The sequence below is a fragment of the Gymnoscopelus braueri genome (assembly GCF_963280865.1).
Source record: "Gymnoscopelus braueri genome assembly, chromosome: 1".
NCBI lineage: Eukaryota > Metazoa > Chordata > Actinopteri > Myctophiformes > Myctophidae > Gymnoscopelus > Gymnoscopelus braueri.
The window spans coordinates 2092679-2227678 of record NC_137603.1 but is presented as its reverse complement, the minus strand read 5'-3'; the positions used below and the strand labels follow the sequence as shown (position 1 = coordinate 2227678).

The 135000-nt window shown below is 41.7% G+C and overlaps 5 protein-coding genes across 5 annotated transcripts in view; 3 read left to right on the top strand and 2 right to left on the bottom strand.

The window, feature by feature from the left end:
- Positions 1 to 29855: 29855 nt before the first annotated feature.
- Positions 29856 to 32984, bottom strand: LOC308089579 (uncharacterized protein). The gene is made up of 3 exons (XM_080434385.1): positions 32882 to 32984; positions 31808 to 31954; positions 29856 to 29935 (listed from the first exon to the last, which is right to left on the bottom strand). Exons 1-3 carry the CDS (start codon positions 32976 to 32978, stop codon positions 29871 to 29873), a joined length of 309 nt encoding a protein of 102 aa, XP_080290511.1. The 5' UTR covers positions 32979 to 32984; the 3' UTR covers positions 29856 to 29870.
- A 9290-nt stretch (positions 32985 to 42274) lies between these two features.
- LOC308082086 (butyrophilin-like protein 1) lies at positions 42275 to 67529 on the top strand (the record flags this gene model as incomplete). The annotated part of the gene is made up of 4 exons (XM_080423696.1): positions 42275 to 42395; positions 51169 to 51504; positions 64479 to 64751; positions 67495 to 67529. Exons 1-4 carry the CDS (start codon positions 42284 to 42286, stop codon positions 67527 to 67529), a joined length of 756 nt encoding a protein of 251 aa, XP_080279822.1. The 5' UTR covers positions 42275 to 42283.
- LOC308103887 (GTPase IMAP family member 8-like) lies at positions 64631 to 111097 on the top strand. Its single transcript, XM_080454096.1, has 11 exons — positions 64631 to 64751; positions 79353 to 79481; positions 79616 to 79666; positions 81932 to 82552; positions 83617 to 84240; positions 88034 to 88188; positions 88588 to 88657; positions 91052 to 91152; positions 102304 to 102403; positions 108286 to 108526; positions 110435 to 111097. Exons 2-11 carry the CDS (start codon positions 79358 to 79360, stop codon positions 110439 to 110441), a joined length of 2094 nt encoding a protein of 697 aa, XP_080310222.1. The 5' UTR covers positions 64631 to 64751; positions 79353 to 79357; the 3' UTR covers positions 110442 to 111097.
- A 4416-nt stretch (positions 111098 to 115513) lies between these two features.
- On the top strand, positions 115514 to 122109 carry fadd (Fas (tnfrsf6)-associated via death domain). The gene is made up of 2 exons (XM_080436568.1): positions 115514 to 115864; positions 121550 to 122109. Exons 1-2 carry the CDS (start codon positions 115570 to 115572, stop codon positions 121825 to 121827), a joined length of 573 nt encoding a protein of 190 aa, XP_080292694.1. The 5' UTR covers positions 115514 to 115569; the 3' UTR covers positions 121828 to 122109.
- An 8007-nt stretch (positions 122110 to 130116) lies between these two features.
- Positions 130117 to 135000, bottom strand: part of LOC308077847 (high choriolytic enzyme 1-like) — a gene marked incomplete at both ends in the record, with an annotated part of 9406 nt that continues 4522 nt past the window's right edge. The window contains 4 exons of the mRNA XM_080418816.1: positions 130117 to 130249; positions 131700 to 131781; positions 133013 to 133191; positions 134284 to 134404. Of these exons, the coding sequence (XP_080274942.1) occupies positions 130117 to 130249; positions 131700 to 131781; positions 133013 to 133191; positions 134284 to 134404 (515 nt within the window). The remainder of the gene's footprint in view (positions 130250 to 131699; positions 131782 to 133012; positions 133192 to 134283; positions 134405 to 135000) is intronic.

Here is a 135000-nt window from a genome sequence, read left to right as displayed (position 1 = left end):
TTCGGCCGGGGGTCCTCCAGGGGGTCCCCGCGGACCTCTGGAGGCCATACAAACACTCAGCGCGATTTTTGAATTTTTTTGATTTTTTTTTTGATTTTTTTGGAGAACCATGATTTTTGGGGGTCTCCGCCGCCCCACCGCTACCCCAGGAAGGTGCCTCTTCCTGGGCATGGTCCCTACCTACGAGATGGTACAAGTGGCCACTCTCCCCCCATGCGAAATTTCAAGCAGGGGAGAGGCCTGAAGCCCAGAGCTTCTTGGGAGCTCTGGACTCTGAAATATTTTCAGAGTTTTTTTGGAGAACCAGGATTTTTGGCCCTGTCAGGCATGGGGACGCCCCCGAATATGGTGGACCATGTCCGGACATGGTCCCTATATACCCTATGGCACAAGTGGCCACTTTCCCCCCCATGAAAAATTTGTCGCATGGGAGGGGGGAAAAGCCCTTGAGCTCCTGGGCTCTCCGGAGCGGTTTTGGGGGTTTTTCGGCCGCAGTTTCCCCGGGCGGCATCCATGGGACCCGGGGGGGGCACCGGCGCGTGCGCACCCCCGCCCCGGATCCAACGAGCCCTCCGCCGGCCCCGGGCGACCCACGGCCCGGTCGGTACCGGCCGAAAGCCGAAAAAGAGCAGATCGACAAGCTCATAAAAAAGCCCGAAAAAAGTTGAGGTTTTCGGCCGGGGGTCCTCCAGGGGGTCCCTGGGGACCTCTGGAGCCCATGCAGGCACTTAGAAACATTTTCGATTTTTTTTTTTGGGAGAACCAGGATTTTGGGCGGTCCGCGTCGCCCTCGCTTGCCCCAGGCAGGTGCCTCCGTGCTGGGCATAACTACCCGATGGCAGGGGTCGCCCTTTCGGGCACCTCCAGGAAAATTCCTTGAGGCAGGAAGGCAGGGGCCCACCTCCTCCAGGGGCTCCTGGACTTAGAAACATTTTCGAATTTTTTTTGAGAACCAGGATTTTGGGCGCTCCGTGGCCCATCGCTGCCCCAGGATGGAGGCCTCTTCCTGGGCATGGTCCCTACCTACGAGATGGCACCAGTCGGCCCTTCTCCCTGGCTTTCCCTTCCACACAGGCCAGGGGCCAGGGAGCCCAGTCCCTCACGGCACAGTGCCGGGTGCACACTCGCCCGCTCTACCCGCCCCGGGAGCCACCGTCCCTGGGTAGGAGGTGGTCCATGGACCCCCGATGGGGACCAGGGATCGGGGACGGCGCCGCCTTGTGGACGCCGGCGGTATTGCGCCCCAAGACATCAGCCTTTTACAGGCTTGTGGATCTGCTCTTTTTTCAGCCGTTTTGAGCCCAGATTCCGGCTGTCGGAGCAGCGGGATGTCGGAATAGCGAGGCGCACCCATGATTACTATCACAATATAGAGCTATTAAATACTTATTTTAACAAAGAAATATCACATAGTACACATGCTGCTATTAGTACCCGATTATGATCAGGCCCGAGCACTGTGCCAGTGCGAAGCCCTACTGAAATTGCAATGTTTACTATTAGGGCCCGAGCACTGCCCCATGGGGCAAAGCCCTATTGAAATTGCACAGATTATTATTATTCTTCACTCTAATGAATCACGTTTTCGAGGGCCTAAACGTACTCAAAAAAAATCGCAACTTTGCACACACATCACACGTGGTGAAAAAATATGTATTTTAACTCTTTAACTGCCAGAGTTTTTCAGAAAAGTGTCACGCCACTGCCAGAGAAAAACTAGCGATTTTACTAACCTTTTATTTTTATTTTTTCATTTATTTTTTATTGAATTTTTCAGAACATGAAAACAAACATACACAAAAAAGAAAAGACTAGCACATTACTAACAAACAAACCGAACATACAAAACATACAAATACAAACATATACGTAAGGGGAGGAAACTCTCTCTACTTGGTCACTTATAGTCCTACTATGCATACGTATAACCCATACACTTGGTCACATGTGAACAAAAAGTCCATTAATGGGACAGATTCAACATACACCTCATTCAATATGGCCAATCAAAGAAAATAAAGGAAATTCAATTAAAATAACTGAATTAAAATAAAATCTGGTCTTAAGGTAGAAACATGAGTAAGCCATTTAAACCAGTTGTCCATGAAGATTTCAGTTTGACCTCTAAAGCTAATCAATCTACTCATTTATAGTTGGTATAACGTTCGTAAGCCATTTTTTAGTTAAGGCCTTTTTGGATGCTACTAGTAATACCCTTAGCACATATTGATCCTGCTTTGTACACTGAAGTTCTTCTAGATCAGCAAGATACATGGTTTTAAAATCAAAATTAATTTCAACTCCAATAACAGCTTCCAGGACACTGTGGACACTTCTCCAAAATGGAACCACAGATGAGCAACCCCAAAACATATGAAAATGGTTTGCCATTGTCTCCCCACATGATCTCCAACAGTCAGACTGCATTGAATATCTTCTTTTCTGTGCTGGAGTGCAAAAGAAACAAGTCACATTTTCCCAACTGAATTCTCTCCATGTGGGGGAACTAGTCATTTTCCATTGGTGTTTGCACATCCTGTCCCATTCTTCCGTAGTTATTGTAAGGTTGCTCTCTGTTTCCCATCTTGCTTTAATAGTATTATCTCCTTTCAAATTTTGAAGGACCACATATAGTTTTTGCGAACGCAGCGGAAGGAGGCGCGCCGAAGGCGCAAGTGGAGCTTACTATGAAACCGTGCTCGGGTTGCGTGTCTGTGTCTGTGTGCGTGCACTGCCTGTGTGCAGCCGCCAGAGTGCGCCAGAGTGCACTACAGTAAATAACCACCAAGGGCCATGAAGAACGCAGGAATGTAGACAATGCTCTGATTAAAATGCACAACAGCCTGCAACATGCCTAAACCAAACACATTTCAAAAACTACAAAGACAAAAAACATTTTAAAAAAAGAAAGAAAAACACAACAAACAAACATAACAATTTAAAAAACACACCCAAAAAAATGGGCCTAGCGGTATGGAGCCTTCTTGTGGCGGCCCTGTTCTCACTAATTTAACTGTACCACCCACTTCTCTACAATTGCTCATTCCTTTCCATTCTTCTTATTGTTATTTTCCAGCTGCGTTCGCTTCCCGTGTTCGCGCGTCTTACTTGTGATACTATCTTTTGATAAGTAGAGTCTTCATAGGCATTTTGGAAAAGCTCAATGATCTCTACTCCCAGTGTACATTCTCTTCTTAATAGTTTCCTATTTATAAAGTCTCTGATTTGTAGGTACCTGAAGAGGTCCTGATTATGTAAATTAAATTTGTCTTTCAGGTCCTGGAAGCTCATAACATTACCCTGCTTTAAAAGTGTACAATATGCAGAAAGGCCATTCCCAATCCAACCTTTATAGTCAGGGAATATTATCAGAATAATGTCATATCTGGGAATAAGTTCCTTACCAAGAAATGTATTCACCAATGTGTTTGTAAAGGTGTCTAGTAACACATCTCACAAAGACTTAAATGCAGTTTCCCTAGAGGAATTTTTGACAGCTGCTGAAAGTTGGGGTACCCACCATAACCTTATGCGGGGGGGAAAAAAATCTAAATTTAATTATGTTTTAAGTAACATGTGAGGGGTCAAACTAGTTTTTTTTTATGATTCTGAATCCATTGCAAGCATTTTTTTTTTCACCAAAACCACTCCTTGGGCTAAAAACAATCCAATCTCAATGGGCTTTTTACACAAAAAATTACCTGGAAAAGGTTGGCTATGGCCGTTTTTAGCCCAAGGAGTGGTTTTGGTGCAAAACAAATGCTTGCAATGGATTCAAAATCATAAAAACACCCTAGTTTGACCCCTGACATGATACTTAAAACAGAATTAAAATTAAAAAAAAATCCCCCCCTAAGGGCGACCCCTTAGTTGTGACACTATGGGGGCTGGGGGCTCGCACGTGCTCCACATGCACGAGCAGCTCCACATGCACGCACGAGCACACACCGTCAGCCGCCCGCGAGCCGTCAATCATTAACACAACAACGCACCGTCAGGGGCGAGCTGTCTTTAACACCTTAAACAATGGCCTCAACCTGGCTGCTTTGCATAACATTAGGCTACTTGAGAAAAGCCATGGAGTGTGAAAGGGTTAATCGCTTAGCAGAGGACACAAGAGCTAGTAGCCTACCAGACACTCACGAAGTTACCCCTATGAGTTACCCCTGTGTCTAGCTCTGGTCGATAGCGTTAGAAGGAGTTATCCTTAACGTTATGGTACTTTCGATTCTTTCCCCTCGCACCGCGGAACACTCTGAGCCCCCACCTCACGTCTAAAATACACTTTTTGGCCAGAAAAGAAAATATTTCACCGGAAGGAAGAATCTGGTCAATAGGAACATTCTATTGACCAGATCTGTAGAGGGCACTGTGGAGTTGCATAGTTTATTTGATATTGATTTATTAGTGCATTAAATTTCCCCATTCACTTTAATGGAAAAATGAGAAAACTCTCATTCAAGTATTTTTTTTCTCAAAAACCGTAAGGGCTAGAGTTACAAGATTTGGTGGGTAGGTTCAATATTTAGTGCAAAATTATTGAAAAAATAATTACACCAATCGGCCTCATGGTGGCGCTATAACAGCCCTTTTTACGTTTTGGCCTTTAACTCTTGAACCGTAGGTCGTAAAATAAAAACATATTTTCCCCTGGATTCCTTGGGTCACGACGCATCTCCCCATATAGGCCACCCCCATTTGCGTCAGGATAGATTTTCCGCCATTTTGAATTTTCTTCAAAACACACTTTTTGCTCCTTTTCCTTCAAATTTTGTCCAAATCTCACACAAATCGGTACACGTGATCTATGGACCCATGCGATAAATGTATCCAAGCAGAATATCCGTCAATGGCTTCCAAAGTTAGCGGAAGAGGCCTGTTTTACAAAAAAGGCCAAAAATCACATGTCAAGGGTGGTTTACTCAACAAATCCCCAAAAGCATTTCCACTTTGATCCATAGGGGGCGCCACAAATGCACAAAACATAACCATTTGATGCAAAAACATGATTTTTTTTCCCATTTGTGGGAGGGGCCTGTTTGACAAATAGGCAGATGTGAACAATGCAGGGCAAAGGGTTTTCCTTACACATTACATTTTTTACACAGATCGGTGCATTTATAGGTAAAACATGTATCGGCCTGTTATAGCGCCACCATGAGGCAGATTTGAAGTGACATTTCTTCCTCGGCCTAGTGAGAATGTGCGTGCAAAATTTCCCGGAAATTGCATGCTTTGTCCATGATTTGACACATTTGGTTCAAAACAGAGTACTCCTTTAGACTTTGGAAGCCATTCTTAGCCAATAGACGGCCTTCGTTAAAGGGGCGTGCACTCCTTTTTATACGTATACCCTACCCAGGAAAGGGGGTGTGGTTGTGGAAAGGGGGTGTGGCTGTAAAAAAAAGGCTACCGCCAGTGCCTTTTTAAAAAGGGGGCGGCCATAGCTGAGTGGTTAGTGAGCCCGCCTAGGGAACCAGCTGGCCCTGGTTGCCCCAGGTTCGATTCCAGGCTATCCCAGCATATGTGCCGATGATATGAAATTTGTCCCTGAGCAAGACTCTTAACCCCAATTGCTCACAGGTTCTCATTGGAAACAAGACCGCAAGGACTTTCATGAACGACCTGTTAAAAGGAATTATCCTTATCCTTAGTGCTATATTTCTGTAACGCCACTAGATGGAGGCAGTGAGCCTTGTGGATGTCATGCACAACACACAGTCAAATTGGATATGTTTATATCCAATTCATTCTTGTTTTACCTCAGATACCCCAGGTGGTTCCCAAGCTGTTCTGGATCAGGGTCCCACTTGAAGTTCTCAGTCGCCAAGACTGAATTCAGTCATTTGGATTCCATGGAACAGTGGTCCTCAAACTTTTTCCTGTCAAGGACCCCCAAAATGATATGCATTTGGCTGTGGACCCCCATCTAAAAACTATTCTGTGCCAGGGACCCCCAGAAGCAAAGATTTGAGTTAAAAATATATAATACAAACGGCAGCAAATAGCAGATCTACAAGCTCATAGTGGTGTGGCACAAAGTGACGCGGTGTGAGCTCGTATATCTGCAATTTTTAAATAGTTAAAGTGGTTAACCCCCTGGTAACCCCCCCCCCCAAAGGACCCACTTTAAGAAAAAATGCCATAGAAGTCAGCATGTTTTCTATGGAACCATGTCACGCACCGATGCGTTTTGAGCTTGTAGATCAGCCTATTTTCAGTTATTCGCTAGTTAAGATTAAAGAGTACTTGAAGGGGTCAAACTAGCGATAGAATACATGTTCAATCTTCCAGAAAACCCGAATGATCTTGGGAAATTTCATAATGGCAAAGGGTACAAACAAAGCCTCAATCTGCAATTTCTTCCAACTGGTTGGCTGTATGCCTACCGAAACATAATAATTGTACATAATGTGCTAATTGTTTATGAAACACTGTGTGCCAGTTGATCTGTTTCATCTGGCTTCATCGATAGATATAATTGTGTATCATCTGCATAACAGTGGAAATTTATAGAGTGTTTCCTAATTATCTCACCTAAAGGAAGCATATATAGAGTAAATAGTATTGGTCCAAGTACAGAGCCTTGTGGGACTCCGTATTTAACCTTTTCGCGTAATGAGGGTGTATCGTTAACGTTTACAAATTGAAATCTGTCAGACAGATAGGACTCAAACCAGTTCAATGCAGCACCCTTAATGCCAACCAAATGCTCTAGTCTCTGTAACAAAATATGGTGATCAATAGTATCAAATGCAGCACTGAGGTCCAACAAAACCAGTACAGAGAGAAGGTTGTTATCGGATGCAATCAGGAGGTCATTTGTGACCTTCACCAATGCCGTCTCAGTGCTATGGTGTGCTCTGAATCCTGACTGAAAAGCTTCAAATAGCTTTCAACACTTTTCAGTCGTGAGATGTAATTTAGCTTGAATTACATGTGAAAGCGTCCACGGACCACCCCTCTGACCACTTGGCGCGGCAGCCAAAAGACTGCTGTGTTAAGTGGTCAGATGAGTGCAAAGTGCACGCAGTCCACCCACCTGACCACTTGTTAAGACAGACGGGAGGGCCGCGTGCATTTTCCAATGTTTTTTTTCTCCAATGTTTTCCCATAGGCTTTTGAAAACCTATGACATTTATTTCTAACACCCTGTGGTCTCTCACCTCCACTCACGCAAAGTGTGTCCGGACATTGAGTGGCCTTAATTGAGCAATTTGACCTGCTGTGTTACACGAAAGTCTAAAACCTTTGATTTTGTATGACGAAGAATTTTATGGTGTGGCACCGCAGGGGCCAGCCCTCTTGTCTGAGAGAGAGAGAGAGAGTGTTTTCAATCTACTGGATAGAGTTTTACCTATTAATGGCGGTCACTTTTGACCAGGAACAGTAAAGGTGTAACAAAGTTGAATAAACCACTCAAATTTCAACAGTGGGGAGAAAATCATAAGGTCTTGCCTTGATGCACTCGGATGAAAAACACAATAATTAGGATTTGGTCAAGTTGTAAACTTGAAGTATCCTATCCCTTAACCCTCTTAGGTGCATACAATGTGCAACATCCAGTTATAGAAGCATGAATCAAAGTAGAACGTCCAGAAAGCTGGAAGACCATGTTGACTTCAGAGGGAGAGAGTCCAGGTTGGAACAGCTCTACAAAAGCATTCTCAAAAAGCTCAGAGTGTCACCTGATGGACATCATGTTGAAAGCTGTAAAATGCTCCTAAGGGCTTCTTTAAAGAGGTGGTGCCATGGTTTTGCACTTTTTCAGTTTTTCATGTGTCTATGAGGTTGATAGAATTTCATTAAGCCCCCTGGTGGTGTTTTTATGGTGTTTTATGTCTTCTCTGACTATTTTGAGTTTCTTTCTGGAGGCTGAAACCTTGAGGGTCAAACGTGCCAGCACTTTAATGACACAGTAAAATTATACCCTCCCCCTCAGGGGGCTAAGGTGAGATCAAGGTATACTTAATGAACTGGAGGCGTGTCCACATAAAGACATAACACTTTCTGTACACTTTTTTTGAAAAAATCTTCCTCCTAGTGTAACCATAATACCTGATGATTATGTTTTAGGGGGGGGGGATCACTGAAAATCACGGCACCCCGTCTTTCAGTAGTGTGTTTGCCCCTTTAGCCAGAGAAGCAAGCCTTTCCAGGCAAGCTTCATCATCAATGCTTTTTAGACAAGAATGTGCTGCTAATCTGTTGTACTTTCACATCAGCTACTGAGCCTTCCGCAATAACACAAGACTCCACACAGAGGTCCCTCACCCCTGCATCTTTGAATCGTTTCCATAGAATGGAACGTAGATTGCAAATGATATGGAACTCCCCCATCCTGATGACAGTGGGGTTTTTTTTACTTGTCATACTACATACTACATACGACTATTTCTGTTACCTTGATGTATAATGCCCTGTCAAACAAGCAGTTGATTGTCTTAAATCTTTTTAATTTCAAAACAACAACAATGTGTATGCCGATTCAAACACATTGCTTTTTTTACCTTCATAAATGTTTTAGTTGCCTTAGGTTCAAGGTTAAGTATGATATTGACCATTTGTGTGCTTTTCTTTTCTTTTTGGAAGCGATGAATGCGCTAATAGGGGCAAATAACAAAATGTCCAATAAATAAAGTAGATAATAAACATGCAATAAGTGGCAGAGAACCCAGGGAACTCTGTGTACCTTTAAAATGTTCCTGATATTTTGGACAGAATGTGGCAGCAAGAAAGTATACAGTATATGCATTTGCTTCAATCAGTAGCAATGGCATCTCCAAGTAAAAGGCCTGGTATTTATTGACCCTGATACCACCAGTGTGTGTGTGTGTGTGTGTGTGTGTGTGTGTGTGTGTGTGTGTGTGTGTGTGTGTGTGTGTGTGTGTGTGTGTGTGTGTGTGTGTGTGTGTGTGTGTGCATGCATTATTCATGTATTATTGAAGCAGTATCACATGAGAAGAACTGCTGTTATAGTGATACAGCATGACCTTTGGTGTGATATTGCTTTTATTTAAAACTTCTACTATCAACTATTTATGATTGTTTGGGGAAAACTTTTTATATTCGTTATATTCCTTCAGCATTCTGTCCATCCTCAACGTTTGGCAAGCAACATATAACGGTTGCACTTGAAATTATTCAGACCCTTGGCAAAGTTCACCAACTTGTCAACTGTTTGAAATAAACAAATCAAACAAGAACCAATAGTTCAACAGTCCATTCCTTATGTGCAGTGGCCTGCAGTTCAACTTCTTTGGTTTGCGTTCTGCAACCGCCTTCTTCAAGTCCCACCAGAGATCTTCTGTTCTGTGGGAGATTTTTCTATTGGGTTCAAGTTGGGATACTGACGGCTAGCCTAGCATTAGTCAGACTGATAACGTGGATTCACTCTCAGGGGAACGTGAGAGTGAATCCATGTTAGTGGATCCATGTCAGTCTGGCCAATGCCAGGCTAACTGACGGTCGCTCTATAACCAAGCCTTACAGTTAGAAGCATAGTTCACAAGTTAAAGGAACAGTGGCTACTACACTATCTGAACGTGGCAGAACCAGGAAGCTATCAATGGCTGTCACCAGATTGTTGAGGAGCAGATGGTTGAAAAGAAAAGTGTTAAAAAATTATGTTTACAACTCAGTGATTTCAGTCATTGATTTAACCATGATTATTTACAGTGGCTGAATGTTGTTGTTGTTGTTCAGGTGCCAGATATCCCAGAGTCGGCTCCATCGTCGGGCATCGTTGGGGCTCTGAAGGAGTTGATAGAAGAGGAGAGGCAGAAGAGGAAGATGGAGAGGCAGAAGAGGAGCAAGGTCATTCACTCCTCAGGTAAGATGACTTGATGAATTGTCCCGGTGATTAAAGTCATTAACGTAGATCAGTGGTTCTCAAGCTTTTTCATGTCAACTTAACCTTTTTAGTTTATTTAGACGGGACACCACATATTAATTCATTTAGACCTGGAACACCTATTCGTTGTTATACCTTTCAATCCGGGAATACCTTTGCTGTTGCTATATATATATATATATATATATATATATATATATAGCAACATATTTTTGTTTTACATTTTTCAAGTTTTTCAGAAAACTTAGGTCAGAATTTAGAAGGCGTTTTTAGAATCGGCCTCAGGTCTAAATGGGTTAATAAACGATACATATATAATGCAAATACACCGGATTTAATTTGCGGGTCAAGGACCCGCAAATTAATATTTGGCCACACAGACCCCCTTCAGAAAATATTCTGTAACCGATACAAGATTTTTCTTGTTAAAATGTTACTAAATGTTTCAAGATGTTTGCGACGGCTTGATGTACGTACAGGTACATCCACCCGCTATGATGTACACGTACACCCCCTGGACATGTCGTAGGGACCCTTCCAACCCTTGTTGCCAAGCAAGAAGGCATCGGGTCCCATTTTTATAGTCTTTGGTATGACTCGGCCGGGGGACTTAACCCCGACCTCCTAATCTCAGGGCGGACACTCTAACCACAAAGCCACTGAGCTTGTCAGAATTGGGACGCTATAGGGGGAGTTTTTTAATTAAAAAGACTGGCTTTTCCCTTTCCTTAGACGAATACGAGGATGACGAGGAAGATGATGAATTCGATGACGAATGGGACGACTGAGTGACGATGGTCTCTCCTCCACCCTTCCTCTGACTGACGCTACAAAAACATGGCTTCCAAAACTAAAAACTGTAATGTAAATGTTGTATGAAATATGCTGTATATTTATTGTTCGCCTTTTTTCTTTTCTTTTTTTTTTTGCTTTCTTTCTTTCTTTTTTTTAAATTAATAATCTGTGCAATATGTGACGGCCCCTTGGCCTTAGATCTGTGTCTGACTTCCTTGGGCTCCCCTCATTAGTGGGGAATCCTGCACACCTGTGTGGGGTGATTGCTCACCCTATATAATGGGGCATGAGCCTTCACTCTGGGTCTCCCCTTGGTGTGATTTGGTTGCTTTGGTTGAGTTAGGTACTTTGAGTTGTTTGGTTGCTTTGATTTGTTTTCTCATATATGTTCATACCCTTGCACACATCACTGATAACCTCCTTTTCAAATGCATGTCAAGCCAATAGAGATTTCAGAGATTGAGCTGGGTTATGCTCCATTCATGTCCGACGGGGTGGCAAAGGTAATTGGGAGTGAAAAGGAAGTTCCAGTCAGAATATTGTGGGACTCAGGATCTTTACAAAGCTTTGTAAGAGAGGCAGCACTGCCTTTTTCTCCAGGTTCGGATACTGGGGTCTGCATTCCAGTTAGAGGGATGGGCCTGCAAACTCTGTTGGTGCCGCTGCATAAAATGTTTCTGTCCTGTGATCTGGTGCAGGGAGATGTGGAGGTCGGTGTTCGCCCCGAACTGCCAGTCGAGGGAATTGATATAATTTTGGGAAATGACTTGGCAGGTTCCTGTGTTTGGGCAAATGATATAAAGACCTGTTTCATTTTTAGAACTTCCAGAGGACCCTGAGACAGATCAGGCAGAGGCCACAGAGCAGCCATGTCTCTCTGAGGCAGAGAACCATGTGTCTTCTGTTTGTGCGGTGACACAGGCACTGTCGGCTGTTCTGGAGGATAGTCTTGCAGTGTCAGAAAACTCTGAGGTGAACATGTTTACTTTGCCAAATGATCTTTATGTTTCGCGTTCAGAACTGGTGAAAGCACAGTGAGAAGACCAGTCTCTGAAAGACTTGTATGACCTAGTTTTGTCTTGGTCTCAGGTGAGGAAAGTTAGGCAGGGTTATTTCCTCCAGGAGATGGAGAGAGAGGATCCCTTGTTTAGAATGTGGGCTTCTCATGGTTTTGATGTGGGGAATTAGACCTGAAAATAGTATAACAGCTCATCCTGAAAAAAAATTAAAAAAGATTGTGGTATTTGTATTTGGTTGCTTTCAATGTATGAGGTGGACCTCATTCTTGGGGAGGGGGATGTGACGGCCCCTTGGCCTTAGATCTGTGTCTGAGTTCCTTGGGCTCCCCTCATTAGTGGGGAATCCTGCACACCTGTGTGGGGTGATTGCTCACCCTAAATAATGGGGCATGAGCCTTCACTCTGTCTCTCCCCTTGGCTTGGTGTGGTTGCTTTGCTTTGGTTGAGTTAGGTACTTTGAGTTGTTTGGTTGCTTTGATTTGTTTTCTCATATACATTCATACACACATCACTGATAACCTACTTTATTAAGTTACCACATAAATAGATGTTGTACTTTAAACTGAACACCATTTTGGGTTTGCATTTACTTCAAAAAGACATAGAAATACTTTGCTCATTAACATTGTCAAACACCCCTCCTCCTCTACAGTACATGGTACGTTCCACCCCTTCTTAAACCCAATTGACTAATGGCAGGTACACACTGCAGGACCTTAAAGTGGTCGGGGGGTCATCTGATCGTTAAGCATGACACACTGCATATAACTCCCTCCAAGCACAGACAGACACAAGTGGTTTCCTTGCTACTGATTTATTTGAAGGTGACTTCAATCCTCCAAATCCACCGTGAAAACTAAACAATAAACATAAAAATAAGCATGTTACATTAACATAGAAGACCTCATGCACAGCATGTAAATTAGACATTCACCAGAGTAAAATACAGACAATTCAAACAAACAAACAAACAAATACCTCGTTGGCTGCATGCTACACATAAAGGGAGTACTCTTCAGTCTTCAGGTCCTTATGACCCTTCTTATAACTTCAGACAGTAACCTTTCTTATAACTTTAAGTTTAGACAGTCTCTTGTGACCAACATGACACGGAGCTTCTGCACCTTGCTGCTAGTTGCTTAATGACAAAGTCCTGTGAACCCCATTCACATGAGAGCAGCCCAACGAGACACAGAACGTGACTTTGATACTTAAAAATAAAAGCATTACAACAACTTCACAAATAACCATGAAATAATGTACATAAATGTGACTTGAATAACTTCTTAATTATGAACTTGGACTTAAGAGAAATAAAACAAATTATTAACTTATAGACGATGACAGCAGTTACACTCCCACCAAATCACACAAACCTTGACGTGGGATTTCTTTTAACACTTTTTAACCTCAAAATAAACCTTTTCTGTTATTAAACATTTACAATGAAATTTCAGCTTGAACCATCTTCCTCTGCTTCAAGCAGAATAACTTTTTATCCAGGTTTTTCAAGGTACACCTTTTTAGTTGTGGGTTTTCCCTTTTGATCAAATGCAATGTCACTAACCATCATTTTTTGTTTTCTCACCCTATCATCTGACCCTTGATAGCCTTCAGTGATACTGGCCAGCTTCCGTTGGTTGGGTGGTGCCAGATCATCTTCTAGAAGGACGATGTCATTGACCTTCAAGTTCCTTCTATTCTTGTGACACTTGCGCCTTGGTTTCTTGTGGCTGTTCTTCAATACTGCCAGATGCTTCGTGTGTGTTCTTTCTTCATCCATGAATGGATTCAACTTGCACAGCTTACTGTCTTTGGTCTTGGTAACTGCTTTCTTTATGTTAACAAGTTCTGCTTCTTTCCTTTCTTCTAAGCTTGCACTTTCACTGGTTCTTTGTTTCACACCTTTATCTTCTTTTGCTTTAGTGCTACACACAAGAGCCTTGTGGAGTTCAGAATCATCTTTCCTGATTTCTCCCACCTTGCGTTCTCCGCCAGGTAGCTTGATATCTTCTTTTACTTGTTTCACTATGATGCGATGGCTGATTCCGATGGCATCGCCGTTGTCTACACAGGGATTCCCATGTCCAACAATACTCCATCCAAGGTCTGTACGCTGCGCATAAGGCTGGCTGTCATTACCAGACACAACTTCCCTTGGAAGTAGGGCTTGTGAGCAGTTGTACCCAATGAGCAGACCTACTTCGCAGTCCTTCAAATGTGGTATCTTATCTTGGAGATGCTCTAGATGGGGCCAAGCTTTTGCAGTTTCACCTGTTGGTATGTGAGTTCTGTTGGCTGGAATAAACCCACGAGTGTAGACTGGTGGTAAGGAGATTCTTTTACTGGAGTAAAAGCCTCTGACTTTTAGATTGCTTACTCTTTGCGAGCTTACTACCGTAGACCTTGCTGTCATAGTAGAGAGCTTGAGCTTGACTTGTTCTTTATCTGCTTTCAACGCTTCTGCTACGTTGCTTAGCACAAAGGTTGTGTCGCTTTGAGAATCCAACAGCGCATATACAAGTATTTCCTTTGCTGGTTGAGTCGTGGACGAAAGCCAGACTGGAATTATTGCAGCTGTTTGTACGTTAGCTTCGTGAAGTATTACTCTGTTTGAAATAACCTCTTGGTATTGTGATGATTGATCACTTTGACTTTCTTGACTTGTACTTGGCTTAGTTTGTGGTGTGCTTTGGTCATCTTTGGCTCGCTCTTCATGCAGACAAGTAGGATGCTTCCTTTTGCATGTGTCGCAGACACTCCTACTGTTGCAACTTTTTGATTGGTGACCAGACTTGAGACAACCAAAACATAGTCTTTCAGCTTTAACAAATTTGACTCTGTCTGACACTGTTTTCTCCATGAACTTCCAGCATTTGTGCAACTCATGCCCTGTCTTCTCGCAGAGAATGCATTTTATGACAGTCTTTTCATTGGAGCTTGTGGTCAGTGTCTCTTCATTGGAACTTGTGTTCAGTGACTTTGCTCCAAAACTTTGTTGTCTTTGGGACTTTGGGTTGTCAGCTTCACATTGTTTCAATGACTGCAGTGAAGTAACAGGGTTGCAGGCAATTTTTGCTTCTCTTGTTAGAAACCTGACAAACTGGCTAAAGGAAGGGAATTGGTTACTCTCTTCTTCTGTTTCAATAACCTTTCGATTCCATCTCGACGTGAGCCAATCTGGTAGCTTAGAAAGAATGTTCCTGTTCTCATTACAGTCATTTAGGATCTCCAATGTCTTGATGTGGACCATGGCAGCCTCACAACTGCGAAGAAAATCAGCAAACTCTCTGAGCTCAAAGCTGTCCTTAGACCCCATCTTAGGCCATGATTGGAGCTTGTCTCTGTATGCCTTTGCAACGGTAAATGGGTTTCCGTATCTCTCCTCCAGAATCTCCCATGCTGCAACATAGGCAGATTCGGTTCCGAGCAGGAAGTAACCATCAAGTGCCTTCTTAGCTTGACCACCTATGTATCTTCGTAGGTAGTAAATCTTCTCTTTCTCTTGTATGTTCTTCTGGTCTATCAGTATTTCAAATGACAGTTTCCAGTCGTTATACTTCAATGGATCCCCACTGAATATTGGAGGTTCAGGAATTGGGATTCTGTTGGCACTTAGAGCGCCTGCTAGCATCTTAACGAGCTCTGCTGTACTGTCATTGGAGGTGGTCACAACTTGTGGTACGGAAGACATAGTCTTGGACAAAGGACTTGTAGGAGCAGGTACTTGGTTATCTGCTACGATCTCATGTTCTAGTAGTATGTCTTTCCGTTCTTCTTTGATGCTCCCTTGATCATATACCAGCATTCTCGCTTGTGCTGCATTAAGACTTTTCACTGTCTCCAATTTCTTTATCTTTCTCCGTTTCTCATCAAGAGTCCTTTGTAGAGCTACATGCTCTTCTTCTAATTGAGCTTTCATCTTAGCTTCCTCTTCTTCTCTCTGTATTCTTCGCTTCACCATGTCTGCTTCTTGTTGTAGCGCATCTACTTCTTGCTGTAGGCGACGCTTTCTGACTGCTGCCTCTTGATCAGCTAACTTCTTCTTAGCTTCTGCCTCAAGGAGGTCTAATTCCAATTGTTCTCTTTCTTGTTCTTCTATCACTTTTAGAACAGCTTGGTTTGCAGCAGTGTCAGCGGCAGCGTCTTGTCGTTTTACAGAAGACCTTGAGGAATGCTCTGAGCGGCCTTTCAAGATAGAAGCAAATAAAGAGCTTGTTCTACAGCTTGAGTCAAAGAGAGAACCAGCTTCTGGCCATTCTGGCTCCTTTTCTGGAATCTTTCCATCTATTCGACTTGTAGCTCTGGAGAGGATGAAAGAAGAAATCTCTACACACAGATCTACCTTTTGTCGTATGTCTTGCTCTGGTGTTGAGACTTGGCGTAGGTCATCATAAGCACATGTAACATCTGCAGAAAGCCTCTTAACTTCTTGAATGATATCGTTAATAACTGTATCAGGCAAAGGCCCTGTTAGCGATAATGGCTTCTTAGCAGTTTTAGCCTGCGATCTCCATTTGGCGTAACTGTAGGTGAACCTTTGTTGAAAAACTTTAATTTTGTCCGCTTGCTGTTTTTCCTCTTCAGCACCAGTCACTTGACCTTCTTCAGGTTGGGTTTGGGAATCCTTACTATCCCTATTACTGTCCCTTACCTGTACTGTAGGCTCACCAGACTGTGACATTTTTAATCACTTCTTTTAACCCACTTTGTAAATACCTTTTTATATGTCCCAAAACATTGTCAACAAAAACTATTGACAGTAAATGAATTCTCTAGATCAACTTTTAGATGAACTTGTATTATGTAAATATCACTTAAATGTAATATGTAAATACCTTAAAGTTTTAAATAAATCAAAAATCTTAAATTCAACTTTTGAATATTACCTTTCAAAACACTCAATTTAAACCACTTCAAAGATGTAGATATCAAAACTTAAATATCAATGGCAGTTAGAAAACTTCAATATCAAATGGCAAATACCTTCACTTATTTTTTGCTAAAATGAAATAACACTTTTAGCTTGAAAACATCAAAAGAGAAAAAATGTGAATGTATTGTCCCCTTTTTAACTTGGCAATATATATCAAAATGAAATCAGAAAAATATAGTGTCCTTTTTTAACTTAGCACTTTAACTGTGTCTTGTATAAATGACAAGCTTCAATTAAATTGAATGAGCAGATAAGTCCAAAACTTTTTACCACACACTCCACAGTGTCTTCAAAACCCTCTTCTTAGAGCACTGTTGTTAGTGTCCAGTTCTTTATGGCTTTGTCTTGAAAACGTTGTGATTACCTTTGTATCTTCTGTGTGTGTGTGAGAGGGGCAAGAGAGGGTGGGGGGGGGGGGGGGGCACTTCGTTTTGGGCTCATCTACCAGTCCTTGATGACGAAAACTCCGTGCAGCTGCGCTGTCAGTCCTTGATGACGAAAGCTCCACTCAGCTGCGCCTGGTCCTTTGTTCTTAACGACCGTCAATTAACGCTGTCCACTGCGTCGATGAACAGTGCGAGTTTTCACTATAACTCCCTCCAAGCACAGACAGACACAAGTGGTTTCCTTGCTACTGATTTATTTGAAGGTGACTTCAATCCTCCAAATCCACCGTGAAAACTAAACAATAAACATAAAAATAAGCATGTTACATTAACATAGAAGACCTCATGCACAGCATGTAAATTAGACATTCACCAGAGTAAAATACAGACAATTCAAACAAACAAACAAACAAATACCTCGTTGGCTGCATGCTACACATAAAGGGAGTACTCTTCAGTCTTCAGGTCCTTATGACCCTTCTTATAACTTCAGACAGTAACCTTTCTTATAACTTTAAGTTTAGACAGTCTCTTGTGACCAACATGACACGGAGCTTCTGCACCTTGCTGCTAGTTGCTTAATGACAAAGTCCTGTGAACCCCATTCACATGAGAGCAGCCCAACGAGACACAGAACGTGACTTTGATACTTAAAAATAAAAGCATTACAACAACTTCACAAATAACCATGAAATAATGTACATAAATGTGACTTGAATAACTTCTTAATTATGAACTTGGACTTAAGAGAAATAAAACAAATTATTAACTTATAGACGATGACAGCAGTTACACTGCAGGAGTATATTTCTTGAAATCGTCTCTCACATATCCTTGTGGTTTTCACACTATACGATTGATCACCGACTAGGGATCACACACTGTAGGATAGTTCACTAGGATGCTATCCAGACCCCGATACATACATTTTTTATTATTCCAATTCATTTTAACCGACGTCTCATGAAAACGTGCACAGCTCCCGTGATATGCGCGAGACCGAGACAGGACACTATTGATTGTTGAAATTAAATCATTCATTCTCTATTTCTCTGTATGTATGTATCTCTCTCTCTCTCTCTCTCTCGCTCTCTCTCTCTCTGAAACAAGTCAACCAGCTTAAAAGTGCGCAATGAAACTCAGTAACAGCGTTGCCATGTCCACTTAATATAAGCTACTTTGGGCTTGTTTTTCTGTAGAGTTGTTTGTACATATTGGTTGTTGCGGGGTGCGTTTTTTGGGCTCATTTGTGTAGTTGCTTATTTGGCCTTGTTTCCTAATGTTGTTTAAACCAGTGGTTTAAACAACACATAATATGTATTTGTCCGCAGACCCCCCTTCTGAAAATATGTTGTGCCATCATAGACCCCCATACAAGATTTGTGTGGATTTGGAAAATATTCCACAATTTTCTCAAGATGCGACGCGTTGTGAGCTTGTAGATCGTCTATTTTCAAATATCCAATGTATTTGTAAATAGGTTTAAAGTGCTCAAGTGGCCTTTTCTTGGGCTTGTTTTCATAGACCTGGTTGCTTATTTATCTCGCAACATCTGGCAACGCTGTTCAGACACAGCGTATGTCAAACGCATGCTGCACTCACAGACACACACATACACACACATACACACACAGAGCTCGCTCTCTGTCTCTGTCTCTGTCCAATTCCTCTAAAATAAACAGCCCACCAGGCTCGCTCACTCTCTCATTTTGTTTTATAATGTTAACTTAATACAGGACTGGACGGTAATATTGCGGTAGGGACTGTTTGTTGTGGTCAAATCCAGCGACGCTCCCCTAGCCACGGTGGCTGTAATGTGCTCTCATTGGCTGTAGCGTGGATCTCCTCGCAGACCCTTTCATACTGTATGATACTATCTGATCTCCTATCTGCGACAGGGCCGAATAACTAACCAGATAGATATTTGAAAACGGTCGCAAAGCCATCCCAGAGCGGATGATCGCGGCCAGATCGTGTCGCTGTGCCTTTCACACACAGCGAGCATTATCTCGCCGATCAAAGGCCGATCTGCGTCAGATCGGGAGGGTTTGTCGGCGAGCGCCAAAAAAGGTTGCAGACAGCATTATCGGACCAAATGTCCTGCAGTGTGTACCTGCCTTAACCCTTACCAGTCAGATTCAGAGGGTGCCAGTACTGCAGAGGAAAGACCAGGTGACAAACAAACATTTCAAATCAGTTCCAATAAACAGTGTTTAAATAAGCAAAGTTTGAACCCCTGAAGTCTGTGTCATTTCTACATTGAATACAGGTAAAAATCACATCATGCTACAAACTGTCCCTTCCCACTTAGTGTGTCTATGTATAGGGCCGTGACACCAATTACTTTATTTACTACTTTTTCTAAATAAATATAATTCTTATTGAAACTGAAGTCATGTGTGGTCTCCACTTTGTCAGCCTTTATTTTAAGTCATGACACTACACAACCTAAACCTCTACTAAAGTGGTCTTACCCTTTAACATTGAGAGTTTGCATTGTGACACAGATTAATAGGAACTCAATGTATTGATTGATCTTTAAAATAAACATGCTCTGAAAATGCGTGGAATTTTCAAGTGGGCCCTGATCCAGAAAAGGTGATTTTAAACCCTTTTCATTTCAAGGACCCCCACTGTGACATGCATTATGCTACGGACCCCCATTTGATACCACTTTGTTTTTCATCCCGGCATGGGACCCCAATCTACACCGTAAACTCCTCAGTGTGTTTTACTCTGAGAACCAAATGGACCCTTACAGGTCCATTTGGTTCCATGTGTACACTCTCAGAGTTACAGACCTGTAAGGGTCCATTTGGTTCCATGTGTACACTCTCAGAGTTACAGACCTGTAAGGGTCCATTTGGTTCCATGTGTACACTCTCAGAGTTACAGACCTGTAAGGGTCCATTTGGTTCCATGTGTAAACTCTCAGAGTTACAGACCTGTTAGGGGCCCATATGGACCCCTGGTGGTCCCCAGACCACACGTTGAGAACACATCCAGATGTTCAGACTCTTCCTCATCAAGGAGACAGAAGCATCTGCTAACCTTTGACCCCTGATGTACAACACAATATAAATGATCACAATCTGAATGGGTTTAGAAGTATACCTATTAAAGTTAATATCCTACAGTTTTTATTACAACAGAATAACATAAATAACCACATGAGTCATCAGGTGTGTGAATTAAAATATGTTATTTTGTAGATACATCTATTATTATGTGGTGTTGTTGATATGTTATGTAATGTATTGTCTTGGACCACAATTGAAAAAAACCCTCTTAATTGTATTTAATTAAACCCATTTTTCACATTTGAAATTGATTATTAGGCAGATAGAGATACTTTATGTATCCTCTTGACATACATGATTGATCAGAAAAATGTTAAAATCCTTATACTGTGTTTTGACCCAGTGTTGTTTTGATAGACGATAGTTAAACTATACACATGTATCTTGGTTACTTGTTTACAGTTGTTTTGTTATTATACTGTTTCTTGTCCACTAATGCTAAGAGTCTTTAGATAGCATTCTGTTTAGACATATATGCTAGGGTTTGAAGTTGACCTGGTAATTTTTGCACTGTAGTTTGTTGACTATGATTCGTTCCATTTACTCAGATGTTCTTACACTTTGTAAGTACTTCTAGATAAGAGTGTGTGATAAATGTCTAAACTGTAAATTCAGCCACTAGAGGTCATGATTGTTAATGGTTTTTGTCAAGTTGAAGTCAGTCAACCCGGTATGACCATTTTATACTCAGCAATTTACATTGTTTATTGTTTGATGCTATATAGTGTTAGCCTGGCGTAACCAGACTATATCACTGTGTGGATATGAGTCTGGTGCTTCCATGAGGACGTTTTTTTCCCCAAGGGGCGTGATCAAAACAATGGCCCTCGACGCAATTGGTTAGACCTACAACCAACTACCAATTACAGTCTCCCATATTCGAATACTGGGCCCTGATTGGTTACCCACGTCTTCTGGAGCAGGAAATGGATTCTCTATGGAGCGGTGCCAGACCCAAATCCCAGAGTGCAACTTTTTTTTGCACTCGCAGATTTGTCTGGTCCCAGGCTAATATAGTGTGGAATTACTTTCAACTTGTTACGTTACTGTCATGTGCTACATCCATTATCTTAGGCGGGATAAATTAGGCGGGAAAAAAGAACGGAACTGGTTCAACCCTGGTGGAAAAGGGGCCCATGTTTTGTACATACTCACTGGAGGTGCACACTTACTGGGTGGTGTAAAGACACAAAACAATCTAAGTTGGAAGTTTTTTATTATTTTTTTTCAAGGAAAGTACAATTAAAATCATGCAAGTTGTCACCTGTGGCTCTGGATCCAAAAGAGCCAGATCTGGTTTCAAGTCATTATATAGATCAGTGGTTCTCAAACTGTTTCATGTCAAGGAACCCCAAAATCATATGTTTGGCTACAGACCCCATCTGAAAGCCCCCCTCCCCCCTTCTCTTCACCAGAAGAGAAGATTTGTGTTCTTTGTGTACATTTCTAAATTATTCCAAAAACATTTTTCAAACATTTGCCGATCTACAGGCTCGCAATGTGTAGTGAGATGTAGATCGGCTATTTTTGATTCAAGGTTACTTTATTTTGTCTCCCGTGGGAGAAATTTGTCTTGGACACACAGACCAGCAGCATACACGATACCATACAGTACAAGACAAAGACAAAAACAAAAACATAAGCACACAGTGACATGTACAATCCGTTTTTTTCCTAGTCATCACCCTCCATAATAATAATAAATAATAATAACCACCTCATTCAGCATCTTGTTCAATAAGACCAACACCTTAGCACACCTCAAAACCTTCTGCCCCGCCGTCTGCCCACCGCAAGGACATCATTGAGGAGTGTAATTGACAGAGGGACAAAGGAGTACTTGTACCTATTGTAGTTGAACGCATGGGTCCCGTACCTCCTACCTGACGGCAGTAACCTATACTCAGTGTGTAGGACATGAGAGGAGTCAGACACCATCTTCTTAGCCAGCCCCATGGTGGACTGCTCAAAAATGACCTGGGGGGTAATGGGGGGGGGGGGGGGAGGTAATGGGGGGTGTGGACATACTCATAATCTTTCCTGACATTTTGACTAATCTAAGGATCTCAGATTTATACTTTACCGTCATGTTTCCGAACCAACTGGTGATACCATATCTGACAACAGACTCTATACTAGCTCTATAAAAGATCAGCATTATGTTTCTACATTCACCAAAGAGTCTAAGCCTATGGAGAAAATGGAGGCGCTGGTGTATTTTTGCACACACACTTGTCACATGAGTGTGCCAGCTCATTTCACAATCGATCTGTACTCCTAGATATGTATAGGAGGTGACCTGTTTGATGTCATGACCATGAATGGTGATCGTGGTGTGGTCTCCTATGGACCTGGGATCCACCACAATCTCCTCAGTTTTCCTTACATTAATTTGTAAGTGGTGTTCATCACACCATGCTACAAACCTGTCCACTCCAGTTGTATGGCTACTGATGTCACATTCACTTGTGAGTAGACTGAGGATAACAGTGTCATCAGAGACTACACACTGATTGGGTTGAGCTGACACAATGTGCCTATAGAAATAGGGTTAAAGTGGTTTAACTGATTTTGATACTACATATGAACTTGTTATATTAAGCTGGGACCCTTAAGGGACTAGCCCGCACTTTAAGAACTAGTGATATATGCTACCAAGTCAACACAGCTGCAGAAAACCAATGATTGGGTCCAAAGAGGGTTAAAGTTTGTTCACTGCCAACACGTAATCTATTGACGAACTAGGCAACTGCCCAGAGCAGCACGTTGCAAGGGAGGCAGAATGTGGGCCAACGATTCATAAATGATCCCATTGCTGAGGAATATCAATCAACAACAGTAATGTGTCAATCATACAGCACCTGGAAACCAGTGTTGCCAGATTCTGTAAGAGAAACAAGAAACCAGGTCTGTGAAAACAAGCCCAAAATAAGCGACACTGGTCAGTCAAACTTGATTTTCTAATGTTGTTTGAGATCAATGGTTCTCAAACATTTTCATGTCAAGGATCCCCAAATGAATATGTATTTGGCCGCAGACCCCCGTTTTTCCTTCAAGTGTTTCCAGATTATATATATACAGTATATATATTTAATAGCAGATCTGCGACACGTTGTGAGCTTGTATATCGGCTTTTTTCAAATAGTGGATGTATATAGGGTTCAAGTGGTTAAACTGAAGCAAGCCCAAACAAGCCACCAAAAACCACAACCCACAACGTCCAACATTTCCAAGCAACAAAAAAATGAAGGGGCACCACCCAATTCCTCATGTAGAGACCGGATGTCGGCCCGTTTACTCTCCTTCAGCCCTCCTCTTCCGGTGGTGCTCCTTTGTTTTCATTCCTATACAACAACTCTACACGTTGTAATGGGAGTTGCCGACAGATTCAGCTGCGGAGCACTGAATCTGTCTTGAGAGATTACAGGAAAACAAGCCCAAAGTCGCTTATAATAAGCAGACTTGGCAACGCTGGCCACCCCACACTCTACCCAGAACAGGCAGTCTAGTCAGCATGCAAACACACTGGTGGAGTTGTAAGACATGTGTGGATCAAGAAAGCTCCTGTAGACATTTTATAGTACAGGATTTACACTCTATAAGATTTATATCAGTGGTTCTCAACCTTTTAAGGCTGTGACCCCCCAAAATAATCATATTTTAACTGGGGACCCCCAACCCTGACAAGTACTTGGAATTGTAGGAGATAGGCATTACATTTAATTTGACTCGGTTCCACAGATAAATATTGTGAAAATAGCCGATGTACAAGCTCACAAATGTGAGCGAGAGGCTATGCAGCCTATGGTGCGTGCGCAAAGACTCGAAAGTCCTATAGCCTTAAGGAGAATTCCTTCTAGGCTATGGACCAGAGCTATGTCAGTGATATGAAATGGGCGGTGCCTTAATGGAAAGTTCCCAAGGAATCCAGGGATTTTTTATGGATATTGATAAATAGGATTATTGTACGCTATATGGAGAATTTCCCCCCAAAAAATTGGGCCCCTAGGCTGGAATCCATCACTAGGTCCTAAAGATGCCTAATGTCAAATGTGGCGCTTTTATCCGTTTTGCAGCGGGGATGTTACGTTCATACTGATAGTTGTGTTTTCACAGCTCAGCTCACAGGCCTGTATGCATCCAACTATGTAGATCACATGATCACATCCTCTCACATATCTGCTGCCAGCACACGCAATTACACTGTGTGTGTGTGTGTGTGTGTGTGTGTGTGTGTGTGTGTGTGTGTGTGTGTGTGTGTGTGTGTGTGTGTGTGTGTGTGTGTGTGTATGTGTGGTTGGTTGGTTGGTTGTGGGTAGGCGTGGAGACTGCTGCAACATGCATTGTTTGTCATATCTTTGACTTCTTGGAATTGTGTATGTATATGTGTGTACGTGCATGTGTAATGTTTGTGTGTTATTGTGTGCAGAGGTGGTGCTTCTCTGTGGTTTTTCTGTGTATCTGTGCTTCAAGGATCACGTGACATTTGGACCCTCATAGTCAGTGGTGTAAAGTAACTAAGTTTGAGGTATTTTTTTAGTACAGTTTTCAGTACTTTTACTTCTACTCCACTACATCTTAGAAGCAAATATTGTACTTTTACTCCACTACAATTCTTTGACAACTTCAGTTAATAGTTACTTTTTAGACCTTGATTATTATCGCAAAACACACTAACCACTTCAGGGGCTAGTGGTGTGTGGTGTGGTAAGGAGGGACTATTTTCTGATAAACAACAGTGCTCTGTGCTCCACTCTTCATTCCCCCCCCCCCCCCACACACACTTTTTTAAGCTCTATGACAGATGATCTAAGAGAAGCATAATTATTATTCACAATTAATAATAATTGTGTAATTGTCAACATTTTTATGAATAATAATAGTACTATAATATATGATGATAATAATAATAATATAATCATTCCTAATAGTATAAATGACATGACCTGTAAAAAAGATCAGACTTGTGTTTAACATGAAGTGCTGAAGTTCATACCCTGAAGAAGACCTAGATTGTGTCGAAACATTGGTAAAATACAACATTTAAAAAGTTATTAAATCCTGGCTATGAGCTTTGTGACCTATTTTCTTTGCAACATGACGTGCTGAACATGGATTGATAGAATAGTAGGAACTGATTTATTTTTAATTGATTAATGTATAATATCTATGTGACTGTGTCCTTATGTTGAACAGTTGTTAGTGAGTCATATACTGATAGTTGTGGTTTCGCAGCCATCGATCAGCTCTCTCAGGCCTGACTGCATGACACAAGACCACTTGATGTTTTGTGTGAAAAAAAACTGCTCTAACCCTCTACGGAAATGCTGCCAGCGCAGTGCACACGCAATCACATCTACTGTGTGTGTGTGTGTGTGTGTGTGTGTGTGTGTGTGTGTGTGTGTGTGTGTGTGTGTGCGTGCGTGCGTGCGTGCGTGCGTGCGTGCGTGCGTGCGTGCGTGCGTGCGTGCGTGCGTGCGTGCGTGCGTGCGTGCGTGCGTGCAGATGGTATTGGTGCCTGTGCCATTGTTTGACACCTTTTGTGCACATGACCTACATACTTGTGTTTCTGTGCCCCTGTGGTTTTGACAGATCGTGTGCAGGCTTGTAAGGCCTTAAAATGTGCGTGTGTGTGTGTGTGTGTGTGTGTGTGTGTGTGTGTGTGTTTATTGCGAGGCACAGCTCAGGAGGGCATGCTGGCTGTCGAAATAAACACTGAACAATCACCAGTCAGTGTATGCTCATAAACAAAACTTTAAATATGATTTTAATGGTTGAAAATTTACGTATTGTAATGCTGTGTTACTTTATTTAATATAAAATAATATAGGCTACTAATAATTATAATAACATCTCGGAGCAAGGCAGCCGTCCAACGTGGCTGGTGATATTTTGTATTTATTATATTATTTATTATTGCTGTGATCGGGCAAGCCCGAGAATCTGGATAGAATCCTGTAGTGTGTGATGCCCTTAAGATAATGTGATCAGAGAATCTTAAAAGATTATCCTGTAGTGTGTAATGCTACCAGATTTCAAAATCGTTTAAGATTGAAAAAAATCCTGTAGTGTAAGGTCAGCTGTGCGGTGGCACAGAGAGACTTCCCTTGCAACAGTTTGCAAAATCAATGGATTTAAGAACTATGAAGGGTGCATTACACAACAGCACATGTCATGTGATGTTGTGGTTTTGTTCATGTAGCATCCTGTCCTCACTTCCTGTTCTCTACACCAGGGTTTTTGGTGCCGTGACGCAAGTCCAGAGTGCCGCAGGAGACTTTGATCATTTTGGGAATTCATCAATATCACTTCAGTTTTTAGGCCCTGTATACTTTGTAAAACGGACCTAAGTTGCACTGTACTTTGTGCGTTATTTTTCCATTTATACCAAATCTCTTTGCCAAAAATAGCCGATCTACAAGCTCACAATGTGTTGCGTTGCGACGCATTGGGAGCTTGTAGATCGGCTATTTTTGGCGAATGCTCCCCCCAGGGGTTCAAGAGGTTAAACGTCAAGTATACCGTTATTTTCAATCTGTCCTAATGGCAACAAAACCTTTTCCTTGTGACATATTGTATCTTAGGGGGAAAGATGCAATACATGCAATTAATGTCTTTCATAGAAAATCTTTATTAGAATACAATTTACATCATGCAGGAAATAACGATAGAGTTTATAATTATTAATAATGAATATGTACAGTTACGGCTAGCCCGTCCTCGTCTCTACATCTAAATGTATGTTTTATGGTAATTATCGTAGGTGAAAAGCACATTATTCCTTTCTACCGTGATTCAGAGAAGAGTCTTGGCCAGTACTCTTCCTTGTTCTTCCTTGTTCCAGCTTCTTCCTTTCTGGCCCCTTTCTGTTGTTTTTTTCAAATTATGAAAAAGGCTTTTATGCCTTTATTGATAGGACATTAGTCTGACAGGACATGGGGAGAGAGATGGGGAGTGACATGGAGCACAGGCCGACGGGATCGGAGTCGAACCCGCGACACACTGTCATTCTGAATTACTAGCCTAGGTGCCCAGACGGTTACGCCAACCGTCTGGGCCCTTTCTGGCCCCTTTCTGGCCCCTTTCTGGCCCCCTTTCTGGCCCCTTTCTGCCAGAAACCCAATCAGAGGTGGGTACAGTGGGTCTAAGAGTGGGTCTTCACTGAACTATAAGGTGTAAAAAGAAATAATGTGCAACACACCCAGGATCTGAAAACAAGACCTTTAAAAGGATCCCTGGTTAACAAGCCTTATATGCCTTAATACATTATAATTGGCCACTCTACCACTTTTTTTGTATATATATATGTATATTTTCTTTATTTTAGAAATAGTTCTTTTACTCAAGGGGGACATCGTCCGTCGTAAGTTGATGATGTCATTTGTCCATGTGTGGTCCAGCAATTAGCAATCGTACTTAACCAAACATAACAAAAAAATACTATGTAATACTTCCTACGGTTAACATGAGGATCGAAACAATATTTTAATTGTTGCACATGCACACTGGACCACACATGGACAAATGACATCATCAACCTGTGACGGGCGTTGTCCCCATTGAACAAAAGATGAACTAATTCTAAAAATAGATACAATATTTAAAGTGTTTTTTATTTAAAATTTTTGTTTGTTTGTTTGCAATTATAATGTATTAAGGCTTATTAGCCAGGGAGCCTTTTAAACTCCCTGCTGGAGGGCTGGAACCAATCATGTCCCTGGAACAATCTGCGCAATCAACAAGCAACCAATCACCAACAAGTACCATCAGAGACAAACATCCACAGTCCTACACAAAGATTAAACACACATACAACTATACTATAAACAACAACATCATCATAACATAACAATGTTTCTCCATGAAATGTTTCATTTCACATCATAGAAATAAAAACAAAAACATAAAATATCTATATTACGGAAATGCTCAACATCAGAAAAAAAACAATCCAACTGAAAACAAAAGAAAGCCCTGAATAAAATGTGTTTTAGAAACTTCACATAAGTGTTACGACAAGTTCTATTGTATGCTTCAGGCAGTAACTCATAATATACACATAACAAAGTAGCCTTAATAACAACATTCAGTTCAAGCTCTGTTCAACAGAGACAGTGTCATCAGTACAATATGCTTTGCTCACATCAACACTGTCTCAAGGAGAGTGTTGGTTTTTATGTGACCAGTGACTGTAGAGACTATAAGGTGACGTTCCATCTCTAAAGCTTTCACCACTAAATACATAAAGAGTCTCCAGACAGTCAGGTGGAGACGATTACTCCACTCTGGTTGTAAGATGTGTTGGTCAAGAAAACAACCTGCCCTCCCCACTAGCATTATATGAACTCTGTATAATCATTGTTATGCATTATTTTATCTCTAAATATGAACTCTAGATTTGTATTTTTATGATACAGCAGTTGGACGGAAATTACAAATATTGAAATAAGAAAGCCCCTGTAGACATTTAATCATACAGGATGTGTATGATATACTGTATTTACATGACATGAAATATGACTTTGGTTTAGGGTATCCAAAAACATAGCCTATTCATGCTTTTCTCCACACCCCCTCCTCCAGATTTAAGTATGCGTAAGTGTAGCAAAACACCTAGAAATATAAAGATACTTTTATATGAAAAGTATTTTTACTAAACATATTCAGAACTGAGGCAAACACTCAGTATAATCAACATAATGTTGTATCAACAAAACTAGTCTGGTTTCTGGAAGGAGTTTGAAATGTTATTTGTTATTTTATGCAATCAAATATAATTTGTATAACTCCTGGTGTCCGAGGGTCATATAATATAGGAGGACCAGGGGTCATATAGGAGGACCAGGGGTCTAGTTAATCAGCCACATAGGAGGGGTCAGGCATACATAATGTGAGCATTAATCTATATCCATTTTTAGAAAATTGTTGATTGACCCGGTCCATAATTCATTAACAAAACATGTAATGAACGACCACACACACACACACACACACACACACACACACACACACACACACACACACACACACACACACACACACACACACACACACACACACACACACACACACACACACACACACACACACACACACACACACACACACACACACACACACACACACACGAGGAGTAGAAGGTTCTAACCACAAACTGGTGCCTCTGAGCGAATGTTGTGTAACTTCCTGTCTTCTTTACATTCTCACATCTAACAATGAAAACAATGTTGATATCTGACACATTACACTCCTATTTCAGTGTCAATACGTTTACACTTTAAGTATTTACATGACGCCCTGACATTATTACATGACTTACAATGTAATGTGATTAATCTTCTCTCACTAACCTTACAGATAAACCACATAACATGTCTTTTTCCTCAAGTCAGTTTCAATATGCCAGACGCATCATTAGAAAAGTTGTTTTCCTGGTTAACAAATATTATTTTTGAGCTAAGGTTACAGATGGGGAAAGATTCAGGTTGAGTTCAGCTTCCGGAGTAGGAATTTACAGGTTCCATCTAAGGTTGGGGTTAATAATTAATTAATTATTTATTATTATTATTTGATCCCTTTGGGGAAATGCAGTTTTCAGCTTCACCCAGCTGATAGGGGGGGGGGGGGGGGTTCATTTAGGGGTTAAGTGTGTGTGTGTGTGTGTGTGTGTGTGTGTGTGTGTGTGTGTGTGTGTGTGTGTGTGTGTGTGTGTGTGTGTGTGTGTGTGTGTGTGTGTGTGTGTGTGTGTGTGTGTGTCAGGCAGTAGTATGGCGAACTATCACCTTCGACCATTCTGATTGGCTACACAGCTATCTCCATGATGACATCATTGTTGCCTCTTCTCCTCCTGGCATTGGCTGCTGCAGCTGAGAGAGAGCGACAGACAGACAGACAGACAGACAGACGTGATGTTTATATAATGAAGAGTCACTTCATTCAGTAAAACTGCTCTGGAAACAAGTCAAGTTATTATAAAGAGATAATAAAAGATAAGCAGCTCAATGTTACATCAAGCAGCAGCAAGGAGTTGAAGTATTGTACAACAATGTTTCAGTTTAAGAAAGTGTTTAAAAGGGGAAACAATATAAAGTATGAAGTGGATGGTTAATTTTCATGTTTTTTTTTGGTTTGTTTTATTTCCTTTTATTCTCATTTATTTGTTTTGTTATGGTTTTTTTTCTCTCCTCCTTTCTATTTTGATGAATTATGGTGATGTACTGTTTGGTAGCCATTGGATAGAGTATCTATTATTTGATGTTTTGTTTTTTTTGTAGATAGGGGTAGGTATAAATAAGATTTATCTTTTTCCTGCTCCTTTTCACTTATGGAATATGTAAAAAGTAAAAAAATGTAAAGTAAATTAATGCAATCATGTAAACCATTAATGAAATAAATAAAGATAAAGTTAAAGATAAATAATTGTTGACAACTAAACCCTGACAGGGTGATTAGTCTGATACTAAATACTGATACTAAATGAGTATCAGTATGATGGACACATGTTAATATGTCTCTATATAAGTATCAGTGTTGTTAGGATATTATGCATTGGGCAACATAGGCTTACATATATACACATATCCTTCCACATCCTGCACACATGTTTGTTTGTTTTTTCATTTATTGTTTTGGCACCGTCTCTGTACGTCACAACGGTGTCGGCGGCTGCCGGCCACTGGAGGCACGGCTATATGAAGGAACGTCATCACACAGGGACAGGAGGAGGAAGTGTTGGAAGAGCGTGGCAGCTCGTTTGTTACGAGTTGCGGTTTGGGAGTCGGTAGTTCACAGTACACACGGAGGCCACATCTCAACTGAATATTCAGAAGATAAGTGACAGATGGATAGCGCTGTCCTACTGTGCCTTGTAGTTTCTGGGTGGGTTGAGTAGAGTGGAGCTTCGCGTACTAGAAGTTATTGACTGTACCTCCACAGTGATATCATGTGTCGGTGACGTGCAGAGACTAATACATAAATACCACAAAAACCCTACGGGAGAAAAACAAAGAAAACTGAAAAATAACAGAAAAAAGAACCCCCACGCGGGTTATTGTCCCCACACCTGAACTCTGATATATCTAGCATCTCACTCCGGCTGTGTGGGCCAACGACAGGGCTGTCTGTAGCCAGTAGGTGAGTGGATATGTGGGATTGTTGACGTATTGGTGCCGATTTGTGTTATTTTGCCGCGCACACACACACACACACACACACACACACACACACACACACACACACACACACACACACACACACACACACACACACACACACACACACACACACACACACACACACACACACACACACACACACACACACACACACACACACACACACTTCAGGTCAGGGTAGCTCCTATCTTTGATATTTAGAAAGCCGGTAGAAATAGCCTGTGACAGTAAGATGGAGACATGTTAAGATGTGTCTCTGTATGAGTATCAGTATGATGGACACATGTTAAGATGTGTCTCTGTATGAGTATCAGTATGATGGACACATGTTAAGATGTGTCTCTGTATGAGTATCAGTATGATGGACACATGTTAAGATGTGTCTCTGTATGAGTATCAGTATGATGGACACATGTTAAGATGTGTCTCTGTATGAGTATCAGTATGATGGATACATGTTAAGATGTGTCTCTGTATGAGTATCAGTATGATGGACACATGTTAAGATGTGTCTCTGTATGAGTATCAGTATGATGGATACATGTTAAGGTGTCTCTCTCTCACCTCTAGCTCTAGCTCTGTCTCTCAGAATAGCGATGTAGAGGATGGTTGACACCACCCAAGGAATGGCCAGCAGGACATGAATGATCTTATGGGCCACAGAGATGACGGCTTCAGGCTCAGAGGTTGCATCAGAGGAGGAAGATGAATCTGTAAAGAGAACAATGGCTTTCAGCATCCAAACACTATGCTTTATCTTCTCATGGTGATTGTAAAAGAGTTCTTTCGGATGAGGGCTAGGTAGACAGAATGACAAACCAAATGTTGCAATAATCCGGATTTATTTTCTTTAAGGTGCACAAAAATGATGTTTCAAAAATAGTAAAAAAAAAAGTAATTAAAAAAAATACAAAACAATAAACTTACATGCTTCAAACAAGCAACAGTCCAGAGACTAAACTGACTCTGTCAGACTGATTGAAAGGGCAGAGCTATAGCAGCAGCATGGTGCCCATGACTTTACTGACTCAGGCCTGAGACTAGACTGACTCATATCATCTACCTGCATGGCCTCTACCTAGTGGCCTCAACCATGTCTTAAAAGACAGGTAACCTCAACACATTCACCTAAAATACTAGTGAACTCAAACAAAGAAAACATTTTCCAAACTTTACAGAAATCACTCAAATCAATCAAAAGGTAAGTATTAATCTTAATATTAAACAACACACCTCTTTTCAATCATAATATACCTTATACAGAAAAGTCCCACACTCCCCTGTCAAATGGTATGTCCCAATTCCCCTACCCCTCCATATAAGGAGCACTGTGGTCATGTGTTACTCTTTTCAGATCCTCAGACCAGGAAGAGGTCATGGCAAGTATGTGTGTTTGTTTGTTTGGTGTGGTGAGGAGCTTTAAACTGTTGAGATAAAATAAAGTGGTTATGTTTTAAACAAACAATTGTCTCTGTGTTGTTTGTATAAATGAAATGAGTAGTATGAGAAATGCATATGTTAAACAGAAAAGAATGAAGATAATGGAACATGTGAGGCTATAAAGGTAAAGTGGGAAAGGCAGTGTCTGTCTTTACCACACATAATGGTAAAATAATATGAAAAAGGATCAAGACTCACTTGTCACTTCCATCCAGCTCTCTGGTGACTGTCCAAGGCCATGGATGTTGCACTTGTAGAATCCTTCATCAGACTTGTTAACGTGGTGGATGGTCATCTGTCCTGCAGACTCAGCCCTGATGAAGGATCCGTTTCTATAGAAATCAGCTGGGAGGTCAGAGGATGGGTCACCAGTTTTCTTGTCTTTGTACAAGCAGCGGAATGGGGCGTTACTTCCCTCTGGCACAGGACGTCCAGGGCTTTCCAGGATCACATCTCCATCTAGAACCAACAGCACAGGTTGAGTTATGAACATGTGATGGTTGGTGGCTCCACATGTTAGATAACAACTGTAGTTTGTTATTTTCCAATCAAAATCATTCACTTTCATCTACACTATCTATGTATCTACTACAATGTATCTATTAGCATAGGCTGAAAAACACATAATAACAGAGGTATTTCACTTACACATTTGTCATTCAGTCGTGCTGATACATTATACAGTATAACATAATTACCGCCAGTGTGATGTTAATTTTATACGACAGTTCTACTGTAAATAAATTGAGAACTCAACATATCAAACATGGAATCAAATCGTTCAGAACCACCTAATCCTCATTGACAGTAGAATACATATACATATATAATAGATGAGATAACCTGGCAGATAATCCCGGGTGGTCATTTATGTTTCAAGCTTAAAAAACAACACAACAAAACAATACTGCTAAACATAGACAAAGTGTAACATCATATACATATTGAATGGAATAACCTCCAGTATGTGTTAGATGTAATTATAGTGATTGTACCAGAGATCTTGATGTTGATGGACCGGCTGAATTCTGACTCGGACTGACACCAGTAGACTCCATCGTCCACAGGATACAGGCTTATGACACAGGACGCTCCTACACACAATCACAATGACGAGAAAGAGGGATAACAGTAATAAGAAGTTACAGTATCATATTAAATCACACCAAATGAAATCACACTGCATTGTTCTGTTTAAAGCCGAAAGCATACTGTATATACAACACCAGAACAGACAGAATTTGTTTGGATTGGCTGGCTACAGACTACATTATGATGTCATTCAGAGGTTCTACAGACTACAATATGATGTCATTCAGAGGTGCAGGGGGGCGGGATCAGAAAGTATTTGCTGGGACAGAAACATCCCATGTATGTAAATCCATATCAGATTGTCTTATAAGGGAAATAAATGCACACCCCATCCATCCACCCATCCCTCCCTCCCCCCATACCTTCGGTGTTTCCCCATTCAGTGCCACAGGTTCCATTCATCCCTGTCCTAATGCTCTGTCTTCTCACAGTCCATCCCAGTACCGGCTCCTTGTCTTCCTTACAGCTCAGAGAGACGGACTCACTTTGAAAGTACTGACATCTGTCAGGACTGACTGTCAGAGACACTGGAAAGAAAGAAAGAAAGAAAGATGGAAAGAAAGAAAGAAAGAAAGAAAGAAAGAAAGAAAGAAAGATGGAAAGAAAGGAAGGAATATGAAAAGAGAACAGTACATTGGTTGAAAGAACAGATCTTCATCTGTGGAAGTCTGTTGAGGATGTATACATACAGTACATGATCTTGTTTCATGTTTTTTATTTGGAGATCTCAAGTTGTTATCATGAGAAATCAACTTTTGTTTTGTAGTACATACAATACATACTGTAACTACACATATTTCTGTATGGTTCTCCTCGACACGAGTAAAGCTATGCATTTAATTATAATAATGCATCCACTGATAAAACAACTAATTATTTGTATCAATGTGATTGTACACAATCACATAATTGCTAAGTTAAAATGAGCAGGTCCATGTTTCTTATTTTATTACCTTAAACATTAAACTTTATCATTTTGAAAGACCCATGATCATAAGAACAATCCACCAGGCTGAAGGCCGAGGATGACAATTATGTTTTTGCTCGTCTGTGTGTCTGTCTGTCTGCAGCTAATCTCTCAAACCACTGACCCAATCAGAATCAAAGAAGAAGAGCTCTGAAGAAGAGCACACTTTTCTAGTTTATCTTAATGTGATCACAAGAAAAGAAAACATTTCTAAAATCCTGTACAGTACACATGTCCACACTTCATCCATTTATATGTGCATAAAAACCACGAGGGAACAAATATGATAATCACTCAGTGCCCCAGTAACCACAAAAACATAGGTAACCATGAATCATTGTTAGAGACAAACAAATGTTTTGTTTCTTATGTACAATGTAATATGGACTATTCAATTGGACAGGGTTACCTATTCACTTTTTATGAATCCATAAACCGTACAAAAGTTAATTCACAAAAGTTCATTCATGTATTTGTTGAGGTGGATTGTGTAACACTTGTAACACTTCTCTAAACTATTGTCTCACTGTCACACTACCCACAATGCAATGCAATGAAGTTGTCTCACCATCTGCTTGAGCAGGCCCACAATGGATGAGGAAATACACCACTGTGGGGAGAGAGAGACAGAGAGAGAGAGAGAGAGAGACAGAGAGAGAGAGAGAGAGAGAGAGAGAGAGAGAGAGAGAGAGAGAGAGAGAGAGAGAGACTTTATGCGGTGAAAACCACGTGCCCAGTAACTTATCGAATCAAACCCGGGGTTATTCAAGTTCATGTAAATGTAATCAACCAAACATTTGGTTCAGTTCTGTAGTAATTGTATATTTCAGTTCATGTAATTCTAAGTGTTAAGTTCAATTCAATCATCTTTCACTTTGCAAAGTATTTTATAACTTATAACCAGAAGCAGGTGCACCAGAGCTTGTAAGCCTATGACCACACACACGCTCTCACACACACACACACACACACACACACACACACACACACACACACACACACACACACACACACACACACACACACACACACACACACACACACACACGCTCACACACACACACACAGACAAGAGATGCATAGACACTTAGACAGACAAGGGCACGGAACGGGACTGTGACGACTGTGTGATTCCCCCTGGCCTGGCCTCAGCCCACAGGCCGTCTAGAGCTGCATAGTCAGAATCTGGTCTTCAAATATGTCTCCTAAACTTGTTAAACCTCGCTTTAAAAACTGTTTTCTTTCTTTAAGTATTTTACTCATAAAGTATTTTTACTAATTTTAAAAGCTGTAAAGTATCTTTACTCACTTTAACAGCTGTAAAGTATTTCTACTCACTTTAACAGCTGTAAAGTATTTCTATTCACTTTAACAGCTGTAAAGTATTTTTACTCACTTTAACAGCTGTTAAGTATTTTTACTCATTTTAACAGCTGTAAAGTATTTTTACTCACTTTAACAGCTGTAGAGTATTTTTACTCACTTTAACAGCTGTAAAGTACTTTTACTCAAATTGTAGATCGGTCATTTTAGTTTTACTGTGTCTCCGGTTTGTGTTGAATTAGTTTACCGCAAACCAGTTACACGACTAATTCAACACAAACCGGAGCAGTGCAACAACTGTGCCACTTTAAGACATGACACACACACACACACACACACACACACACACACACACACACACACACACACACACACACACACACACACACACACACACACACACACACACACACACATACACACACACACACACACACACAGCCGTTAAAGTGAGTAGAAATACTGCACAGCCGTTAAAGTGAGTAAAAATACTTTATATCCTCTCCTCCACATTTTTTGAGTGCTCAGGTCTCCTTCTTTTTAATTCTACATTCCCGCTGATCCTAGAAACACCATCAGCATACTTTTTAGACTTAAAAAAAATCTACTTTGAGCACCCGGTTGACCTCTGTGTTTTTTCACATGAATAACCTTGTTTGGTAACAAAATATGGATTTCTGTCTCATTACAGTGCATGAAGATGAGTGCAAAGCAGAGTAAGCAGAGTAAAATAAGAGATAAAGTACTTACATGATATTATACAGGTTGATTCATATGTCATCTTGACAAACTGACGGACTGACACTGACTGAGTGAGAGCTATGTGGTTTGATGCATATAGAGCCCTCTGCTTCTAGTATAGGCTGAAGGTCCATTTCCTTTTTGGTTTGACGCTCAGCCGCACGCACGCACACACACACACACACACACACACACACACACACACACACACACACACACACACACACACACACACACACACACACACACACACACACACACACACACACACACACACACTTTTAGCTATCTAGGGGTATGTTGTCAAGAGAGGTGCATATACTAATGTATGACAAAATAGCAGATCTACAAGCTCACAATTTTATACATTTGAAAACTTGTGAAATGGGACATTCTGCATAATGAATACTTTCTACTTTTGGTACTTTAAGTACATTTTGATACCAATACTTTTGTACCTTTACTCAAGTAAAATTTAAATTCCAGACTTTTTACTCACCCCCTATTCATTATTCCCATAGAGATTTCCAAAAATATTATTATAAATTATTTTAAGCCTAAAATCAAGCCAACCAGGATCCTGGTGAATCATGAGCATAAAACATTTGATTCTGTGAAGATGTTTTTGAATATTTAATTATATGATATGATATATTTAATAAATACCCTTAGTTTTGCGGTTTCCCTTTTTTTGTTTTTGTTTTACAGAATCAAATGTGATCCTGGATGGCTTGATTCTAGGCTTAAAATAATTGATATAAATGTTTTTGGAAATCTCTATGGGGAAAATGAATGGGGTCTGGATCGATGATGCCACGCACATGCATATGTAGTGGGTTGAGCTTTCTTAGCAACGCCCCCTAATCACACATATTCAGGACAGCTGAGACACCTGGCTGAATAAAAAGGAGCCGCACCCGGCCATTGGTGTAGCTGGCTGGCTTATGTTTGACTGGTGGTGTGTTAGGTCGTAGGTGTAAGAGTGTCATTGATGGTATGCAGTATGGTCTTCACCTGTGTTATTGTCTCCGCCAGGCCGAAAGGCATGGCGAGAGAGTATGTTTTACCCCCTGTCCGTCCGTCCGTCCGTCCGTCCGTCCGTCCGTTACCACCTAATCTCCGGCACCGTTGGCCCGGCCGCTGCGAAACTGTGCACACACACCCGGATGCCAAGTCAAAAGTCAAATGTTTCAGATTGGCCTGTTATAGCGCCACCAGGAGGCCGGTTTGTGCAAAACTCATTTATTGATACTACTCCTTCAGATTTTGTCCAAACATCACACAAATCGGTACACAGTATCTCTATAGTCATGTGAACAACACGGATCTATCCTATTTCCCATATTACATCCTGATTGCCTAAGATTGGCTTCCAAAGTTTGCAGGATTGGTCCGTTTTCAACAAAATGCCTCAAATCATGAACGCAGCTTGCGATTTCTGTGAAATTTCACATGCACAATTCTATTAGGCCGAAGAACAAATCGCACCCGTTTCACATTGGCCTGTTATAGCGCCACCAGCAGGTCTAATTTAGCAAAACAAATTTTTGGAACATAATGCCTCAAATCATGAATGCAGTGTCCGATTGCAGTGAAAAGCCTAAGAACAAATCGCACCCTTTTCACATTGGCCTGTTATAGCGCCACCAGCAGGTCTAATTTAGCAAAACAAATTTTTGGAACATAATGCCTCAAATCATGAATGCAGTGTCCGATTGCAGTGAAAAGCCTAAGAACAAATGGCACCCTTTTCACATTGGCCTATTATAGCGCCACCAGGAGGCCACAATAACCTACCTGACCTGGCGGAGACCTGTGCTCAGAGGAGCACTTTTTCTAGTTGTAAATGTAACTTTGTCTGGGCAAAATCTGAGTGTTCCTTAAAGTAATACTAGGTAACTTTTTCAACAAAACTAAAGTTAAATTGTATATCTTTTGTGAGTGGCAAAAACACCCACTCCATGAATTTCACCCCCGAAAGCCTTTTATACATATATTTTCTATTGAACGGTGATAGGGGTGTCTTTCCCGCGAAAATGACGTCATCTGGCCGGAAAACGGAGGCGGAAATGCACCGGTTTCCTGTTTGGCCAGGAACTACCGCACCGGTTTCCTGTTTGGCCAGGAACTACCGCGCTAATAACAAAAAGGAAACTCACGCTGATTTTAAGAGAATGTATGATTTTAAGATCGAAAAACAACAGAAACACAGCTCACGGTAACTAAAGCTCCACTGGCTAAGAGAAACGATCCACAGATCGTATAAAACAATTAAAAGAACGCTTTTTGAAACGCTTCCGTCTTCCGGTGAAAACAAATGGAATTCTGGGTAACAGAGGAATAAACAAACGGCCTGCAGTGACGGTAATGACCAGCAGAGGCTGCGAAAAATCGTTATTTGTGGACCTGCATTGTATAACTTTAATCTTGCAGGCATCTGACGGTGGGATAGGCTTTTCCCCCCTCACCTGTCGTAGGCCTGCCCTATAGCCTCGTATGCAGACTCTCATGCGGAGCTGCTGTTACTGTAGCGCCTGATGGTTCAGTGGCGTGCTGCCTCGTGGAGCAGCCAGGGAGCGCTGACTGCGTGGCCTCTTCCACGTCATAGCCTCGTATGCGGACTCTCATGTGGTGCTGTTCAGCTCCGGTTGGTTGGATGGCGTGCTGCTTCATGGACCAGAGCGCTGATGACGGCATGTAATGGCCTCATTGCCTAGTGTGGCTCTCTGAATCTGAGGTAAAGGGCTGCCTATATTGTATTTGTATCGTTGTTTTAAATTGTATTGATCTGTCTTTATTAATGTCTTTTGTTCATCATCAGGGACACCACCCACCCCTCTCACAGCCTGATCTCCCTTCTGCCGTCTGGGAAACGTTACAGAAGCATCAGTGCCAGGACAGAGAGGATGAGGAACACTTTCTTCCCCCAGGCAATTCGATTCTTGAACTCAAATCTCCCTAGTAGATGAACTTTTGATGAATTTCTTTCAGTTTTAGTTTTAATACTTTTATCTGGGTATGCTCTTTTTTAATAGTTTGAATTCTTGGTTTTTAGGACCTTTTATTCAGGTCGATAGGGTATGTTTCTGCACTGTTTGTTTTTATTCTTATATGAATTCTGCTGTCTCTTACTGGGAGAAACATCATTTCGTTTGTTTTTCTAGCACTGCTTGCAGATGGAAAACAAATGACAAATAAAGCAATCTTGAATCTTGAATCTTGAATCTCTGTGCGAGTTTGGGAACAGATGTCATGAGTCAAAAGACATGAATTGCAACAACTATGCAGTGATGGTGAAGAAAGGGAACTTGGAAAGATACTTTCTGACAAACCACAAATCATTTGACTAGACCTTTCCAGCAGAAAGAGAACTGAGAAAAATAAATAAACTAAGGAACTGAAATTTTAACCATTTTTACCATATAAACATTGTCAAGTGCAATCATCAGTATGTTAATCATAAATCATGTTTTTATTATTGTTTGTTGTACAAACAATAATAATTGTTTAATAATAATAAACAATAATTAATAAACTAATAAATAATAATTAATAAATTAGTAACACATTTATGTATTTATTATGAATTAATAATAAATAATAATTAATAAACAATAATAATAATAATAACAACAATAATAATAAAAAACAATAATTCCTTTCCTCCAATGTACGTATTGTTGTTCAGCACCTGAAAGGTTTTTGATGGGATATGTGTGCTTCCCTCTGGACTGTGGCTAAAGAGATCTCATGCCCACAGACTGAGTCTGTTGGGGCCCAGAGGGGGCCCTGCTGTTCTAACCTTGAGTTTCTGGTAAAATGATTGACCATTTATTTTGTATGTCCATGACCCCTGGTCAGTGGCGCGGGAAGGGGGGGCTATGGGGGCTCCAGCCCCCCTGGTGATGGGAAGGGGGAAAAAAATAATATATATATATAATATATATATATTTTGGGAAGACCGCATGGCTAATTTGCATACGCGTAATATATTCATGAGGATATGCAAATGAGCCATGCGGTCTCTGGTCTCATAAGAATGAAAACAAACGCCAGCCATGGATCATAGCGGTCTGTTACGGTCATGGATGAACTTCAACCTGGTGTTTGCACTGTCTTTCTGCCTTTTTGTGTGGGGAAAAACACAGAAACCCCCCCCCAAAAAACCATGCACAGCCCCCCTAGGTATTAAGGACTTCCCGCGTGCCTGCCCCTGGTAGTAGACTACTCCTGTTTTGCTTTTTTTTATTTTTAGATCAACAATGCTGCAGTGGTTCCTGACCGCATTGTTCAATAAAAGCATAGCCTACCCTATAATGTATTCTTGTGCTGCTTGAGCAGTGCTGTGTCCAGTGTGGTCCAGTCTAGATTGCTGTGTGCTAATGTTAAGAGCTTCAGCTACAATTTGTGGGACGCCTGAAAAGTCATGGAAATGTGGGACTGTCCCATGCAAAGGGGGACATCTGGTCACCCTACTTATCAAGGGGGTTACAAGTAAAAAATCTGGAATTCAAAATGTACTTGAGTAAAGGTACACAAGTATTGGTATCAAAATGTACTTAAAAGTACCAAAAGTAGAAAGTGTTCATTATGCAGAATGTCCCATTTCACAAGTTTTAAAATGTGAGCTTGTAGATCTGCTATTTTCAAATGGCTGAAATGTATATAGGGCTGAAGTGGTTAATGCATGTTTTGTAATAATAGGCAAAATCTGCAAAGTAACTATAACTAAAGTTTTCAAGTATGTGTAGTGGAGTAGTGGAGTAGAAGTAAAACAAAAAATAGGGTGATAGCCTCCGGCTCCGGGTGGAAAGGTTGTTGATGCGAGACGTTCATATTGCAGAACGTGATAAAATGATAGAGCAACAGCGACATCTACTGTCACCAGCCCTGAAACATGACTGTCATATAATGACAGTCATGGCGCAACTTGTTCCTGGTTTTTGAACTTTCTCCATTTACAACCCGTACATCTACATAAACGTTCACATTTCAAATATAAAGTAATGACCTCACGGCCATGGATATAACAAGTTAAAACGCTTAGATCTAAGTATCCGTATCTACTGCATTGTTCAATATAAAGCATTTTAATCCAATTGGTGGCCATTTTCTTAAAATGTCCTTCATATACTTTCTACAGCGTGACCCTATCGGTTGAGAGGTGTATTGCACTCTGATACATTATAACTCTATGAGAAAATGACCACCGATAGCATTAAAAAAAAAAATATTGAACAATACGGAAGATACGGGTACTTACTGTAGTTAGACCGTCACCGAAGCGTTTCAACTTGTTACATCCACGTTTATGTAGATACGGGTTGTAAATGGAAAAAAAAATCCAAAACCAGGAACAAGTTGCGCCATGATAATTGTGACAAACGAGCGTCATGTGAACCATGTCTATTGTAACACAATCAATGCAACACAAAGATGAAAACGAAAGTAATAAAGTTCCATTTCTCTGTCCCACAATGGCGGTTCACTCGGTGTCTCTGTCCTTCCCAGTCAGTGTTTATTGTGTAAAATCATGGATTTATTTCTACATGTTCTTATGGACCAGCTGGTACAACACATCTGTGACAGGTAACGTTACATTACATTATACTACATATGGCCTGGGCTATAAAAGTTATTTATACACAGTGGTGGAAAAAGTACTCAAATGTTTTATTTAAGTAAAAGTATCAATACTGCAATGTAGAAATACTCTGTTAAAAGTAAAACGTCTGGAATTAAAAATGTACAGTAAAAGCACAAAACTATTGGTATCAAAATATACTTTAAGTAGCAACAGTAAAATAGCTCATTATGCAGAATATGTCCCATTTAAAGTTTTCAAAAAACACATTGTGAGCTTGTAGATCTGCTATTTTCGAATGGCCGAAATGTATATACTGTAGGGCTGACGTGGTTAATGTATGTTTTATAATAATAATCAAAATCTACAAAGTAACTGGTGACTAAAGTTTTCAAATAATTGTAGTGGAGTAAAAGTACAATATTTGCCTCTGAGATGTAGTGGAGTAGAAGTAAAAGTACTGGAAATTGGAAATACTCCAGTAAAGTAAAAATACTTTGACATTTTACTTAGATACCGTACTTGAGTAAATGTACTTAGTTACTTTACACCACTGCTTTTCAGGCCCCAACCCCCCAAAAATAATCATATGCTCAATAGCAGTGGTTCTCAACCTGTGGTACGTGAGGCCCCCTCTGGTGGTACGCAGAGTGTGTTTAGGCCTACTACATAGTTTACTGAGGTTAAGTTTAGGAATACCAGGTGAATACCGTCAGATTTGCCCCGGGGCGACTGTGTTTTGGGGCGAGCGTTTTGGTATTTGCCACGATCAGAACAACAAGTTAAATGGTGGCAAGTAATAAATAGCGGACTTAAAATTATGCAATCGTGGCTCAAAACTGGAACTAAGTGTGGATCAAGAGGAGAATATTTTGACTAGCAGCACGTAGAAAATGAAGTGGTGGATGACGTCTTTTCTGCCTCTGCTCGAGGAGCGCCAGTGAAACCGCCCCCGGGACGTTCCTAGACTCCCAGCACCAATTGGTGCCGTTCAAATGGCACAATAACCCAGTCCCAGTTAATATGATGCGGAAACTGGGATTCAACAGAACTGTGGGGCAGAGGAGTAGCCTATACAGACAGTGTGGTATGTTAATGAATCACTCATGCATGAAACCCATTTCAAACGGCATCTACAATGAACACACGTATAGCCTACTGAAAAGAGTTGATTCCTTAATAACAAGACAAACTGAATCAGGCAAAGTTGCGATTAACCTTACAGCTGTGACCAAGTAAAGCCATCGGCATGCCTCGCGCATTGCAACGCTGCTGTAAAAAGTTAAACTTCTCGTTAGCTGCCTCTGCACACATTGTGTGTGTGTGTGTGTGTCAGGGACGTGCTGGGCCCCTAATTCAGCCTGGGAATCTCAGATAGAGAGGCCCGTAAAGTGCGCGGCCACCGGATTAGCACGTCCCTGGTGTGTGTGTGTGTGTGTGTGTGTGTGTGTGTTTGTGTGTCAGGCACATGCAGAGGGGAGGGGGGGGGGTGCTTGAACACCTGCCTTTTTGCCTCAATTTTTTTTTTAATGAATAATATATCATTTAATTTTTTTAAGGCCTGCCCTACATACGTGGCCCTTATCAAGACGAACATTTACAAATAATTATAATTTCACTATTATAAATATTATTTATAATTTTAATTTAAATGAACTGGCTGCCATCAGTCAGTTTTAGTCTCACTTTTCACCTGATGCAGTGATGTCAAGTGCCCCTCCCACCCAGGTTTTTATTTTATTTATTTTTTTAAGATTCTAGATAATAGCCTATATATTTTTTTCATTATAATGTAGAAACAAATAAAATTGCGTTTGAATAACTTTTGTGACTTGTAAGGTAACATGCTCATTACATGAGTTGCAGGAGATTTTTAGTAGGCCTATTACACATGGTACCATGTACACACAATTGACAACAAGACAGCAAAAGGGCCATACTTGAGGACAGGAAGAGATTAAGTTCTGCCAGCTAAACTAGTTTTTTGTGTGTCAACTTTAAGAGTTGTGGTTTCCATTAAGGTGAACATGAGACAGTCTACGGTATGCCGAATCGAACTATGAAAAATGTACAGTACACGATGAGTGATTCATGAAGGGCATGACAGGATTTAAAGGAATGCAGTGTCACAATAGTTTGATGCAAAGGTGCCTAACTTTGATCAGAGGTAAGGAGGAGGTGGCACAGTCGGTAGTGCTGTCGCCTCACAGCTAGAAGGTCCTGGGTTCGATTCCCGCAGGGGAAGCTATGGGCGCTGGGGGCGTGTTCTCTCCTCCGCGTCATCAGTGCCCATACCCTAGGTGGGGTTGGCGAAAGGGCCTTTCTGTGTGGAGTTGGTATGTTCTCCCTGTGTCTCCTAGGGTAGGTACCCTCACAAAAACATGCAGTAATCCTGGTCACTATACTGCCTCCCCCTGGCCAGCCGGGGCGCCTGATGGAGGGGAAGGGAACTGGTTGGAATAACGTGTTCCTTCCACGCGCTACGTCCAACCAGGGAAATTCTCCCCTGTCAGGTGACAAGAAGGTCAGTTGGCTCTCATGCATTGAAGGAGGCATGAGCTCGGCCCTGGCCTCCCTAGGTTGGCAGAGGGAAGGTAGTGCCCAGGATTACATAGACAATTGGCACTGGGTGTAAAAAATAGGGTTACAAAATAGCGGGATAAAAATTTAGAAAAAAAAAAAAAAAAAAAAAAAAAAAGAGGTAAGGAGGAGGTCTGATGGTGAGGCTGTGGATCAAGGGTTTCCATGGATTATGATTGCGGAGTGTTATTATGGTTATTATTAGCATTATTGGACACTTTGAAACGCTTCCTCTCAGCTGACATAAATTAACTTTACTTTACTCCAGTTCTGCCCTCCGGTGCTCCTTCTCAACAGATGACATGCCTTTTGTTTTTACTCTTTTCCTGCACCATTTCTCACTGTGGTCACTCACATTACAGTTGACTTGAATTGTTTCATTGTCTGACAAACCTCATACACTCCATTAATTGTCTTAAAAAATATAAATACTAGTATCCCACAAAGGATTAAACGGATGTTTTGACTTTTTCAGGGAATCTTGTTGTCTTGTTGTCCTCACATGATGCAATCATGTACGGGTACAACATACAATACCACAAATCTCCTGCAACATATTAATGAGCATGTCATCCCGACACTTTATGAGTCATCAAAATTATTCAAACACATTTTTTTTAACATTCAATTGTGTATCTTAGAATATGTTTTTACATTATAATGAAAAATATGTAGGCTATATATAGTATTTTTTATACAAAAAGGAAAAACAAAAAGGAAAAAAAGAGTGCCACGGACATAGACAAGACAAGTCTTGCCACAGACTTAAAATAACTGATGTACGGATATGTTGATGACCCCTGGTTCAGAAGCAGCTATTTGCTACCAAGGCAAAGCAGGGCAGAACTGGACAAGTGAAACTGGTTGTCGTTAGTTGAGAGACAATGTTTCAAAGTGTCCAATAATGACAATAACAACTATAATAACACTCCACAATCATAATCCATGGTAACCCCTCCATCCACAGCCTAGGACCTCCTCCAACCTAAAAGTTAGCTCACCTCTGATCAAAGTCAGGTGCCTTCACATTAAACTATTGTGACACTGCATTCAATTACAATCCTGTCATGCCCTTCATTAATCACTCATCATGTACTTATCTTTTTTGTCTCTCAAGTTTCCTTGTTGCAGTGTTCCATTGGCATTTTATCCTTGAAGTTTCCGTGAGAAGCATTTAACATGTAATTATCATGTCTAATAAATCAAAACAAATCAAGTGTAGCTTGTAGGGTGTGTCTTTTCCCATTGTTACGTGTGCATGCCTTGGACTTTCTCATCAACAGAGAATACCTGCTCACCTTAATGGAATGCACTAGCTACCGTACCTTGCCAAACCAAATGGTTTAGCTGGTAGAACTTGATCTCCTTCTGTTCTCAAGTAACACTGTCTTTTGAAAAGCCAGCAATCTCTATATTAGTTAGGGGTCCGATCTTTTCATTAAAAAAATATATATAGGCTATATATATTATTTATGCATGTAGAATTTCTTTTTATCATTTATTTTGTAGCAATAAAAGACAATATGTCTCAAAACACTCAGTTGAATTATTGCCAACAAAATAAATGTTAATTAAAGAAATTAAAACAAATACTGAATCTCTGAACATTGTGGCTTGCAGTTATTGCACATAGCCAAAATACAATAATAATATTAGACTTGTCATTCAGGATGGAAAATAAAGTTGTCTTTTTGGGGAGAAGTGGAACTTAGAAGTCATTTAAGTTTAGCGTGAGGGAGAGGGTCTACTCTGAGTACTACAGCAGGGGTCCCCAAGGTTTTTTAGGTCAAGGACCCCTAAGAGAGAGATGAAGCAGGGACCCCCACTACATATTGTATAAAATTTGTGTTGCAGATTAAACCTTTTCATAGATTTCATAGATAGCTTCATAGACTTGTTTGACAGCACTGTCATCAGTGTATTTATCAGACATGTCAAACTCTCAGTACTTAGTAAAGTTGACCCTAGGCTCTGTACTTGGTCTGCTCTTTTCCCCTCTACACTCTACCTCTTCTAATGTTCCCCTCAGAATATAGGGATATTAGGGTTCATGTGGTTAATGTAAATAAAAGATAAAGGTCCTATCACACAAAGATTTGGAGACCCACCTATAGTAACTCTGAGAACCCCCTAGGGGTCCCCGACCCCCTGTTGAAGACCCCTGCTCTACAGTGAATTACTTGATATACATTCAGTTGGATATTAAACACACACACACGCACACGCACACACACGCACACACACACACACACACACACACACACACACACACACACACACACACACACACACACACACACACACACACACACACACACACAGACAGACAGACAGACAGACAGACAGACAGACAGACAGACAGACAGACACCCAGACACCCAGACACACAGACACACAGACACACACAGCTGACATTAATGTATATATAATAGTGCTGTTGGTTGCTATGTGGTCAATGCGGTGGTTAACCAGCTAGTGTTACACAGCTGACAGGCAATAATATGCGCATTTGTGTTGAAAACGCATCGCATCTGATCTGATCACACTGATCTAATCCAAGGAAGTTGGAGCAACTCTCTAAAATCGTGGATTTTAGTTTGGCTGGTCAATTCGAGATGACAACAGCAGCAAAGGCTAGTAGTAGACTTATATTTGAGATGTACTGTATGATGATCAGTTATTATTCCAGTCCTCTATCCACGATGTTTTACAACGTTGACGACCAGTGCTACTCCTCCACTTGCGTCTGCCTCTGTGGCACTGTGGCACTGTGTGTGTGTGTGTGTGTGTGTGTGTGTGTGTGTGTGTGTGTGTGTGTGTGTGTGTGTGTGTGTGTGAGTGTGAGAGTGTGTGTGTTTGAGTGTGTGTGTCTGAGTGAGTGTAGAGTGGGGAGAGGGGAGGGGTGGGGATTTAGGCGCTGCAGCCTGTAGAAACAGCCAGCGCGTTACAGAGAGAGACGTCTTTTCCATACGAGGTGTTTTACCGAGGGAGAATACTTCTCCATATGACGGCGTTAAAATGATGACTTTAAGACGTGTTTTGTAACGTTAAATAAAATAATACAAATATTTTATTAATACAATAAAATATTAATGAATACAAAAAAAATATTCATTCCCGATCCCGATCTTTTTTTCGCGATTCCGATCTTTTGAAAATGACGTGATCGCCCCCGATCCCAGATCACGTGATCGGATCGGGACATCCCTAATATTAGGGCAGCTAAGTGGCCCTTTTGAGGTTGAAGCACTGTCTGTACTGATGAGACTAACTATTATTATCTGCTAATTGGCTGAAGGGGTTGTCACTCAACGGTACTAATCCAGCCCAGCTCCCAAATTGCCCATAGGCCAGACTCTTTCCTGAAATCAAATGCAAATGAGATTTCCGGAGGGAGGGGGCTAGTTTGTGGTATGAGGCAAGGATAACGGGATAGCTGGGCACTAGGGACATGTTGGCACCTCGATGTAAAATTGGATATTTTATCCAACATGTTAAGAAATAAAATATTTGGAAAATGTTTTAAAGTAAAGTGTACATGATTAGAATATGCTTAAACATTCGGCAATTAAGGTTAATATTTCTACAATTGCTACAAAACCTGTATATCCAGTCATTTTCAGTCACATCAACAAGAAGTTGATGGATATAATTAAGTCTGATAATGATGTACCCGACCCGTACGCGACCCGACTCCGGATAAGCGGTTGAAGATGGATGGATGATAATGATGTATACCCTGCATGTTCACATCATGTATAGTTTACAATACTTAAGACCATTTTTCAAATATATATATTTTTTCAATTTTGGACAAAATAGCCAAATTTACATTGAGGTGCCCATATGTCCCTAGTGCCCACCTATCCTGCATCCAATGCAGGAGGCAGAGGAGAGGGTAATGGCAGTAATGACATGGGCCATGTTATTGTGGAACATCTTGCTCCTAGCATAAGACATCCAACATACTACATTTCTGGTGTGATATGGCACGAGGGAGGGGGGACCCCACCCTCATCGCCCCCCTATACCCCCACCCCCATATCCCCGACATTCGCCACACCCCCATTTTCCTGTCCCCTTCCTACCTGAAAGCCCCCCTATACCCACCCGTCACACCCATCCCCATACCCCCCACACAGCCCCCTACACCCCTCCTTGCACCACCATATCACCCACCACACCCCTATTTCCACCCCATTACATACCAAGCAGCTGCTACCTTAAAGACCCTCCATATCCACCCACCAGCTTTCAGTAATAACATGTATTATATCCACTACTAACCCTACTCCTGAACATGAAATATGGATAACATTTTTAACAGCTAATTTCAGCAAATTTACATTGATGTCTAGTGGTGATAAGTTGATTAATGTGAGAGAAATAATAAAATACATTCATTCATTAATTAAATAAAATAATTTGCTGTTCACTTCAGAAGTACCTCCACAGAACTATTGATTTATTTATTTTTATGTTTGGAGTCTGGTGTTCAACCATCTTTAGACTTTAGTTTAGGTATTTCTTTACTTAATTCTCTCGCAGAGCCATGCAGTGATGCCTTATATGGGGATTGGTGGGCGGCTCCCTATGGTAATTAGGATTAACTGGCACACCCCTTCAAATTACGAGGATTGGGATTCATCATCATAAGAACATAGTTACGAACAATTCTGCCTTTTAAGAACGTTTCATGAATCTGACTCGACTTTACTTAGGAAGTCACTTAGGAAGAAATGTAAGAGGAAACATTAGGAACTTATTGCTGCATGAGGCCCAATGTTTCCAACTGACTTTCATCAGGTATTTCTGATTAAGGGGTTAAAATTTGGTTGATGTGTGTGAGACTTGTTGTTGAGTACCCTACCCACCCAACATAAATCTGCATCCATGCCTGCAGAGATGGTGGTTGCAGAGAGGCAGGTTTTGTTTGCAAGGCATGTGGTTCTTTGTGATCACAATGTGGTCACAAAGAAGAAGCTGTTATCTGTATTTTCATATATATACCCACACGCACAACCGTTAACTTCACCTTGTCAAAACAAGATGACGCCGACATGCACAGCGGTGAACTTCACCCTGTCAAAACAAGATGGCACAGAGACAAGTCGACTTGCTTGGTCTCCACACAAATAACCTTTGATTTCCTATACGAACACATCAGGTCAAAATGCATGTCAGATCCTGTGTCTAGGTGAGACATGACCTTTGACACAATGTAAATGTCTCAATAGAAGAGCAGGGAGATAAAATATAACCACCCCAATTATATAAGTTATATTGTATCAACACACTCTACCATACAGATTGGACAAAATTACATTTTATTCACTAAAAAAGGTTATATAGTGCCTCTTCTTTTTTTGTATATATATTTGTTATTGAGTTTTTGTGACTTACAGGACATACACTATCACACACATTCATACACATATACACGCTTGCACTTGCAATTCAAACAAAAAATGTATCACATACTTATTGCCTCTTTAAGCAGATCTCATTATGTGTTTTACAGTACATACCTTTAAAAATACTTAAAGTACAAGTAAAAGTAAAAGTAGAAGTACTTTTCTTAATTTTTATATCAATGAATTGCTGTACTGTTTTGACAATGAATTTATAGGACCTTGTAACTCTCTGAAACCACCTGATGTGCTTGTAGAACCACCACGTTATACAAAGCCTGCAGAAACACCTATAAAAAATCAAATAGAAATGACTGAGCAACCAGAACTAAATACTTTTACTCCTATACACCCATACAAGATGTAACAAAGAGGTCGAGCGGAGGGGAAGCCAGAAACATGCTAGTGTAAAGTACAGTACTCATAAGTACATTTACTCCTTTACTGTCCACCACTGTAACATGGTCCATACGTAACACCACCAGGGGGCAATTTTCCATCAAATATGTATTATTTGTATTCATTTTTAAAATAATAATACATTCAAATTATATGTAATGTAAACGGTGAGGTTCTCATATAAGCCCTCCTAGGGTTTCTTACCTCACCGGCACAACAATATTTCTGTCACCTCTTCCTAGGAAATAAATAGTATTATGTGTGTGTATGTTATTTGTGCAAATCAATACAATGTAATAAAAAAATCAAAACTCTAACTCACAGCGTATGACTCCAGTGTGCATCATGAACTACAGTAACACCATGCTTCATTTTGTTTTGTCTCAAGGAAAACAGGTGATTGGGTCTCAGGACGTGCTGGTCAAAGTGGGAGATGAGGTGATCCTTCCATGTCACATTGAACCACCTGTCAACATGGCCAGGCAGACAGTGGAGTGGTCCAGATCCGACCTGAAGCCGGTTTACGTGCATGTCCTCCAAAATGGACGTTACAATACTGTCCCTCAGAACCCGTTGTACGTAAAGAGGACGTCTCTATTTGCTGAGGAGCTGCAACTTGGTAACATCTCACTGAAGCTGACCAGTGTGAAGCTCTCAGACGAGGGGACCTACAAGTGTTTTGCTCCTGACCTGAGGAGCAGCAGTTTGATCAATCTCCTTGTTGGTAAGATTTAGTGTCCTTCAAATGGATGTAAAAATGATAGACCCTGCTGTTTTTAATTTTTAGATATGCTTATTATTACTGTTAGTCATTTTTAGTTTATTTTAGACTTATTGTACAGTGCTGGTCCTCAGTACAATTTTCGTTTCATGTGTAAGCATGCCAAATGAAACTTGAAATAAGAAGGAAGAAAGAGCAAGAAAAATGTTTTCATTAATTGTTTTTTGAACAAGACTTCTCAAAATCAACTCCTGAACATTGCTTTCTATAGAATGGACGGATGGACGAGCGGACGGACGGTCCGCGCTCCATTAAGAGTTAACGTTTTGTATTGTCATATTAAAGATAAGCTAATAATGTTAAAACATAAGATAGGCTACTATAAAATCATTGCACCAAGCACAGCTACATCAGCCTGACACTCAGCCTGAACTTTCATTTGGTTTCACTCCATCATTCAGTCTGAAAGCCCTCTCAGTGCAGCCGTTTTCTGAGATGGGGGCGTGGCCAAAGTGGGACTCATTGAAGATTGGTTCATACTGGATTATCCCGATCCCGATTGGGTCGTTTAGATTTGCAAACGAGAAAACCCCCGCCTTCTACAGCGTCACCAGACCCTGAATGCGAGGCTAGCGATTTCAGGGGCTGGAGCCAGGCTACAGACACATACTTTTAAAAGTGAGCTGTTGTTTTAATAGAGGACACATTGTTATTAAAATGCATAGTTTAAATCTTTGGCATCCCACGGTAAATCCTATAATAGGTATTCCCGTATACAAGACGTGATGTTTTTCACACTAAATTCAGTCATCCATGCTGGCATTCATTTCACAGAGTTCCGTGCTGTGATGGGTTATTTACTCCACTAATGGTCTTTTTTATAACTCTCTCACAACAGCTCGTCTCCAATACATGTCTCTGTCTCAGCTGCAGTTCTGTAAACAACGTGCAGGCTCTGAGGTAGACTCTCTGTATGCATATTCATCAAAAGACTGTGTCACACGGTTAACATAGCAGATCATAACACATCGCAGATGTGACGTGTTATGGACTTGTCAATCTGGGAAATATTTCCCCCTTTGTTTTTGCCTCTGGGGGCACCACCTCCTTTTTAGTGTAGAAACAGTAACTTAGTTTTGCTCCTCCCCTTTCTTATTCCACTTACTCCTTCTGTGTTTATTCCCACTAACAACAATACTACATGTTTAGGGCAGTGGTGCTGACACATTCTGCTTTTAGCAGAATCTGTCTTGAGAGATTATGGACTTGTAGATCTGCTATGTTACCCGCGCAACACTGACGTACGAAGAAGCTTAAACTTGTCACTCCCTTCACAAACAAAGTCGGATGCTTTTGTCACTGATGGTTTTATTAAGCACATTTACGGCTTACTTGACCAATGTCAAAACTGGTACAAGACAAAAAATAAACAATGAATGACATAAACATAATGTATACAAAAACATAATGAAAGAAAATACGCTTGGACTTAAATTTACCTCACTGACTGCATATTGCAGTGAAGGGAATGAATGCGTCCAGGAAACCCAAAATAACCAATAAACAAACAAACTGAAACAAAAACAAATTGATCAATTAAACTCATAATTAAACATAACATACAACTTAAACGTTGACATTGAAAACAATAAAACAAACCTTTGGTCAGCGCCACGCTGCTTAAAAACAAAACCACTCTCACAGAAGTCTATCACACTCTGAGCTGCTAGTGAGCTCTCTCAACCGGTTCACACCATATAAGGCGAAGGCCGTACCGCTTGTCAAAATAAAATAAATATTGGTGAAAACAAAATAATGACAAAAATAACAAGTTATGGCAGCAGCTACACCAGTTATTACCGTAATTCCTCCTACACTCGTGGATGGTAAATCTTCCTAGCTGTCCAAAGAAAGAATAACGCACATCCTCCGTTTTTTTGGTGCTGAGCCAAACTGCAAAAACAGAATCACGAAAAACAAGATGGCGGCTCGCAACTCACTTTAAAATGCTCCAATTTTATTCACAGCACAGCGAGAATAACACAACTTTTCGACCTTGTCTTTTTCTTCAGTATGAAAATACTAGAAAAAGTCTGCAAGGTGAAAACGCCTGAAAATCTAGTATAGATGATGATTACAGTAGGCCTCGCCCAGCTGTTGCTGGAAAGAAAGTGTGATCTCTGTGTCTTACATGTTTTTGCTTGTTGTACTAGGAGGATCTACCGATTCCTCGTCACACGTCTAACTAGAAATATTGGGCCTCATGCAGCAACCGTTCTTAAAGGAGCATTTCACCCCTGGAAGAAGTTTTCGGTCTTTTAATGAAGTTTAGGAGTGAAGAAACAAGATCCTGGGTTTTTTTTGTGAATAATCTGTGTTTTTAGATATCTAGTAATCTTCGCAATATTTGTGACGTTATTTGCATCATGAGAGATATGTCTCATTCCTTTCCGCACTACATGTTGTCTCGACGCGTCTCAGTCAGACCAGCTTCAAAGACAGCCCCAAAGGGTGTTCCCAAGATTCGGTCCAACCTTGAACCTTCTTGCACTCCACCCCTTTGTTTTGAGTTGTAAATAATACCCACCCCTTTTTAGCTATGCGTTCCCCGTTCAGATTTGTATCATGGCGTCAGCACGCATATCTGAGTTAGAGGATTCCATGGAGGAAGATGACTACTTTCAAGTTATGGCTGATTTTGAGATACAGGAGGGCTATCTTTTTGAACCGGAGTATAGCGATGAACAGCTCCAGCGCAGGGACGAGGAAGAGGCGGCGGCGGCGGCTGCTGCTCTAGCAGCCAGGCAGGCAGCATTAGCTGCTGGGGCGGACGTGGAGCAGCCACGGGTCGGGAACACTTCTTGGTGCCTGTGCACCAATTGCATGCCCATGGTGACAGACATCGAGTGTATTTGTTGCCACGAATTCCCCCGTGCGCAATTCCTGCTGGATGAGCTGTTGGATGAGCAAGATGCCAGGGGGGTAACAGGGCAACCGATATGTACAACTGTGCACAACAGCTTTCCAATAAGCATAGATTGACATAACCTGGAACTCTACTTCAGGATTCCCAAAAAGAACTGGGAGAATCAACCAGAACCAAAGGGGCCAAATGGACGCATGTCTGACGAGTAAGTAAACATTGCTGTAAAGTAACCACTATCACTAGCCCTGAAACATGACTGTCATACCATGACAGTCATGGTGCCGAGTCCCCCTGGTCTAAAGTTGTGTTCGATTTTTTCACATTGCCAACTCTCACATAAACATAAACGTTCAGATTTCAAATATAAAGTGCTTACCACCGAGCCACGGATGTTACAAGGCGACGCGGACCGCGATGAGTACCCGTATCTCCCGTATTGTTCAATAAAAAGCATTTTAATCCCATCGCCGGCCATTTTCTTTTTTGTTTTGTAATGTATCAGAGTGCAATACACATCCCAACCATTAGTGTCGCATGGTTGAAAGTATCGGAGACAATTTGGAGAAAATGGCCGGCGATGGGATTAAAATGCTTTTTATTGAACAATACGGGAGATACGGGTACTTATCGCGGTTCGCGTCGCCTTGTAACATCCATGGCTCGGTGGTAAGCACTTTATATTTGAAATCTGAAAGTTTATGTTTATGTGAGAGATGGCAATGTGAAAAACAACACAACTTTAGACCAGGGGGACTCGGCACCATGCGTCATGTGAACCATGGCTAGCTGATGAAGGTACATGGAGCCAATTACGCGTCCTGATCTGATTGCATTGTTGCCTCTTTTGAAATAAAATAATAAGTAGCCTGTCCTATCCTACACGAGGGACACAACGTGAGTGCTGGCATCAATTATTTTATTAGCTTATGAATTGTAGACTCCTGGGTCGTTATAATGTTCCAGGTGGATAATATTCTACCCAGTGTGTGTGCATTTTACATGTCAATATTAGGCTACTGTAGGTCTGTATTTACTGTAAGCATTGAAGAGTCAAATGGAAAGATCCGTGGTAGTCACAGGAGCATGAGTGTATGGACAATATTCATTCAACTCAACTGTTTTAGGCCTACATGGAAGCTAGATACAAGTATTATTCGTGTACAAAAATTGGAAAATGGTGAGGTGCATAATGAGGTGTTTGTATTATTTTAGCTGTCATTCTGAATAGAGGTGGAATATTCCAGTCCATGTAACGGTAGTCTACCGATCTAATCAATGATTAGTAATCATGTCTTTTGTCAATTATATCTTTCAGTCAGTATCGTTTGGTAGCCTACAGGCACTACGTTGAGTGGGTGTTGCAAGGAGAGAAACTTGGTCCAGGAGTTCGCATCGTCTTACCGGCCTGCGTCATAAAAGCCGTCAGATCCGCATACCCATCACCAACGGGACAATACCGTGGATTCCAGCAAGTCCGTGAGGCTTTTGAAGAGCTATGAACAGCCCCCTTTAGTTCTGGTTTATTTTTCCAGGTTATGTCGATCTAAGTTTATTGCAAACACATATACACATATCGGTTGCCCTGCTGGTCCCCCCGTGGCATCTTGCTTATCCAACAGCTCATCTCGTCTCCATGGACATGCATTTGGTGCACAGGCAGCTGAAATTCAGCTGAAATCCAGCACATTTTTTTTTTCATATTTCTTATTTGTTTTGGAAATAAAACTAAGATTGTTCACATTTGGTTGCAATATTCATTGAAGGTATGCCTATAATAACCATTCATGAGAAATGTACATTTCATTACTTGGCCAGTATTTTCAGTTTGACATATTTGATACCAATTACAGCTGTGGGACTATAATGTACTTTTGAACCATCATTAGACATATCTGGTCTGATGTCTCATTTGGCACAGAATTCCTTTTAGCATGTAAGTTACATAAACAGTGTACGTCATGAGTATACTGTCCATGTTTTAGTCGGAGATAACAGTGAAAACTGCCCAAAAACAGAGTTATTTGTATTTGGTCACATGTAATGTAGCAGGGGAAGCCTATACTGTTATCAACTTGGTGTTAGTGTTCGCATATTCAAAATGATATGGTGAGTAAAAACCAGATTACAAAGTAAGCAAGTCTACTAGCCTGAGTTCAATATTATCAAGACTTATCACAACTTTGTGGGATGATAAATAACACTGGTTGCATCTTACAGTACATTTCATAGCTTGTATATGAGCACAATGTAAGGGACACAGCACACAGGTAGTAGGTTTTTCCTTTTTACTTCCATATTGGCACATACAAGGATTTTCTCTGGAGCCGGTGCATTACACAGTAGTATGCAACATTCTCCATTCACTCAAAATGTAAACAAGCAATGACAAGGTAAACAGTTTCCATAGTTTCAGCTTGATTCAATATTCCAATTGTCACACCTTGATTGACAAGAACATAATAGTAACATTCTATGTTTTGGTTCCTAAAATGATAGCAGCAATAATATACTGTGCACAATGCCTGGCTGTAGAATAAGCATAAATGCACTCAGACAATGTTATGCCAAAACAGTGTGTTGGTATTCAACTGTGATCATACCCACTTTGAAGTCCATATATTCATTTCTGCTCAACTTTCACGTGCATGAGGGGCCTTCTTTCAAGGACAGTTATTGTCACATCACAAGTTTACAGGTGTGAAACAATGGGTGAAACGATTGCAGTTATAAAATATAATCATAATAGATGAAGAAGTGATAATGCCTGTGTGACGTCCCACGTAGCCAGAGTGATAAGCAGCAGGGCTCAGCACTCAGCCTGATGATGGAAAGTGTTCTGCCTTTTTCAGCACATCAAGGGTGGCCCATTTGAGGTCCTTGGTCATGTGTACTTGAACTTCAAGTGTTGAACAAAGCTGCTATCATTTGCAGTCTCCTGGAAATTAGAAAATAGCCATAGACAAAACACAAGGAAAATGGTCAGATATGTGAAATGTTCCCAATATGAGCAGATCAAATGTATGGACACATAACGGTGCAGGGTTCAACTAATGACAATGAAATAAGGCAGCACAACAAGGAACTTGAAATTGCTGACCATCTCCACTGCGACACCGTCGATGCACAGGGGAGCAAGCTCTCTTCCCGGCCTCCTGTAGTCCATAATCAGCTCCTTGGTGTCCTTCATTGAGTGCGAGGTTGTTATCATGACACCATTGTGTCAGTGATTTGAGCATATTCCTGTAGGCAGTCTCTCTGTAAAAAATGTATCCCACGATTTTGTAACCCCATTTTTTACACCCAGTGCCAATTGTCTATGTAATCCTGGGCACTACCTTCCCTCTGCCAACCTAGGGAGGCCAGGGCCGAGCTCATGCCTCCTTCAATGCATGAGAGCCAACTGACCTTCTTGTCACCTGACAGGGGAGAGTTTCCCTGGTTGGATGTAGCGCGTGGAAGGAACACGTTATTCCAACCATTTCCTTTCCCCTCTAGGGAGGGTACCTACCCTAGGGAACACGGGATGAACATGCAAACTCCACACAGAGGCCCTTTCGCCAACCCCACCTAGGGTATGGGCACTGATGACGTGGAGGAGAGAACACGCCCCCAGCGCCCACAGCGTCCCCTGCGGGAATCCTGTAGGCAGTCTCATCATCACTGATGAGACCCATCACCGTCATCAGCATGGTCACCAGCAACTGCATCAGAATATGACAGGAGAGGTGTCACTGACTGGCAACATTTTTGGGAACAATCAAGGAGAACACTAGAAGCTTCACAACATGCAGGACTTACCTATTGGAACCGACTCCGACTTCTGTCAAGTAATTCCTGCAGTGGGGGGGCAGGTGTACGGGCAATGTTGGGCGGAAGGTCCGATGGTTGAGGCAGATTGAGTGAAGATGTCGGGGCCTTGTACACCACACTTGGGTCCCGGCGACGCTCAATGACCAGCTGCATTAGTGCGTCTCTAAAGTGGTAGGTGCGAGGCTTATAAATCTTTTTCTCCACCCACGTGCCTGAGCGCCTGCAGTTGACCTTCTTGTGACGCGGTGCACCTGAATAAAAGGAGGAAAAAAAGTTTCAACAAGGACTCACCATTGAAAGTCTGCTGCAAGTGTAAAAAAATATGTCATATATCTGCTCCTAAAACACACCTGTAAGAGTAGTGGCTTGCCTTCTCTTTACAACATTCTCGTTGTGCTCCATAATGGCAAGATGGCCTCTCTCCTTCATCCCCATGTAGGATAATGACTGGCGTTTCGGGATGTATTTCAGCAGGGCACTATGGAACACCTCAAGCTCACCTGTGTGTTGTAACATGAAAGCACACAAACATCTACTGTAAACCAACTGGTATGTGTCATTTGAAAAGGTGTCAACTTGACAATCACTTATGATTGCTTATCGCATTCAAGGGCTAATTCCTCACCAGTATGCTTGAAGAGGCCCATTTGTCCAAGGTCCTTTAGGAGCCTTTTGTCCTGGACCAGGGAGGACAGCGTCTTGTACGATGCAGACTCCCTCTGCATCCACATCCTCTTCCGTCGCTGCTCTGAGCACAGTGGAAGATGATGGCAGCTGTGCTCATCGTCACCCTCTTTCCACTTGTGCTCATCACATACATGGTGAAGAATGGACAGCCACCTCTGCTCCAATAGCTACAGTATTGTGAATATCAGTTATTGACTGCTTGGTAATGACTGGCACAATGGAAAGAAATTGCAACTGTCTGAGAACAATCCAGAATCGTACTGCTGGCGATCCCTCACCTCTGTGTCACCGTCACATGTTGAGCAGGAAAACCACATGTGGTTATAAATGGACCTTTCAAGAACAACATACACAAGAATAAACAATTACACTGAACAAATGACATGTTTGAAATATGCGTCTTCTTTGCATAAAGACTCAACACTCACATTGTCCAGCCACGCAATACGTCCAGGGCTTTTTTTTGCTTCTGGTCTTCAACTTTTTCAGGAAACCTACACACACACACACACACACACACACACACACACACACACACACACACACACACACACACACTGAACATTGTGCCCTGTATTGCATGAAATTACATGTGCTGCCACAACTATCTGATGATAACATGAATAGTATATAGTGCATACAGCTTTGAACCAGAGCCAACCTTTAGCTGTGTGCCATACGTCAAACTGATGTTCGATCTCCGGGTACTCGACTCTCATCAGCTTTCGGACCGAGGGAGAGCGATCTGTAGCGATCACGTCCACATACAACCCCATACCAAGCAGCTCTGTAAGTAAGCAAAGTTTATCTATGAAGTGCTTTTCAAAACATAGTTACAAGGTGCTGTACAATGACCCACAAAATGAGAAAATGTAGTTATAACAAGGCAGGCAACATAAGAGCAATAAAGCATATGAGAACCTGTCAGTCCACGCCTGAAGCCCAGTGGTTCCATCATAACAGAGCTGGAGGCTTCTGTGACCTGGAAGGAGGAGCAAGAAACAAAATGCAGCAGTACAGAAAGTTATTTCAGTAACACAATGTTACACTATGTTCTGTTAGAAACAGACCATCCTGCTGTGAACACAACATTTCAAAACATCAACATTACCTGAACCAGTTCAGTGTGAAGAATCTCCTTCGTGTCCTCCAACATGAAGGTGTAGTGGCAGAACTTGGCACTGAATCCAGGAGAGTCGCATCTGGCATCTCCCAGGAGTTGTGGCTCCTTAGTAGGACTATATTCTATGCCTTCCTGCTCAAAGTAGACTCGTGCCAAGAGTCCTCTCCTCTGCTGCTGATATAGGTCCTCAATGGCAGGGTGAAGATAGGCCTTTTGAAGTTCATGAAAGGTTGTGGCACCAAACATTTGCAGTCTCATGGTCTTTGCCCACGCTGCAATCTCAGTGAAGCTGCACCCCGTGAAAACAACTGCTCCAGCAACTTGTAAGTGGACCTCTGGCATGCCCCTGACATCCGGCGATGACCTCCAGGTGTCTGTGTGGCCGTCAGTGCACCGCCACTTGACGTTGAGCTGTGCACCAACATAGTGCTTCTGCACATCTGATTTTGCGATAGATTTACCACACACCTGGCAGAATTTGAAGAGGGACATTATCCTCTCCTCATCCACGAGCACCTTCCCACCCTTGAGCACCTTCCCCTTCCCATTCAATGCCGCCGCCGCCGCCTCCTCCTCCTCCTCCTCCTCCTCCTCCGTCATCGTCTCAGGCTCGTAGCGCTCATCCCCCAGGTCACACGCCTCCACATCGGTCTCAACTTCACTGGAAAGTTGTCCTGCGGTCTGAATGAAAACCATGACTTGAAAGCAATCTCTTTCATATGGAAGTATGATTGTATTCAAATGACAACATTCCAGATGTTCATGTCAACATTTGCAGACTTTTCATTGCATATTTTCTATGGCGCTAGAAGTGGATGACACCAGAGTAAAGTAGTTTTTTAAACAGCTAGGCTAACTTACAGATTGACTTGCCCCTGGCACTGCCACTGGAACAATGTTCAGCGACGTTGACGGTTCCTCTGTCTGGATGAGAGTAGAAACAGCAACATAGTGTTATGTCCAAAAAATACATGATCTATTACTACATTCAAACATTTGGACAGCTGTGTGAGGCCTGGTGAGGAATGGTTTAGCGGTACAATTCAAACAATTTATCAGATTCTGTTGTCCAAGCAATATAGAAATTAGTTATATTTGGTCTTATATTATTTTGACTAGTTTTTATTTTCCTGATCATGTTGCTAATGCTATGAAGAATGTCACACTCTTATTTCACTGTAAACTGTGGTGTGACAAAGTGCATTCTGAAGTGTAAGATCAGGGTAAATGGCATGACACTAGTCAGCAAATGGAGATGTACTGTAAATGGAGTGAAAATAAAATCACTTGCTGTAAAACATCTGGCCCCCCAGATATGTGGCCCAGTTGTAGGGGAGGTATTATTGAACTATTTTCCAACGTTGTAAAGCGAATTTGAAAAAGGAATTGACCTTTTCCTACAGATGTACAAACAAACTGTACAAAAGGTTTACAGTTGGGTTTTTCACAGCATGTATTGAAAAAGACGTTTGGGAATAGGTAAAAATGAAAATACAAACCCGAAAAACAAACAACTCAGATGGGCAAGGAAATATTACACCAGGCAACTTCGACACATGCAATAATAACGATAGCCATTCATATATACCCATTGTTATGCTACGCGTAGCTATGTTTGCTCAATGTACTCAGATATAACCATGGATCACACGACGGTCGTGAAGTCATCTACATAAACGTTCAGATTTCACATATAAAGTGCTTACCCCATTGCCACGGATGTTACAATATACATCGGGTGGGTCTAAGTACCCGTATCTTCCGTATTGTTCAATAAAAAGCATTTTAATCCGATCGGTGGCCATTTTCTCTGAATTGCTTTCAACTATGCGACCCTATCGATTGGGAGTTGTATTGCACTCTGATACATTATAACTATGATAAGAATGGCTGCCGATCGGATTAAAATGCTTTTTATTTAACAATACGGAAGATACGGGTACTTCTGGGGGCCCGTACATAATTGTAACATCCGTGGCCATGAAGTAAGCACTTTATATTTGAAATCTGAACGTTTATGTAGATGTACGGGTTGTAAATGCAGAAAGTACCTAAAAACCTGGTTGAATTTGCGCCATGACGCTCGTGACAGACGAACATCATGCGAACCATATGGCTAGTTTCAGGGCAATACTAAAGATATTACCGTGATCCGATCAAAACAAAACAGTGCTATGACTATTACAGTAACTTGGTATACCTGTGTTCGACGCCTTTTCGCAGGCGAAGGTCCGACTGACTCGGCGTCGTCCAAGTTGATGGAAGGAACCGCGGTGGTCGACAGTACTGGTCGAGGTTTTCGACCTCCCATGAGACGATACCTCATCTGGTCACATTCATACTCCTCCGGGTTGAAGTGTAAACTACACACTCTCATGTTCTGTAGCTCCCTGAGCGGTGTGCTGTCGTTCAACTTCGGGTTATTCATTGCTCTGACCCACTTCTTGCAACGCTCTGGATCCTTGACTGGAAAGGTGAAGGCACTAACTCCACCAGGATGATTCTTCCTTTTAGTAACTGTGCAATGTGGTACTGCACAAGGCGGTGTCATGTTTACGATAACTGTCTCTCAATACACACCAAGAAACAAGTCACCTCAAGACTACTCTGAACTCCTACTCTACAAATTGAATATGGCGCTTCTTGAGTTTATAGTACCCACGCATGCCCAAACATACCCAGGTGGCACCGGGGTAGCCATGTGTTGTGGGCAGTGCCAGAAGGCTCTGGTTGTGGGTGTGTAGATGATATTACGTATGCAATGTGGGTGGCTGCGTTTGTGAACCGCGCCCCGTCGGAGAGGGTGGGTGCGCAAAGCATTCTGGGAGTTGAAGTTATAGGCAGTGATACGCTGTGGTCCCCCCTGTGGTCACCCCTGGAACTTCTTCCAGGAGTGAAATGCTCCTTTAAGAGGAAATTTCTTCTTAAACCCACTTAAGAAGTTTTTAAGAAGATTTTGGTATACTCCAATGTTTTCTTAGCTGTGATCTATTCTCAGGTAAGAACAGAATCTACACACACTGAAGAGCACTCTTAGGGTGGCCTTTTAGTTCTTAAGTCTGACATGTTTGTGCAAAAATAATTAATTCTCGAAGTTTCTTCAATTCTACAGTTGTATAATATAGGATTTAAATTACAATAATATTTTTCTATCATATCTTTAGAGCAGTGGTTCTCAAAGTGTGGTCTGGGGACCCCCAGGGGTCCTTGAGGGAGTTCCAGGGGGTCCACAGCAAACGAGGAACAGTTTAACCCTATTTTATACTTTGTTTGAAAATAGCCGATCTACAAGCTCACAACGCGTCCCATTACTGGCCATTTTGAGCTTGTAGATCGGCTATTTTCGAAACATTTTGATAAATCTTGAACTTTTTTCCCTGGCAAAAAATATTTTCAGGTGGGGGTCTGCAGCCAAATGCATGTGAATTTGGGGGTCCTTCACATGAAAATGTTTGAGACGGGTCTGAAATTACAATCTAACCCAAACGGACCCGGTTGAGTTGAAGCCCAAGCCCCATACCCACCCCATAACCCCCCACCCAACCCACCCTCATCGCCCCCCCATACCCCCACCCCCATATCCCCGACATTCGCCACACCCCCATTTTCCAGTCCCCTTCCTACCTGAAAGCCCCCCTATACCCACCCGTCATACCCATCCCCCCCACATAGCCCTCTACACCCCTCCTTGCACCACCATATCACCCACCACACCCCTATTTCCACCCCATTACATACCAAGCAGCTGCTACCTTAAAGACCCACCATATCCACCCACCAGCTTTCAGTAATAAAATGTTTTATATCCACTACTAACCCCACTCCAGAACATGAAATATGGATAACATTTTTAACAGCTAATTTCAGCAAATGTACATTGATGTCTAGTGGTGATATGTTGATTAATGTGAGAGAAATAATAAAATACACTAATTAATTAAATACAATAATTTACTGTTCACTTGAGAAGTACCTCCACAGAACTATTAATTAATAAAAAAATTTGTTTGGAGTCTCGTTTTCCACCATCTTTAGACTTATAGTTTAGGTATTCTTTACTTCATTCTCTCAATTTTATTTCTGTGTATGGTTTCCTGTGATTTCTGTGTGCAGCAATCACACACAGGTGTGACTGCAGGCAGAGCCATGCAGTCATGCCTTATATGGGGATTGGTGGGGAGGCTCCTTATGGTAATTAGGATGAACTGGCACACCCCTTCAAGTTATGAGGATTGGGATTCTTCATCATCAAGAACATAGTTACGAACAATTCTGCCTTTTAAGAACGTTTCATGAATCTGACTCAACTTCTCTTAGGAATTCACTTAGGAAGAAATGTAAGAGGAAACATTAGGAACTTATTGCTGCATGAGGCCCATTGTTGTCATTGTAGATGGATGGATGGATAATCATATGTATTTGTTTTTGCAGGGAATGTCTCTCAACCAGTGATCTCTTTAAATGGACCAGAAGATGGTGGCTTGTCGTTGACATGTGATTCTGGGTGCTGGTATCCACAACCTGAGATGTCTTGGCAGGACAGTGATGGAAACATCACTGCTGAACCCTCAGTGACACAGAAACCTTCTCAACACTGTTACATTGTCCAGAGCAACGTTACAGTGAGGACAGCAGGTCGTGTGACCTGCAGAGTTCACCTGCCACACATCAACCGCACTGCTGACGGCCACCATACCATCACAGGTAGTGAATGTTTCCATCATTCTGTAACACCTTGAATAAGCTCTGTAAACACCTCTTTCACACTGTAACACTGAGTGTGTGCTGGTGTTCAGACAGTACTACTCTGAGTGTGTGCTGATTTTAGGCTCCAGCCCCTGAATCGTTAGCCTTGCATTCAGGGTCTGGTGACGCTGTAGAAAGAAGGGGTTTTCTCGGTTGAACATTTTCTATTTCAATTCAATTTTATTAAAGTGTCAAATCTCAACAAGTTGTCTCAAGACACTTTACATGTAGAGCAGAGACCCCACAGTCCAGACGTCAGGCAGACCCTAGGCTCTACGGTGGGGGCCTTCTGCCTCGACCGTGTCGGGGGGAAAGAAGAGAGAGAGAGGGAGAGACAGAGGAGAGACAGAAAGAGATACAAGTAGTAACAATAACAATAGTAGCAAATATAATAGTGTAAGATAGTATATGATAATATAATATAGTACAACAATAATGTGTATATGATAATATAATATAGTACAACAATAATGTGTATATGATAATATAATATAGTACAACAATAATGTGTATATGATAATATAATATAGTACAACAATAGTGTATACAGTATATAATGGTATAATATAAGAATGTTAAGATAATATACAGTATAGTGTAGTGGTATAGTGTAATGTAGTTGAAATCCACGGTCGTGCTCCATGGAGAAAAAATCTAACCGGTGGCCCGGTGCGATTGGGATAATCCATATGAACCAATCGCTAAAGAGAGTCACTTTGGCCACGCCCCCATCTCAGAAAACAGCTGCACTGAGAGGACTTTCAGACTGAATAATGTGTGAAACGAAATGAACATTTAGGCTGAGTGTCAGGCTAGGGTGGTACTACTCTGTTCTAGATCAGGGGCTTAGCGTCAGAGCATAGATGGTGGGCGCTGAAGATTTTGTGGTGGTCCCTGTTGTTCTGCCCATAAAGGTTTTCACACTTTATTACAATTGTTATATTTGTGATGATGATTTTTTGTTGTTGTTGTATGTGTAACGACCTGCAAATCCAAACCAGATATGCCACAGTATTCTGGCTATATTCGATAGTTTTGTCGAAGACTTAACCCTTCCCAAAGCATAATGGGACTATGCCTAAACAGAAATACCTCAGGTCGAGTGTAACTGTGAAACTATGAGTATTCCTGTAGGCAAACACTACATGCACTTATCCTGCTACTATAATGGACGACGCCACCCATGGAGTGCGGAGTCAGCGTTGTGGTCAGTCTCACAGCAGACACATGCCCCAACTAATTCCACACTTTCCTAAAAAATTACTCAGTATTCTGCCTATAACACCAGCTGCTTCCCATACCGTTACTGTACTTGCCCGATGTACAGTCAATATCAAACTAATTATTACCCAATACTTTTGCAGTTCACTTCCGCATGTGCTAACGTCAAAATCGTCACCTCCTCACTGGCACACACATACACACACACACGCACATGCACACACGCACACACACACAGACACACACACACACACACACACACACACACACACACACACACACACACACACACACACACACACACACACACACACACACACACACACACACTAGCAAGACCTCATGATGTAACATTACCGAGAGTGTGTGTGGGTGTGTAGTGATGAACGCAAGACCACCCCAAAAATTGGACTTATGCAGATACGTTCATTTTTGGATATTAAAGAGAAATCAGGTTTTTCCCCCACACGCTGCCACAGCATAAGGACCACAGTGACCTGGTCATAAAACCCCCTTTTGCCACGGACCCTGGGCTCCATCCAGGAAAGGGAGTTAAGGTCTAAGCCCGGTCGTAAAGATAAGGAGGGAAAGGAATGTAGATGTCCGCTGCCTGCTTCCACACCCCCCCGTTCACCAAACACACACACACACCCACACTCGCTCCTCTACTTTCCCCACTATGACAATGGGATAAAGACATTGTGAAATCATTGTTTCCCTGAACCAAAGGCCCACAGGTATGGCCCAAGTCGGGTGAAGAGAGGAACCATTGAATGTGTTGTGTGTGTCATCTAGGAATGGGTAATAGAACCCATATCATCATATGTGCTGTGACTTTAAAATTACATTGTTGTCCCAAAACCATGGCCTCCCTCACCGTGGGTCAACCGGCCCCAACTGTCCACAGCAAGGAAACCATTATTGCCCTATGGAATGTTTCACCACAGACACACACAGCCAGTCTTTCGAGATAAGGATGGAACCTGAGACTGTTTCAACATGAAAGAATGTCCTGCCAAGCGCTCACAGTGTCACACACACTAACTGGCGGGGCACAAGACAATGAGCGACAATAAATGTGAATAAACTGTTTATGTGTTATGTTCTGTGACTTTAAAATATATAATTATTGTCCTGTCTTATGACTACCACAATAATATGAACTTTGGTGTTTTTAAATGTGATGCTTCTCTTGTAAATTAGACTTCGAGGCTTACCTGCTGCCTATTTTGACATAAAGCTGTCATGATTAGTATCTAGACGATTCTAAATTCATTGTGATTCCGAATATCCAGCCAAATGTGTTAATAGAAAGTCCCCAAGATAGTTAAGCAGAAAAGTTTTAGTTTTCATATTGTAGGAAGGAGGTTGCCACTCCAGCTGCCTCCACTACGCCCCCAATGGGGCAAGAAGGAGGAAGGCCCCTCCTTCTCACTATAAAAGAACTGGCCACCCAGTTCTCACTCTCTTCCTGCACCAGACCACCAGCTCTTCTCTTCTCTGATCCTGACTTGATCCCAAAGGACCAAAAGGGGGGTGGGAGAAGGGGTGAGGGGCGCAGCCCCCTAGCACTCTATCTCTCCCACCGTACCCTGGCAGAACTCTGACCGCTCTCTGGACTCTGAAAAAAAGGACTGTCGTGAAAAGCCTCCCAACCAGGTCGTATGAGTCTGAAACATGTGAATTATGGCAACATCTAACGATATGCTGTATGTATGGAGCGGTCTCTACCTCCCTAAGGCTTCATGATCCATTCTTTTCCCCTTTCTCATGTCCAGATAGCGTTGGGTCATTTAAGTATCTGTTCATTTCTTTCCACACACGATATCCTATGTTTTACTTTATCTACTAACATTTAAGCCCTCATTTGAGTGGGGGAACTAATACATTTCTTTTGGTTCTAAGTTATCTAACTGGTTCCTTAGTAGTTAGCATATATGGATAGAGAGCCTGGGGTTACATGCCTGGCCTCCCTCCAAATATGGCCTACGATGGGAACCCGCATAGGTCTAAGTCATGACCTTTGATGACAGCAACAGCCTGTCATTAAACGTTGAATGAAAGATCACATAGATCGCACAGTACGACGTACAACGAAATGCAGTGGCATTTCTGATCATTTTTGTGCATTTATTCACCTTAATACATTTCTGAGACTATTTTTATTAAGAAGGCGTGTGTCATTCATTATTCTCTGTTTACAGTAATACTATTGGGATATTTATTGCAAGTCTGACAAGAACTCACGTTACTGTTACAGTGACGTAAGTTTCAATATAAATCATATATAAAATCGATAAATCGAATAAATCATAAATCATATATAACAATATATATTGTAATAATTCATAAATTATATTTATATGATTTATGGAATATTACGTCCTGTACCATGCTGAAGTTATGATCTCGGCGTATAGTTGCTACAGGTGTGTGTGTGTGTGTGTGTGTGTGTGTGTGTGTGTGTGTGTGTGTGTGAGAGAGAGAGAGAGAGAGAGAGAGAGAGAGAGAGAGAGAGAGAGAGAGAGAGAGAGAGAGAGAGAGAGAGAGAGAGAGAGAGAGAGAGACACATGTGTGTGTGTGTGTGTGTGTGTGTGTGTGTGTGTGTGTGTGTGTGTGTGTGTGTGTGTGTGTGTGTGTGTGTGTGTGTGTGTGTGTGTGACACGTGTTATATATTATTCATTCATTTCATTGATGATAATATAGGCCTACATATTACTCCTATACTACTGTATATCATAACTCTTAATAACCTTTCCTCTGGTGTGTGTATGTGTGTGCGTGCGTGCGCGTGGCTCTACTATGCGTGCCTCAAATTTGTCTTTGTCGACACAAAGCATACCAAAACGCTCGCCCCAAAACACAGTCGCCCCGGGGCAAATCTGGCGGTATTCACCTGTATTCCTATATCCTAAACGTAACCTCAGTAAACTATGTCTAAACCTAACCTTATTCCTAAACGTAACCTCAGTAAAACTATGTCTAAACTTAACCTTATTCCTAAACGTAACCTCAGTAAAACTATGTCTAAACCTAACCTTATTCCTAACCTTAACCTCAGTAAAACTATGTCTAAACCTAACCTTATTCCTAACCTTAACCTCAGTAAAACTATGTCTAAACTTAACCTTATTCCTAACCTTAACCTCAGTAAAACTATGTCTAAACCTAACCTTATTCCTAACCTTAACCTCAGTAAAACTATGTCTAAACCTAACCTTATTCCTAACCTTAACCTCAGTAAAACTATGTCTAAACTTAACCTTATTCCTAACCTTAACCTCAGTAAAACTATGTCTAAACCTAACCTTATTCCTAAACTTAAAGAGGTGGTGCCATGTTTTTGCACTTTTTCTGTTTTTCATGTGTCTATGAGGTTAATAGAACTTCATTAAGGCCCCCGCTGGTGGTTTTAAGGTGTTTCATGTCTTCTCTGACTATTTGGAGTTTTTTCCTGGAGGCTGAAACCTTGAGAGTCAAACGTGCCAATCCAAAAACAGCGACATACTGACGTAACAATGCCCATACCCACCCACCGCACCTCCCCTCATTATCATTGTCATTTATACTACAACCTTTTGTGGGCGGAGCTGCCTCAAACACACGTGTGTGACCATGGCAGGGTTTGTTCTGTGCTGCTGTGTGACAGCTATCAAACAGTTGTTTCACACTTTGCCCATTGACACGGACAAACGTGATCAATGGCTTAATTTAATTTATAAAGACAGGATTTTTCCCTCAGCCCCCTCTACCAGGCTTCGGGTGTGTAGTTCCCATTTTGTTGATGACTGCTTCACCAACTTAGTGCAAGTCAATATGGGATTGCAAACAGGAAAGTACTGAAGCCAGGTTATATTCCAACGATTTATCCTGGAGACACAGAAAGCAGCACCTCAGGAGCGTTACCGGTAAATTAAAACATCCGCCAGCCCCAATAAAATGATTTAGGAGCATGAATCGGTTTGACATAGCCTTGTGTCTGTGACCTCCCCCACCGTTTAGTTGTGGGATTTAGTACAGCGTCAATAAGATCGCTTCTGAACATCGTATGGAAAATGTAACGGTAGTCGCGGTAACCTACAGTCGTCTGTTGTTACGACGGTGTGAAGAAATTAATGGATGGGTTGAAACAACCTTTTAAATTGGAGTTTTGTGCCGGTCTGCGACTCTGCGTTGAATTCAACGTGCAGAGACAGTGCTGGTCGTGAACGCGCATCGCCGTTTAACATGGCGTAGAGTTAGATCAGGGACGAGCCTCCATGTTAATTCAACGCAGGCTGCCAACAAACTAAGGTTTTAAACGGTTGTTTGAGCCCATCGATGCGTTGTTTCACGCCGTCGGAACAACAGACATATGTAGGTTACGGCGCCTAGCTTTAGATTTTTCATACGATGTTCAGAAGGTAAAACATTTACATTAAATCGGCAGAACATACCGACGCGGGCGGGACCAACTCGAGTCATACAGTCTCAGCCAACGTTAGGGTCGCTAGAGCTAGTTCAGTTGGATTAGATACATAGCGTGATTGTTTGTCAATATAATAAAAAAGAGACGAATTATCTGTGCCTCTGCAAACAGAAGTGTATTATCAAGGTGGAAATGGCTCTGAATACATTATGAGAGCATCTAGTTAGACGTTTTATATGCATATGCCTACTGTAATATACTGTAGCTTATATTTCCATTTTCTAGTAAGGGGATGTATGGAAAGAATACATAGCCCATTTAAATGGGAATGTCAGGTTGAAGTAATACAAATGCATTGTAATGATAGTAAAATGTGTCACTGATGTAATGGATACCATAGTCATTGTAAGATAAAGTTCTACTTGGATCACAGGATATTGAACATCACCATGGCACATCTGTAAGAATGTATGACAACTGATGGTTCTGTTTAAAGGACAACTTTAGTTTTTTACAACCAAGGTTTATGTTTTAGATTGTAATTAAAGTAAATAAAAGATGAGTTTTAAAATGTTTTAATTTACTGCTTTCTATAGTTTTAGCAATTTTTGCGATCTTTTTTTACAGTGGGGGGAGGCATTCTGTCCGGTGGCTAAATATGAATTTTTTTACACAATAACCCGCCGTTTTCTTTATTATTATTTACAGTAGCTCTTCTAGCCCCCAATAATAATCACATCTGGCCATCAAAGACCACCGTACCTTTTTTATTGTGTAAAAAAGGCATATTTAGCCACCGGACAGAATGCCCCCGCCCACTGTAAAAAATATCGCGAAAATTGCTAAAACTATAGAAAGCAGTAAATGAAAAAGAAATAACACTCATCTTTTATTTACTTTAATTACAAGCTAAAATATAAACCTTGGTTGTAAAAAAACAAAGTTGTCCTTTTAAGCCTTTTATTTATCCGTTGCACACATGAGCATTTGGGATTTGAGCAAAGGGTTGATGAGGCTTTCCGGTTATGGAGTAGTTCTTCTTCTTCCTCATCTTCATCTGAACCAGATTCAGGTTCAAACATATATGGCTGTATTTGTCCAATTTGTCCTCCTGCCATTCTGTAAACAAATGGGCAGAACCATGGGCAGTCCTTTAGTGATAAGGGGGAAGGACTAGGACAGGTGGGTGGTCTTATAGGAGGAGGCGGAGGGACTGGATTAGATGGGTGGTGCTAAGTGAAACCAGGTATACTTAATGAACTGGTGGGTGTGTCTACATAAAAACAACATTTTAACACTTACTGTACACTTTTTCTTTTTGAAAAAAATCCTTACATACCTTATGATCAGGTTTTAGGGTTGAAAAATATCATGGCACTCCATCTTTAACCTCAGTAAAACTATGTCTAAACCTAACCTTATTCCTAAACGTAACCTCAGTAAAACTATGTCTAAACCTAACCTTAATTCTAAACGTAACCGCAGTAAAACTATGTCTAAACCTAACCTTATTCCTAACCTTAACCTCAGTAAAACTATGTCTAAACCTAACCTTATTCCTAAACGTAACCTCAGTAAACTATGTCTAAACCTAACCTTATTCCTCAACGTAACCTCAGTAAAACTATGTCTTAAATTAACCTTATTCCTAACCTTAACCTCAGTAAAATTATGTCTAAACCTAACCTTATTCCTAAACGTAACCTCAGTAAAACTATGTCTAAACTTAACCTTATTCCTAACCTTAACCTCAGTAAAACTATGTCTAAACCTAACCTTATTCCTAACCTTAACCTCAGTAAAACTATGTCTAAACCTAACGTTATTCCTAAACTTAACCTCAGTAAAACTATGTCTAAACCTAACCTTATTCCTAAACGTAACCTCAGTAAAACTATGTCTAAACCTAATCTTATTCCTAAACGTAACCTCAGTAAAACTATGTCTAAACCTAACCTTATTCCTAAACGTAACCTCAGTAAAACTATGTCTAAACCTAACCTTATTCCTAAACGTAACCTCAGTAAAACTATGTCTAAACCTAACCTTAGTAAAACTATGTCTAAACTTAACCTTATTCCTAACCTTAACCTCAGTAAAACTATGTCTAAACTTAACCTTATTCCTAACCTTAACCTCAGTAAAACTATGTCTAAACCTAACCTTATTCCTAACCTTAACCTCAGTAAAACTATGTCTAAACCTAACCTTATTCCTAACCTTAACCTCAGTAAAACTATGTCTAAACTTAACCTTATTCCTAAACGTAACCTCAGTGAAACTATGGCTAACCCTTAACTTATTAGTGTGGTTGCCCTAACAGGGCAACCAGACTATAGTAATCCTCGCACTTTATTAGTGTGGTTGCCCTAACAGGGCAACCAGACTATAGTAATCCTTGCACTTTATTAGTGTGGTTGCCCTAACAGGGCAACCAGACTATAGTACTTGATGAACTTTATTCCTAGATAAACAATACTTTGAACCGCATCTCCTCCCACAGTTTTGCCATCACCATGGCACATCTGTAAGAATGTATGACAACTGATGGTTCTGTTTAAAGGACAACTTTAGTTTTTTACAACCAAGGTTTATGTTTTAGATTGTAATTAAAGTAAATAAAAGATGAGTTTTAAAATGTTTTAATTTACTGCTTTCTATAGTTTTAGCAATTTTTGCGATCTTTTTTTACAGTGGGGGAGGCATTCTGTCCGGTGGCTAAATATGTATTTTTTTACACAATAACCCGCCGTTTTCTTTATTATTATTTACAGTAGCTCTTCTAGCCCCCAATAATAATCACATCTGGCCATCAAAGACCACCGTACCTTTTTTATTGTGTAAAAAAGGCATATTTAGCCACCGGACAGAATGCCCCCGCCCACTGTAAAAAATATCGCGAAAATTGCTAAAACTATAGAAAGCAGTAAATGAAAAAGAAATAACACTCATCTTTTATTTACTTTAATTACAAGCTAAAATATAAACCTTGGTTGTAAAAAAACAAAGTTGTCCTTTTAAGCCTTTTATTTATCCGTTGCACACATGAGCATTTGGGATTTGAGCAAAGGGTTGATGAGGCTTTCCGGTTATGGAGTAGTTCTTCTTCTTCCTCATCTTCATCTGAACCAGATTCAGGTTCAAACATATATGGCTGTATTTGTCCAATTTGTCCTCCTGCCATTCTTTAAACAAATGGGCAGAACCATGGGCAGTCCTTTAGTGATAAGGGGGAAGGACTAGGACAGGTGGGTGGTCTTATAGGAGGAGGCGGAGGGACTGGATTAGATGGGTGGTGCTAAGTGAAACCAGGTATACTTAATGAACTGGTGGGTGTGTCTACATAAAAACAACATTTTAACACTTACTGTACACTTTTTCTTTTTGAAAAAAATCCTTACATACCTTATGATCAGGTTTTAGGGTTGAAAAATATCATGGCACTCCATCTTTAACCTCAGTAAAACTATGTCTAAACCTAACCTTATTCCTAAACGTAACCTCAGTAAAACTATGTCTAAACCTAACCTTAATTCTAAACGTAACCGCAGTAAAACTATGTCTAAACCTAACCTTATTCCTAACCTTAACCTCAGTAAAACTATGTCTAAACCTAACCTTATTCCTAAACGTAACCTCAGTAAACTATGTCTAAACCTAACCTTATTCCTCAACGTAACCTCAGTAAAACTATGTCTTAAATTAACCTTATTCCTAACCTTAACCTCAGTAAAACTATGTCTAAACCTAACCTTATTCCTAAACGTAACCTCAGTAAAACTATGTCTAAACCTAACCTTATTCCTAAACGTAACCTCAGTAAAACTATGTCTAAACCTAACCTTAATTCTAAACGTAACCGCAGTAAAACTATGTCTAAACCTAACCTTATTCCTAACCTTAACCTCAGTAAAACTATGTCTAAACCTAACCTTATTCCTAAACGTAACCTCAGTAAACTATGTCTAAACCTAACCTTATTCCTCAACGTAACCTCAGTAAAACTATGTCTTAAATTAACCTTATTCCTAACCTTAACCTCAGTAAAACTATGTCTAAACCTAACCTTATTCCTAAACGTAACCTCAGTAAAACTATGTCTAAACTTAACCTTATTCCTAACCTTAACCTCAGTAAAACTATGTCTAAACCTAACCTTATTCCTAACCTTAACCTCAGTAAAACTATGTCTAAACCTAACGTTATTCCTAAACTTAACCTCAGTAAAACTATGTCTAAACCTAACCTTATTCCTAAACGTAACCTCAGTAAAACTATGTCTAAACCTAACCTTATTCCTAAACGTAACCTCAGTAAAACTATGTCTAAACCTAACCTTATTCCTAAACGTAACCTCAGTAAAACTATGTCTAAACTTAACCTTATTCCTAACCTTAACCTCAGTAAAACTATGTCTAAACCTAACCTTAGTAAAACTATGTCTAAACTTAACCTTATTCCTAACCTTAACCTCAGTAAAACTATGTCTAAACTTAACCTTATTCCTAACCTTAACCTCAGTAAAACTATGTCTAAACCTAACCTTAGTAAAACTATGTCTAAACCTAACCTTAGTAAAACTATGTCTAAACTTAACCTTATTCCTAACCTTAACCTCAGTAAAACTATGTCTAAACTTAACCTTATTCCTAACCTTAACCTCAGTAAAACTATGTCTAAACCTAACCTTAGTAAAACTATGTCTAAACTTAACCTTATTCCTAACCTTAACCTCAGTAAAACTATGTCTAAACTTAACCTTATTCCTAAACGTAACCTCAGTAAAACTATGTCTAAACTTAACCTTATTCCTAACCTTAACCTCAGTAAAACTATGTCTAAACCTAACCTTAGTAAAACTATGTCTAAACTTAACCTTATTCCTAACCTTAACCTCAGTAAAACTATGTCTAAACTTAACCTTATTCCTAAACGTAACCTCAGTGAAACTATGGCTAACCCTTAACTTATTAGTGTGGTTGCCCTAACAGGGCAACCAGACTATAGTAATCCTCGCACTTTATTAGTGTGGTTGCCCTGGGCAACCAGACTATAGTAATCCTTGCACTTTATTAGTGTGGTTGCCCTAACAGGGCAACCAGACTATAGTACTTGATGAACTTTATTCCTAGATAAACAATACTTTGAACCGCATCTCCTCCCACAGTTTTTATCCCCCAATGTTGTGCCATATCTCAAAATGACCCTCTTGACCTGGAATCGTGCGCTTGTATTTTGCTAAGAGATTGGTTAAATAGTTTAATTGATATTGATTTATTAGTGCATTAAATTTCCCCTTCCGCTTTAATGGAAAAGTGAAAAAACTCAAATTCAAGTATTTTTTTCTCAAAGACCAAAATTATTGGAAAAATAATTACACCAATCGGCCTCATGGTGGCGCTATAACATTCCCCCCTATAACTCTTGAACCGTATGTCGTAAAATCAAATTTTATTTTTCCCTGGATTCCTTGGGTCATTACGCAACTCCCCATATAGGCAACGCCCATTTGCGTCTGGATAGATTTTTTGATATTGATTTATTAGTGCATTAAATTTCCCCATCCACTTTAATGGGAATTGCAAAAACTCCCATTCAAGTATTTTTTTCTCGGAAACCATAAGGGCTACAGTTACAAGACTTGGAGGGGAGGTTAATAGTTTATTGCAAAATTATTTAAAAAATAATCACACCAGTCGGCCACATGGTGGCGCTATAACAGCCCCCTTTACGTTTTGGCCTATAACTCTTGAACCGTAGGTAGTAAAATCAAAAAATCTTTCCCCTGGATTCCTTGGGTCATGATGCAACTCCCCATATAGGCCACGCCCATTTGCGTTTAAATACATTTTCCGCCATTTTGAATTTTCTTCAAAACACACTTTTTGCTCCTTTTCCTACAAATTTTGTCCAAATCTCACACAAATCGGTACAGGTCATCTATGGACCCATGCGATAAATATATCCGAACGGCATTTTGATAGTCTTTACCGTTCGTCCGTAATTGCCTTCCAAACTTAGTGGGAGGGGCCCCTTTTACCAAAAATGCCAAAAATCACGAACAAAACGTCCAATCGATCCCAAATTTAAATCACATGTCGAGGGTGGTTTACTCAACAAATCACCAAAAGCATTTCCACTTTGATCCATAGGGGGCCCCACAACTGCGCAAAACGTAACCGTTTGATGCAAAAACATGATTTTTGGGGGGATCACTCCTCTCAAAATGAAAAGCAGGTGATCTCAGGAGTTACAGGACGATGTCATTGGCCTGCTACATTTGTGGGAGGGGCCTATTTATTTAGTGGGAGGGGCCTATTTCTTAAAATCAAAACGCCATGTATCACGAACGCAGGAACCAATCAGCACCAAATTCAAATGGCACGTCGCGCGGCCTCCGACGGTATTCCTCAAGTCCCGGCGGCGGCGACCTGCGACCTGCGACCGGCGTCGGCGCAACCACACTTTGCAATTTCCCATAATTGCGACGCGTCTAGTTATTTCAACATGTAGATAAACTTTAGTTTAGACCGTCTCTCCTCCCACAGTTTTTATCCCCCAATGTCGTGCCATATGTCAAAATGACCATCTTGACCGGGAATCGTGCGCTTGTATTTTGCTAAGAGATTGGTTAAATAGTTTAATTGATATTGATTTATTAGTGCATAAAATTTCCCCATCCGCTTCAATGAAAAAGTGAAAAAACTCAAATTCAAGTATTTTTTTCTCAGACACCGTAAGAGCTAGAGTTACCAGATTTGGAGGGGAGGTTCATAATTTAGTCCAAAATTATTGGAAAAATAATTACACTAATCGGCCACATGGTGGCGCTATAACAGCCCCCTTTACGTTTTGGCCTATAACTCTTGAACCGTAGGTCGTAAAATCAAAATTTTCACCTGGATTCCTTGGGTCACGACGCATCTCCCCATACAGGCCACGCCCATTTGCGTCAGGATAGATTTTCCGCCATTTTGAATTTTCTTCAAAACACACTTTTAGCTCCTCCTCCCATATATTTTGTCCAAATTTCACAAAATTCGGTACACATGATCACAGAATTTTGATAGTCCATACCGTTCGTCCGTAAATGGCTTCCAAAGTTAGCGGAAGGGGCCCGTTTTACAAAAGAGGCCACAAATCACGAACGAAACGTCCAGTCAATCCCAAATTTGAATCACATGTCAAGGGTGGTTTACTCAACAAATCCCCAAAAGCATTTCCACTTTGATCCATAGGGGGCGCCACAAATGCTCAAAATGTAACCGTTTGATGCAAAAACCTTATGTCGGGGGGATCAATCCTCTCAAAATGAAACGCAAGTGATCTCAGGAGTTACGTGACAATGTAATTGGCACAGCCTCCGACGGTATTCCTCCCAGCGTATTCCTCGAGTCCCGGCGGCAGCGACCCGCGACTCGTGTCGGCGCAACCACACTCTGCAATTGCCCTGAATTGCGACGCGTCTAGTTTCTAACATTATCCTCAGTACAACAAATACAAGAACCGCTGGTCCGTGAAAGAAATGTGTGTTTGTGTTTTGGGACGAGTACTCCGGTTACCAATCTTTTAACAGCATGTACATTTCATTTACAAATGAGGGGATAAATACATATAATACTTTCCCCCCCCTTAATTACAGTACATTTAGGGCCCAATACAGCATATTTAGGAGTAAATTACAGATTATTTTGATATAGAGCAGGGGTTCTCAAACTTTTTTTACCACGACCCCATATTATGAGGGATTTCTTTTGACATCACTCCCATCAACATCGTTGCAGTCTGGTCACCAAGACCAACTAAAAGGAGAGAGCCCAATAGAATATGGGTGGGGGGGGGGGATATGGGAGAAGCTCCGTACAAGTCTATGTCCCTCGCCCGATCGTAAGTCGGTGGAACATTCTGACACCTCATACGCACACCAGGCTCCTCTACCCACCAAACCCCCGATCAGAATTATACAGCAGTATTTATACAATTTGATTACATCCGACAAGCCTACTATGGCCTTGCTTCCCCCAAAAGTCCCCCATTGCAGCATGTGTATAAAGCTACAGGATTACTGTATATCTGGGGTGCTTAGTAGCTTAGTGAGCTTAGCTAATGCACAGAACATGTAACAAAATCATGCATCATTACAAAACAATCAGCTGCGGATTCACAAACCTGACATCACCATATCTGTCACCTGTGGTTCCTGTGTGTACAGTTTATCCATATTCATGAGAGTCATGCATGTATATATTCTGCATAACACCATGGGATTATGAATGAATGAATCACTTCTACTTTTCAAACAACTTCTGCATGGAGAACAAGCACTTTATTGATGAACGACAAGTTACATTCAACATAGGCTTCATGAACAGGGTGTCTATACTGTTTAGGAGTGTCACGATTTTCATGATATGATACACAATATTGAGCTCACAATACTACTATTATTATTATTATTAGTACGTGGGTTCAAAGCCTACTCGGGGTCGATGTCAGCAAGGGCATGGGGTCGCAACGGGTTCCTAACGCCAAGTCTAATTACCGGTAGTTCAGATCTGAGCCAAGTCTCCTGAGGAGGCGCGTCTGAAGCCTGTCCTGGATGGGAGTCTCCAGACTTAAAAACAGATGATGAATGTACATTATTAGTTGATTAATAATGCACATTTATTGATTTATTAATACATATAAATGTATTAATTGGTTAATGATGTGTGTTAATTAATCAATTAATAAATGTACATGTATTAATGCATTCATAAATGTACACTTATCCGGTGTGACTTACTGTACGATGCAGGACACATGGCTGTTAATGGAGAACAGACAGGAATCAAACCTGTGAGCTTTGGAATACGGTGCCTCAACTGTTGATTTATTGATTTAACTGTTTTAATGTTATAGCAGTTGTGCCATGACTCACTGTGTTTCAGGGAATATGATTCCTACAGAGAGAGGATCAACTGCAGGAGGCAGAGGAGGGCCATGGATTGTTACAGTCATCTTTGTTACAGTCATCATGTTGGTGGCAGTACTAGGATATCTATACTGGAAGAACAGTGGTAAGTCTTGAGCTGTTTTTTTTTATATATATTTGGTAAATCCATCCATCTATGCATCTATAATGATAAATATGTGAGAATTATAATGATTAGTGTCACTGACCAATCACTGTCTCACATCTCTACTTTTACAGAACATGTGAAAGACTTTCTCCCTGTAGAGACTGATGAGAATGATGTTGGAGGTAAGATGTGCACGTATTTGTTTTAGCTCTTGCTCATTTGATTTTGCTATTTTGTAGGTAGCTGATATATTGCACTTTTACCTTAGCGCTAGGTATACTCTTGGTTGCTTGTTTTAGCTGAAAATGCACAAGAGACTTCTGGTGATTAGTAGTTTTGTTTCCCTACCTATGTTGAATGCACTTATTGTAAGTCGCTTCGGATAAAAGCGTCTGCTAAATGACTGTAATGTTGAACTGTGTTTCCAAACTGTTATGGCGTCGATGTCTCCTGTACTTGGAATTCACTAAAACGTGTTCTATAAACATCATTGATGAATGAATGGCTTTTGCTTTTTGATATTATGAGTAATACGTTTAATTGATCATATCTATAGAAAATGTAATAGTGTCTCTTACCAGGCGATTAAATCAGATAACTTCGGGCCATTGTGTTGTGTTGGATCCTCTGTCCAGTCAGGACAACATTCCAATCGGACTCTTGCTTAATTTGCTAATGTAGCGTTCCTTGTCAAGTGGCAACAAGGTTCTGTGCCTGTGATCTGGCAAGCCATGACGTCTGCTTTTTAAATTGGTATACTTTTACAGCATATGAGTTTGAAAACCCCACATACCTCGGTCTATACCAGCTGGGGGAAATCTGTGTTTTCCCCCAAGCCGACTCCTCCCCCCTAGGTACGACCCACTGATGACACTACGCCGTGTGCATCTATGACACTGCAAAATAACTCAATTTAATAAGAGCTTCTTACAGTAGAGAATGTGTTATCATTCTGGACCGAACATGGTCAAACAGGTCCGTGGTCTAACAGATGGTCTAATGGATATAAAATAACACACACACCTAATATATACTTTACTACTGATGCCATGACATGAATTCCCCTCCAGGGGTCAGTAAAGGTCTATATTGTATTGATGGTCCATATAGTAAAATGTTGATATTGAATTAGAAACATTGTGCTGATTTTCTATGAATTAAACAGGGGATCGGTTGATGAAATACAGCTGTGTTGGAACAATTTATTTACAGATAACAAATAACACATTTTGAGTTTGTAAGACATTTTATTTGTCACTGATATAGTGGAACATGTTCTGCAGAATGTCTGTGTTTGTTTTCTCCTTTGTTAGTTTTGGTGCTGGTATTGTTTGACTCCAATCATCTAGTGTCGCTTGGTATTGTCGAGTATCGCCCAGTTAAAATGTTTTCTCCCTTTGGTGTGTTTCTTCGTCGTTTGTTGTTTCTTTGTTTACGTCTTGCTGTCTTAAAATCTGCATCAGTATGCTGTTTGTGTTAACAATGGCTGGGGGTGGGGCGTGGCCTCCCAGGCCAACAGGGGCGTCGCCAAATTGACCAAACCCGGTGGGAATGGGAGGGTCACGTCCAAGGAGTACACCGTTACAAAGTGACAGTGTAAAGGTGTACTCCTACTACTTCTGCAACTTTGTTGAGTTTGTGTGTATGCTCCAAGCAGCAACACTGCCCCCATGGAAAGATGCCAGGTTTGTCCCTTCAGAATAAGGCCCATGGTGCAATGATACACAGAGTGGCATTATTTGGTGTCAGCCCTGGTACCATTTACAAACAAGTTCCGTGAGACTAGTGAAGTCAAAGACAGACCGCAAAGTGGCCGTACCAGGAAGAAAACACCCCAAAAAGACTGGTTGATTCACTGAGGGACCATAGGCTTTTTATCTTCCAGAGATCTCTGTCAAAGTAAGTTGCAAGACCCATGTTCAGGTGCCAGTCACACACCTGTGACTGGCACTCACCGGCCAGCAGGTGTGTGCTGGCAGGTCGCTCAAAACGACAGCGATTACCAACTGAAGCATATTGGGGCATTTTGGCAACTTTTTTGGAGGCGCCACCCACACGTTTAGCTGTGTTGTTCATTCCACGATTGCATGATCCTTACAAGTTATACCTCATTGTGAAGGTGACCAACGATAAAAAAAACTATATAAAATACGAGAAATAATCAGCCAAAGTTAAGTTTCTTAACTTTGTGAGTTTTAGTTAGCTAAATCAAATTTGTTTGACATATAATAATTCTAGCCCCTCTAATTCATAGCCTTGCTATGCTATTAGAGAGCCAACACTTTAAATGATGCACCAATTAAAACATTGTTGCTGTAACATGATCAACACACTTCAAATGATGAATTTATAAATACATGCTGCCATTGTCTTTCTTTCTTTCTTTCTTTCTTTCTTTCTTTCTTTCTTTCTTTCTTTCTTTCTTTCTTTCTTTCTTCATTAATCAGATCTCATAACAAATGATGTAGAAATCCGGATTGTGATGGTGGGGAAGACTGGAGCTGGAAAGAGTGCCACTGGAAACACCATCCTGGGTTCTGAATCATTTAAAGCCGAGTTTTCACCCATTTCTGTGACAAAGACCTGTAGTAAGGCCAGTGGTGTAGTGTCTGGTAGAAAGGTTTCTGTTATTGACACTCCAGGCTTGTTTGACACTGGGTTCAGTAATACTGAAACCATTAAAGAGGTCAAAAACTGTATTACCTGCGCTGCTCCTGGTCCTCATGTGTTCCTGTATGTGATCAGTGTAGGGAGATACACAGAAGAGGAGAAGAACGTTGTGGCAAAAATTCAGAAAGAATTTGGAGAAAGTTCAGACAAATACACCATGATTCTCTTCACTTATGGTGACCAGCTTGAAGGTCAAACAATTCAAGAATTTGTGAAAAATTCTACAGAACTAAATGAATTAATCAGCAAATATAGTGGTTTTTATCATGTCTTTGACAACGAAAGCAAGGATCCCTCTCAGGTCACTGAGCTGCTGGAGAAAATCAACCAGATGGTGAAGAAGAACACTGGAAGCCACTACACCAACCAGATGTTCCAAGAAGCAGCAAGAAAACATGGTGAGAGAAACCAGTCATTACTCACTAACTCTTTGACTGCCAGAGTAATAGTATAATAGTGTGCCACTGCTGCCAGCAAACCCCATGGAACCCCCTCAAGGACCATTGGGGGTCCCCGGACCCCCTTTGATGATTAGTAGTGTAATGTACATGTAAACTCTTCACAAAAAGTTCAGAAACTTAACTTCGGTCAATTATTTCTCCCCTTCAGTAATACCAATTGGTCTTTTATTTGATATCATTTTTATAAATTGATTAGTCACTTTCACAATGTGACCGTGTGCCAGTGAGCATGGGTTCTGCAGACCACGAAGTGGCCGTACCAAGAAGACAACACCCCAAGAAGACTGGTTGATTCACTGAGGGACCATAGGCTTTTTATCTTCCAGAGATCTCTGTCAAAGTTGCAAGACCCATGCTCAGGTGCCAGTCACACACCTGTAACTGGCACTCATCGGCCAGCAGGTGTGTGCCAGTCACAGGTGTGTGCCAGTCACAGGTGTGTGCCAGTCACAGGTGTGGCAGGTGGCTTTATCAAGAAACGTTTTTGAAAAGATTTTTTGACCAAAAATCTAATCAACGATAAAAACGATTTAAAAAACAATACCAATTGTTATTATTGAAACAGAGAAATAATAGGCAAAAGTTAGGTTTCTGAACTCTGTGAGTTTTAGTTAGCTAAATAAAATGAGTATGAAATATAACTAGAAAAAGTGCTCCTCGGAGCACAGGTCTCCGCCAGGTAATCGCAAGCTGCGTTCATGATTTGAGGCATTTTGTTCGAAGCGGACCAATCCTGCAAACTTTGGAAACCAACCTTAGCCAATGAGGATCGAATCTGGAAAATTGGACAGATCCGGGTTGATCAAACAACTATAGAGATACTGTGTACCGATTTGCTTGACGTTTGGATAAAATCTATAGGAGTAATATTAAAAAATGGGTTTTGCACAAATCGGCCTCCTGGTGGCGCCATAACAGGCCCATGTGAAGAATTAAAAAATGAATGTCTTTCTTTCTTTCTTTCTTTCTTTCTTTCTTTCTTTCTTTCTTTCTTTCTTTAGTTCTCATAAATGATGAAGAAATCCGGATTGTGATGGTGGGGAAGACTGGAGCTGGAAAGAGTGCCACAGGAAACACCATCCTGGGTCCTGAAGCATTTGAATCCAGAGGTGCAGCCAACTCAGTGACAAAGACCTGTTATAAGGCCAGTGGTGTAGTGGCTGGTAGAGAGGTTTCTGTTATTGACACTCCAGGCTTGTTTGACACTAAGTTCAGTGAAGATGAAACCATTCAAGAGGTCAAAAACTGTATTACCTGCGCTGCTCCTGGTCCTCAAGTGTTCCTGGCTGTGATCAAACTAGGGAGATACACAGATGAGGAGAAGAAAGTTGTGGCAAAGATTCAGGAAAAATTTGGACAAAGTTCAGACAAATACACCATGATTCTCTTCACTCATGGTGACTCACTCAAGCTTAAAGGTCAAACAATTGAAGAATTTGTGAAAGATTCTCCAGAACTACGAGACTTAATCAGCAAATATAATGGTCATTATCATGTCTTTGACAACAAAAGCAAGGATCCCTCTCAGGTCACTGAGCTGCTGGAGATAATCAACCAGATGGTGAAGAAGAACGGTGGAAGCCACTACACCAACCACATGTTCCAAGAAGCAGCAAGGAAACAAGGTGAGAGAAACCAGTCATTACTCATTAACTCTTTGACTGCCAGAGTAATAGTATAATAGTGTGCCACTGCTGCCAGCGAAAACGAGCGATTTTACTGTACCTTTAGAACAATTATGGAATATTCTCTGTGACCTCCGTCCTCACGGAGATCAGCTCATTACACACACAGGGCTGTTGTAGTATAGGGAAAAATACAAATTGTCCGGTCGCGATCCTCCATTCCAGAGGTATTTTGATTATTATTACAAAACATACCACTTCAGCCCTACACATTTCGGCCATTTGAAAATAGACGATCTACAAGCTCACAATGTGTCGCGATGCGAAGCATTGAGAGCTTTTAGATCTGCTATTTTCAAAATATTTTTATACATTTTTATACATTTTGAAAACTTCTGCATAATGAGTACTTCTACTTTTGTACTTAGTACATTTTTGTACTTTTACTCAAGTACATTTTAAATTCCGGACTTTTACTTGTAACAGAGTATTTTTACATTGCAGTATTGATACTTTTACTTAAGTAACAAATGTGAGTACTTTTCCCACCACTGATAGCGAGTACCTTGACAAGGCAGCCTCTCTGAGCACCCAGAAACCTGAGACCCCTGGTCCCTGTGTGTCTCATGAAAGGGTTTATGTTCATATCTTGAATGGCTATTTTGATTTATACCAGGTACAGTACATTTTGCACTTAATGCTGCTATCTTGTGGACTGTTAGTTGTGTGGATGATTAATTGTCCAACAGTGACTGAATATATATATTTTTAAATGCTATCTTTTGTTGAGTTTTTATTACACAATACTTACTCTGACCTTTTTGAATCCTGCACTTGACAAATAACCCAAAGTATGAAAACAACTAAAACTAATAAAAGCTAAACTAAAACTAAGCGTTCTCACAAAAATAGAAACTAAATAAAAACTAGCAAACCCGCTCTAAAAACTAACTAAAACTAACTTAATTAGAAAAGAAATTGTCAAAACTAACTAAAACTAAACTATAATGAAAAATCCCAAACTATTATAACCTTGAAAAGAGTCTCTAATGCGTTGTCCAGGGTGATTCAGGGAAGGGAGAAGAGTCTAGGACGTCTAGAGACTATGTTTTGCACCCTGTCCGTCCGTCCGCCCGTCAGTCAGCCCGTCCGTCCGTCCGTCTGTGAGCAGCTAATCTCCGACACCGGCCACTCGCAGCGAAACTGTGCACACACACTCCCTGAATGCCAGAGCAGAACCACTGCCCCGAAATGTTCACATGGGCCTGTTATAGTGCCACCAGGAAGTCGATGTATTGAAAAACACAGTTTTTGATATTACTCCTACAGATTTTGTCCAAACATCACGCAAATCTGTACACAGTATCTCTATAGTCAGTAAATGAAACAGGTCTTGGCTAAGATTGGCTTCTAAAGTTTGCAGGAATGCTCTGTTTGAAACAAAATCCCTTAAATCATGAACACAGCGTGCAATCCGTGAATCCGTTATTATGTAAGCATTTTGGTATGAAAGCCAGCATTCTTGATCCTGTGTCATACAAACCAAACCGCGTGTAAATCGTTTGAGAACTCAGTGAGTTGTGGTGCTTTTCATGCCTCAATAAGCTTGGTTTATACTTCAACACACGACAATATCGCACGTAGAAAATCGCTGATGTACAAACGCACAACAAGTCGTCTCCGCTTGTGGAGTGAGCGAGTGAGCAGAGATTTGAGTGTTGGAATTTGGCTAAAGGAGTATACAGGCAAGCAAACTTGTAGCTTTTCGGCAATTTTGAATCCAAATAGGTCATGTGTGTGAATCTTGCGACCCGTCCCGTATTGCTGTTGGCAACCCTATAACAGTTATACAATAATGCTAAAAGGATAACACAAAAAGCCCTGGGAGTTTGTTTCCATTGTGGTCCTGTGTATTCAATTCATCAAGACATATAAAGACACAATAATAGGGCTGTAGTACTCGAGACCGGTCTCGGTCTCGAGACCGGTCTCGAGACCGCTTTTTGATTTACTCGGTCTTGTCTCGGTCTCACCCATAGTTTGACTCGGTCTTGACTCGGTCTCGCCCATAATTTGACTCGGTCTTGACTCGGACTCGGACTAAGGGACTCGGGACTCTACCCCCACCGAGTCCACTCGAGTCCAAGACCAAGTCACTACAATGCAATGAAATAATTTTATTATACCCATATTATGAGGAGCCCATTCACATTAACATTATAAGAGAGCTGTCTGGCGCTTATGGACAGCTTTCTTGGAGCACATCATCTTGCAGCAGTTGACAGCGCAGCAGCAGCAGAACACCAGCAGTCCTGTCCCTCTAGTTTATATTCTTTTAAAATTATATCCACGAACAGGTGTTTATTTATTTATTGTGTGTTCACTGTGTAGCCTGTGGTTGTTTTAATCATCAGTCTCTAATCATCTAAAGATGAATAGAGACTGCTTTCAGTAAGGTTTCCTTGCGCACATTATACTGTGTCACTCACTGCAGTAAATATATCAGTCCAAGCAGCAAAACTAAAAACATTAATTAACATTAGATCCTGACCGATGCTGTCGTCGGCTTGTCTGGAGATATACCTACATGTAATGTACAAATCACTTAAATTATCTATTCTCTTGTAAGTTGTACCACATTGTGCGTAATTGCGCACAGGGAGACTGACCTCTTTCTGCTTTTCATATTAAGATCAATTCTATTTCTATAATTCTATCAATCCTATTATTTATTTCATACAATAAAACAATAAGTAGGCCTACATCCAGAAACATTTTCACCATGAATATAAAAGCATCAACCTGTATGCATGAGGCAAATACTCTGTAAAAGTAATTGAGCTGTGTTCAAACTGTTACTTGAGTAAAAGTATTGGCTTCAAAATATACTTAAAGTACCAAAAGTGAAAGTACTAAAATATTTGAAAATAGCCGATCTACAAGCTCACAATTGTGAGCTTGTAGATCTGCTATTTTTTTTATAGTCTACTCTATGGTATAAAATATGGCCAAAGTGGTTAATATATTTTTATTATGTAATAATTTATATCTGCTGCAAACTACGTTTTCAAATAATTGTAGTCGAGTAAAAGTACAATATTTGCCTCTGATATGAGTAGAAGTAAAAGTATTGAAAATTGGAAATAATCCAGTAGTAAAAAAAAATACCTCAACATTGTACTTAAGTTGTACAGTACTTGAGTAAATGTACTTAATTACTTTATTTTACACCATTGGATGAGATTTAAAAGTGCCATGTACATTTATTTACACATAGTGACAATACACATTTTCACACATTATGCATACTTATTGAATAGAGCTCATTGTAGTAGGCCAGGCATACCTAATTTTGAGCTTTTCCAAAGTCAGAAACATATAATTGCAGTGTTTCAGATCAAGATTGTTTTCTGTACCTATAAAAAAAAAAAAAAAAAAATCTGGTCTCGGTCTTGACTCGGTCTCGCCCCCCGTCGGTCTCGGTCTTGACTCGGTCTCGCCCCCCGTCGGTCTCGGTCTTGACTCGGACTCGACCCCCTCCCTGGCCTCCCGGACTCGGTCTTGACTCGGACTCGCCCCCCCTCGGACTTGGTACTGACTTGGACTCGCTTTAGGTGGTCTCGACTACAGCCCTACACAATAATATGCAAGAAATCATCAATACTAGGAGCAATAAAAGTATATTCACATAACGTGTGTGTGTGTGTGTGTGTGTGTGTGTGTGTGTGTGTGTGTGTGTGTGTGTGTGTGTGTGTGTGTGTGTGCGCGCGCGCGCGCTGGTCCATCCATCCAGTGAGGCTGGTGCAGGCTGTGGTGAGGCAGGTGCAGAAGGCGGTGACTGACAAGGACGAGGCCTCTCTGCTGGACAGCCTCAGACTGGAGGCCCTGGGTCTGCGGGGGGTCATGGACGACAACGCACAAAGGTACCTGGACCAGCTCACTAACAAGGTACACACACACACACACACACACACACACACACACACACACACACACACACACACACACACACACACACACACACACACACACACACACACACACACCTCACCACCTGCTGAGTCTTTGATTAGACAGCACTCTGTTATTGAGTTCAGAGGTCAATATTGAAAAAAAAGCATTCAACCAAGCTGTGTAATAATGTGGTTTAATGTGTATGCTGTCATGTGTGTTTGTTGTAGACAGTGGTGTGTCGTGTGTTTAATGGATACACTGCATTGTGTGTGTGTGTGTGTGTGTGTGTGTGTGTGTGTGTGTGTGTGTGTGTGTGTGTGTGTGTGTGTGTGTGTGTGTGTGTGTGTGTGTGTGTGTGTGTGTGTGTGTGTGTGTGTGTGTGTGTCCTACTAGACGGTGGTGTTGGACAAAGAGGAGATCCAGAGAGTGGTCATCTCCTGTAATGCTGCAGCCGAGAGACAGAGTAAGAACCTGGTGTTTTCTGACAACATGTCCACTTCAACATGTTGATTGATTGATTGATGTACTTTATTTAGTAAGACATGAGAACATCAGTACATGGAAGTACAAATTCACAATACAAGGTCTACTAAACTGGAAGACTCATTAAGCACTGAGCTTGTTTAAGATGAGATCCCCTTGCACACAAATCATGATGCCGATTACCCATTAATTAGTATTAGTAGTGTGGTTGCCACACAAGACAATAAGTCAAATTGACACATTGGGAATCGTGTGCTTGCATTTTGCTAAGTGATATGTTTTAGAGTTTAATTCATTCAAAACCCACAAATTGCTTCTGGGCAACCACACTTGCAATTTTCCTAAAGTGCATCTTCCTAGTTATTATTATCATTATCATTATCATTATCATTATTATTATTATTATTATTATTATTATTATTATTGCTGTTAGGCGGCTAGAGGGCAGAGAGCCGCTTCCCCAGGCTGCCTGCTCTAGCTCTCTTTCTTTTCTTGCCATTATTCTGCAAGTGGTAAATTAGCTAAATCTGCTCTGCTGTGCATGATAATTAAGGGTTAATATTAAACAGCATTAATGTAAACCTATAGGGTTACTACTACAAAATATTCAGCAAAACGTAAGTATACTGATAGCTTCACATGTTCGACTACCAACAACAAATTATACTGACACTCCATTGATCATGTAGTGGTGTTCAATCCATTGATTGATTTACTTGGTTGTTAAGCAGGTGGGCAGTCGGGAAATCGCCAGTGGTGGAAAGTACATGTACTCAAGTGCTGTACTTAAGTAAAATTTTTAGGCATTTTTACTTCATTAGTATTTCCAATTTGCAATACTTTTACTTCTACTCCACTACATCTCAGAAGCAAATATTCTACTTTTACTGCACTGCAATTATTTGAAAACCTTAGTTACTAGTTACTTTGTAGATTTCGATTATTATTAACCACTTCAGCCCTATAAACATTTCGGCCATTTGAAAATAGCCGAAATGATCTTTCAAAAGATTTTTATACATTTGAAAACTTGTGAAATGGGATATTCTGCATATTTACTTTGGTACTTTAAGTACATTTTGATACCAATACTTTTGTTGTAGTTTTACTCAATAACATTTTTATTCCGGACTTTTACTTGTAAGGGCACGGTCACACCAAAATATGGCTGCCGGCTGATAAACTCTTTTGCAGCCAGCGCATTCTAAAAACAGAGTAGCTTGCAGCGCAATCTGTCCCAATAACCAGTGACCCACCTGTCACTCACCTTGAAGACCCGCCCGTAGCCCGCAGTTGCTCAATTGCGAGCTACGTCGCTACGAGCCATGTCGCTTCCTGAGTCTTGGGATGGTCTGCCTTCGACTCACCCGATCGGTGAGGGGAAAAAACAGCATCTGTCTCGCGCATTTATCTGCTTCAAATAGACAAGGCGTATAGAGCACATAAACACAAGGTGTGCGCGACGTGCGGATAGATGCGCAAGACCATCAAACCACGCCATTCCCATTGAAAAGCATTTGCAGATTCCGCCTCATAGAACAAAAGTGCGGTGTAGCCGTGCCAACAGAGTATTTCTACATTGCAGTATTGATACTTTTACTTAAGTAAGAAATGTGAGTACTTTCTCCACCACTGGAAATCGCTAATTAAGGCTCAGCTGCGCTGGATGAGACTTTCTTAAATTCTTCACAACGAGACGAAATGGATGCAAGAAGTGAAGTTATAGTTTGGCATCTGACTTAGGGGATTAAACTATACACTTGTTTTATTTGTTACCTGGTGGTTGGTCACTAGTAATGAATGTTTTAGAGGGCCTACATTTACTCGAAAGGTTTTGCAACTCTGCACACACATCACAAGTGGCAATAAATGACGTATTTTAATGGTCTAATGGCCCAATAGCGCCTCCCTACAAAATGTCAACGTTAAAGCCCCACAATACGATTCCATTTACGTCAATTTATGTCAAGATAAGTTATGACAGGGGTGTGCAGGCCGCACAATTGGCTCTCGCAGGCCGCAATTGGCCCGTGGGCCGCCTATTGGGGAACCGTGCGTTAGGGAATCATCTTCAGGGAAATGTCAAGTGTTGCCCCGACGCAAGTCGTGGGTTGCAGCTGTCATGACCGGGGAATCCTTGGGGGGAATATGGTGTTTCTATGAGATAAACGTGCGTTCGTTCTCTCTCTCTCTCACACACACACACACACACACACACACACACACACACACACACACACACACACACACACACACACACACACACACACACACACACACACACACACACACAGAGGTGATGTCTATATCTTCTTTGCCGTTGAGCAGGCTAGTGGTCTAACTGGTATATTCTGTCCTGTGTTTGTCATTACAGAGCTGAACAAGAGGCAGTGTGAGGTATTGTATGACTACCAGGCACAGCAGGAGAATCAACTGGAGCTCGAAGTGGGAGACATCATTGACTTCATTAAAGAGGTACATTTATTATCCTCACCTGGCTGGCTAACACGCTAAGTAACAGGAAGACAGCTACTGTACTGTATTCCCTAACTCCAAGCTAGCAAACTTATTAACTATTGTTATTACATCTCTGCCATTCCCCTGCATATTGTTGCACAAACTGTCTGTATAATGTAGAGTTAGAAGGAGAGCTCGTCATTGAAGTCATGGTGTATGTACTGGTACTGGTATACTGGTAATGGTGCAAGGCTACTGGTCTATTTAGATACTTTTGTAAGACCTTTGGTTTTCTATTGTTTATTTGCATGTCATCATGTCATCCTGGGTCAATTGACCTGGTTGGAGTCAGTGTCCTGATTGTAGTTTGTAAGCTAGACAGACAGCAGATCTGCCTCTAAGATGTACGACACAGGGAGGGGGTGGGGCTAGATGACCAAGTATGATGGTGCACCGTGGCGCTCAGGCGCCGCAGTGGTAAAGTCCCTGTGAATCCACAGTGGCGCTCAGGCGCCGCAGTGGTAAAGTCCCTGTGAATCCACCGTGGTGTTCAGGCGGTGCAGTGGTAAAGTCCCTGTGAGTCCATCGTGGTGCTCAGCCGGTGCAGTGGTAAAGTCCCTGTGAATCCATTGTGGTGTTCAGGCGTCACAGTGGTAAAGTCCCTGTGAATCCACCGTGGTGTTCAGGTGTCACAGTGGTAAAGTCCCTGTGAATCCACCGTGGTGTTCAGGCGTCACAGTGGTAAAGTCCCTGTGAATCCATCGTGGTGTTCAGGCTTCACAGTGGTAAAGTCCCTGTGAATCCATCGTGGTGTTCAGGTGGTGCAGTGGTAAAGTCCCTGTGAATCCATCGTGGTGTTCAGGTGTCACAGTGGTAAAGTCCCTGTGAATCCATCGTGGTGCTCAGGTGGTGCAGTGGTAAAGTCCCTGTGAATCCATCGTGGTGCTCAGGCGTCACAGTGGTAAAGTCCCTGTGAATCCATCGTGGTGTTCAGGTGTCACAGTGGTAAAGTCCCTGTGAATCCATCGTGGTGCTCAGGCGTCACAGTGGTAAAGTCCCTGTGAATCCATCGTGGTGTTCAGGCGTCACAGTGGTAAAGTCCCTGTGAATCCATCGTGGTGTTCAGGTGGTACAGTGGTAAAGTCCCTGTGAATCCATCGTGGTGTTCAGGTGGTGCAGTGGTAAAGTCCCTGTGAATCCACCTTGGTGCTCAGGTGGTACAGTGGTAAAGTCCCTGTGAATCCATCGTGGTGTTAAGGTGTCACAGTGGTAAAGTCCCTGTGAATCCACCGTGGTGTTCAGGTGGTGCAATGGTAAAGTCCCTGTGAATCCATCGTGGTGCTCAGGCGTCACAGTGGTAAAGTCCCTGTGAATCCATCGTGGTGTTCAGGTGGTGCAGTGGTAAAGTCCCTGTGAATCCACCGTGGTGTTCAGGTGGTGCAGTGGTAAAGTCCCTGTGAATCCACCTAGGTGTTCAGGTGGTGCAGTGGTAAAGTCCCTGTGAATCCATCGTGGTGTTCAGGTGGTGCAGTGGTAAAGTCCCTGTGAATCCACCGTGGTGTTCAGGTGGTGCAGTGGTAAAGTCCCTGTGAATCCATCGTGGTGTTCAGGTGGTGCAGTGGTAAAGTCCCTGTGAATCCACCGTGGTGTTCAGGTGGTGCAGTGGTAAAGTCCCTGTGAATCCATCGTGGTGCTCAGGTGTCACAGTGGTAAAGTCCCTGTGAATCCATCGTGGTGCTCAGGTGGTGCAGTGGTAAAGTCCCTGTGAATCCATCGTGGTGCTCAGGCGTCACAGTGGTAAAGTCCCTGTGAATCCATCGTGGTGCTCAGGCGTCACAGTGGTAAAGTCCCTGTGAATCCATCGTGGTGTTCAGGCGTCACAGTGGTAAAGTCCCTGTGAATCCATCGTGGTGCCCAGGTGGTGCAGTGGTAAAGTCCCTGTGAATCCACCTTGGTGCTCAGGTGGTACAGTGGTAAAGTCCCTGTGAATCCATCGTGGTGTTAAGGTGTCACAGTGGTAAAGTCCCTGTGAATCCACCGTGGTGTTCAGGTGGTGCAATGGTAAAGTCCCTGTGAATCCATCGTGGTGCTCAGGCGTCACAGTGGTAAAGTCCCTGTGAATCCACCGTGGTGTTCAGGTGGTGCAGTGGTAAAGTCCCTGTGAATCCACCGTGGTGTTCAGGTGGTGCAGTGGTAAAGTCCCTGTGAATCCATCGTGGTGTTCAGGTGGTGCAGTGGTAAAGTCCCTGTGAATCCACCGTGGTGTTCAGGTGGTGCAGTGGTAAAGTCCCTGTGAATCCATCGTGGTGTTCAGGTGGTGCAGTGGTAAAGTCCCTGTGAATCCACCGTGGTGTTCAGGTGGTGCAGTGGTAAAGTCCCTGTGAATCCACCGTGGTGTTCAGGTGGTGCAGTGGTAAAGTCCCTGTGAATCCACCTAGGTGTTCAGGTGGTGCAGTGGTAAAGTCCCTGTGAATCCACCGTGGTGTTCAGGTGGTGCAGTGGTAAAGTCCCTGTGAATCCATCGTGGTGCTCAGGTGTCACAGTGGTAAAGTCCCTGTGAATCCATCGTGGTGCTCAGGTGGTGCAGTGGTAAAGTCCCTGTGAATCCATCGTGGTGCTCAGGCGTCACAGTGGTAAAGTCCCTGTGAATCCATCGTGGTGCTCAGGCGTCACAGTGGTAAAGTCCCTGTGAATCCATCGTGGTGTTCAGGCGTCACAGTGGTAAAGTCCCTGTGAATCCATCGTAGTGCCCAGGTGGTGCAGTGGTAAAGTCCCTGTGAATCCACCTTGGTGCTCAGGTGGTACAGTGGTAAAGTCCCTGTGAATCCATCGTGGTGTTAAGGTGTCACAGTGGTAAAGTCCCTGTGAATCCACCGTGGTGTTCAGGTGGTGCAATGGTAAAGTCCCTGTGAATCCATCGTGGTGCTCAGGCGTCACAGTGGTAAAGTCCCTGTGAATCCACCGTGGTGTTCAGGTGGTGCAGTGGTAAAGTCCCTGTGAATCCACCGTGGTGTTCAGGTGGTGCAGTGGTAAAGTCCCTGTGAATCCATCGTGGTGTTCAGGTGGTGCAGTGGTAAAGTCCCTGTGAATCCACCGTGGTGTTCAGGTGGTGCAGTGGTAAAGTCCCTGTGAATCCATCGTGGTGTTCAGGTGGTGCAGTGGTAAAGTCCCTGTGAATCCACCGTGGTGTTCAGGTGGTGCAGTGGTAAAGTCCCTGTGAATCCATCGTGGTGCTCAGGTGTCACAGTGGTAAAGTCCCTGTGAATCCATCGTGGTGCTCAGGTGGTGCAGTGGTAAAGTCCCTGTGAATCCATCGTGGTGTTCAGGTGTCACAGTGGTAAAGTCCCTGTGAATCCATCGTGGTGTTCAGGTGGTGCAGTGGTAAAGTCCCTGTGAATCCATCGTGGTGCTCAGGTGGTGCAGTGGTAAAGTCCCTGTGAATCCATCGTGGTGCTCAGGCGTCACAGTGGTAAAGTCCCTGTGAATCCATCGTGGTGTTCAGGCGGTACAGTGGTAAAGTCCCTGTGAATCCATCGTGGTGTTAAGGTGTCACAGTGGTAAAGTCCCTGTGAATCCACTGTGGTGTTCAGGTGGTGCAGTGGTAAAGTCCCTGTGAATCCACCGTGGTGCTCAGGTGGTGCAGTGGTAAAGTCCCTGTGAATCTATCGTGGTGTTCAGGTGGTGCAGTGGTAAAGTCCCTGTGAATCCACCGTGGTGTTCAGGTGGTGCAGTGGTAAAGTCCCTGTGAATCCATCGTGGTGCTCAGGCGTCACAGTGGTAAAGTCCCTGTGAATCCATCGTGGTGTTCAGGCGGTACAGTGGTAAAGTCCCTGTGAATCCATCGTGGTGTTAAGGTGTCACAGTGGTAAAGTCCCTGTGAATCCACTGTGGTGTTCAGGTGGTGCAGTGGTAAAGTCCCTGTGAATCCACCGTGGTGCTCAGGTGGTGCAGTGGTAAAGTCCCTGTGAATCTATCGTGGTGTTCAGGTGGTGCAGTGGTAAAGTCCCTGTGAATCCACCGTGGTGTTCAGGTGGTGCAGTGGTAAAGTCCCTGTGAATCCATCGTGGTGTTCAGGTGGTGCAGTGGTAAAGTCCCTGTGGTGTTCAGGTGTTACAGTGGTAAAGTCCCTGTGAATCCATCGTGGTGTTCAGGTGGTGCAGTGGTAAAGTCCCTGTGAATCCACCGTGGTGTTCAGGTGGTGCAGTGGTAAAGTCCCTGTGGTGTTCAGGTGTTACAGTGGTAAAGTCCCTGTGAATCCACCGTGGTGTTCAGGTGGTGCAGTGGTAAAGTCCCTGTGGTGTTCAGGTGTTACAGTGGTAAAGTCCCTTTGAATCCATCGTGGTGTTCAGGTGGTGCAGTGGTAAAGTCCCTGTGAATCCACCGTGGCGCTCAGGCGTCACAGTGGTAAAGTCCCTGTGAATCCACCGTGGTGTTCAGGTGGTGCAGTGGTAAAGTCCCTGTGAATCCACCGTGGTGTTCAGGTGGTGCAGTGGTAAAGTCCCTGTGAATCCATCGTGGTGCTCAGGCGTCACAGTGGTAAAGTCCCTGTGAATCCACCGTGGTGTTCAGGTGGTGCAGTGGTAAAGTCCCTGTGAATCCACCGTGGTGTTCAGGTGGTGCAGTGGTAAAGTCCCTGTGAATCCATCGTGGTGTTCAGGTGGTGCAGTGGTAAAGTCCCTGTGAATCCACCGTGGTGTTCAGGTGGTGCAGTGGTAAAGTCCCTGTGAATCCATCGTGGTGTTCAGGTGGTGCAGTGGTAAAGTCCCTGTGAATCCACCGTGGTGTTCAGGTGGTGCAGTGGTAAAGTCCCTGTGAATCCATCGTGGTGCTCAGGTGTCACAGTGGTAAAGTCCCTGTGAATCCATCGTGGTGCTCAGGTGGTGCAGTGGTAAAGTCCCTGTGAATCCATCGTGGTGCTCAGGCGTCACAGTGGTAAAGTCCCTGTGAATCCATCGTGGTGTTCAGGTGTCACAGTGGTAAAGTCCCTGTGAATCCATCGTGGTGTTCAGGTGGTGCAGTGGTAAAGTCCCTGTGAATCCATCGTGGTGCTCAGGTGGTGCAGTGGTAAAGTCCCTGTGAATCCATTGTGGTGCTCAGGCGTCACAGTGGTAAAGTCCCTGTGAATCCACCGTGGTGCTCAGGCGTCACAGTGGTAAAGTCCCTGTGAATCCATCGTGGTGTTCAGGCGGTACAGTGGTAAAGTCCCTGTGAATCCATCGTGGTGATAAGGTGTCACAGTGGTAAAGTCCCTGTGAATCCACTGTGGTGTTCAGGTGGTGCAGTGGTAAAGTCCCTGTGAATCCATCGTGGTGTTCAGGTGGTGCAGTGGTAAAGTCCCTGTGAATCCACCGTGGTGTTCAGGTGGTGCAGTGGTAAAGTCCCTGTGAATCCACCGTGGTGCTCAGGTGGTGCAGTGGTAAAGTCCCTGTGAATCTATCGTGGTGTTCAGGTGGTGCAGTGGTAAAGTCCCTGTGAATCCACCGTGGTGTTCAGGTGGTGCAGTGGTAAAGTCCCTGTGAATCCATCGTGGTGTTCAGGTGGTGCAGTGGTAAAGTCCCTGTGGTGTTCAGGTGTTACAGTGGTAAAGTCCCTGTGAATCCATCGTGGTGTTCAGGTGGTGCAGTGGTAAAGTCCCTGTGGTGTTCAGGTGTTACAGTGGTAAAGTCCCTGTGAATCCACCGTGGTGTTCAGGTGGTGCAGTGGTAAAGTCCCTTTGGTGTTCAGGTGGTGCAGTGGTAAAGTCCCTTTGAATCCATCGTGGTGTTCAGGTGGTGCAGTGGTAAAGTCCCTGTGAATCCACCGTGGCGCTCAGGCGTCACAGTGGTAAAGTCCCTGTGAATCCATCGTGGTGCTCAGGCGTCACAGTGGTAAAGTCCCTGTTAATCCATCGTGGTGTTCAGGTGATGCAGTGGTAAAGTCCCCGTGAATCCACCGTGGTGTTCAGGTGGTGCAGTGGTAAAGTCCCTGTGATTCCATTGTGGTGTTCAGGTGGTGCAGTGGTAAAGTCCCTGTGAATCCATCGTGGTGTTCAGGTGGTGCAGTGGTAAAGTCCCTGTGAATCCATCGTGGTATTCAGGTGGTGCAGTGGTAAAGTCCCTGTGAATCTATCGTGGTGCTCAGGTGTCACAGTGGTAAAGTCCCTGTGAATCCACCGTGGTGCTCAGGCGGTGCAGTCGTAAAGTCCCTGTGAATCCACCGTGGTGCTCAGGCGGTGCAATGGTAAAGTCCTTGTGAATCCATCGTGGTGTTCAGGCGTCACAGTGGTAAAGTCCCTGTGAATACACCGTGGTGCTCAGGTGGTGCAGTGGTAAAGTCCCTGTGAATCCATCGTGGTGCTCAGGTGGTGCAGTGGTAAAGTCCCTGTGAATCCACCGTGGTGCTCAGGCGGTGCAGTGGTAAAGTCCCTGTGAATCCATCGTGGTGTTCAGGCGTCACAGTGGTAAAGTCCCTGTGAATCCACCGTGGTGTTCAGGTTTCCCAGTGGTAAAGTCCCTGTGAATCCATCGTGGCGCTCAGGCGTCACAGTGGTAAAGTCCCTGTGAATCCATCGTGGTGTTCAGGTGGTGCAGTGGTAAAGTCCCTGTGAATCCACCGTGGTGTTCAGGCGTCACAGTGGTAAAGTCCCTGTGAATCCATCGTGGTGCTCAGGTGGTGCAGTGGTAAAGTCCCTGTGAATCCATCGTGGCGCTCAGGCGTCACAGTGGTAAAGTCCCTGTGAATCCATCGTGGTGCTCAGGTGGTGCAGTGGTAAAGTCCCTGTGAATCCACCGTGGTGTTCAGGCATCACAGTTGTAGAGTCCCTGTGAATCCACCGTGGTGTTCAGGTGGTGCAGTGGTAAAGTCCCTTTAAATCCATCGTGGTGTTCAGGTGGTGCAGTGGTAAAGTCCCTGTGAATCCACCGTGGCGCTCAGGCGTCACAGTGGTAAAGTCCCTGTGAATCCATCTTTGTGCTCAGGTGGTGCAGTGGTAAAGTCCCTGTGAATCCACCGTGGTGCTCAGGCGGTGCAGTGGTGAAGTCCCTGTGAATCCACCGTGGTGTTCAGGTGGTGCAGTGGTAAAGTCCCTGTGAATCCACCGTGGCGCTCAGGCGTCACAGTGGTAAAGTCCCTGTGAATCCATCTTTGTGCTCAGGTGGTGCAGTGGTAAAGTCCCTGTGAATCCACCGTGGTGCTCAGGCGGTGCAGTGGTGAAGTCCCTGTGAATCCACCGTGGTGTTCAGGCGGTGCAGTGGTAAAGTCCCTGTGAATCCACCGTGGTGTTCAGGTGGTGCAGTGGTAAAGTCCCTGTGAATCCACCGTGGTGCTCAGGTGGTGCAGTGGTAAAGTCCCTGTGAATCTATCGTGGTGTTCAGGTGGTGCAGTGGTAAAGTCCCTGTGAATCCACCGTGGTGTTCAGGTGGTGCAGTGGTAAAGTCCCTGTGAATCCATCGTGGTGTTCAGGTGGTGCAGTGGTAAAGTCCCTGTGGTGTTCAGGTGTTACAGTGGTAAAGTCCCTGTGAATCCATCGTGGTGTTCAGGTGGTGCAGTGGTAAAGTCCCTGTGAATCCACCGTGGTGTTCAGGTGGTGCAGTGGTAAAGTCCCTGTGGTGTTCAGGTGTTACAGTGGTAAAGTCCCTGTGAATCCACCGTGGTGTTCAGGTGGTGCAGTGGTAAAGTCCCTGTGGTGTTCAGGTGGTGCAGTGGTAAAGTCCCTTTGAATCCATCGTGGTGTTCAGGTGGTGCAGTGGTAAAGTCCCTGTGAATCCACCGTGGCGCTCAGGCGTCACAGTGGTAAAGTCCCTGTGAATCCATCGTGGTGCTCAGGCGTCACAGTGGTAAAGTCCCTGTGAATCCATCGTGGTGCTCAGGTGGTGCAGTGGTAAAGTCCCTGTGAATCCACCGTGGTGTTCAGGCATCACAGTTGTAGAGTCCCTGTGAATCCACCGTGGTGTTCAGGTGGTGCAGTGGTAAAGTCCCTTTAAATCCATCGTGGTGTTCAGGTGGTGCAGTGGTAAAGTCCCTGTGAATCCACCGTGGCGCTCAGGCGTCACAGTGGTAAAGTCCCTGTGAATCCATCTTTGTGCTCAGGTGGTGCAGTGGTAAAGTCCCTGTGAATCCACCGTGGTGCTCAGGCGGTGCAGTGGTGAAGTCCCTGTGAATCCACCGTGGTGTTCAGGTGGTGCAGTGGTAAAGTCCCTGTGAATCCACCGTGGCGCTCAGGCGTCACAGTGGTAAAGTCCCTGTGAATCCATCTTTGTGCTCAGGTGGTGCAGTGGTAAAGTCCCTGTGAATCCACCGTGGTGCTCAGGCGGTGCAGTGGTGAAGTCCCTGTGAATCCACCGTGGTGTTCAGGCGGTGCAGTGGTAAAGTCCCTGTGAATCCACCGTGGTGTTCAGGTGGTGCAGTGGTAAAGTCCCTGTGAATCCACCGTGGTGCTCAGGTGGTGCAGTGGTAAAGTCCCTGTGAATCTATCGTGGTGTTCAGGTGGTGCAGTGGTAAAGTCCCTGTGAATCCACCGTGGTGTTCAGGTGGTGCAGTGGTAAAGTCCCTGTGAATCCATCGTGGTGTTCAGGTGGTGCAGTGGTAAAGTCCCTGTGGTGTTCAGGTGTTACAGTGGTAAAGTCCCTGTGAATCCATCGTGGTGTTCAGGTGGTGCAGTGGTAAAGTCCCTGTGAATCCACCGTGGTGTTCAGGTGGTGCAGTGGTAAAGTCCCTGTGGTGTTCAGGTGTTACAGTGGTAAAGTCCCTGTGAATCCACCGTGGTGTTCAGGTGGTGCAGTGGTAAAGTCCCTGTGGTGTTCAGGTGGTGCAGTGGTAAAGTCCCTTTGAATCCATCGTGGTGTTCAGGTGGTGCAGTGGTAAAGTCCCTGTGAATCCACCGTGGCGCTCAGGCGTCACAGTGGTAAAGTCCCTGTGAATCCATCGTGGTGCTCAGGCGTCACAGTGGTAAAGTCCCTGTGAATCCATCGTGGTACTCAGGTGGTGCAGTGGTAAAGTCCCTGTGAATCTATCGTGGTGCTCAGGTGTCACAGTGGTAAAGTCCCTGTGAATCCACCGTGGTGCTCAGGCGGTGCAGTCGTAAAGTCCCTGTGAATCCACCGTGGTGCTCAGGCGGTGCAATGGTAAAGTCCTTGTGAATCCATCGTGGTGTTCAGGCGTCACAGTGGTAAAGTCCCTGTGAATACACCGTGGTGCTCAGGTGGTGCAGTGGTAAAGTCCCTGTGAATCCATCGTGGTGCTCAGGTGGTGCAGTGGTAAAGTCCCTGTGAATCCACCGTGGTGCTCAGGCGGTGCAGTGGTAAAGTCCCTGTGAATCCATCGTGGTGTTCAGGCGTCACAGTGGTAAAGTCCCTGTGAATCCACCGTGGTGTTCAGGTTTCCCAGTGGTAAAGTCCCTGTGAATCCATCGTGGCGCTCAGGCGTCACAGTGGTAAAGTCCCTGTGAATCCATCGTGGTGTTCAGGTGGTGCAGTGGTAAAGTCCCTGTGAATCCACCGTGGTGTTCAGGCGTCACAGTGGTAAAGTCCCTGTGAATCCATCGTGGTGCTCAGGTGGTGCAGTGGTAAAGTCCCTGTGAATCCATCGTGGCGCTCAGGCGTCACAGTGGTAAAGTCCCTGTGAATCCATCGTGGTGCTCAGGTGGTGCAGTGGTAAAGTCCCTGTGAATCCACCGTGGTGTTCAGGCATCACAGTTGTAGAGTCCCTGTGAATCCACCGTGGTGTTCAGGTGGTGCAGTGGTAAAGTCCCTTTGAATCCATCGTGGTGTTCAGGTGGTGCAGTGGTAAAGTCCCTGTGAATCCACCGTGGCGCTCAGGCGTCACAGTGGTAAAGTCCCTGTGAATCCATCTTTGTGCTCAGGTGGTGCAGTGGTAAAGTCCCTGTGAATCCACCGTGGTGCTCAGGCGGTGCAGTGGTGAAGTCCCTGTGAATCCACCGTGGTGTTCAGGTGGTGCAGTGGTAAAGTCCCTGTGAATCCACCGTGGCGCTCAGGCGTCACAGTGGTAAAGTCCCTGTGAATCCATCTTTGTGCTCAGGTGGTGCAGTGGTAAAGTCCCTGTGAATCCACCGTGGTGCTCAGGCGGTGCAGTGGTGAAGTCCCTGTGAATCCACCGTGGTGCTCAGGCGGTGCAGTGGTAAAGTCCCTGTGAATCCACCGTAGTGTTCAGGCGGTGCAGTGGTAAAGTCCCTGTGAATCCACCGTGGTGTTCAGGCGGTGCAGTGGTAAAGTCCCTGTTAATCCACCGTGGTGTTCAGGCGGTGCAGTGGTGAAGTCCCTGTTAATCCACCATGGTGTTCAGGCGGTGCAGTGGTAAAGTCCCTGTGAATCCACTGTGGTGTTCAGGCGGTGCAGTGGTGAAGTCCCTGTTAATCCACCATGGTGTTCAGGCGGTGCAGTGGTAAAGTCCCTGTGAATCCACTGTGGTGTTCAGGCGGTGCAGTGGTGAAGTCCCTGTTAATCCACCATGGTGTTCAGGCGGTGCAGTGGTAAAGTCCCTGTGAATCCACCGTGGTGTTCAGGCGGTGCAGTGGTGAAGTCCCTGTTAATCCACCATGGTGTTCAGGCGGTGCAGTGGTGAAGTCCCTGTTAATCCACCATGGTGTTCAGGCGGTGCAGTGGTGAAGTCCCTGTTAATCCATCGTGGTGCATCCGGCTTTGTCTAGGTGAACACAATTGGCCCGTGTTCGGGGGAGGGAAGCCGGGAGGGGAGGGTGTCTCTGCATGTATTCCTATAGCCTGGGGAGGCACATGTGTTAGGCGGGAGTAGTAGGACGAAGGCCCAATGTCCTCCCGGTGGGGGCTCCTCACTGGCAGGTGAGTCAGTAGGATACGACTGCAGTAACAACACAGAAATGTGTGTGGAGAGGAATTAATTGGGGAGAAAAAGGGGTTAAAAATAATTGCCTACTCTGAATTTTAGGAAACAATAAAGAAATAAAATAACATCCTCACTATAAACATAAATACACAAACAACATAAATGTGACCATGCATTCGTGTGTGCGTCACATTCATTTATATATATATTTTTTGACTATTATGTTTCATGTTGTTTTTTTCATATATTTTGGTTGGAGATGTTACTCTCCAAATGTACTTTCAGAGCATGTTGTCCAACTTTTAACAATACATCAAAATACATAGTGGAAGTTCAGGTGGATAAACAATGCCTTATGTCTTGTACCTTCAGGGTGGTCATGTTGGATGGTGGTTCGGTACCTTGAATGGCAAGTCTGGGTATTTCCCCTCCAACTATGTCAAAGAAGTAGAGGCATCGGGAGCTGAGACAGGTAAGACTGCTGTCTGGGTTTCATTAAACAAGCTACACCATGACATTTTTTTTCTTCATATTTATTTGTGTTTTTTTGGGTTCCCCAGCGTCCATTCTACCCCCAATTAAATTACATTACATTACATTACATTACAGTCATTTAGCAGACGCTTTTATCCAAAGCGACTTACAATAAGTGTATTCAACATAGGTAGGGAACGAAAACTACTAATCACCAGAAGTCTTTAGTGCATTTTCTGCAAAAACAAGCAACCAAGAGTATACCTAGCGCTAAGGTAAAAGTGCAATATATCAGCTACCTATTTCCTTAAACAGATGAGACAAAATAGCTAAATCAAATGAGCATGAGCTAAAACAAATAAGTGTATCGACTAAACAAGATCCAATAGACAATCCAATAATCCAATAAACAATACAGCAATATAAAACAAGCGTTCGTAGAAAACTAAATAATAAAAATAAATAATCAAATAAATAAATACATAAACAAACAAACAAGCAAATAAATCTGAACACTCTGGCTTTCACTTTTCTGAGAATGTGTCTCTGAAGAGGGAATTTCATTTGCTACTGGCCAATCACAGCGGGCCTTGGCTTTAGGATTTCAAAAGAACATGTTACTGGCCAATCACAGCGGGCCTTGGCTTTAGGATTTAAAAAGAACATGTTTTCCGATCCGCCATTTTGTTAATTAGGGCCAGAGCACTGCACCTTTGCGAAGTGCTATTGTAATTGCGAAGATTATTATTTTGTTGATAGTGAAATGCTTTTATGAGGTCCTAAACGTACTCAAAAAGTTAAAGGTAGGGTGATTTTCTTTGGTTAAAATAAGTGTTAAATAGCTCTATATTCTGATGGTACTCATTGCTATAGAGTGTTTGTTCAGTAAAAGGAGTCTCCTTGTCTCTCCAGCTCTTTATAAAACAGAAAATGCATTTTCGTTTCAGTTTCAGTTTCATTTCCAATTTTATCCAATCAGGATAGAGAACTCAATCAGGATATAGATTAAACAAGAGAAATTGGAAGTGATGACATTAAGAAATGAGCAGGCAAAATTGGAACTGGAACACTATAAAAATGAAGCTTAAAAATGGGTACTTTCTCCTGATTGGCTGAGATTTTGACACCTACCGGAAAATGTATTTTCTGTTTATTAAAGAGCTGGAGAGACGGGGAGACTCCTGTTACTGAACAAACACTCTATAGCAATGATTACTATCAGAATATAGTGCTTTAACCTTTTAACAAAATACTTTTTGTTTTAACCAAAAAAAATCCTTACCCTACCTTTAAGCAACTTGCATACACATACACAAGTGGCAAAAAATAACGAATTTTAATGGTCTCAAAAAGGGGCGTGGCCTAATGGCTCAATACTGCCACCTACAAAATGCCAACGTTGAATCCCCACAATATGGTTTCGCCTACATGTATGAAAATTGCTACCCACCAGTACCAAAATGGCTGACGGGAAGTCAGCCATTTTGAATTTATTGTGGCGTTTTAGTGATTTTTTTTTCATCACAGCAGATCATCTGCTTCGGTTCTCTGCGTCTTCCTCACTCACTCCAGCCACCAGAATGTCCTGAAGATGTCTTCTTCTGGTCAACTTCAGATTCTGGAAAGATTAAGACAAAAGTACAAAAAGACACATTGTGGAAGCCTTCACTACCGTGCTTAGTCTTTCATACAGTTTCAGAAATACACAACTAAGACAGCTAGCGGACCCGCAAATTAATTTATATTTGGCCACAGACCCTCATCTGAAAACATGTGCCAGGTACTATAAAAGTACTAGAAGTACTAGTACTTCTCCTTCTGCTTTCTCCCCCCATTCTTAATACACACACAGAGTGTGTGTGTGTGTGTGTGTGTGTGTGTGTGTGTGTGTGTGTGTGTGTGTGTGTGTGTGTGTGTGTGTGTGTGTGTGTGTTTTGATATCCTTGGCCAATAAGATATCGTTCTGTGTTGAAAACAAGCCAACATGAATGTGCTATTGTAGCTAGTGGGGCGGGTGGGTTGAATCTTAGCAAGAGTGTCCCAAATTTCCATGGTTACATCGGTTTGTCATGTTGTATTTCATCCTATCCTGTGTTTCCGAGGCGCCTTGAACGCACCATCAGCAAAAAAAAAGAAAAGCCGAGCGGTCTCTGACATTCATCTGCGCAGCGCGGAGTGAAGTCAATCTAAGTGCAGACTACAGACTACTATGCAGCAGCAGCAGCCGTGATTATAGATAGCCTCTCGGGTTAAAAATGCAAGAGAAGCACCTCTTAGCTTTATAAAAAATCCCTGTCCGTTTATCAGTTGTTGTGTCACTGACTGTAGCACGCTGAGTGATAATGATCCACAGCTGTATTGTTCTTCTTGCAGAGTCTCCGACGCAATATCATTTTGTAATCAAAGAAATGCTTCTGCGCTGTATTAAGTACACACACGACACGCATGAACAACAACAACGCTGCTGGGACCGGGTGTACTGCTTGTGTTTAAAACAAAGTCTTTTTCACAACTTTTCACTGTTGATGCAGTTTATTTTTCTCTCTGCTGCTGCTCTCTCTGGGCTCAGTGGGCTAGAGCCTAATTTATAATTTGCAGCACGACGGTGTCCCGTGCCTAAAATAGCAGACATACAAGCTCACAACGCTTTGTGGATGCAACTCATTGTGGGCTTGTAGGTCTGCTATGTTTTTAAAACATTATGGCTAAACATGGCATAATCCTGGATTGTATTCATATAATATGATAACACAGGCCTGGGTCTTCAACGTTTTTCAGGTCAAGGACCCCTTAGCTGAGAGAGAGAGAGATAGAGAGACCCTTATTATATATACACTGTGTATATATGTCACAGGTAAATTGGCATTCCAGGTAAATTGGAAGGGGAGCGCTTGTTTTTAGGCACGGGCGGCGGGGCTGCGATGCAGGGCTTTTCGAGACAGGTTTTTTTTACGCGAGGCTCGCGAGGAGGAGGAGGAGGAGGCGCGAGGCGGGGCTTTGATATGAGGCGGCGCGAGGAGGAGGAGGAGCGAAGCGGGGCTTTGATACGAGGCCGACCTGGCTTTTGTTGTTCCCCCCACATAGCAACCAGGGACGCTGAACACGCGTTCACACGCACACGTGATAATAGTTATTGTCCATGACGGAGGCGTGCCGACTCAGCAGAGCTTGAGGAGGCAGAGGAGACGTGCCCGAGCGCCTCCAGGCGCGTGTGCCCGCGACGACCGGCCGATGCTCTGCTGGGTCGAATCAGCACCGTCCGAGTTGTGAACCGATAGGGGGAGAATAGGCTTTTCATGGTTACAGTCTATGGTTACTATCCAGTGTCCACGACGACACACATGTGTGCGTGTGCATGTGTGCGCATGCACACACGCGTGCGCACACATGCGTGTGCATGTGTGCATGCGCACAAATGCACACGCACACACGCATGTGCATGCGTGTGGATTCAGTGTGCATTCATTGCCCTCTAGCGTTGGTTCTACAGAATTGAAAACAAGCGCCCCTTTTCCAATTTACCTGGAATGCCAATTTACCTGTAACATATATATATATGTTACAGGTAAATTGGCATTCCAGGTAAATTGGAAAAGAGGCGCTTGTTTTCACCGCCCCCAGGCAATTCCAACGCTAGAGGGAAATGAATGCACACTGAATCCACACGCATGCACATGCGTGTGTGTGCGCACGCATGTGCGTGTGTGCATGCGCACACATGCACACGCATACATGTGTGTCGTCGTGGACACTGGATAGTAACCATAGACTGTATGATAGTAACCCATAAAAAGATCTATTCTCCCGGGTTACAACTCGGACGGCGCTGATTCGACTCAGCAGACCTTCGGCGCGGGCACTCGCGCCTGGAGGCGCCTCCTCGGCCTCAAGCTCTGCTGAGTCGGCGCGCCTCCGTCATGGACAATAACTATTATCACGTGCGGTCCGCGTCGCATCAAAGCCCCGCATCGCGCCTCCTCCTCCTCCTCCTCCTCCTCCTCCTCCTCCTCCTCCTCCTCGCGCCTCCTCGTATCAAAGCCCCGCTTCGCGCCTCCTCCTCCTCCTCGCACCGCCCTGTCTCGAAAAGCCCCGCATCGCAGCCCCGCCCCACACCTAAAAACAAGCGCTCCCCTTCCAATTTACCTGGAATGCCAATTTACCTGTGACACACACACACACACACACACACACACGTACGTTGTGTTCAGTTGATGATTAATTGTGAAGCAAATACTTTGAACAATGGAACATGTAAATTATATTTCCGTTTTGCCTTTTAGGATCTGTTAGGATCTAGTCCCAGAAGCTTGTAGATCTGCTGTGTCTCCACATGTTTGAAAAATGTATCAATATTTGAATCAAATAATTAAGATGAGGCAATGATGTAATAATAACCCATATATATATATATATATATATATATATATATATATATATATATGTATATATTTATATATAAAATACTATTAGTAATAGTAGGCCTAATAATCTGACATATAGATTCAGTGTTAAAACGGATAAAATAATTGCTGTCTGTGGTTTATATGGGCTGTGGCAATGATTTTGACAAATAATAGCTAACAAAAAATGAACTAAATAGTTCATTTTTGGAACCATGAACTTTAGTTCAAAATGTTTAATTATGAACTAACTTTGAACTGAACTAGTTCATGTAGAAAGTGAACTTTCCCAACACTGTCCCTCTGCCCCCCCCCCCCTTCCAGAGGAAAATACATGTTCTTACAGTATGAACCAAGCCCTCTGCCCCCCCCCCCCTTCCAGAGGAAAATACATGTTCTTACAGTATGAACCAATCCCTCTGCCCCCCCCCCCCTTCTTTTGGTTCTTTAAGTTCATTTTCAAGCCAATATTTTTGTACTTTTACTCAAGTACATTTCAAATTCCGGAATAACAGAGTATTTCTATATTGCAGTATTGATACTTTTACTTGAGTAAAACATTTGAGTACCTTTTCCACCACTGGTGTTGGATCATTTCATTATTATTAGGGCCCGAGCACTGCACAGTAGTGCGAAGCTCTATTGAAACTGCAATGATTATTATTCCGCTTCCGCTTCCCGATAATGAATTGCGTTTTTGAGGGGCAATACGTACTCCAAAAGTTACGCAAGTTTGCACACACATTACCAGTGGCAAAAAAATACGTATTTAAATCGTCTCAAAAAGGGGCGTGACCTAATGGCTCAATAGCGCCCCCTACAAAACTTTGTGCTTCAAGCCCGACAATAGATCTGCTATTATTGAAAAATCATGAAAATGTGTGCAAACCTTTGAATATATATTTCTTAAAGCGAACATTTGTAACTCAGATCGTTGCTTCTGGGGGAGGGGGGGGTCCCTAAACATGTTTTCTAAATCCTAACAGTATGTTGCTATATCAGTGGTGCTACGACTTTTCCATGTCAAGGAGCACCAGAATTATATGTAATTTGGCCGCGGACCCCTATCTCAGAATGCGTTGTTCCAGGGACCCCCCAGAAGCACAGATCAGAGTTAAAAATGTTCGCTTTAAAACACAAATGTTCACAATTTTCCCCAAAAAAGTTGCAGATCTACAAGCTCATATGAGCTTGTAGATCTGCTATTTTTTGGAATAGCCAAAGAAGTCTAAAATGGCACAAGATGCTTTCCTGGTCTAAATGTGTTAAGCTGCTTGAGCTCAGCTCAGTGTTAAACCATCTGAGGCTTGATCCCCCCCCCCCCCCCCCCTGTAGCACTTTGAGATCCTTGTCAAATATAAAGTGAATTATAAATAAAATGTATTATTAACAAATTGAAACAGATATAAAATTCCATGTATAAGATGCTTCACCCACAGAGTTTCACCAACAACTCAATGTTCATTCCTCTTGGTTTCAGAGAGACACTTTGTCGACAAACACCGGCCTTTCCTGATTCAGAGAGTGACCAATGTGTATCCCATCCTGGATCTACTCTTTGAGGAGCGTGTCATCACCATGGAGGGCTACCGTAATGTGAGGTCTAAGACCACCACTCTGGACCAGATGAGGGAACTCTATGCACTCCTGACCTCCAGAAAAGCCAAAGACATTTTCTACGAAGGTCTAGAGGAACACGAGAAGTTTCTCCTTTGGAGACTGTAAGTAATTTGCATTTAAATTCATGTTTAGACCAAACACTGCATTAGTAGAAGAGGTGATTTGTATGTATGTATTATTGATTTAAAAAGATAACACTGGTGTTTTCACTCCATCTCTTTGTAACGTTACTGTTGCATCCTGGGAGCCACAGAAAACATTGACATTGTATGTTTCTGTAAACGTCTGATAATTAACATTATGATGTTTCTGAACCCATTTAATATTAATATTGAAGAACTACACAATGTAATAATATATTATAACTGATTCCTTACCTTGTGATAAATGCTCAGATGATGAATAGGAAGGTAGAGCTTTACAGAATGTTTCTCAATAGATCCTCATCATCACCAATATTCTCAATGTCAATATATTTTTTTTTGCACAGATATGGTAATTAACAGTAGCCAGTGGTAGAAAGTAACTAAGTACATTTACTCAAGTAGTGTACTTAAGTTCAATTTATTTTGAACTTTTACTTCTACTCCACTACATCTCAGAGGCAAATATTATACTTTTAATCCATTACAATTATTTGAAAACTTTAGTTACTTTGTAAAACATACATTAACCAGTTTGAAAATAGCCGATCTACAAGCTCTCTACGCGTCGACACCTGGTGAGCTTGTAGATCTGCTATTTTCAAAGGATTTTATACATTTGGAAACTTGTGAAATGGGACATTGTGCATAATGAGTACTTTTACTCTTAGTACTTAAGTACATTTTGATGCCAATAATGTTGTACTTTTACTCAAGTCAATTTTGAATACTGGTACTTTTACTTGTAACAAAGTATTTCTACCACTGGTGGAAAAAATACTCAAATGTAAAGTAAAAGTAGCAATACCACAATATAAGAATACTCTGTTACAAGTAAAAGGCCTGTGTTCAAAATGTTACTTGAGTATTGGCATCAAAATATACTTAAAGTACCAAAAGTAAAAGTACTAAAATGTTTGAAAATAGCAGATCTACAAGCTCATAACGCATCGTGACGCGTTGTGAGCTTGTAGATCTGCTATTTTCAAATAGTCTAGATATAAAATAGGGCTGAATTGGTTAATGTATGTTTTATAATATAATCATTTATATCTGCAAAGTAACTAGTAACTACAAGTTACTAGTTACAAGTTTTTTTAAAAACAAGTTTTCAAATAATTGTAGTGGAGTAAAAGTACAATATTTGCCTCTGAGATGTAGTGGAGTAGAAGTAAAAGTAAAGTACAAATACCTCAGAATTGTACTTAAAGGAGTAGTTCACCCCCAAAATGACTTTTTTTCTATTGATTACTCACCCCATGGAGCCTTGAATTCATGGATTTATTTTTGTTTTTGTCGCATTCCTTCCTTTATTATTTGATTATAATAAATTTAGCCCCATTGATTCCGGTAGGAGACACAAATGCATTTGTGTCTCCTACCGGAATCAATGGGGACAAATTTATTATAATCAAATTATTGTCTTAGGAATGCCACAAAAACAAAAATAAATCCATGAAATCAAGGCTTCATGGGGTGTGTAATTGATAGAAAATAAGTCATTTTTTGGGTGAACTCCTCCTTTAAGTACAGTACTTAAAGGGATACTTCACTTTCGGGCCGGGGACACATTTAAAAAATATATTAAAAATAAATGAAAAAAGTTATGGAAAATTCATGGCCCCCTCACACATTAGTAGGACACTGCGTGTCGTGAGGGGGCCATGAATTTTCCATAACTTTTTTCATTTATTTTTAATATTTTTTTTAAATGTGTCCCCGGCCCGAAAGTGAAGTATCCCTTTAAGTAAATGTACTTAGTTACTTTACACCACTGATACATTGCAATATTTATACTTTAACTTAAGTTAAAAAAATGTAGTATGTTTACCACCACTGACAGTAGCGTTGTTCTTTTTCTCTTAGGAAGTAAGAGATGAAGCGATGAAGCAGGAGTTCTGATGTCTGAGCTGTGGACTGCCTGTTCCTCCAGTCTCCTCCTGTACTTCTATACTTGTCCACCAGATGTCGCCTCATCTCTTCCTTTTGCTTGTAATCCCTGTATTAATCACACATGTGTTGATTACTCATTACCTTCACCTGTTATTTAGCCTGTGTCTCAGTGTCTAAACAGATCGTCTTCATGGCCTTTTACTGTCTCTGCCACTATAGCCTCGTGTCTAGGACCACCAGCAGAACCTCAGAAAGGAGGACAGGCACAGCAGGGACCCCCACATTGATATGTATTATAGCCATGGACCCCCTTCTCAAGATATTTAGTGCCAGGGACCCCCCCAAGATTATTCCAGATTTTTGAAAATGTTTAGAAAATACAAGCTACTGTATGAGCTTGTAGATCTGATCTGCTACTTTAGAATATAGTGTAAAATGGGTTTAAAGGGGTTTAAACTGATTGTGATGCTCTATTAACTCTATTAGCTGGGGACCCCCTTTATTTATGAGCTGGGGACCCCCTTTATTTAGGGAACCAAATGTCACATAAAGTGAATATTATATTATATACCAGGTCATACCTCTATGAGCATGTGTTCACTGTGTGTGTGAGTTGTGATTGAATGGCATATGAAATAAATCAGTCTGGTGATGGACCCTGTGAAGCTGTGTCAGAGCGTCCTCTGTGTTCTAATCAGTGGTGTAAAGTAACTAAGTACATTTACTCAAGAACTGTACTTAAATACAATGTTGAGGTATTTTTACTTTACTGGAGCATTTCAAATTGTCAGTACTTTTACTTCTACTCCACTACATCTCAGAGGCAAATATTGTACTTTTACTTTTACTACAATTATTTGAAAACTTTAGTTACTAGTTACTTTGTAGATTTTGATTATTATTACAAAACATACATTAACCACTTCAGCCCTACAGTATATACATTTCGGCCATTTGAAAATAGCCGATCTACAAGCTCACAATGCGTCGCATCACGAAGCATCGTGAGAATGTGTCAGAGGACCCTAGTATCTTGCGTGCCATTTTTCACTCTTTTGAAAAACATTTTAAATTTACGATCTACATCAATATGTTGTGAGCTTGTAGATCAGCTCTTTTCACAATGTGTAAATGTTTTTTTCACAATAGTAAAGAATTGCCTGATAAGTTTAGACATGAGGCATAAGGCCTTATGGGCAAGATAGAGCCCAGAGAGTGAGTATGTGTACGTGTGCATGTGTTTATATGTTTATGTGTGCACACACACACACACACACACACACACACACACACACAGGTAGAGTTGATTCCATGCAGTGGAAAATCACCATTATATGGTGGGTCTGTCTAGCTCTAGCAGATGATCATGCTAGAAAGACCGACCATATAATGGTGCTCTTTTTCAAGATATCCTATATTAGAATAGAATTGCTTATAGACCCCTTAACAGACGACGTCACACTGATAAGAACCAGTATGCGCGCGCAGGCCGGCACCAAATGAACCCCATTCTGTCAGGTCTCACTAGGACGCGCCTCACTAGCCAACACACAGGAGGAGGTTGAATGAACTGAAACCAGAGAAACCCAGAAACAATATGTTGGGATTTGATTGCATGAAACAATCACCTGTGCGTCCAGTCTCAATGTTGGTAAACAAATAATTGGTCTATTACACGGCTTGGTTGAATGATTGATTCTGATTGGTCAATCGCTGAATTCAGCGGTGTGTTATTTCTGAATAATGAGCTCAATAACAGACCTCTGTCTAATCAAAGACTCAGAGCACCTGCTCATACATATCAACCTGTGCTGATTGATTTTGTGCTCACACACGCACACGCACACATACACACGCACACGCACACGCGCACACACACACACACACACACACACACACACACACACACACACACACACACACACACACACACACACACACACACACACACACACACACACACACACTCACGGATCCTACCTCTCCTGCGTCTGTGTGTGTGTGTGTGTGTGTGCTGGGTAGAAGCTTGTAGACTCTGTAGGCGTGGCTGCCTCTCTTACAGCTCTGCTCTCTGAGCTCACAGACGTCCGGCAGAGAGTTCAGAGCACAGCGGAAGTTAGCCTTCCAGGTCTTTGGATCTGCTGGGTTTCTGTCAGGTCTGTACCGCCCTGAAACACACAGACAGACAGGCAGACAGACAGACAGACAGACAGACAGACAGACAGACAGGCAGGCAGACAGACAGACAGACAGACAGACAGACAGACAGACAGACAGACAGACAGACAGAGGGGTCAGATAGGTGAATCAACGCTGTGTGATCATGTATATGAATCTATGAATCAAGAATGTGTCAACAGTGAGTGAATGCAGGTTCCACTGCACCGTGCAGCAGTGACAACAATGTAGCCTAATCATGAACGGAATAAGAGGCTATAGAAAATGGAGCTAAAAAAACGTGAAGACAAAGAGAACGATGGACCAGGCAATCTCTAAACTGTCCAAATTAGGGGCATATTTAGTTTGGCTTCAGATTCATCCACCTGTTGCATCTTCAAATGAACCTGATGTGTGACGTTACAGCGATTAATCCACACTACGTTACATTAACCTTCATCTGGGTCAGGGAGCCACATTAACAGGTATAGGCTACAGTACTGTTACTGCCTGTCACTGTCCAAATGTCATTTGTACGTGTAGCCTACTTTAACTGTTGGCCGCTGTGCGTTTACAGTTAAGCTACTGCTCAGCCACTGATCCATGAGCTGCTCTTCTGTTTGTTTTGATAAAACGCTTCAGATACTATTTCAAGGTTGGGGGCTGAGAAAGGTAGAAGCACAAAGTCTAGAAAATAAAGACAGATGGTACATATAAACTTCCTTCTTTGGGCCAATTCAGGGCAGTGGTTTCTAACACTTTTTGGTCAAGATTGTAACTGCTTTATTTACATTTTTGGTTTATTCTGTTTTAGGGTTTTGAGTGTTTTCTGTCTTCCATGATTCTTGTGTTTTAATTATTTCTGTATATGAATGACTCTACCTGTTGAGTACTGTGTTCTGTATGTTACCTTGGCAGTGGTGTAAAGTAACCAAGTACATCTACTCAACTACTGTACTTAAGTAAAATTGTGAGGTATTTTTACTTTACTTGAGTATTTCCAATTTCCAATACTTTTACTTCTACTCCACTACATCTCAGAGGCAAATATTGTACTTTTACTCCACTACAATTATTTGAAACCTTTAGTTATAGTTATTTTTCAGATATACTGTAAATTATTACATTATAAAACATACATTCCATTTTAGCCCTATTTTATACCTATAGACTATTTGAAAATAGCAGATCTACAAGCTCACAACGCGTCGCATTGTGACGCGTTGTGAGCTTGTAGATCTGCTATTTTCAAACCTTTTAGTACTTTTACTTTGGGTACTTTAAGTACATTTTGATGGCAATACTTTTGCACTTTTAATCAAGTAAATGTTTAATTCTGGACTTTTACTTGTAACAGAGTATTTCTACATTGCAGTATTGATACTTTTACTTAAGTAAAACATTTGAGTACTTTTTCCACCACTGCCTCGGCTTCACTGAAAATAAGGGCCTGTCGTCTCTCAACTGTATTCTGAGTTGAAATAAAGGTTATGATGATGATTATCTGTATCTGTTTAGAATCTGCATTCTGATCTTATTTGACCTCAAAAGGAAGTGTTTTTCATTTTTCGTGTTTTTCCGTTTTTTCATTTTTCTACTTGTACATAATAGTATTTTGTATTTGTTGTTGATGACATGTATTTTGGTTTTATGTTTTATGCTATGTTGATGAATTGAATACATGGAAACAAGTCCCCGTGACTTTTTAGTGTTATCCTTTCAGCCTTAATGTCTGACTGTACCTCTTGCCTTGTTTAGTTTGTGTCTCATTCCTAAGTCAATAATATGATGACCGGCAGCGGTTCCGGTAGGAGACACAAAGAGTCTCCATTGTGTCTCCTACCGGAACCACTGCCTACTGGTCCGCTGGTCATCAAATTATTGTCTTAGGAATGAGACACAAACTAAACAATATCCATGAATTCAAGTCTCCATGACTAAACTATAGGAAAACAATATTTTTTTGGGTGAACTATCCCTTTAATCACACTGGCCTAACCCCGCCCCTCTTACCATGTGTTTTATCATTAAGTACTTATGACTCAGAATGTGGGCGTGGCTGAGTGACAGAGGTCACATGGTTTACAGTACAGCAACGCTTCCTTCTGTGAACTGCTGCTGTTTTTATACTATGAGGAAATCATCAGGGGTGGGAAGTAACTAAGTACATTTATTCAAGTATTGTACTTAAGTACACTTTTGAGATTTTTTTTTACTTTACTGGAGTATTTCCCATTTTCAATACTTTTAATTCTACTCCACTACATCTCAGAGGAAAATGTTGTACTTTTACTCCACTACAATTATTTGACAACTTTAGTTACTAGTTACTTTGAAGATATACATTCTATTTTTACATTATAAAACATACGTTAACCGCTTTAGCCCTATTTTATACCTAGGCAATTTGAAAATAGCCGATCTCACAACACGACGCGTTGTGAGCTTGTAGATCTGCTATTTCCAAACATTTCAGTATTTTTTACTTTTGGTGCATTTGGATATCAATACTTTTGTACTCTTACTCAAGTCAATTTTGAATTCTGCACTTTTACTTGCAACAGAGTTTCTATACTGCAGTATTATTGATGCTTTTACTTAAGTAAACTACTTGATTAGGAATTAACCAGCGTGATCCGGTCTAAAGCCCGCCCTTAACCTACTATATCCGGTTAATTTTACACATTTATTTCAGTCACCATTTCCGTATCCGCTCTGGAACCCAGACCGGATCTGCTGTTTGTTTGTTTTGTTTTGGGCTGAACTGAGCCCAGCCCAGCCCAGCCTATAGCAGCTCAGTGTGGGCGGGGACCACGTTGACAGACAGCTGAGCAAACCAATCAAAAAGCTCGTCAGACGTTCCTTCCTCTTCCTGTAGTTCAGATACAATCAAGACTTCATGTGGACCAACTAAACTAAACTAAAAGTAAACTAAACCAAACCAAACCACCATGTCTGTGGACTTCAACGCCGTCCTGCTCCAGATCTCCAACGAGCTGGACCTCCAGCAGCTGGACAGCATGAAGTTCCTGTGTAAAGATGTGATCAAGAAGAACCAGAGGGAGAAGATGGACTCTGGACACAAGCTGTTCCTCAGTCTGAGCGAGAAGGGAAAGTTAGACCCAGAAAACACTGTGTTTCTGAGGGACCTGCTGACCGGGGCCGGACGAGAAGACCTGGCTCTGAGACTGGACCAGTACGAGGGCAGGAGGACCCCCGACGACCCTCTGGACGAGAAGGAGAGAGGTATGTGTGTGTGGAACTGGAACACGTCGTTTTTTAGCCCTTGAGACATGACTGTCATGACGAAACTTCAACCTGGTCTTTGCACTGTCTCCATTTACGGTCCGTACATCTACAATAAACGTTCACATTTCAGATATAAAGTGCTGACCTCATGGCCACGGATGTTACGATTATGCACGGGCCCTCAGAGGTACCCGTATCTTCCGTATTGTTCAATAAAAACGCATTTTAATCCGATCGGCGGCCATTTGTCTCATAGAGTTATAATGTATCAGAGTGCAATACACCTCCCAGCCGATAGGGCTGCGTGGTTGAAAAGCATAATAGAAAATTCGAAGAAAATGGCCACCGATCGGATTCAAATGTTTTTTTATTGAACAACACGGAAGATACGGGTACTTTTGAGGATCCGTACATCATTTTAACATCCGTGGGCATGGGTTAAGTACTTTATATTTGAAATATGAACGTTTATGTAGATGTACGGACCGTAAATGGAGACAGTGCAAAGACCAGGTTGAAGTTCATCCATGACGCTTCGGGACGGACGAGCGTCGTGTGATCCATGGCTAAGTTTAAGGTATACACATTATCCTATAGCTCAATGCTTCTCAAAGTGGGTCCATTTGGATCCATTGTGTACCCTGTCAGAGTTATACACACTTGTAAAGGTCCATTTAGAACCATGAGCTGTTATAGTGGGGTCTCTCTCTACCGCTCTGCCACTAACAGTGTTATTCCCATTGACTGAAACGTCCACTAAACGTGTGAGGTCTAAACTTCAGTCGAAATAAAGACAACTATTTCTTTTCTCACCGAATCAAAGGCATTTTTATGACGTTGAAAGAATATTCTCTGCGGTGGCAAATATCCCAGAACACAAATGTTGGTGTAAAATACACCTTTTTGTCCAGAAAATGAAATATTGTCGATTAGATGGATGTTACTTTTAGTTACTCAAGTGCGCCACCTACAGATCTGGTCAATAGCATTTTTCCATTGACCAGATCTATAGGTGGCGCACTTTTATTTTTGTTTTCTGTCCAGTGTGTCTGTCTGTGTATTTTATTCAAGTTTGGGTTCTGAGCTGTTTGCCACCGTGGAGAATAGGTTTTCATCATCATAAACCTGTCTTTGTTTCAGTGAGAAGTGAAATAGTTTCCCACATTTTGACTGAAGTTTAGACCTTACACGTTAGTAGACGTTTCAGTCTATGTGAATAACACTGGTGCTGGCAGAGTGGACCAGAGAACTCACTGACTCTCTGGACCATGGAGCTATGATTAATATTACAACTTTTTCATGTTTTCTTTTCGTAAATGTAATGACCTACTTTGTCACACGAAGGTAGTAAATGTGATCTTGTAGATCGGCTATTGTGGCTACTTTTGAAAATGTTTTAAAGTGAATGTGAAAGTTGTTGAGTGTCTGTGGGGGGTTTCTGATGTTAATGTAGTTAGTAACTAACTACATTGGATCCAATGGAACCATTTCCTGAAAAGTAACAGTTTTGGACATAGGCCTACAGGGTATTAGTTCACATTCATGGAGCCAAATCCAGGCCAAAAATAAATAAATCCAAGTGAAAAAAATAAGAATTGAAACTCAAAGTCTTCAATTTTGATCTTAAACTTTGAAAAATACCAACTATGTTTTTGTTTTTTTTACAACAGGTAAAATATAGATAGATATATCTATTCAAGAAGATATCTATATCTACATCTATATTTGATTTAATTTGATTCATTTATTCGCACATAAACAGCACAAAGGTAACATAAAAAACACACACACACACACACACACACACACACACACACACACACACACACACACACACACACACACACACACACACACACACACACACACACACACACACACACACACACACACACACACACACACACACACACACACACTCCCCCAACTCCTACTGACAAACTGAGATCTCTTATCATCTGGACACACACACACACACACACACACACACACACACACACACACACACACACACACACACACACACACACACACACACACACACACACACACACACACACACACACACACACACAATTCAATTTCAATTCAAAGGGCTTTATTGGCATGAGAAAACATACGTTTACATTGCCAAAGCACAATACAACAATACAGCAATACAATCAAAACAAAAAATATGTACATTTGAAAGTCAGAATCTTCAATAGATCAATTTCTATGTACCAAGATCACTGGGTGCAGGTATAGTGCCGGAATATACACAATGATTAGTCTTTAGGGTGGTTGTGTTCCGTTTGATATCCTTTTCCTATCACAGCACACACACACACACACACACACACACACACACACACACACACACACACACACACACACTCACACTCACACTCACACACACTAAAGGACCACAATGAAAACACGTGTTTGGCTTTTTTTTGTGTTCTTCCCTTTTGCTAGTAGTCTGCAACTGTATGTTTTTATTTAGTTTAACATTAAGAGTATTTTATCAATAACTGTCAATTAAATTCAGGGTGGCTACGCAAGACTGAGCCACACCTAGACCTACTGTATCACTATTAGTACAATATCACCCCAATGCAAGTATTTGAGATGGAGATATGGTCAAAAATAGCAGATCTACAAGCTCATAGCGCGGCACCGAGCGCCACGCTATGAGCTTGTAGATTTGCAATTTTTGAAAAACCGTGAACATTTTTGCAAAGCTTTGAATATATATAATTAAAAAAAATAATAATAATTGCTTCTGGGGGATTCTACGAATGTCTTCTAAATCCTAACAGTTTTTTTGTTTTTAAATGCTATATATATCAGTGGTTCTCAAACTTTTTTATGTCAAGGACCACCCAAAATTATATTTGGCCACGGACCTCCCCATTCTGAAAATATTTTTTTCCAGAGACCCCCAGAAGCATCAATGTAAGTTAAAAATGTATATATATATATATATATATATATTCAAAGATTTGCACACATTTTCACGATTTCTTTTTTCTTTTTAAAGCATCTATTATTTTTGAATAGCCAAAGAAATCCAAAGTGACACAGATGCGTTCCTGGTCTCATACCTGTCACAATTATTACAATATCACCCCAATGCAATTATATGAGATAATCGCTATTATTTTCCATAGATGTCATAATTGTTTTCATGTTGAAAAATGTTCATAGATTTTCCAAAAGTTGTGGAAATAGCAGATCTACAAGCTCACAACGCATCACAATGTGACACGTTGTGATGCGTGTAGATCGACTACTTCCACTATTTATTTTTTTTAAGTGAAAAATTATTAAATACGTCATATGTAATTTCTTTTTATATTTAACAGCTTGTAAGGATCGGGCATTCGTGGAATGCACAGGTGTGTGACTGGCACCTGAGCATGGGTCTTGTAACTTTGTTGAGTTTGTGTTGATGCTCCAAGCAGCAACACTGACCCCATGGAAAGATGCCACCTTTGTGGCCAGTGAAGCTGGTGTTCCGTTATGCAGAGTGACAGCATTATGTGGTGTCAGCTCTGGTACCATTTACTAACTTAGGACCAAGTTCTGTGAGACTGGTGAAGTCAACAGGGAGGACAACAACCCAAGGCCCCTTGCTTAACTGAGGAACCATAGGGTTTCTTCCACAGATTTACAGGCAAGATTTGCACAACGGTACCAAAGCTCATTACAGTCATTTAGCAGACGCTTTTATCCAAAGCGACTTACAATAAGTGTATTCAACATAGGTAGGGAACGAAAACTACTAATCACCAGAAGTCTTTAGTGCATTTTCTGCAAAAACAAGCAACCAAAAGTATACCTAGCGCTAAGGTAAAAGTGCAATATATCAGCTACCTATTTCCTTAAACAGATGAGACAAAATGGCTAAATCAAATGAGCATGAGCTAAAACAAATAAGTGTATCGACTAAACAAGATCCAATAAACAATCCAATAATCCAATAAACAATACAGCAATAGAAAACAAGCGTTCGTACAACTAGTTAACAACTCAGATGTCAAAGTTGTTGGACCCATGCTCAGGTGCCAGTCACACACCTGCCTGTAAATCAAATAATGCTGTCACTCTGCATAACGGAACACCAGCTTCCACTTGCCCTATTGAACCATGGGTCTTATCCTGAAGGGACAAACGTGGCATCTTTCCATGGGGTCAGTGTTGCTGCTTGGAGCATCAACACAAACTCAACAAAGTTGCAGAACCCATGTTCAGGTGCCAGTCACTCACCTGTAACTGGCACACACCTCTCAGCAGCACTCAAAACAAGAGCGATTACCAACAGAAGCATATTGGGGTATTTTGGCGATGTTTTTGGAGGCCACACGTTTAGCTGTGTTGCTCATTCCACGATTGCACGATCCTTACAAGTTATACCTTAGTTAAATCTTTGCTTCTGGTGGATTCTACAAAAGGTCTTCTAAACAGTTTTTGTTGTGTAATATCAGTGTTGCTGTAATATCAGTGGTTCTCAAAACTTTTTCATGTCAAGGACCACCCAAAATTATATGTATGTGGCCGTGGACCCCCATCGCTAAATATGTTGTTCCAGGGACCCCCCAGAAGTTGCAACATGAATTAGAAAAAAATATATATATTCAAAGATTTGCGCAAATGTTCACGATTTTTCAAAAATAGCAGATCTACAAGCTCATAGCGCTGCACTTGTAGATCTGCTATTTTTGAATAGGCAAAGAAATCTAAAATGACACACAGACGCGTTCCCGGGTCTTAATTAATTAAATTGTTAAAATGTCCCTCTGTTCAATGTCCTCTAAGAATATGGGATCTAAACACATTGCCGTGCTTATAGTCCATGAGCCAGAGCCCCAAAATTGAGCAAAAATTATCGAAAGAGTGGGCAAAACCAAACCTATATTAAATTGTTCATAGGGTCAATACGAGTAAATAAATATATGATAACCTCTCCACAGGAGCAGCTTTTTCATGGTTATCACACATTTTGTTATTTTCCCCATACGTACATGACAGGTGAAAAAATGACAATTTAAAAAAGAGTTATCATAATGAAACTTCCTGAGTTGATTACTTACATGAAGACAATGATTTATCGTATTACAAGTTTTCTGAAATTGTATATTTAAATATGCAAATTAGGCATTTAGTCCATGAGCCAGAGCCCCAAAATTGAGCAGATATTGAATATTCCCTCGTTAAAAACCTTTGAATCCAACATCTTAACAAAATGAAATAAGTATGTTGACTCTGGCTTTGTCCAATGTTGATTCTGGAAAGTTATGCAAATTTGGGCATATTTTCCTATGCCTAATTTGCATATTTAAATATACAATTTCAGAAAACTTGTAATACGATAAATCATTGTCTTCATGTAAGTAATCAACTCAGGAAGTTTCATTATGATAACTCTTTTTTAAATTTTGTCATTTTTTCACCTGTCATGTACGTATGGGGAAAATAACAAAATGTGTGATAACCATGAAAAAGCTGCTCCTGTGGAAAGGTTATCATATATTTATTTACTCGTATTGACCCTATAAACAATTTAATATAGGTTTGGTTTTGCCCACTCTTTCGATAATTTTTGCTCAATTTTGGGGCTCTGGCTCATGGACTATTAGTGAGAGAAATGAGCAACCTGGTATGTGTCATATCTTGTTCCCTCTCCTCCTCCTCCTCCAGCCAGGCTGGGCGTGGCCACGGCGGTCGTCGCAGAGCGTCTGGGTAAGGTGTGGAGGAAGCTGGGCCGGCGGCTGGGCGTGGGCGAGGTGACGCTGGAGTCCATCGCCAAGAAGCATCCCACCGACCTGGAGGAGACGGTGCTGGAGCTGCTGAAGGAGTGGAGGAGGACGCAGGGGCCCCGGGCCCGGGCGGAGGTCCTGGTCCACGCCCTGAGGGCCTGCGACCAGAACCTCACCGCCGACAAAGTGGAGGAGAAGCTACGACTACTACTGGACTAGCCTAGCCCTGAAACATGACTGTCATACCATGACAGTCATGGTGCCGAGTCCCCCTGGTCTAAAGTTGTGTTCGATTTTTTCACATTGCCATCTCTCACATAAACATAAACGTTCAGATTTCAAATATAAAGTGCTTACCACCGAGCCACGGATGTTACAAGGCGATGCGGACCGCGATGAGTACCCGTATCTCCCGTATTGTTCAATAAAAAGCATTTTAATCCCATCGCCGGCCATTTTCTTTTTTCTTTTTTTTTTCTTTTGTAATGTATCAGAGTGCAATACACCTCCCAACCATTAGTGTCGCATGGTTGAAAGTATCGGAGACAATTTGGAGAAAATGGCCGGCGATGGGATTAAAATGCTTTTTATTGAACAATACGGGAGATACGGGTACTCATCGCGGTCCGCATCGCCTTGTAACATCCGTGGCTCGGTGGTAAGCACTTTATATTTGAAATCTGAAAGTTTATGTTTAGGTGAGAGATGGCAATGTGAAAAAATCGAACACAACTTTAGACCAGGAGGACTCGGCACCATGACGCTTGTATACAAGCGTCATGTGAACCATGGCTAGGACTAGCCCGACGACGGTCAGTGACCGACCAGGACGGGAAAACCTAAAAAAAAACACTATGAAGCCTGGTTTTTATACCCAAAATAGTGCAGACCTACAAGCTCAACAAAGCCGTGGTGGATGTTCTGACGCTTTGTGAGCTTGTAGGTCTGCACTATTTTGACCCATTCAATCCGGGAACGCATCTGTGTCATTTTTAAGATTACTTTGGCTATTCAAAAATAGCAGATCTACAAGCTCATAGCGGAGCTTGTAGATCTGCAATTTTTTTGGAGAAATCGTGAAAATGTGTGCAAATCTTTTTTTTTTTTTTTTTTTTTAAGTGAACATTTTGTGTCTCAAATCTTTGCTTCTTGGGGGGAAGGTGGGTCCTTGGAACAAAATATTTTGAGATGGGGGCGTCCGTGGCAAAATATATCATTTTGGGGGTCCTTGACATGAAAAAGCATACGTTTTCTTCCCCCCAAAAAAATTTAGGTTTCGTAGAATCCCCTAGAGGCAAAGATTTGAGTTAAAAATGTTCGCTTTAAAAAATAATTTATATATTCAAAGAATTGCACAAATATTCACGATTTTTCAAAACAATAGCAGATCTACAAGCTTGCCACGCTAGGAGCTTGTAGATCTGCTATTTTTGAGTAGCCAAAGACATCTAAAAATGACACAGATGTGTTCCCGGTCTTAATGGGTTAATAAATGAGGCAAAAGAAACACTTTGGAGGAGAATCCATGATTAAATGGTGTTGGGCTGCTTTGAGAGGCATCATGGACGCTGACCGGCGATTCATCATTCATGTTAATTAGCATCATTAAACGGGATATAAGATGTTTTGTCAGTTAAATTAAGTGTTGACCTACATGAACCCTAGCATCGTCCCCCATTCTGAGGCCAACGTTCAGTGAAAATAAATAGATCTACAACTACTGGACCAGCCCGACGGCGGTCAGTGACCGACCAGGACGGGGAAACCTAAAAAAAAAACACTATGAAGCCTGGTTTTTATACCCAAAATAGTGCAGACCTACAAGCTCAACAAAGCCGTGGGTGGATGTTTTGACGCTTCGTGAGCTTGTAGGTTTGCACTATTGACCCATTCAATCCGCGAACGCATCTGTGTCATTTTTAAGATTACTTTGGCTATTCAAAAATAGCAGATCTACAAGCTCATAGCGCGGGTGCCGCGCTATGAGCTTGTAGATCTGCTATTTTTTTTGAGGAATCGTGAAAATGTGTGCAAATCTTTGCTTCTGGGGGGGGGGGTCCCTGGAACACAAGGGGGTCCTTGACATGAAAAAGCAACATACGTTTTCTTCCCTGGGAGAAACACTGGGAGAAAACACTGGGAGAAAAGATACTGACCAGACATGGACCAAAGGGAAAGCTCTCCAAACTCTGATTGCTGCATTTAATTCAGCTGTTATATGAATCTGTGAAATGAATGTACGAGAAATGCCTTTTATTTGACAGGAAATGTGAAACAAATGTAAGAGCATTTGAAACTCTGGTATAAGAGAATGAGACCATGGAATGTAAGGCCTAATAATACATATCACACTGCAATGTTTACCACAAATAAATGAGGTCTGTACATTGTCTATAACATTGTTGGGATCTTCCTAAAGGCAGCTCTCCTAGTACAACAGTATTGGTATCAAAATGTACTTAAAGTGCCAAAAGTAAAATGACTAAAACGTTTGAAAATAGCAGATCTACAAGCTCACAACGCGTCGCATAGCTTGTAGATCTGCTATTTTCAAATAGCCTATGTATAAAATAAGGCTAAAGTGGTTAATGTATGTTTTATAATGTAATAATGTATATCTGCAAAGTAACTAGTAACTAAAGTTACTACATGTAGTGGAGTAAAAGACAGTACAATATTTGTCTCTGAGATGTAGTGGAGTAGAAGTAAAAGTACTGAGAATTGAAAATACTCCAGTAAAGTAAAGATTCCTCAAATTTGCACTTAAGTACAGTACTTGGAGTAAATGTACTTAGTTACTTTACACCACTGGCAGAGAGTCACCTTAAGACTCTTAATTTAATTTATACTTTGGTAGTACAACGGTGTGTCACTCTCTTAGAAAAAACTGCCTTTGAGCAAGTGACACAGTGTTGTGTGATGGAACCTTTCACTCCTACTGGACAGGACTTCACCTCATTCATTCACTCACTCACTCACTCACTCACTCAGACGCCGCAAGCTAAAAATGACGGTCCTATTTTGGATTTTTCGATTTTGTAACACACACTACGCATTGTTATTGTTATAAGAAAATGTACATTTTGACATCATATTCTTTTCACTGTACCTGTTTATTTTGTGTGTATGTCCAGTGGCATCAGTTCAGCAAAAGCTAAGGTATGGCAAGGTTAGGGTTGCCAACTCCCAGAGATTGAAATAAGGGACACCTACCCTGGGCGCGCGGCAAAAAAAATGGGGGTCAAACCCCCCAAAAAAACTGAAATGCATAGAAAACTATGCATTATACCTGTAACAATTGATGTTTGTTTTTGAAAAAAAATCTAGCAACCCATATATTTGAACGGAAATGTATATATATATATTTTTTGGTTTGACCATGAGGGGCCACCAAGACGCTGCGTTGGGGCTGCATGCGGCCCGCGGGCCACGGGTTGAGTAGCGCTGTGCTAGAGTGTTGGTCTGGGGACCCCCAGGGGTCCTTGGGGGGGTTCCAGGGGGTCCCCAGCGAAATGTGTTCATACAGCGTCACAATAATTTTAACCACTTTAACATTTTATACTTTGTCTATTCAAAAATGGCAGATCTACAAGCTCATAGGCACCGAGTACCGCGCTATGAGCTTGTATATCTGCTATTTTTGAAAAATCTTGAAAATGTGTGCAAATCTTTGAATATAATACTTTTTTTTAAAGACATTTGTAACTCAAATCTTTGCTTCTGGGGGGTCCCTGGAACAAACTATTTTGACATTATATATTTGAAAACCAATACCAAAATAGCCGTTATACACGGTAAATACGTGGTAAAACCGCCGTTATATATTGGTCCACGGCCAAATACAAAGTGTGAGAACCACTAATGCATATCAAACTAGAAATGTAAAAGGTTGAGTATCACTGGACTGGAGTGACCTCTAGTGGTTGGATGCTGTATGTTCAAGTGAATTAAAACACTGCCAAAGTGTGAGGCCTCACTGTTACTGATGTTATAATTAAGCTGCTAATGATAGTAAATATTTGATTTAATTCAAATTATGTTGATTTCAGCAAGACTTCAATGTATATTTAGGATTAAGAAATCTGAACTATTGCCCTGCTGCATGAGAGGCACACATTCCTGAGTTGATTTGAAAGATATTGTTATTGATGAACCTTTTCAGTCCCTATCAGACCGGTTGTCTGAGGTCACAGTTTACACATTGATAGATTTTCCTGAAATATGTATCAGTATGTAGAAAGTAAATAAAATGGCACTTATTTATATTTATATCAAATATCATTTCAAAGCTGTCTAAACTACGTTTTTTAATAGTTTCCAGTGGAAGGTTTTCACACAGACGTACTGCTTAGGCCTGTTACAATTATTACATTATCGTCTAATCACAATTAGTGTTGCATAATCGTCATAATTGTTTCCATGTTGAAAAATGTTCACACATTTTTTAATATTTAAAAAAGCAGAAATAGCTGATCTACAAGCTTACGACGCGTTGTAAGCTTATTAAATATGTCAATAATGTATTTGTATATTTCAGTTATTTGTCATATCTGCCCTGTGAAATGTTTCATATGTTCCAATAATGTTCAACTCGAAACACAATGAAATCATTATGAATGAATTATTTTTTTATTTCCGTGTCATGCCACCATTTTGGCCCATCCCATATGGGATTATATGACACCTTACACAGAAAGAAAACAAGACATTAACAGTCCATTAACAGTCCTTCCTGTTCATACTACGTCCTTCCTTATAACATACCAAATAAATAAAACATGCGTACAGTAATTATATGAACAAAATAAGAACAAAAAAGACAATGCCATTTTACATGTAAATGGACCTCCTCCTCATTGACCAGGCCTTGTCAAGAAATGAAGCAAATGAAAAAATGTCATGTTGAAATAGACGTTTCAGTTTATCTGAATCATCCAACCACACAAATTCATACTTAAGATCTATAAGATATTAAAAAGTCTCTGCCTGATTGAGTTGTAGAATGGACAATACAAAACAAAATGCATTTCATTTTCAATTTCACTAAGATCACACAAACCACATAATCTATCCTCCTCAGCCGTGCCTACATATCTACCCGTCTCAATATGAAGACCAAGTATGCCAGCCCTGATTTGAGCACATAGGCTTCGTTTCTTTTTTGACAAATGATACATAATCTTCTGGACAATATATATGCTTTATCTCACAATAAGTGCGGAGCTTTGGTTTACACCATATATCCAGAGCCCATCTGTCCTTTACTTGTTGAAAAATATTGTCTTGTATTACCATACTCTCTACTATTTCTTTATTATACCCTGCTCTCAAAAGAATGTCATACATGTCCGTAGCCCATGAGCCCTTGATCAAAATGTCCCACTCGAAGACCTTTCTTACAATTCTATTGGTGTTCAGCCCCAGTATTCTATTCCACAAACGTACCATGTGCTCACTCCACCGTACCTCATTGGGTTCCCACCCCATATCTCCCATGATGGCCAGGGTTGGCGTAAATGTATGTACTCCCAAGAAGTACCGCATTGCTCTATTGTGGACAGCCTCACTTTTAGGATATTGTTTAAATCCCCACACTCCTGCTACGTAATCCAACACTGGACACACACAAGCCTGGTATAGTTTGGAGTAGGTAGAGAAACCCATGTCCCTCGGGGTCTTTGTTTTAGCTATGACTCCTCCTAGTGCTCTATTTGCTGATTCTGTCAATAAAGTGGTTCCTTTTATAAAATGCATATTATGCTCATCCTAATAAAAAACCAGATATTTATAGAACTTTGTATAATTCAACTTTGAGAATTGAAAGTCACTTGGCACATGGCAGGGTTTTTAAAATGCATTATTTCAGTTTTCTTTTCATTTATCAAAAGTCTCAATTTTTTTTACACCAGTTACTTGCACATGTTAGCATTCTTTGTAAGTCAAATTAATTGCAATTATTTGAGAGACAATTAATGGTCATCTTAATGTGTAATGGAGACAGCCCTACTACTGCTTCATAAAACATCATTCCATTAAATAATCAGACAGAAGAATCTTGTTTTATGCTTTTTCATAAGTTCATCAGCTTTATTGTTCATACAACACTACAGTGATGATGAAGACTTCCTTCATCTTCATCAGGTCGTTCTGATGGATGAAGTTCTGATGGATGGATGCTTGATGGATGAGGGTCAGAAGTTCGCTCCTGTTCCTGGAACACAAAGCATCAGTGGTGTAAAGTAACTTAAGTACAATGATTCCAATGTTCAATACTTTTACTTCTACTCCATTACAACTCGGAGGCAAATATTGTACTTTTACTCCACTACAATGATTTGAAAACTTTAGTTACTTTGTAGATTTTGATTATTATTACAAAACATACATTAACCACTTCAGCCCTATATACATTTCAGCCATTTGAAAACAGCAGATCTTCAAGCTCACAACTGTTGTGAGCTTGTAGATCTGATATTTTCAAAATATTTGTATACATTTTATACATTTGAAAACGTGTGAAAACTTTGCATAATGAGTACTTTTATTTTTGATACTTTAAGTACATTTTGATTCCAACACTTTTGAACTTTTACTCAAGTACATTTTTAATTCTGGACTTTTATTTGTAAGGGCGCGCTCCCACCGCACTTTCATTTGACCTCTGGGGCGGAATCTGCCAAAATGCTTTGTCAACGTAAATGCGTGGATTCATGGTCTTGCCAAGAAGATCTATATAGCCTACATATAGATCTATATACAGTCTGTATATAGATCTATATAGCCTACATATAGATCTATATACAGTCTGTATATAGATCTATATAGCCTACATATAGATCTATATACAGTCTGTATATAGATCTATATAGCCTACATATAGATCTATATACAGTCTGTATATAGATATATATAGCCTACGTATAGATCTATATACAGTCTGTATATAGATCTATATAGCCTACGTATAGATCTATATACAGTCTGTATATAGATCTATATAGCCTACGTATAGATCTATATACAGTCTGTATATAGATATATATAGCCTACGTATAGATCTATATACAGTCTGTATATATATCTATATAGCCTACATATAGATCTATATACAGTCTGTATATAGATCTATATAGCCTACATATAGATCTATATACAGTCTGTATATAGATCTATATAGCCTACGTATAGATCTATATACAGTCTGTATATAGATCTATATAGCCTACGTATAGATCTATATACAGTCTGTATATAGATCTATATAGCCTACGTATAGATCTATATACAGTCTGTATATATCTTGGTCTTGCCATGAATCCACGCATTTACATTGACAAAGCATTTTGGCAGATTCCGCCCCAGAGGTCAAATAAAAGTGCGGTGGGGCCGCGCCCTAACCATAGAGGTATAATAACCTAACCATAGAGGTATAATAACCTAACCATAGAGGTATAATAACCTAACCATAGAGGTATAATAACCTAACCATAGAGGTATAATAACCTAACCATAGAGGTATAATAACCTAACCATAGAGGTATAATAACCTAACCATAGAGGTATAATAACCTAACCATAGAGGTATAATAACCTAACCATAGAGGTATAATAACCTAACCATAGAGGTATAATAACCTAACCATAGAGGTATAATATAACCAGCTATTCATTTCTATTAAAGTGCTCAGTGGCGTTTTGAAGCTCCCGGAAGCCTGCCGGAAGTAGAATTATTGAGACGTTTTTTGTCAACCCATTGGAGCGACCTGTATCGCAATACCTTTGTATTGCTTCCGCCCTCGGTCGCGTGCGTCACAGAAGGGGGCGTTAAGTAGGCCTCTGATTGGCCCTACCGAACGTCCCCTACTGTGACGCACGTGACTGAGGGCGGAAGCTGGTGCGCGCCCGAGATACAGACGCCTCAGAGCCGGAGGAGGCGTCTACCTTTATATGTCTATGGTTTTTGAGACGTTTCGAGCAGCCATAGAGCTAGTTATGAGCATGCCAGCGCACTAGTGTCCCTTTTGCGTCCTACGTCACAACCTACCTCCATGAACCAGCCCGTGTTTATATTTATATTTATTAAATACACTCGAGATGCATTTTCATATGTAAATGCATATGTATTTATGTATAATATCTTTACATATTTATATTATATATATTTATATATATATATAAATATCTCAGTATTTTTTGCTCGCGCATGTATTTCGCCCCGCCTGCAGTTCCATCTTTGGCCACTGGGGTGGCAGCTTCAATGTTTCTCAGCAACTCTGGGGGCCTGGCCCTGACAGAATATTCCTACATTGCAGTATCGATACTTTTACTTAAGTGAAATATTTGAGTACTTTTTCCACCACTTATATACATTCTGTATAGAGCCTGTAGTAGTATCTATAGATCAGAGCTACTCACAGCACTTGTAGAGTCTGTTGAGTCTGTATATAGATCTATATACAGTCTGTATATAGATCTATATACAGTCTGTATAGTATCTATAGATCAGAGCTACTCACAGCACTTGTAGAGTCTGTTGAGTCTGTCGATGTCGGCCTTGCTCATCTGGCTGGCCTGTCCCAGCACAGCGTTGCTGTTGGGCGTGGGCACCATGGTGGCGCGGTTGTTCTTAGAGAAGGCATACCTGGGGGATAACAATGGTACAACAGCGCCACACGGTGGACAACGAGTGTCATTGGGATTCACAACAGCGCCACACGGTGGACAATGAGTGTGGTCGACGGTCATTCACATTCTGTAGTTTGTGTTGGGGAAACCTTCATGGTTGGGCCTGGAGCAGCCAGTTCATTCTTTGGGCTATTCAAAAATAGCAGATCTACAAGCTCATAGCGCGGCACCGAGTGCCGCGCTATGAGCTTGTAGATCTGCTGTTTCTGAAAAATCGTGAAAAAATTTAAATCTTTGAATATGTATATTTTTAAAGCGAACGTTTTTGACTCAAATCTTTGCTTTTGGGGGACCCTGGAACAATATTTTGAGATGGGGGTTCGCGGCCAAATACAAATTTTGGGGGTCCTTAATTGGCATGAAAAAGTTTGAGAACCACTGATATTATAGCAACATAAGCTCTAAAAAAAAACTGTTAGGATTTAGAAGACATTTGTAGAATCCCCCAGAAGCAAAGATTTTATTTAAAAATCTTTGCTTTAATCATAATATATTCAAAGATTTGCACAAATGTTCACGTATTATATAGAAATGGCCAATCGACAAGCTCTCAATGCATCGCAATGTGATGAACTTTTGGTAGGCTAATCAATTTATGTATTTTTTAAATTGATATCATATCAATTTAAAATGTATATATGTTTTTTCAATCGAAAGGTGTTGGATCTCCTGAGATGGGTGATGGTTCGACCTTGTGTCTGCTTTGTTTGTTAGAGGACAGAAATGCCAGTGATTTTTCCCAAACCTGTCTATCTAAGATTGAAGTGATTAAACAGTGAATGGTGCAGACCTCTGCTAGTGTAGAGTATACAGTAAGGTTTAAGGGTTTAAGGGTTTAAAGTTTAAACAGTGAACGGTCCAGACCTCTCCTAGACTAGTATAGAGTATATAGTAAGGTTTAAATGACAGATGTTTACAGGTATAAACACAGACCTTCTCGTACTGCATGACAGAGTTGTAATAAGTAAGGTTTAACAGTTTAAATAGTTTAATAACTAAGGTATAAACACAGACCTGAGTTGTAATAAGTAAGTTTAACAGTTTAAATAGTGTAATAACTAAGGTTTAACAGTTTAAATAGTGTAATAACTAAGGTTTAACAGTTTAAATAGTGTAATAACTAAGGTATAAACACAGACCTGAGTTGTAATAAGTAAGTTTAACAGTTTAAATAGTGTAATAAGTACGTTTTAACAGTTTAAATAGTGTAATAACTAAGGTTTAACAGGTTAAATAGTGTAATAACTAAGGTTTAACAGGTTAAATAGTGTAATAACTAAGGTATTAACACAGACCTCTCATACTGCATGACAGAGTTGTAATAACTAAGGTTTAACAGGTTAAATAGTGTAATAACTAAGGTTTAACAGGTTAAATAGTGTAATAAGTAAGGTATGAACACAGACCTCTCGTACTGCATCACAGAGTTGTAGTCATAGCTGGTGCCCTGGTTCAGAGTGGCGATCTTGTTGAAGTTGTATTTCATGTCTGCGAAAAAAAAGTATCACTGAGATAAAGCATAGAATGAATAGATCAGGGGTTCTCAAAGTGGGTGTCGTGGCCTATAGGTGCTGTGACGCAGGTCCAGGGGGCGCTGCAGAACACTTTGATCATATTTGACTTTGTAAAAAAAAAATCTGTCCTATAATGATAACGGACATTCTCTCAAGTTTTCCTCGTGACTTAGGCTGTATCTTAGGGGGAAAGATTTACATATTTACGTAGCGTAATATGACCGGTGCTATAAAGTAAGAATGTAATTCAGGGGTGCCGTGGGTGAAAAGGTTATTTACAGGGAGGGGTGCCCTGAGCCAAACATGTCTGAGAACCACTGGAATAGATAACCTAATGAGAAACATGATGTGTTGTTGTTGTTGTCAGCAGTTACACCCTGCGTAAAGCTCCAGCTCAGGCTTTTGTGAGCCCCCCAGACAGTTTTTAAGTTGCTCGATTCAGTATTTAGACATTTGATATTCATTTTATCAGACACGCCCCCTTCCTATACAAACCCATTTAACTTCAAACTCCATTTTTAACATGTTAGATTCATCAAAAACACCCGTCCTTGGTTCTGGTGACTCACCCTGCCCTCCTAATACGCGAGGGGGCCGTGTTTTTTCGACAACCTTTTTCATTTATTTGTAATATTTTTTTGGGAAAACGAAAAAAATGTAATACAATAAAAAAATTTAAATAAAATAAATGAAAAGAATAATCGAGTCTGATAACATGATTATCAAATATCTAAATACTAAATCAAGCAACTTAAAAACGGTCTGGGAGGCTCACAAAAGCCTGAGTAGACGATAAAATGACCCAAAGTTTTTCTGAAAGTGAAATATCCCTTTAAAGTTATTCTAGGTAGCTTTTTCAAAGTTAAATTGTATAACTTTTGTGAGTGGCAAATGTTTCACAACACCCACTCCATGAATTTCACCCCCGAAAGCCTTTTATAAACATATTTTCTATTAAAAGTGGACAGGGGCGTCTTTCCCGCGAAAATGACGTCATCCGGCCGGAAAACGGAAATGCACCGGTTTTCCTGTTTGGCCCGGAACTACCTCGCTAGTAACAAAAAGGAATTGCACGCTGTTTTTATGGCTTAATAGGATTTGAAGATGGAAAAACAACGGCAAAAGAAAACACAGCTCACAGTAACGGTTTAAATACAGTACTTGAGTAAATGTACTTAGTTACTTTACACCACACTGGTTCCTACCATCGATGATGTTCTCCCAGTACACTCTGATGTGACCGTCTCTGTCGTTGCGTGTCTGCTCGTGGTTGAAGCCCAGAGCGTGGAGCAGCTCGTGCTGCACGGTGCTGTGGTACAGACAGCCCTGACGACTCAGAGACACCGTCTGACCGTTGCCCTGACGGCCAACGTAGGAGTAGCAACTGTAAACAGACAAACACGTTACCGTGACGACCCACGTAGGAGTAGCAACTGTAAACAGACAAACATGTTACCGTGACGACCCACGTAGGAGTAGCAACTGTAAACAGACAAACATGTTACCGTGACGACCCACGTAGGAGTAGCAACTGGTAAAGTAAACAAAAAAAGTATAATCTGAAACCCAATTTTATACAATATAGAGGGGGTCCCTGCTTCATCTCTCTCTCAGCTAGGGGGTCCTTTGCCTGAAAACGTTGAAGACCCCTGCCTTAGACGTTCATGCATATCTTTCACACTTGTTCTATAAGAACAACCCAGAACCAGTCTGGCAGCCTGATTTTGTGCAACTTGTATAATTTTTGAACATTAAATGCAGATGACCATACAGTACTACTGAGCAGTAATCTAAATGACATAAAACCAGTGAGCACACAACTACACTTTGTAGTTATTGCCACAGCTCTGGTATATGTCTGTCTCAATAGAGTACAGAAGTCCTGACGTCACTCGTTCATCCCCTGGGTCGTAAGAAAGAAGAATTGTGGTCCAAAAATAAACAAACTGTCTCAGCGATATTGTCAGGGAGGAGCCTCTGTATCGTTTGATTGTCAGTCATTCATATTTGATACAGTCTGTTTCTGGTGAAAATGTAACTAATTCAGCGGAATTAACATTAGCGTTTTCTCACCGTCAGTTGATGCTTCATATCCATAAGAGTCAAACCGCCGGGGTCATTAGTTTATTTTTGGAACACAGTTCTTATTTGACGCGATATTAAACACGTCTATGGAGATTCAGAATGGGGGGAAAAAAATGCGACCCAGGTAGGATGAGTACATTACGTCAGATTTCGTTGCTCTATGAATCAGCACTCTCACTTTATCGAGAGTCCATTTATCCTGGGGTTACTGTCATTCCTGGAGACTGAATGAAAACTGAAAACCCCAGATCTTGTGTGAAGAGTTCTCATGTCTCTCTATTCTTAAACAGTGTCAAAGTGTGTGTGAAGAGCAACATCTGGAGCCCAAGCCCAAACCAAAGGAGCACATGCAGGGCCGAGCCCAGAAGCAACAGGTGGTGGTGTGTCCTACCCGCTCTTGGACTCGATGCTGATCCACTCGTTGTCTCCGTTTCCGTAAGGTCTGAAGCGGATGCAGGACACAGAGGAGAAGGACTCCAGACCGCGCTCGATGATGGCCTTCTCCCTGGAGGCTGATGACCAAAAGAACACAATGCATGGTTTACACTGACGCTCACTTCAACATGTAACACTCTGCACATCAATGGAGAGCTTCACTAAACCACAGCCTGCTCAGAGACAGCTGTAGAGGGAATGGAAAACATAGCGATCACAAATAACACGGTAGGATGTTTTTGACCCGAGCAGTGAACACAAAAACAACCGAGTCCATTTTCTGTTGGTTCACGTCTCGGTCCGCTTGAAGAGGACTCAGTTCGGTTAGTTTAAAACGGGACGTATGTGAGAAGGCTCTTATTTTATACCCAGAGAAGTTAGGTATCGGTTTTTCATATCTCTGCTGTCTGGCAGAAACCTGCTAACTCCAAAATGTACATTTTTCAGGAAATGACAAAAAACAAAACAAAAAGTGGAGTTATGAGGTTTTGTTCATCATTGATAAGAACAGCTGAATGGACCTCCAAGCTCACAATGAGGTTGGAGGTCAAAAGGGGGTGGAGCCTGGAGTCAGCAAAACCAGCTAACTCCACCCCCCTTTGGTGGACTTAGCTGGTTTAGCAGAAAGTTTGAGGATCCAATGGAGTTAGCTGGTGTAGTATGTAGTAATAGA

Coding starts and splice junctions, on each gene's coding strand:
- fadd (XM_080436568.1), top strand. CDS start 115,570: ATGTCTGTGGACTTCAACGCCGTCCTGCTCCAGATCTCCAACGAGCTG. Junction 115,865..121,549: donor TCTGGACGAGAAGGAGAGAG/GTATGTGTGTGT, acceptor CTCCTCCTCCAG/CCAGGCTGGGCGTGGCCACG.
- LOC308103887 (XM_080454096.1), top strand. CDS start 79,358: ATGATTCCTACAGAGAGAGGATCAACTGCAGGAGGCAGAGGAGGGCCA. Junction 88,658..91,051: donor TGCTGCAGCCGAGAGACAGA/GTAAGAACCTGG, acceptor TTGTCATTACAG/AGCTGAACAAGAGGCAGTGT. Junction 102,404..108,285: donor GGCATCGGGAGCTGAGACAG/GTAAGACTGCTG, acceptor TCTTGGTTTCAG/AGAGACACTTTGTCGACAAA.
- LOC308089579 (XM_080434385.1), bottom strand. CDS start 32,978: ATGACCATCCACCACGTTAACAAGTCTGATGAAGGATTCTACAAGTGC. Junction 31,955..32,881: donor GAGCTGGATGGAAGTGACAA/GTGAGTCTTGAT, acceptor TTCTCTTTACAG/ATTCATCTTCCTCCTCTGAT. Junction 29,936..31,807: donor AGACAGAGCTAGAGCTAGAG/GTGAGAGAGAGA, acceptor GCTCTCTCTCAG/CTGCAGCAGCCAATGCCAGG.